This window comes from Equus przewalskii, chromosome 3 (genome assembly GCF_037783145.1).
Source record: "Equus przewalskii isolate Varuska chromosome 3, EquPr2, whole genome shotgun sequence".
NCBI lineage: Eukaryota > Metazoa > Chordata > Mammalia > Perissodactyla > Equidae > Equus > Equus przewalskii.
The window spans coordinates 118,680,559-118,821,571 of NC_091833.1; the positions used below are offsets into that span (position 1 = coordinate 118,680,559).

The 141,013-nt window shown below is 55.1% G+C and overlaps 3 protein-coding genes across 13 annotated transcripts; 1 reads left to right on the top strand and 2 right to left on the bottom strand.

The window, feature by feature from the left end:
- Nucleotides 1–24,251: 24,251 nt before the first annotated feature.
- On the top strand, nucleotides 24,252–27,814 carry NKX1-1 (NK1 homeobox 1). The gene is made up of 2 exons (XM_070611820.1): nucleotides 24,252–24,705; nucleotides 26,826–27,814. Exons 1-2 carry the CDS (start codon nucleotides 24,252–24,254, stop codon nucleotides 27,680–27,682), a joined length of 1,311 nt encoding a protein of 436 aa, XP_070467921.1. The 3' UTR covers nucleotides 27,683–27,814.
- Nucleotides 27,815–37,213: 9,399 nt separating this feature from the next.
- On the bottom strand, nucleotides 37,214–69,402 carry UVSSA (UV stimulated scaffold protein A). 4 transcript variants are annotated; one of them, XM_070615254.1, is made up of 15 exons: nucleotides 69,072–69,100; nucleotides 68,318–68,411; nucleotides 67,438–67,537; nucleotides 65,212–65,542; nucleotides 64,308–64,428; nucleotides 63,062–63,409; nucleotides 61,907–62,019; nucleotides 61,658–61,786; nucleotides 52,114–52,231; nucleotides 46,362–46,506; nucleotides 45,724–45,849; nucleotides 44,821–45,004; nucleotides 44,188–44,299; nucleotides 41,273–41,447; nucleotides 37,214–39,545 (listed from the first exon to the last, which is right to left on the bottom strand). In XM_070615254.1, the coding sequence occupies exons 3-15, from the start codon at nucleotides 67,533–67,535 to the stop codon at nucleotides 39,452–39,454; spliced, it is 2,094 nt and encodes a 697-aa protein (XP_070471355.1). In that variant the 5' UTR covers nucleotides 67,536–67,537; nucleotides 68,318–68,411; nucleotides 69,072–69,100; the 3' UTR covers nucleotides 37,214–39,451. The 4 variants fall into 4 exon arrangements, with proteins under 4 accessions (XP_070471355.1, XP_070471356.1, XP_070471352.1 ...); XM_070615255.1 differs by lacking the exons at nucleotides 68,318–68,411; nucleotides 69,072–69,100 and adding an exon at nucleotides 69,266–69,402; XM_070615251.1 differs by lacking the exon at nucleotides 68,318–68,411 and having other exon boundaries at nucleotides 69,100–69,299.
- Nucleotides 69,403–79,245: 9,843 nt separating this feature from the next.
- MAEA (macrophage erythroblast attacher, E3 ubiquitin ligase) lies at nucleotides 79,246–119,495 on the bottom strand. 8 transcript variants are annotated; one of them, XM_070615258.1, is made up of 10 exons: nucleotides 119,293–119,419; nucleotides 97,939–98,121; nucleotides 95,014–95,217; nucleotides 89,728–89,850; nucleotides 88,935–89,048; nucleotides 86,234–86,310; nucleotides 84,845–84,953; nucleotides 81,625–81,758; nucleotides 80,423–80,618; nucleotides 79,246–80,182 (listed from the first exon to the last, which is right to left on the bottom strand). In XM_070615258.1, exons 1-10 carry the CDS (start codon nucleotides 119,359–119,361, stop codon nucleotides 80,087–80,089), a joined length of 1,305 nt encoding a protein of 434 aa, XP_070471359.1. In that variant the 5' UTR covers nucleotides 119,362–119,419; the 3' UTR covers nucleotides 79,246–80,086. The 8 variants fall into 8 exon arrangements, with proteins under 8 accessions (XP_070471359.1, XP_070471358.1, XP_070471357.1 ...); XM_070615257.1 differs by lacking the exon at nucleotides 88,935–89,048 and having other exon boundaries at nucleotides 119,293–119,495; XM_070615256.1 differs by lacking the exon at nucleotides 88,935–89,048 and having other exon boundaries at nucleotides 80,402–80,618; nucleotides 119,293–119,428.
- Between the last annotated feature and the right edge of the window lie 21,518 nt (nucleotides 119,496–141,013).

Here is a 141,013-nt window from a genome sequence, read left to right on the forward strand (position 1 = left end):
GGCCTCAGTGTGTGAGCTGGGGGGCTCACCACGACAGGGACACGCACATGCCCTGATGTCCGTACCTGCTCGCCCCGCGGACAGCAGAAGGATGTCAACTTGCCAAGGAAAGGCTACCAGGGCCCGGGGTCTCCGTCTGAAGCGGCCCGGCGTCTCTGGTAAAGCAGCGCCCAGGCAAAGCCCAGTGCCCCCCGGGCTTGCCCCTCCTCCTCTCCCCGGTGGCATCGGGGTGCAGTCCTTGGGCTCCCTGCCTCACCCCAGGACCCACTGAGGCCTCTGCCCATCCAGTCACTCCAGCCTGCAGGTCCCCAGCCCTCCGTGGGCCCGGGCACTCGGCACTGCTCTCCCCACGTCCTGAGGTCCAAGGCCACCCCTGCCCACCTGCCTGCTCTCCCACCTGGCAGCCGGCGGAAGAGGTGCTTTGTCCACACTGGGCTCCTCTCGGAGGCCTGGCGGCTCCCCTGGGCCACGAGAGCAGCAGCCCCCATGCCAGCAGGGCTGTCTCCACCTGGCGTTTCAACGTCCACCCTCCTGGCCACGAGCCCATGCAGGACTCACGGGGCTCCAGGTCCCCTCAGCCCAGTGCCGCCTTGGGGCCAGACCCGAGCCCCCAGCCTGGCAGGAGGGAGGGAGGCCACGACCCACCCGCTCAGCCTGCAGGAGTGGCGGGCAGGCTGTATTTTTCCCTTAATGTGACAGACACTTAAAGCAGAGAAGGGGACTCATGGCCCCTAGAAAGAGTGGCGTCTCCCAGGCTGTATTTTATTCCTGGAAACAGTAATAAAAGTGCTGTTTATGGGGCCTCCTGTTTCTGGCTCCCCAGTTGCGCAGACATTACTTACCAGCAAGTTGACTGACCAGCGATCAGCCTCTGGCTCCGGGAGGTGGACGCCCACGCGAGGGGCTCCTGTCGACCACGGGGCGGGGCTTCCTGTCTGCGTGAAAGCACAGAAGCGGCTGAGCTGATCCCCAAGACCCAAACCACCCAAGGACGAGGGCCTAAGGTCCCAGCAGTGGCCCCACTGGCCAGGGAGTTCCCAGGCTCCTTGGCCACACGCACTGGTGTCGATGGAGGGTCTGGGGCCTCTCTGGGGTCGCACGGGGCAGGATCATCTTGCCCGACCCCACAGGGTCACATTCCCAGGAGCAAGCAGGACAGGGGTGCCAGAGGGCTCTCCATCCAAATCAGAAAACAGACGGCCGTGTCGTCTCATGCCTTCATCATCTCATCCGTTCTGCACGGTTGCTGGCCCTGCTGCTGGGGCGCTTCCTCCTGGGACAGACGGCCCCACACCACACAACGCCCCATCCCAGTCCTTGTGTGGGGGACCCATCTTCTCGGGGCAGGTAGTCAGCAAAGGCCTCAGAGAGCCGGAGGCTGCAGGACCTCAAGGGGTCCCTCACAGGGAGGGGCTGAGCCGCCAGGGGGCCAGGTGAGGCTGTGCCAGGCACGAGGCCACATGGAGCAGGGCTGATGGGGGGTGGGCACGACCTCATTTACAGGCACTTAAGCACATGATGAAGAGGATCGGGCCAGAACTCAGGGTTCGGAGGGGGAGGCCGAGGGGGAGATGAGGGGCGGCCCCCTCAGGCCACAGCCCAGAGCTCAGAGCACGACGACCACCCTGGTCGGACTGGAGGGGAGGGAGGGTGGCAGGGAGGGTGGGCGATGCCACCCAGGCGTGGGCAGGGCCTCAGGGGGCCCAGGAGTCTCTCCGGACATGTGGTTGGAGAAGGGGCTGGGCTGCAGGACACCCAGCAGGGCCTGTCCAGCGGGCAGTGGTGGCCGGGCCTGAGCCTAGGGTAAGATCTGCTCTGGAAGGTACGTGGTGGAGACTAGAGACAGAAGGGGGCAGCCAGGGGTCGCCGGGCAAGAGGGGAAAGGCTGACACCTCCCAAGTCAGCAAGCAAAAGGGCAGGTGGCGTCCAGGGGCAGGACAAAAACCCGCAAAGCAGGGTGTCAGCAAAGAAGGGGCCTCAGGCCCCAGGCCCCATCCCCTCTAGAACCCCATCCCTGAGCTGGGGCTGCCCTGACCCAGAGCCACAGTGGCAGACACCCCTGAGCACTGGACCCCCACAGTCCGTCCTGGCAGCCCAGCCCGAAGAGGACGAATCGAGGCCAAGGGCTCTGACCCAGGGGTCCAAGTGCGTGCAAGCCCATGTGAATGTGCAAGCCACCTGAGTGTGTGAGCCTGTCTAGTGTGCGAGCCTGTCTAGTGTACGAGCCAGTCTGTGTGTGAGCCCATCTGGTGTGTGAGCCCGTCTAGTGTGCAAGCCCATCTAGTGTGTGAGCCTGTCTGTGTGCAAGCCTGTCTGGTGTGCAAGCCCATCTGGCGTGTGAGTCCATCTAGTGTGCAAGCCTGTCTAGTGTAAGAGACTGTCTAGTGTGCAAGCCCGTCTAGTGTGTGAGACTGCCCAGTGTGCGAGACTGTCTAGTGTGCGAGCCTGTCTAGTGTATGAGCCCGTCTGGTGTGTGAGCCGGTCTGGCGTGCGAGCCCATCTAGTGTGCAAGCCCATCTAGTGTGCAAGCTGCTCTGGCGTGCGAGCCCGAGATTGTGTGAGAGTGCACGCTCAGGCCTGGCCTGTTGCCGGCTGGCAATTTAGGGCCCGTTGACCTTGGCTTTGATACCGAGCCTCCACTTTGCTACAAAAAACGATAAACACTAACAGCCCACAGACCACGACCCGCTGGCCACGGAGAATTGATGCGTCAGAATCGACTCCTGGTCGCTCCCCCATCAATCAGAGCCTCTGCTCCGACCCTCCAGTCCCCCTGAACGTCCTTCCTGGAACTGCAAAATCAAAGCCACTCTGCTCAGCATCGATGCGGACACAGGGCCCCTGTCAACACCCCGCATCCTTCTAAAGTGCCCGAGATATACGTCTGTGCGCTCCAGGAGAGCAGTCTCAGAGACCGCTCCCAGACCCTGGGGTCCCCCAGGCCTGCAGTGCAGAACGGCTCCCTGCAGAGGACGGAGGGGCCCAGGAGGACATTGCGTCACTCCCGGCCTCCAGGCTGAGGGTTCCTGCGCTGCCTGGGACTGACCCCACCACGCGTGGCTCCCTCTGTCATGTGCCCCCGACCACCTGTGAGCCAGGGCTCTCCGGAGAAACAGACCAGCAGCCTGCGTCTATGCTGAGAGTCAGTTCAGGGAAGTGGCTCGTGCACTTGTGGGGTCAGCTGGGTAAGTCAGAATCCAAAGGGCCTTCGGCAGGCTGGAGACTCAGGCAGGAGCTAGTCTCAGGTGGGACTCCCTCCTTCTCTCTCCTCCCTCCTCCTTCTTTCTCAGGTTTGTTTCAGGCCTTCCACTGCTGAGATGAGGCTCTCTGTCCCCAAGGGCGAGATCTTTTACTTCAGGTCGACTGATGGAAGGTGTGACCCACACCTGCTGACAACCTGCACGGTGACCCCTGGGCAAGTGTCCAGTGGCACCTCCGGGGGCTGCTCCTCGCCAAGGCCAACTTCCAGCACAGCAGGAGTTCTGGGGCAGAGCCAGCCACACCTTCACACCCCGCCTGGCGGGGCCTGAGGCTGGCGCCTGCTCCACGCTGGGTGGGGTGCTCAGGGTAGGGGCCGCGCAGGGGAGAACAGGCCCAATGAGGTGCTCCTGGGAGCCAAGTGCAGCCTGCAAACAACAGCCATGGAGGGTGTGAGGGCCCAGAGTGGGCACCAGGCAACTGTCAAGGCCGGCGGGACCCCACTGAGCGCCTCCCTCTGCCCCTTCCAGCAGAGCCCCCCAGGCGTCTGCAGCGTCGCCAGCTTCTTCCCTTCTCCTGCCCCCAGCACTTTCCAAGGTCATCAATGGCTCCCCTCCCTGGACCCAGGGGTCTGCCCTCTGGTGTCACTTATGTACCCTCTCAGCAGACTGTGGCCCAGCCAGCCACCCCGTCCTTCCAAGATACCTTCTTCTCTGGGTTCCTGAACCTTCGCCTCCTGGGGGTACTCTGAGCTCAGTGGCCGCCACCACACTCTGGGCCTGGAGCCGTGAAGACCGTCAGGGGCATTTGGTGTGCACTGTGCAGGTGGCACCACCAGGCCTGCTGGATGCCGTGCACAAGCGTGTGGGAGTCCCAGGAGGAACCGGGGGTCCCAGGAGGAGTCGGGGTCATCGCTTCACAGCCACAGACCCGTGACCCCACGTCCTTCTCAGCCCAGGCCAGGCTCTCCCCTGAGCCCAGGTCTCGTCAGCGCGTCCGCTTGGCTGTCGAAGAACTAAACGTGACAAAACCAAGCTGTCGACTGCCCCTCCTCCCCGCCCCCCGCCTCCCCACCTCGGGAAGAGACCCCACCTGGTCTGTCAGCAAACCCACTGGCTCGACAGATCTGCGGCCTCCACGGCAATTGTGTGCGGATCACTGGCCCCCTGCCCGGGGCCTGGACTCAGCCACGGGGATGTCCTTTCAGTCCTCAGGCCCTGCACCCCCCTCACATCCCTCCAGTGACCTCCCCTCTGCTCTGACCTCCTCCACCAGGGCCCGCCTGGTCCCAGTGGCCACAGCTCAGAGCCCCTCCTCCACTGTGCACGGTTGTCAGGGTATATTTGCCCCTCGGTGTCGAACGCACGGGGCAGGATCTGCTGAGCCTCCTCACTGCGTCCCGGTGCCCCTATGAAGGTTTGTTAACTGACTGACTGACCAATGCTCCCAGAACTGAGCCCCATGCTGACCCCAGAGCAAGGTGGTTGAGAAAGCCCCCAGAGCTGGAGTCTGGACCAACCCTTGGGTGCTGCCCACACTTCAGGTCCCACAGCAGCATGGCCTGGCCCCGAGGCTCAACCCTCCGTCAGACAGGGACCCGCCCCTGGGCCCAGGCACTGTAGCTGAGCGCAGGCTTGAACTCTGCAGGAAGCTTTGCTTCAAACCAAGGGGGAGGCGTTGGGAGAGGCCAGACCCACCCTCATACCTCGTTCCCACCCCACAGGCCCACCCTGCCCCAGGCCCATGAGCTGTGCCAGCTCACACCACATGTGGCCACCCAGACCCTCTGTCTCCCTGGGGCATCTCCCCGGTCCACACAGCCTCAGGACCCTGGCTCCAAGGCCAGTAGATGGACACTGGGGGCTGCCCTTGGCCAGAGGTCCCACTCCACATGTGAGCATGTGAGCAGGGTGGTCCCACAGATGGACAATCCGGAACTCGCCAGGACCCTTGGCTGCCCCACGGAACAGCCAGCCATCCCGGGAACTCAGGCCTGCTCTGCAGCTGGCGGTTCACTGTCGGCATCTCCCTTCACACCCTCCTCCTGGCAACTGTCTGTTGGTCTCACCGCTGCCAAGCGGTGGGTGAGGGGTGGGACACCCAGTCCCGCCTTCCTGGGAAGATGTTCACAAGGACTGAATGTACCCACACGGCCCAGCTCAGGCCTGGGGCGCCTCCTCCAAGTAAAGTCGGCAAGAACAATGAAGCTGCCGTCGACGCTTCTAGGACGGCCGCCAAAGCTCAGCACTTTCAATTCTGCAACAGCCCAGACTGGTAAACTGAGGCTCAGAGCTGTATGACTCTCCTGGGTCCCACTCATTAAAGGCCTGCCTGGTTCCTGCCAGCTGCACAACAAGGAAAGCCTCCAACACGAGGCAGAGGTGCAAACGGACTCCAGAACCCTCACCCGCCCCGGGGTAGACGAGCATCCGCAGCACAGGGGCTCGGCCAGCCAGACCCGGTTCGGGCCACGCCCAGAGGTGGAAGCAGGACAGCCACGGGCTCCTTGCTCTCTTGTCTCCGTCCACCAGAAACCCTGCACAGCCTGGAGGCCAAGGACCAGGGCCGGGAGAGCAGAACTTGGGGGAGGGAGAGGCGCCGGAGGGGCTGTCACACCACCCTTCTGACCGCCCACCCTCGCAGGGCTTCCTCCCTTTGAGTCCCCAAACGCTGTCCCCCAGCGGGACCTGGCCTCCAAGGGAGGACTCGAGGAGTGCGTGAGTTGGCCACACGCGTCGTGGCCCCCGCTGTGAGCCCTCGGGGCGAGGGAAGGTGGCACAGCTGGCTGGTGGGCACCGGGGACACACAACTCCTTAACTCTCTCCACGACCTCCGGATTCTCGGTCTTCCTATGTCTGGTTGTCTCTGTGCGCCCAGGCCCAGCCAAGTGCATAACTGCGCTTCTGACTGTTTGTCAAGTGAACGAATGAGCTGAAAGCACTACTATGAAGACTGAACTTGCTGACACAGGGGAGTGTTCCAGGAACTGTGCAGTGAATGCACAGAGGGAGTTGGCCACCTCTATGTGGAGGGCCCGCCCCAGAAGACTCAGGTGGCGGTGGAGATTATCGTCATCATCATTTTCTGGTGACTTCAATCACCAACCTCAAGGACCAGGGCAGCAGCCTTGAGATGTGGACCTCTTACAGAATAAACAGGCCTTGGGGGTCACATAAAAGCCAACACAGGGTGCCCTCCCACTGCCCAAGGGGCCACCCGGCAAGCAGGCCGACTACAGGGAGGTTGTGGGGAGTGAGGGTGTGGGGGGAACTAGACCTCCTGATGGGGTCCTCATGATGCAGGTCCTTGTGATGGGGATGGGGGTCTTTGTGATGAGGGTCCTCATGATGGGGATCCTCACTATGGGGTCCTGATGATGGGGGTCCCCACGATGGGGGTCCTCACTGTGGGGGTCCTGGGGATGGGGGTCCCCACGATGGGGGTCCTCACTGTGGGGGTCCTGATGATGGGGGTCCCCACGATGGGGGTCCTCACTGTGGGGGTCCTGGGGATGGGGGTCTTTGTGATGGGGGTCCTCATGATGGGGGTCCTCACTATGGGGTCCTGATGATGGGGGTCCCCACGATGGGGGTCCTCACTGTGGGGGTCCTGGGGATGGGGGTCCCCACGATGGGGGTCCTCATGATGGGGGTCCTCACCATGGGGTCCTGGTGATGGGGTCCTCGTGATGCAGGTAGATGCAGAAGACAGGAGGCGGAGGGTGGTATGCTACTTTTGGGGGGAAAAGGGAGAATCTGGACAGCTATGCTTATTTGCTTATATTTTCAAAAAGAAAATCATCATTATGAGAAGGTAAGCTCAAAATGAATTTAAAATAGTCACTAGAGGGCTGGAGAGGAGACAGGATGGAGGGTGAGACACAGGACAGCGTCTGTGAAGGCACTTTGCCATGTAATATCGATGTTGGAACCACTTAAAGGTTTTACATATAAAAAGATTTAAATAAAAAAGGGAAACATCAATCCACAAAATTTCAAAGCAAACTGGAACGAACACACTTAACTGTACAGAAGAAAGCACCGCTTCCAGCGAATGTGGCGCCTGGCGCTGCCCCGCGGTCACTGGACAAGGCAGAGTTTAAGCACAGACGAAGCTGCCTCGGACGCCTCGATCCACTCTTGGTGATCCTACCACTGACAGAAACGTCAGCTTTGTTGCTCTGAAATTACTGTAGGTGTGTTGTAGGGTGAAGCACGTCAGTAATTATGCTAATGTCATTGGGAAACAGATTTTTAGCATAAGAGGAAAAAAGATGAAATTGCAAATCAAAGAAATGAAGTTTAAAATGTAATCTTCATAAACCATCGGAAAATGAGATTAATGTAAATTCCATTTACAAAAGCATCAAAAAGAAGAAAATACTTAGGAATAAATTTAACCAAGGATGCACAAGACTTGCACACTGAAAACTACAAAACATTCCTGAGAGAGATTAAAGACTCAAATCAACGGGAAGACGTCCCGTGCTCTTGGACTGAAAGACTTAATATTGTTCTAAGATGACCACATTCCCCAAATTGATCTTCAGATTCAATGCAATACCTTTAGAATCCCAGCTGGCTTCTTTGTACAAACTGACAAGCTGGCCCTAAAATTCTTGTGGAATTGCAAGGGACCCAGAACAGCCAAAACAATCCTGAAAAAGAAGAATAAAATAGAAGGACTCACACTCCCCGATTTCAAAACTTACCATAAGTCAACGGTGATGGAGACAGTATGGCCAACACAAGAGCAGACATAGAGATCAATGGACTAGAATAGAGTCCAGACATAAAACGTGTCAATGGTCAAGTGACTTTTAACAAGGGTGCCAAGACCATTCAATGGACAAAGGACAGTCATTTCAACAAGTGGTGCTGGGAAAACCAGATAACCACATGCAAAAGAATGAAGCTTCACCCCTATCTCATACCACATGTAAAAATTAAATCAAAATGGATCAAAGACCGTGTAAGAACCCAAACAATAAAACACTTAGAAAAAAACACAGGGCTAAATCTTCATGGTCTCAGATTTGGTGATAGTTTCTTAGTATGAAACCAAAAGAAACAAAAGAAAAAAATAGATAAACTGGACTTCATCAAAGTTAACAACATTTGTGTTTCAAAGGACACCATTAAGAAAGTGAAAAGACAACCCAGAGAATGGCAGAAAATATTTTCAAATCATATATCTGATAAGACTGTTGTATCTTGAATATATAAAGAACTCTTCAAATTCAATAACAAAAAGACCAAATGACTATAAATGGGCAAGTGATCAGAATAGACATTTCTCCAAGGAGCATATACAAATGGCCAGTAGACACCTAAAAAGATGCTCGACATCATTAATCATCAGGGAAATGCAAATCAAAACCACAATGAGATATCCTTTCACACCCACTAGGATGGCTAGAATCCAAAAGCCAAATAACAAGTGCTGATAAGGATGCGGAGAAATTGGGACCCTCCTGCAATGCTGGTGGAATGTAAAATGATGCAGCCCCTCTCATAAATGGTCTGGCAGTTCCTCAAATGATTAAATATTGAGTTACTGCATGACCCAGCAATTCCACTTTTGGGTGTATATATACACACCAACTGAACAGATTTAAAAAAATTCAACTTATACAAAGTACGTTCTTGCCCACAGGAGAATTAAACTAGAAATCCATAACAGAGAAATGAAAACATCTGCTCGCACAAAAACTTGTACACAAATGTTCAGAGCAGCATTATTCACAATAGCCAAAAGGTGGAAACAACCCAAATGCCCATCAGCTGATGCACAGAATGTGGTCTATCCAAAGAATAGAATATTATTGGGCAATAAAAAGGAATAAAGAACTGATAATGTCACAACACGGAGTCCCAGAAGGAGAGGAGAAAGTGCAGGAAAATATTTGAAGAAAGAGTGGCCCAAAACTTCCAAAATCTGCTAAAAGACAAAAATTTACAGATTCAAGCAGCTCAGTGAACTCCAAAGAAGATACACTCAGAGAAATCCATGCCCAGAAATATCAGAAACAAACTACTGAAAACAAAAGATAAAGAAAAACCCTTGCAAGCAGCCAAGGAAAATCGGTCATCAGATATAGGGAAACAAGGATGGCAAGACCGTGGGCTCTCATCAGAGACCATGGAAACTAGAAGGCAGTGGAATGACTTCAAGTGCTGACAGACACAAACTGTCAACCCAGAATTCTATATCCAGCAAAGATCCTTCAGAAATTAAGGCAAAATAAAGACATTCTTAGATGAAGGAAAACTAAGAGACTTTGTCACCAGCAGACCCATCCTAAAAGAAATAGTGAGGGGGTTCTTTGGGCAGAACAAAAAGGATACCAGAAGGAAACTGGGAACTTCAGGAATGAAGCAACAGAAGTCTCAAATATCTGGGCAAAATCCTATTTTTTCTTCTTACTTTAAGAAACTATATATGATGGTTGAGAGCAAAAGTTATAGCATCGCTGAGGGGATTTTGTGTGTGCGCAGATGTAACAACGAGACAACTACAGCTGCAAAGGGGGGTGGCGCTTGGCACTGTTTTCTACATTCCACTTAACGTGGCAAAATATCCATTCTAAATGGACTGTGACTAGTTCAGTATCTACATTGTGATCTCCAGAACAATCGCTAAAAAAAAGTAATTCTACAAGGAGACATAGTAAAAAACCAGTAGATGATGTGGGATACTAAAAAAATAGAAATAATCATAAAGAAAGCAGGCAAGGGAAAACAGAGGAACAGAAATGAGATGGACGGTCAGGAATAAGAGTGTTAGCCCCGAATCCAAACACACAAATAACTATATTAAATGTCAATGGGCTAAATCGCCAAGTAAAAGACAGAGATTGTTATACTGGATTAACAAAAATCCAACTACATGCTGCCTACACATATCCACTTTAAATATAACTACGCAGGTAAATTAAAAGTTAAAGGATGTAAAAAGATATATTGTGGAAACAATCAAAAGGAAGGTGAAGTGGCTATAATATCAGATGAAGGAAAATTCCTAGGGGTAAATAGAGACATTACATAAGCATAAAAGGGACAATTCAACAAGAAGACATAAAAACCTAAATGTGGGGCTGGCCCAGTGGCCGAGTGGTTGGGTTCGAGTGCTCCACTTCAGCAGCCCAGGGTTTCACCGGTTTGGATCCTGGGTGTGGACATGGCACCACTCATCAAGCCATGCCGAGGCGGCGTCCCACATGCCACAACTGGAAGGACCTATAGCTAGAATATACAGCCATGTACTGGGGGCCGTGGGGAGGAGAAGAAAGAGGAGGAGGAGGAGGAGGAGGAGAAGAAGAGAAAGAAGGAGAAAAAGATTGGCAACATGTAGCTCAAATGCCAACCTTAAAAAAAAAAAACCAAAAAACCCTAAATGTGTATTCACCTAACAACAGACCTTGAAAATACATGAAGCAAAAACTGGTAGAACTGAAAGTCAAAATAACAAACCCACCATTACAGTTGGGACCTCAATGCTCCTCTCTCAGTATCACTAGAAGAAGCCAACAGATCATCAGCAAGGAGACAGAGGGGCTGAACCCCGTCAACCCATATTCCTAAGTGACAGCACACACGCTCCGTCCCACAACAGCAGAACTCATACTCTTTCCAAGCGCACACGCAGCATGCTCCAGAGAGACTGGATCCCGGGTATAAAAGCAACTGAACAGATGCAAAAGAACTCAACTGAGACAAAGTATGTCCTTGCCCACAGGAGAATTAAACTAGAAATCAATAACAGAAAATTCTCTTTAAAACCCCAGATGCTTAGAAGTTAACACACTTCTAAATAATCCACGGATCAAAGAAGTCTCAGAGGAAATAAGAAAACATCTTGAACTAAATGAAAATGAAAAATTTTAAATATAAAAATTATTTGTGGACTGCAGTGAAAGCAGTGCTCACTGGGAAACTTAGATCCTTACACGCTTATGTTGGGAAAGAAGAAAGATTGCATCAACAATCTAAGCCTCCCTCTTAGGAAACCACAAAAATAATAGCAAAGGGAACCCAAAGCGACCAAAAGAAAGGAAATAATAAAGACGGAGCCCAGATCAATGAAATTAAAACCAGAAAAACTTGAGATAAAATCATTGCAATCAAGAGCTGGTTCTTTGGAAAAGTCAATTAAATTGATGAATCTCTGGCTAGACTGACAAACGAAAAAAAAGAGAGAAGATACAAATGACCAATAAGAGGCGAAACAGAGGGTTTGTCGCTGCAGAGCCCACAGACAGTAAAAGGATGATTTGGGAACACTCACAAACACAACAATTTCCATGAATGGACCAATTCCTTGAAATCCACAAACTAGCAAAACTTACCCCAGAACTAATGACCTGAACATTCCTCTATCTACTGAAGCAAGTGGATTCATGGTCATTAACCTTTCAAAAGAGGAAACGCCAGACCCAGATAGTTTCACTGGAAAATTCTACAAAACATTTACAGATAAAAATAACACCAATTCTACCTCACCTCTTTGAGAAAATAGATGCAATAACAATTTCTAGCTCATTTTATGAGGCCAGCATTACCCTAATTCCAACAGCAGAAAAACACAGAACAAGACGCCAAGCCGCAGAGCAATCCTTCTCAGGAACATGTACACAAACATCTCCAACAAAATATTAGCCAATCAAATCCAGGAACAGATAGACAGAAAAAACCATCATGATCAAGTGGGTTTATCCCAAGAATGTAAGGGTGGTTCAACATCACAGTGCCAGCGATCTTAACCGACCTGACGGACAGACAAAAGAGACTCCACCTGAAGGAGGTGCAGAAAAGACCTTTGATAAAATGCGACGTCCGTTCATGACAAAAACTCTCAGAACACTAGGAATGGGAAGCAACTTCCTGAACCTAGAACTATTGTAAATTCTTTTTAAAATTTGGAACCGGAATTTAAATACACTGATTGCTGGTGTATAGAAACTTGCCCTTTCTTAGATTGTGTCCTCTTCCTTCCTGACTTAAGGTCTTGGGAACACTTCACAGGTCGCTTGGGGTTTTCTGTGGGGATGATCACGTCCTCTGTACATGGGGATAGTTTTCGTTTTTCCTTTCCAGTCTGTATACCTTTTATTCCTTTTCTTGCCTGAAATATTTACAGGTGAAGGGACTTGCTGTCTGGAGATGAGCTTCAACACATTCCAGAGAGAGAAGTGTGGCTGTGCATACATGATGTTGATTGACAAAAGGTTGATGATGGTTGAATCTGAGTGACAGCTACCAGGAGCTGACTTCATGCTTCTCTGTATTTGTGTGCATGTTGGAAATACTTCATAATAAAGGCTTTTTAAAAACCCTAACAGAGCCAGCCGTGAAGGCCTAGTTCAGCACTCTCACCACTTTGGTGGCCCGGGTTCGGTTCCCGGGCACAGAACACCCGTCTGTCAGTAGCCATGCTGTGGCAGCAGCTCACATAGAAAAACTAGAAGGACCTCCAACCGGAATATACAGCTACGTACGGGGGCTTTGGGGAAGAAAAAAAAAAGAGAGGGAGAGAGAGGAAGATCGGCAACAGATGTTAGCTCAGGGCGAATCTTTCCCACGAAAAATAACAAACAAAAAAAGCATTAAAAAAAGCATTAAAAAAATCCATTACAACAAACAAGCCCAATGGCTGAATAAATGGAAAAGGGACAAAGGCAGTTAACAAAAAAAGAAAAACACACATGACCAATGTTCGTTGAGGGAAATTTTCTTTCTCACCAGTATCAGCAGAAATGCAAATTACAGCAAGACAGCGGAGTGGCCACCCCACGCATGGAAGCAATGCCTTGCTGGAGACACTGGTCCCTACAACCCAGCAGCTCTCATCTGTTTTCTCCTGAAGAGGGGACCAAAATCTACACAATGTGTTTAGAGTAAGCTGAAGCAAGGAATGAGGATGCACCCGGGCCCCGCAGTGGAACGCAGCGACCATTACAACCGGCATTACCGTCTCTGACGACGCCCGGAAGGCTTGCCGTGTAAGGTGGGGCGGAGGAGCCACCACCAGCGCTGGGTGTGCAGCACCGGCACGTGTGTTTGTAAAGAGCTGAAAGTGAGATGAGAGGGAACAGGCGAGGTGTAAGCTGGGTCGTGGCCGTGCAGCCGGTCATGGGAGGTGTTCTGGTTTCTTTGCACTTTTTCCTGAGCAGGTGACACTTCCGTCCTCAGAATAGGTGCAGGCTGTCCAAGAACACCGTGATAGCAGGGCTTGCCGGGCCCCACAGCAGAGCTGGGCCAGGTCAGCCGGGAGCCCACATGGCACCCTCTTTACAGTCGGGAGGCCGCAACCCACGCAGGAGGATCCTGCGGCCCCCCGCCTCCACACGGGGCCGGGTGTGCCGCCCAGGGCTTCTCTGCTTACCAGCCCCGAGCTGCCCCGGATCTGCAGTGTCAGGGGAGGCAGGAGGTGACCACAACACTCACCTGTGCCATCCTCAGTGCGACAACAGAGAGGCGCCAGGAGGAGGGGTGGGGAGGACCCCAGGGGACAGAAGAGGGGCGTCTGCACTGGGGCCAGAAGAGCGAGGCTGCCACCAGGATGCACCTCGAGCACCTGACACCAGGAGCACACCTACGACCTCGTGCTCAGCAATCATCGCCAACGAAACAAGCGACAGACAATAAATGCTGACGGTGAAAATTTTCTTTCATTGAATTTTATACCATCAGTAAAAAACTAACGAAATATTACAATGCAAGAAAGGGAAAAGGTACCAGGTTGCTACTTTTATGTGACATTAATGTATTTTAATAAGCTTTTTATCTTGGAATAATTCTAGAGCTACAGGAGGACTGCAAAGGCTCCCGTCTGCCCCAGGCCCTTGTGTCGGCACCTCCCCGCTGAGCCCCTGGCAGAACCAGGCGTCCGCCAGGGACCCTGGGAAGTAACTCCAGGAAGAGAAACTACTTGGCCTCAAGCTGTCTCCACTCACGTCCTTTCTCTGTTCCAGGACCCAGTCCAGAACACCGTGCTGCATTCGCTGTCACTGTGTTTTTAATGGGAAAAGGCACAGAAGAACGATTTCCCGGGAAGTCAGCTCGGGGGACCTGGGGATGGCTGGCACCTTGACCCACGGAGGTGAGGTCACCGTGTGGTGCGTCTCTGTCTCTGCGTCTGTTGATCTGGGATCTGCTGTTTACACGCAGGGCCGTGTAGGACACGTGGATGCAGACAGCGCTGCCTGAAGCAGACGGATGCTCACTCCCAGACGACCCTCCCAGGTCAGGGGCTACGGGGGTGACCCAGGAGGACGAGGGGCAGGAGCAGCATTACCCAGCGAGTACTGAGGGCGATGCACCCATACACGCAGCTGTCACCCCACCAGCCCTCACTTCAGATGACTGTGTGTGTCCTGGTTTTACGCACAGGAGGACACTGCCCTCATCCAAGCTCTCTCCTCTCAGGAGTCATTCCTCTATTCCACCAGTAAATAAACAAATCATGCATTCTGGACAGTCATGGGGGAGGAGTTGAGACAGGGCCTTTAAGGAGGTGCTGTTGGAGGAGAGAATGTATCAGTGAGAAGATGGGGGGCAGTCTGGAACAAAGGAATAGCCCATGCAAAGGCCCTGGGGCAGGAGTGAGCTTGGCCTATTCCTGCAGTAGCAGGAAGGCCTCCCGGGCAGGGGTGTGGTGAGCCCAGGGGAGGGATGGTCAGCTGCAGCAGGCCTCTCAGGGCCACAGGCTTGGGTTTTATTCTCTGTGCGTCAGCAAGACAGAGGAATGTGAGGTGAGGCCAGGGATCCAAGTGTTGAGCATCATGAAGTGGGGACCCTTCCAGTCCAGGCTCTCACTTCTGAGAAAGAGCAGGTGGAAGGCGGCCAGGACCTGGTACCTGCCTCCCAGAGGGACATGCAGCCCCCTCTTCCACACCCCAGCCACTCAGAGTGGGGGGCAGGGGCCCACTTCACTGCAGCCCGTCTGTGGCAACCCCACAGACCCTGGTTCCGATGGATCCGGCTGCGCCAGGCGAGGTCTGGGCCCAGGCAGGCGGCCAGTGAGTGGGCAGCTGGGTCCTAGGGCCGTTCCCAGGCCCTCCCAGCACCTGTCCCCAGATTAGATTTCTCCTTTCTCATTACCACCGTAATAGGTCCTTCAGACCTCATTCCCGCCCTAGATATTATCTGACCCGTATAATTAATTAATTATAGCCCAAATATTATAGATTATTAAAAATAGCATAACTAATAGTGTAATATCTCAAGCTGTCGACTTTAATAGTCAACATTGTCTTGGCGGCGCTTATCAGCCCGGGACACCCGGTGAGAATATTGATTCCGGGTAATTTTAGCCGTCATCTGCCATCCTGACGGGATTGTCAGGTCCTCGCCCAGGCCGGGCTCATTTGAAATCGTTAAACCGCTGCCCGGCTCACAGTGGATCTTAATGTTTCCTTTTTCTCCCCCTTCAATATGTTTCAGCAACAGAGAGGAAAATAAATAGAGAAGTGGAATTGGAGAGAAGAGAGAGAGAGGGACAGAGAGGTGGGGGGGGGGGGTGATGACTGCTCATCTCTCCTCTGGACCCCCACCCTCCCCGGGCCCTCTTTTCCGGGGATTCTCCTGGCAGAGCTGTGCAGGGGGAGGCGCTGAAGGACTGGGCGAGGGGGTCAGAAGCTCGTAGACACCCGCGTGCTCCAGTGAAGAGCCGAGCCAGGGCCCCTCCTGCGGGCTCCACCCAAGCTGCACCCCGATGACCCCCAAACCCACTCGCAGGCACAGGGCACACAGGCCGGAGCTGGAGAGTCAGACCTACGCTGGGCACACACCTGCGCACAGCCACACACACATGGACACACTCAGACACACACATGAACACAGACACAGTCACACACACGTGGACACGGACACACGCACGCACAGGAGCAGACACACACAGTCACACCTGTGAATGAACACACAGGCACGTCCATGTGAAGGACACGGACACACACCTCCTTGACCAGCGTGTATTCACTGAGGGCCTCCTTGGTGCCGGCACGCGGCGCGCGGGCTTGGTGGGGTGGGGCGTTGGAATACGAGGGGGGGTGCAGTTCCAAAAGGCGTCGGCAGGGGGTCCTCGGGAGAAGAGGGAACGTAGAACCAGGAGCCCCTCTCTGCTCCGCTGCCCCCATCTCCTAGTCCTGCCTGGCCTGAGGGCGAGCGGGAGGCCGCAGGGAGGAGGGGCCCGGCAGGGCGGGGGGCAGTGCGAGCAGGGCTCACCCACGTGAGCGCGCTGCAGTCCGGACACGCGCCCCCCGCCCGCCGCCGGCACACGCCTCCCGACGTCCCTGCCCCGAGCGCGCCCGTCCCCGCCCCCGACCCCCTGCCCGGGCGGCGCAAGGGGGACCGGCGCCAGAATCGCTCCTTCGCGGCTTCCCTAGAGCGTTACTCAAACTTCTAATTATGATTCATGCGTGTGATAATAATAATTTAATAATCAGGGAGCTGCGCAAGAGGCATTAACCTCAATTAAGCTCATTACGAAGCCTGACCCCCACCCCCACCTGCCCTCGGGACTGCGAGCGGCCCTGGAGCGGGGCGCGTGGTGGGGTGGGGTGGGGGGGGGGAACACTTCACTTCGCTCATTTATCTAGCGCCTTCTGTGTACCTGACCTGGGCCCCCTCCTGGCACCCTCCTTGGCAGCTTCCATGTCTCTCAATCCCCCACACTCCGCACCCCTACCCCACTTCCTCCCTATGCCCACCCAGCTCTGCACTCTCCTCCGGGCCAGAGAACGCCCACCTTCTCACCTCCCCAGCCTGCCTGAGACCCAAGACCTGCACTAGCCTCTTCCCACCAGCCCTCATGACCTCCTCCCTCCCTCCCTCGAGCTGTGTCAGGTGGTAACTGAAGGACCACCATCCGCCTGCTGCCCCTGATAAACAGATAAACGCCCCCAGGGCTCCTTGAGGGCGGACCTGCCTATCTTGGTCATTCGCGCTCCCATCCCACCGCAGGACCCCCTGTCAGAGGTGAGCCATGGAGGCTAGCTGGACGCATGTGGAATGGAGGAATGAGCCGCCAGTGGGATATCGGTGGTGGAGGACACACTGGTACCTGAGTCTGGGTGGCTCTGGAAATGCTCAGAAAAGAGGCGAATGACTGCAGGGTAGGTGGACAGGCCAGCTGGTGGACACATAGAGGTCTGGTCACAGAGGGAGAAACTGAGGCAGGAGAGCCAGGTGAGATGGGAACCAACCAAACAAACGAGTGGGAGATATGAGAAGCCTTCCCATATGTGTGCACATGTGCACAGACACACAGCGCTGCAGGGTCAGCAATAGTTTTTCCCTTGTGCAGGGACTTCTGAGGTCAGTCTCCACCCCCTCCTGACCTGTTACCCCTGGGGAGGCCAAGCAGAGCTGGAAGCAGAGATTCAGGCCCCTGGAATTTACTCAGGCAGGAGAAATCTAGGATGGAATGGAGCAAGGATGCCGTCACGTAAAGTCCCACCTTGGCCTCGTCTGCAGGGAGCCCTGGAGGAGGGGGTGGTGTCCCCCCAGGTGTCTCTTGGAAAGGCTTCTCCTGTCAGCCAAGGGCACTTCTCCAAGGTAGCTCATGGGTGTGGTGTGAGCTGGAGCCACCACAGTCTCAGCAGCTGGGCAGGGGCTCTGGGGAGGGACCACCCGCATCCTCTCCACCAAGGAGAAGCCAGACCACACTGTTAGTGGAGGACAGAGCCAAGGTGGCCAGGGCCCTGACTCCCAGGCCAGGGCCATTTCCCTATCCACAGGGGCCGGGCAGACAGACCAGGAAGTCGGACCATGACGGGGTGGCAGTGGGGCATGCGGCTGAAATGCTTGCTCCACCCTTTGGCATTGCACCTTCTAATTTTCATTGTCTGTGTGAACATGTTTTTGCATTTTGCATCCTGCCTCCTCTTTGATGGAGACACAGAGCTAAGTGAGACCCACACACAATGTCCAGGAGCCGACAGTCTCGAGCCACAGCCACAAGTGAAAGGGAAAGATCCCATGACCTGTTAAGACAACAGAGTGAAGCTCAGGGTTTGGAGGGGCACCCAGGATGACACCTACCTCCACATGAGGAAGTCAGATGGCTTCCAGCTGGTGCTGCCACTAAGGTGAGTAGGAATGGTGCATGTGGACAAGTGGCCAAGGGCACTGCCAACAGAGGGAACCACATGTGCAGGCACACGGCAGCTTGACCATCTGGGTACGGTCAGGAGCTGTGGGTACAGGACACAGGTTTAGAGACCATGCAGGACAGCCTGCAGTTTCCAGGCTTACAGTCAGGAAAGCCTTGATGCCAGGCTGCAGATCCCAGACCCTGAATCGTGGCACCCGTGGGGCATTTCTGGAAGAGGAAGAGTGTGATTCTATTTGTGGTTTAGAGTGATGGAGGGTAGATGGTTGGTGGCCAGGCTGTGGCAGGGGCAGTGAGAGGTGGAGGCGGTCATTGTTGGGAGACCCTGACACCCAGTGCCCAAGGCCTCCCCAGGGATCTTCTGACCATTCACCTCTAGACAGGGAACTGGGGCATTCCCCTGGGTAAAAAAAAATCCATAGAAACCCCAGATGACTCTGGTCATCACTGACAGTGAGAATGCCTGAGCTTGAAGCCCTGTGTGCTGGCAGGACCCTGGAGGGCAGGGAGGGGAGGGGGCCATCCTGGGCGGGGTCAAACCTGGACACCGCTGCTGTGCCTCAGAGATGGACCTGTGGCAGCAAAGAGGACACGGATAGGGCAGGGGCAAAAAGGGGCAGTCTGGAGGGACAGAGCCTGCAGAGGCAAGGACCCCTCTGGGCACCCCACCTGGACTGCCTTCCCTCTGGCACCCAGTTGTCCACCATTTGTCACTTTGCACATTAAAAATGTTGGCATCAGAAGGACCCAGCATTCACATCAAAGCTCCACCAAGTAATAGCCGGATGACCTTGAGCATGTTATCGATCCTCTCCAGCCTGAGTTTACTCATCTGCAAGGTGGTGATCCCCACTCCTTCCTGGCCTCTAGTCAGAAAACCCTTTGGCCCCTCCGAAGCTGACAGTGGGACCTGGCTGCCACCTCTGCAGCCCTGATGTGGGAGTCAGGTACCCCTTCTCTCTACACAGCACCCTGGGCCCCTCATAGCCTGAGAGCCACTCCCAGTTGTTCCAGTTTTGACTTTTTTGTTTTAAAGGATTGAAACCTCACCTTTACATCTGAATGAACCTTTGCCATGACCCTGCCCCAGCGCTACTTGCTTTTCATCTCTGAACTCATGCAGTTTACAAATAGGAGAATTCAAACCCAAACCCAGGCAGTGAAAAACCCTGTAAAGATCCCCTGCCCTTTGGTGGGTCCTGGTTTGGCTGTGGTGAATTGGCTGCCTTCTCATCCAGGATGTAGCATATTCTGTCCCAGAACTCCACACCACGCACAAAGCCTGTCGCCCTCTTCCTCCTCCGGGGTATCCCAGGGTTTGGGGAAGGGAGCCGAGAACGGGACACAGGCGTGAGAAACAGCGGGTTGATGCCCTGGCTTGCAGAGCCCGTCAGGGTCTGTGGAGCTGTCCGCGGTCCTGAACGAGGGGAGGAGGCGCGCAAGCGCGCTGCGGGGAGTGCCGGCGGGGCGCTGTCCGTGGTCCTGAAGGGACGCCCTGCGCTGGCGCTGTCCGTGGTTCTGAAGATGCCCTGGCGCCGGGACCGCGCGAGGCTGAGGCCCTCGCCTTCCCAGAGCTGTAGCGCTCCGGGTAGTCAGCAGCCCGTACTTCTTCTCTTCTCCAGTTCTGAATGTGGGGTGCCCTTTCTCGTAGAGTCAGGAGACCCCAGGGGAGAGATGCCTTAGAGAAAATGAATGAAAAAAAACAATAAGCAGAAAGTTCCCCACTCATTTTCCAAACTCTGGGTGAGCAAGAGAGTTTGTCATCGAGCGGAGAGGGTGGAGAGGCAAGAGGAGAGAGCATAGGAATCTCCATCGCTATGCTCCGCCTCTACCTCCTGCATCCTTTCCACAGGTGCACAGGAAGGTGGCCCATTCAGAGACAGCACGATGTCAGCAGCAGGACCCAGTCTGGACTCAAGGAGTCCAAGCACTAATTTGTAGACGGGGATGGCAATCCATATCCTATATATTTCGCAACGATATTGGCAGGACCCTGGGTGGTCTGGGTTAGCGTGTGCTTTGCATGAAGCAAACATTATACAAATGTTATATTTGTATATAACATATATACATATGTATAACATAAGGGGGTTATTTATCCATATGCCCCTGGAGACCACTGAACACTGCTGCCCTTCCAGCCTGTCCAGTAAAGCTCTCCAGGTGCAAGAGGGGAAGAGAACTCCCCTCCTCACCATTTACAACGAAGGCTGTGATCTTGTTGTCATTGGACCATTGAGGGGAGGATATAGGGACCTTAGAGGTCACACGGAATCCAACCCTCACGATTGACAGATGACAACATTGAGGAGGGTTTGGAAGCACATGGTGAGTTAGTGGCAGAGATGGTGGGATGTCCCTCCTGCTCTAGTCCCCCAAAACTTCCCTAAACTCTGATGCTGGGGAGAGCATACAGGGCATGGATTGAAAGGGCTGGGCACTCAGCTCTCCCCAGCCCTCTCCCTCAAACACCTCCCCTCCCTCTTTGCACAGTCTCAGCCCTCATCCACTCCTTTTCCTGGATCCACTTCTAAGACATTTTACCACCAGTCCCTCCCCCAGATTTCTACCCTCGTCCCATGTCGCTTCCTGCCTTGACTCCCCCCCAGCTCGCCAGTGACCCCATCTGGTCCTGACTGATGTGCAGTGAGTGGTGGGGGCTTAGCAATGAAGGGGTGTTTCCTCCACTGGGTAGGCAAAGGCATCCCTCTCAGGCACTGATTTCACCTGTCAGTGCCCACCTGGGGCCCCGCAAGTGAAGCTGGTGGCTTGGAGATAACCCGATATGGCAGATGGGCAAAGATTGCACAAATGAGGGTCTAATTGACAATCAATTGTGATTAGGAGTGAAAGGACGTCTTTATAGCTGCAGACGCTCTGGGTTGAACTTGGGGGGAGGGGAGGGTTGTTTCTGGGTATCTAGGAGAGGAGGAGGGGTGCTGAGCATCTCTATAACTCCAGTTGTTCCTTAGAGATGGGGGATGGGAGAGGACGGACAGGAGAGGATATGACGATCTCCCTGATCCTTGTCTACACACAGCACCCCCTTTCTCATGGGAAAGTGACCCAAAGTGCCCTATGCAGCTCTGGAGGTCCTCCTCACACCGCTGTCCCACCCCTATGCCCCTGGTCTGGACTGCGGGCTTTGCAGCTCATTACCCTGCCTGTGGCAGCTCCTATTAGATCGTTGGGGGGTGCGGAAGAGAGGGGAGGGAAGCACCAGGGAGGGGTTCTTGACACTTCCAGGACAAACTCCAGGACAGTCAGAGCACTTTCTTTCATCCAAGTAGCACCCAGCCCTGAACCAGCCCCCGCCTCTCAGCAGGGAGAGCATTCTGACTGCTGAGTGTGTGTGCGTGTGTGTTTGGGGGGAGAACACCGAGGGGCTGTATACTATGATGCATTGCTTCATTATGCTCATTACGTATCATATTCAGCGTGCTGTATTCTGCTTACTGTATTCAGAGAGGCTCGCCAAACATTGTATGACATCTGCATTATATAAAACGTCATTTTGTGTGTGTTTGTGTTCGTGTTGAATGAAAATTCTACCAAGAGGGCTCACATTTCTCTTCCTCACCTGCAGGTGTCTAGTGTGTCTAACTGGGGTGAGAGCAGACCCGTGCCCGCCCCGCCCACACCGTAGGCTGTGGGGGTTGTGGCTGTAGGGTTTGCGCCTCGCCTGGTGACCTGTGGTAGAGACAGACGCTTTGTGGCATGGAGTGTGAGTGTGCGCTTGAGGGCGTTGTGATGCTCTGTGTCAGGCTGAGACTCGACCACCCAGAGCCGGGTCAGAGGTCTGCACTTGGGACCTGCTACCCAGGGTGCCCGGTGGTGGTGCCTCCTGTGGGAGCAGTGGGGCAGCTCAGGGCCATGGCCAGGGGGCCTGTATCCCCCTCCTCAGGAAAGAGTTAAAGGGGCACCAAGACCAGTGCTAGGCTGGCGGGCAGAGGGTGAGGCTGGCTGCAGGGATGTGGGTGCATTTGCGGTGGTGTGCCTGGGTGCTCATGAATGAATTTGCGCTTGTGTATGGTGCGTGCCAGTGAATGAATGTGTGTGTGTATGTGTGTGAAAGGCGTGTGCACATCTATATTCAAACTTAGCTGGGGGAGAGGTGGAGAGAGCTCGAGAGTCCCAGCAGGAGGGTGGGGGCGGGAAGGAGATAATTACCTCCCTGTGATGAGAGATTACCCACCCTCCTTCCCCCGGAGGTGATTTATAATTTAAAGATAAAGAATAATCAAGTCCTGGCCAGGAAGGACACAGTGTTGTGGGTCTGATTAGAATCTCGGGATGGACCAGCGCGCGAGGGAGGGGCGGGTTGGGGGAGGGGAGGCCTTGCCTCCCCCCAGTCCCAGCCTCCCTGAGGCTCAGCATGTCCGAGCTTGGCCCAAATTGCAGCCGATCGGTCCCCCATTATTTCTCCCAACTTTTAATTTCTGCTTCCAAAGGATCATTGCCCGCGGTAATTGCAAAGGACCCGTCCTTGTGCGTGGAGCAGGCTCCGGGGACCGCAGAGTGAGGCGGCACGCACACCGCTCGTGCACACGCCCGCGCGCACGCTCACACCCGTCACACACAGCCGCACACCCCGAAGACACTCGCACGCGCGCTCCACCGCCGGCTCCCACCTGGGTCCCACCAGCGGTGGGTGTGCTCCTGAGCGCGCGCAGAGGGAGGAGGGAGGAGGGCGCCGCCGCGCTCGCTCGGACGCCCGACCACGGCCCGTCCCTCCCGAGGGCCGCCGGGCCTGCGGGGCAACCCTCGCCGCGGTACATAACTGTGCACAAATAGAGACCCGGACGGAGGGCTTCCTTCTCGGGGCGCCAGGAAGGGGAGTTTGCCGTAACGTTTCCCCTTAGTTGAAGGGTATCGATTTTTGCGTAGGCCGCGTGCCATTTGTACGATTTTTAGATCCCCATTTTGGGAGGCCGGGGGCGGGGGGGGGGGGGCCGGCCAGCCTTCCTCATTTTCGATTCCACTTCTAATGAGCGATCCCGGGGGCGGCAGCGCCGCCCGGCGCGGGGACACGAGGCCGGGCCCTAATTTGACGCCACGAAGGAGGCGGGAGCGGGAGGGGCTGGAGGGGCAGAGACTCTGAGCAGGCGAGACCTCCAGACGCGAGGCCAAACCCCGAGCCAGCGACCGAGAGAGGAGGGACCGAGATCCACGGAACGCGTGGGAGGGGGTTGAAGGCGCGGCGAAGACCCGAGAGTGGCCGCGAGGACCCCATCCCCGCCCCAGCCGCCCCGAGGGGCGCCGGAGCCACAGCAGCCGCCAGAGCGCCAGGGCCCCGCGCCGGGAGCCGGAGGAGAGGCCGGCCGCGCCGCGTCCTGCGCCAGGATGTCCCAGCCAACTCCTGGCGCTCGCCCTCCCGCGCGCCCCGGCGCCTCCCCGGGCCCCTCGGCCGATTGATCCCGCAATTATTTAAAAGCCGGGCTGTCTCCTCCCCCTTCGCCCAGGAGGCAGGCACGCCGTTTCCGGATGAGCAGAGGCGCAGCGACACGCCGCTGACCGCGACTGTCACCCGCGGGCCGCACGCTGCCTCCGGGCTGCGCGTCTGTCGGTCGGGCCCGGGGCTCCGTCCGTGTGTCCCGCGCGGGGCCCGCCTCCTTCACCCGGGACCGTTCGCAGCCAATTAGGCGCGCGCGCTAACGAGGGCGGCGGAGCCCCGCGGCCGCCTGCGGGCGCACGTGTGTGCGGCGTGTGGGCGCGTGGGCGCCGCCGGCAGGGTCGCCATAAATGCGCGGGCCGGGCGCGGCGGGCGCCTGAGGCGGCGGCGGAGGCAGCGCCAGGCAGCACCGGCCAAGCGCAGGGCGCGGCACGGAGAGCGAGCGGAGCGGCGGCCGTCTGCGCGAGACCGTGCGGCGGCTCCCGGGCCGCCGGGGATGGGAGACCAGTAGCCGGCGGGGCCCGAGCGGCCGGAGCGGCGGGACGCCGGCATGAGCGCGAGCGGCCCGGTGGCTCCCGGGGACGGCCCCGCGCTGCCGCCGCCGCCGCCCGGGCCCGGTCCGGGGCCCGCACCGCCTGCGCCCGCCGCCGCCGCCCGGGACGCCATGGACGGGCGCGCCGAGCTGCCCGCCTTTCCCCGGGCCGGAGCCCCGCCGCTCGCCGCCAGCGACACAGTGCCCGCGGCGCCCGAGGGGGCTGGTGCGGCCCGGCCGGGCCCACCGCCGCGCCCCACCTCTTTCTCGGTGCTGGACATCCTGGACCCCAACAAGTTCAACAGCAGAAGACGCCGCTGTGTGCTGCTGGGCCCCGTGGCGCCCGCCGCGTGCGCCCCGTGCGCCCCGGCCCCTGCCGCCCCAGGACGCCCGCCGCGCGCGGAAGAGCTGGAGCGCCGCGCCCTCGCCGCCGCCGGAGGAGCTGGAGCCGCCACCGGAGCTGAGCCGCCGCGTGAGTAGGACGCGGCCGGCTCCGGGTCGCAGGGGCAGGGGACGGGCCGTGTCTGCGCGTTTACGCCCCGGGGACCCCTGGGCGAGCCTGGCCAGCCGGGCGCCAAGGCTCGGTGGAAAGTTCGCAGCGCGCGGGGCCGGCACCGGCCCGCCCGCGGCCTCCGTCTGACCCGGACTCCGGGGCCGCACCGCCACACGCCTCCCAGGATGGCTCCGCCGGGCCGGGCCCAGGGCTGCGGGGCTGCAGAGCCGGCCCAGGTTTCCCCACAGCGCGTTTCCGGCCTTGGAGGGTAGTCGGTGCCGAGGAGGGGACGTGCGCGGTGGCTGGCCGGTGACTTCCCCACCCCCACGCGACCAACCGAGGCCTTCTTCTCTCCTTCCTCCTTTTTTATTTATTTATTTTTTGGACAAATCAGACTAATTGTGACAAAACGCTGGTTATCTCTGGAAAAACAATTAAATCCCTTCGATTACAGTTAAGGGGAAATGTGCTTAGCCGCGGAAAGCGGCCGGTAATGGGGCGGCCCGCGCCCCCGGCCGGGTCGATATCCCATTACGGCAGCATGCATATCTCTTTCAAGCACCTTGCAAACTCCCCCCGAACATCTAAATTATAGGGTCAAAATTCGGATAATTACTCGATTAAAACCTATTACACTTATTAGGGGCCGCTATTGATCGAGAATTGCATTCGACCGGCTCCTGATTGCTTTTGGTGCCCCCTCCCCCGGCCTTTCCTCCCTCCAACTTCCCAGCCCCTCCGAGGCGCAGGGACAGAAGCCAGGGCTGGGGCAGGGCTGGGCCGCTGTCTCGGGGCAAGGCAGCCTTGGGCACCTGAGCTCGGTTTCCTCCAGGAAGCGGCAGGAGCAAATCCCGGCTGGCTCGGGGGAAACCCTTCCCACTTTTGGCCCGTCCGGGTTCCGAGTGTCTCCTCTCCAAGCCTCCACCCGCATGGAGCGCTGCCCGAGGCGGAAGGCCCAGTCTCCTGCTGACTTAAGGAGGGTCAGGCCTCCTCTCTCCTCAGCCCACCCTGGACAGGGCAGGGGCTGGGAGGCACGGTGGTCTCGGGGTCCCCTGGAGGACAGCCCCTGCTCCTGCTAAGGGATGTGGGTGGGAGGCCAGGACACCTGTCCTGCTCGCCGCCTCCATGCCACCTCTGTGGTTGCCGTGGAGGAATCTATCAGGACTGAATTTGTTTATTCCCTGGGTTCTCGGTGCCAACCTGACCCTACAGCGGGGACTTGGTCCCCGACTGGGTGAAACTGTGTAGGACACCTGCCCTGGCTTCTCCCTTGGTTGTGTGACCACTTGTGGGGGAGGAGGACCCACAGATGCCCCCAGGCCCTGCGCAAGACAGATGCTTTCTTCCAAATTTCTGAGACTCAAAATGTAGCACCAAGGGGCCTCTGCTTGGAGGGCAGGGCTGCAGCTCAGACTCTGCCACGGGACTTCCACCCAGGCTCAGCACTGCTCCAAACCCCTCCTGCTCAGGCCGGGACCCCATCGCCAGGACAAGCCCAGACCTGCTGGGGCCTCAACAGAGGGGCCGAGGGCGGCCACGTTCCAGGACCCGGAGGCCTGAGGGAGTGATGGGGCCAGGGTGGCCGATTTTGGTCCCCAGAAGTCTGCTCCCCCGTGCCGGCTCCAACCCCACCGCAGGTCTCTGGCCCAGCCCACTCTTAAATGCCCCGTAATTGGCTGACCCGGCGCCTTGCCATAATTGGAGGGTAATATACGCCCAAATAAATTAAATGGCCGTTAACTAGTTTGTACGTTACACAAAATGAGTTTAATTAAGTTTGTATCTGCCCCGCGGATCGATCGGAGATTTCCCTCCGCTGTGAACCCGCGGCACCGGCCGGCCCGCTCGCCGAAGGCGCGGCCCGGGGACGAGGGAGGAGAGGCCTCTGAAGAGAAGAAAACGGAGGGACGGGCGGGCGGGTGCGCGGGAACGAAGCGAAGAGGGCGGGCAAACGAAAGAGCCGAGCACAGAAAGAGGAGGGAAGTGAGCGAAGAGAAGCGACAAGCGGGACGGGGAGCCATTTCGGGGGAGCGGGAACGCTGGAGGGGACGGGCGAGCGCCAGCGCAGGGCGCGTCCTAACTGTGCCGTGCCCCCGCAGACGCCGGCGACCCCGACCCGGCGGACGAGGCCGAGGCCAACGGCTACAGCAGCGGCCGCAGCCCGAGCGCAGACAGCGGGGACGAGGCACCCGACGACGACGACGAGGACCCGGCGCCCGAGGCGGGGGCGGCGCGCGGCGCGGAGGAGGCGCGGGGAGGCGGCGGCGGCCTCGGGGCCCGCGGGTCGGGCTGTGCGGACGCGGCCGAGGCCGAGGCGACCCCCGGCGCCGTGGACGAGACCGCGGCCACCGGCCCCCGCGGGAACTCGCCCGGAGCCCCGGGCCCGCCGGGGGCCTCGGCGGCGGCGGGGGTCGCGGGGACCACCCCGCAGGGCGCGGCGGCGGCGACGAAGCCCAAACGGAAGCGCACGGGCTCCGACTCCAAGTCCGGGAAGCCGAGGCGCGCGCGCACCGCCTTCACCTACGAGCAGCTCGTGGCGCTGGAGAACAAGTTCAAGGCGACGCGCTACCTGTCGGTCTGCGAGCGCCTCAACCTGGCGCTGTCGCTGAGCCTCACCGAGACGCAGGTGAAGATCTGGTTCCAGAACCGCCGCACCAAGTGGAAGAAGCAGAACCCAGGCGCCGACACCAGCGCGCCGACCGGCGGCGGCGGGGGGCCGGGCCCGGGCGCGGGGCCGGGCGCGGGGCTGCCCGGCGGCCTCAGCCCGCTCAGCCCGTCGCCGCCCATGGGCGCGCCGCTGGCCATGCACGGCCCGGCCGCGTACCCGGCGCACGGCCCCGGCGGCCTGGTGTGCGCGGCGCAGCTGCCCTTCCTGTCGAGCCCGGCGGTGCTGTCGCCCTTCGTGCTGGGCTCGCAGACCTACGGCGCGCCCGCCTTCTACGCGCCGCACCTCTGAGCGCGGCCGGCGAGGACTCGTGCGCGGCCGGTCGCTACAGGAGTTTTAAATTTATAATCGACTGTCCGCATTGGGCGGCTTGGCCCGCTCGGAAGCACTTTGCTGAACTTCCCTCAATCAATAAACCGCAGGAGGCCGCGCCCGCGTCCCTCAGGCTCCCGCGCCACCCGCGCCCTTTGGTGGGGATGTCGGCGCGGCCGAGGCGCCCCCGGGTGTTGGCCCCGGCGCGGGGCTCGGGCCCCGGCGTCCCCGCCGCCCGGGGTCCCTCGACGAACTCGCCTGGTCCGATGGCACTTGGTCCCCCCATGCGCTCGGGGTGGTCGCAGGGCACCCGCCAGCGGGCTGAGGCTCCGTCCGAGAGTCTTGGTCCCCGTGCCGCCGCCTCCCCTGACCCCCAGCCCCGTGGCCTCGGGGACGTCCCCTTACTCGCTCCTTGTGGCCTCAGGAGGCTCCTTGGGGGCGCGGAGCCCAGCGGGACGGAGCCGGGCGCGGGATCGGGGCTGAGGCACCGCTCTGGCCGGCGGCGACCCCCTCCACCGCCGTCCACTCCCCCTGAGTCCGGGCGGGGGTCGCTCCGCTCGCGTTGGGCGCGTCCACCCGGCAGCTCCTGCCGCTTTCCGGGCGGGAAACCGGGACTGGCGGGCTGAGCGACCTGCCCGAGGGTGCCTGAGTCCGGCCCGCGGGAGCCCTGTGTCCGGCCCGGCGCGGCCCCCGTTCCTCGAACGAGCCGGGTCGTGTCTGGGCGCGGCTCCCGGAGCGACAGGCGGCGGCGCGATGGCCGAGATGACAAGGCCCCGGGGGGTGGGGTGGGGAGGCGGCTCGCAGGGGGCGCTGGCCTCGGCCAGCCGATTGCTCGGAGGGACGGTCCCCGCGAGTCACCTGCCACCAAGCGCTGCGGCCGGGCTGGAAGGAGACGACCCCAGTGGTGGGTGGCTGGCATGGAAGACAGTGCCCCACGTGGGCTTGTCTTGCTGGCTAGAAAGTTCAAAGGGGCAGCTCCGGGCCATCTGCGGGGGTGTGTGGGGGGGGCAGAGGCAGGTGCGACCACCCTGTCCCCTGCTGCAGCCCCCACTGCCTGGGCCGCTGGCCTCCCTCAGGCCCGGTGTCATCTGGTGTCACCGGGTTCCTCCCGTCAGTGTGGCACGGGCACTGCCAGAAATTCCCCCATAAGTAGCCCGTCCGCGTTGTGAGCACCAGGGCCACACTCTCCCGGCCTGGGCAGCCACACTCTCGCTGAGTCTAAGGGGGGGGCAGGTGGGTGGGGACACCTTGGTCTCAGCGCTGAGGCCTGGGCCTCCAGGGTGTAGGCAATTGACAGAGGAGCCCCAGAAGACTCCAGAAGTTTCCAGAAGCCTCTTGGCGTCAAATCAAATCATCAGCATCACTGTGGACTTAGCTGGAGGTGGGGGCAAGGGGCTGCCAAGCAAGAAGCCCCAGCCTCCACTTCCAGGAGCTGGGGGGCGGGGAGAGACCTGCAGAGCGCGGGCGGTTGGGATCTCGAAGGAGCCTGTCTGTCTCCCGATCTCGGCCTCGCCTAAGCCCACCTTGCTGAGCTCAACTGGGCGGGCTGGGACAATCCGAGGGCTTCCCAGCCCTAGGAGGGAGAGAACAGGGGAGACCAGGTACTGATACACCCACCAGGGCCTCCCACACTCCCACACCCTTTCCTGCCCCATCAGCATCCTCCAGGGGGAGGCCGTGAGGGGGAGGAAGAGGGAGGGAGGGGCAGCCCCTTCAGACACAGGCCAGCTCAGCTCCCCCCTCTCCCCACCCCAGTCCTGCCCTGACTGACAAGGCCACACAGACGGTGTCTTCTAGGGCCCTCAGAAACAGCGGCCACACCTGGACCCTCCAACATCAACCCTGGCTACAGGACAGGGTGGCGGGAGGGGAAGTGAAGCCAGGATGCTGGAGAAGCACCCCCCCCACGCACTCTACTCCACCTCGGGGCTCCCTCGACTCAGCTGGAGCTGGAGCCACACGCAGGGCACTCAGGGCCACTCTGGGCATCTGTGCAGGCCCTGCTGTGGGAGGGGCTCTGCGCCCTGGCTCTCCTCTGGGTCCCTCCAGTCTCTTTCGTGCACACCTACTGTGCGCCGGCCACTTTCAGGATAGACTTGGGTCGGGCCATCTGAGCCTCCCAGCACACTGTGGCATTCGTGCTGTGGTTATCTGCGCATTACATGAGGGGAAACTGAGGCCTGGAGGTTGTAGGGCTTGCTGCGAGCAGCCCCTGCCCTGGCCCAACCTCGGTGCCCTGCTCCCTCCTGGAGGAGCCCGGTCGGCCCAGCCCAGCTTGCGCTCCGTCAGGTGCTCAGGATCCGCCGGAGCTTGAGGGTGCAGGCTCCTCTGGCTGCTTCCTGGGGCCCTCAGGCTGGCCCCACCACCCCTGCTCCCACTAGGCTTGGGGGACCCCTGCCTGCCCAGTTCTCAGCCTGGGGTCCCTGTGTCCAACTCAGGGTCCCAGCTCCCTGGACCTGAGCTGGAGGCAGAGGTGAGCGGGGTCCTTGCTGGCCCCTTGTTCCTACCCCACCGCCAGCGTCCCACTTTGGTGTCAGTGCCATGAGGGGCTGTCAGTCTCAGGATCTGAGTGCACTGCGGGATGGCTCCTCCCCAAGCTCCCAGGGCCAGTCCTGGCCCCAGACAATCCCAGAATTGCACCCATGCAGTTTCCATCATGTGGAAGAGCCTTCTCTCTCTAAGCAGGGCATAGCCCGTGCAAGTGTGAGGCCCCAAAGGCCTCCCCGGGGAGACGCCCCTCCCCACACTGCCCCCCAGTCTCGCGCCCAGGCACCACTGACCCCAGAGGCAGAGCTCCCCCTGAGCCCCCTCCCCTCCCTCCGTGTCCAGCCTATGGCTGGCACTCCGTGGTCCCTTCTATGTGCTAGGGTTGGCTTTGGCTGCACGAAAGAGAAAATCGGAATGAAGAGAAGTTGAAAGGAGATTGTTCATTTTCTCTCGTGTGAGGGAATTCTGGCCATTGGCAGCCCTGGGCAGCTATGACACCTTCATGGAATCCTTGGAGACCAGCTCCATCCAGCTCTCTGCTACACCATCCCTAGGCCAGGCCCCCATCCTCATGGATCCAGATGGAGGGTGAGGCTCCAGCCATCACAGTCCCATTCTGGGCAGCAAACAGGAGGGAAGAGAGAAGAGGGGCGAGCCCCTTTCCTTTTAAGGAGCTTTCCCAGAAGCCCGTGTGACACAGCTGCTCACATCTCAGTGGCCAGAGCTTGCTCACATGACCACTCCTAGCCAAGGGGACTGGGAAATGTAGTTGTCAGCTGGCGAGAAAGGGAGGGTGGACAGGGGACCTCGGGCTCACCCAGTCCCTGCCCGCCCGCCCGCCCGCCCGCCGGCCGCAGTGGAGCCAGCTTCGTGGGCCCCCAGGCCCTGGCCTCATGTGGCTGTGGCCACACCCCCGAGTGGGTGCTCCCCTACCTGCTGTGTCCACCTGCTCTTCTCCGGGACCCCCCGCCCCTCCACCAGCAGGTTCCTGCCCCCTGCCCATCCCTGCCACTTGCCACCTCCCAGCTCTGGGATGGGCTCTGCTGGGCGCATGTCAGTGTCCAGATGTGCCCTAGAGTCTGCGCCCTCCCTCACCGACCCCATGTCGCTGCCAGCTGCCCCTGCTTGGCCCTATCTCAGAACCAGTTGCCAAGAGAACTGTCTACACTCGCTGTCTACACTGACTTCTCCGTGGCTTCTCACCTCTGCCCCCGCCCCACACTCTTTCACCCCTGCCCCACGCTCTCTCACCCCCGCAGCCCTGCCATGCTCCCTTGCCAGTTCCTTCTTCCCAAAGCCCTGGGGGGGCCCCGGCTCAGTGGACCCCCTGCACCCCACTCACCATCCCACAGAGGCCAGGACGAGCCCTGAGGATTAGTGCCTTCTGGACACAAGGGGGCCAGGCCCAGCTCTTCCCCATCTCGGACCGGCTACGGTGCCGGTCACTTCAGAGCAAACCCTGGAAGGCCCGGGTGCCCTCGCCCTCTCCTCCCCACCCCAGGACCCACCCCTTTCCTCCTGCTCCCGGCCAGCCCAGGCCATCATGCTCATCCCCACAGTCCCCTCTCCACCCAGCAGCACAGGGCTCTTCCACGGCCGCCTTTTGGGGGCAGCAGTGTCCATCTGTCCATCCGGCTGCCTGTGCCTCTCCCATCCCTCCGCCCTCCTCCCTGGGCCACAGGCCCCTCGCTCCTGGTCAGCCGGCCTGATCCATCAGGTCCCCATCCCAGGGTGGCACCTAGGGCCCAGTGTGGAGTCCATGGGTCCCTGTCCTGGGTCACTCGGCTCTGTGAAGGGTCACTTATCTCAGAGGGACCTTCCCCAGCCACATGTGGGTGCATGCGAGGCTTCCTGGAGGAGGTGGCATTTACACGGGGAGGGCGAGGCTGCACATGCGGCCTGGGGCACCAGGGGTGGGCAGGAGGGGTGACAGCGGGGGGTGCATGGAGGGCTCAAGCAGGTCATTCTCAGCGATGCAGGGACTGTCACATGAGGGGAGGACGCAGGACTGAGGCACACAGGAGCACGGGGGGCTTGTCCATTCCACGGCCCCATCCCCCGCAGGCAGGCGACAACCCCAGGATGCCATGTCCCCCATCCCAGACAGCTCTGTGTGGAGGCCCCTTTGGAGTGGCCCTGCTGTACACTGACCCGTTCTCCCTCTTGCTGGGACACAGGGCTGATGGTAGCTGGGCACCTATCCCCAGGATAAAGACGGTATTTCCTGCTTTCCAGACAGCTAGATGGGGCCATGAGACAAGGTCTGGTCAAAGTGACATGAGCAATGTTTGTGTTGTGGGAGGGGTTCCTGAGAAGGCTCCTCACAGGAAATGGCTGAGCCAGAGGTGCACCCCTCCTTCTTTCTGTAGACCTGGTGATGGCTGGAGCCCCAGCAGCCACCTTGGGTGAAGAGGTACCCTTGGAGATAAAGGCCCTGTGCTCTGATCCTGGGAAGAGATGAAGCCCCAATGGCACCATGCAGCCTCCTCACCAGATTGGGGCACCCACCTTAGGACTTCCTATGACAGAAGCACATATAAACCCTTGTGTTTACAAGCCACTGCTATGGAGTTGTCCATTCTGTGCAGCTAACTCTAATTCTGACACCGTTTCTGTGACAGCCCCTTCAGGCCATGACTCTGGAATGCTGCTTCCCTGACCTGTAGTCCTCCCTCCTGCCATCCTTCTGCCATATCCAGGGTGAGCTCAAGCCCGTCTGCCTGGATGAGGGAACACCCCCCCCCCCCCCCCCCAGGATCTCAGGCTCCGCCAGCAGCCCCTGGGATCCCAGGACCAAGGACCTGCTCCTGCCAGCCTTGCCCACTGCCACCCCCACACTACCTGCCCTGACAGGCGCTTCCCACTGGCTGCCCCTTCCTCTGCGCTTCTGCAGAGAGCTCTGCCACACCCAAACGCTGGTGCTGCCATGTCCTTGCTCTGTGGCCTTGGGAGGCCCCGTAGCTGACTGAGCTCCACTCTTCCTGCATCTCCCCTTGGGGTCATGCTCTACTGACCTGTGCTCCCCGGGCAGCCGCACAGGGCCGCTCCACGATCGCCAACCTCGCAGATGGTTCCTGCCCACAAACTCCCAGCTGTCCTTTGTGGCCTCCCACCCGGTGCCTCACCCTCACCCCCTGGCCCAGGAGCACCTTGGGGTGGTCTGCTTCCAAAGCCTGGCTCAGCCGGCTCTCGGGGGTCCACCAGCGTGGCCGGCCGGCCAGCTCACACCTCCCTGCACAGCGCTGGGCAGGCCAGGATGCAGGGGCAGGCTGGACCCCAGGGGGGCAGGGCCAGGTGGAGAGGCCAGATGCCGTGTCACCAGGCAGCTGCTCAGGGGCTCCGGACATGGCAGGAGGCAGAGTTACTGCTGGGACTGGCGACCCCATGCCCCCAGGCTGTTCCTCCCCTGCCTGTCTGTCTGGATCCTTCTGGCCCCATTTGAGGGGCTCCTCTCCTGCAGGTGGGCTCCTGTCAGGAATCTGGGTGCAGCCGTGCCCACTGGCTCCAAACTCACCCTCCGGCCAGGCTGTCCCAGGCCCCTCACCCTGCCCAACTGATGGGGACCCAATCCACACTGTGACAAGTACAGGCGAGAAAGAGGCAGCACTGAGGGCATCAAGGGAGGGGGCCAGCATCCTCCACTTCGCCCCCGGGACCCCCCAGCACCAAGGGCTCAGAGTAGTGGAGCTGCTCCCCAGGGCGCAGTCTGCCGTACCCCACTGGCTAGAAGGGCAGCCCAGCCCCCACCGCTCCCACCACACCAGCCCCGCCGGCCAGAAACACATGACCCGCAGGCTTGTCCCTTAATAAACACTCGTGGGGTTCCCTAGAGGATCAATACAGAGACCACAGCGCAAACCAGTCCTGAGTCAAGTTCTGCACAGACACCTGCTCCTCTCCCGCCCACTCTTGGTTCTCTCACTTTACCTCAAGATGGACAGAAATAGAAGAGGTCTTTGATGTAAAGAGGCATCACAAAGCTACACTGTTAGAACAGTATGATAACATATAAACAGGCAGACGAGCGGAAGGGACAGAAGAGAAAGCTCAGAAATGGAGCCAGTGCACACGGGGGCCTTAACATGATAAAGGTGCTGTTTCAGGTCTGCAAAAAAAGTGAATAAATGGTGTGGGGACAACTGGACAGCTATTTGAAATAAAAAAGATGGTTTCCTGGGTCAGATTTTATATAAAAATAAATAAGTAGGTCAGTGATTTAAATGAGGAAATGAAATACATAAAAGGACTAGAACATGGAAGATTTTTTTTACATAATCGTCGAGTGGGGAAGGAATACAAAACTCAGAAGCCATGAAAGATTGGCTAAAGTCAACTACATGAAAAATCCACATGGCAAAAAACAACGTGAGCAAAGTCAGAAGACAAACAGAGGGAATACTGGCAACTCATAACGCAGAGCCAGTTTCTTAAGGACCAAAGAGCTCCCACAATTTAATAGGAAAGAAACCAATAAGCCAACAGAAAAATTAGTGGAGGATGTGAACACACAATCTTCAGAAAAGGACAAACAATGAACGCTCCAACATATGAAAAAATGCAAAAATGCTCAATATCTTACTCAACAAATTCCAAGTAGCAACCACTAAAAAATTACCCAAAACATAGTAAGAGACACAGGGAATTAAACATCCATTTAACACACAAGAACAAACCAATAGAGGAAGAAAGAGAAAAAAAGACATGTAGGAAAACAGAAAAACAGCAGACATAAATTCTACCTTTTCCGTAATCACCTTAAAGGTAAGTGGATCAAACCCTCCGCTCAGCAGCAGAGATGGGCAGAACAGATTAAAAACACGATCCACTACATGCTGTCTATAAGAAACACTTTGAATTCAGAGATATAACGAAAGTAACAGGATGGGAAAGATAGACCACGCCAACCAGAAGCAAAGCTACCCTAATATCATACAAAGAGACCTGAAGACAAAACCTGACACTGGAGACAGAGAAGCCTGTCATAAAAGGGGCAATCAATTGGGAAGAAATAACAAGTATAAACACATGTGCACTTAACAACAGGGCCCAAAATACATGAGGCAAAACCCGACAAATGAAGGGAGACAGATGGTGCAACAGTACTAGTTGGAGATGTCAGTGCCTCACTTTCGACCGCGGACAGAACATCTAGACCGAAGATCAACAAGGAAAGAGAAGACTTGAACGACACTACAGACCAGCTCGACCTACAGACACGTCCGTGGAACACACAGAACATTCTCCAGGACAGAACAGACGTTAGGCCATAAAATTAGTCTCAGATTCCAAAGGACTGAAATCATACAAAACCTGTTCTTTGGCCAAATGGAATTAAATCAAAAATCAAATAACAGAAGGAAATTTGGGAAATTCAAAAGTATGTGGAAATTAAACAACAAACTCCTATCTAATCAATCAGGAAAAGAAGAAGTCACAAGAGAAATTAGAGAATACTTTGAGATAAAGATGAAATAGCAGAGCAAAACTTAGGAGATGATGCTAAAGCAGTGCTTAGATGAAAAGGTATAGCTGCAAACACCTAATTCAAAGGAAGACACATCTCAGATCCACAGGCTCATCTTCCATCTTAAGAAACTAGAAAAGGAGAGAAAACTAAACTCAAATAATAAAGATTAGAGTGGAAATTAATGAAATAAAGAATGAAAAGTAATAGAGAAAATCAACAAAACCCAAAGTTGGGCTTTGAATAGGTCAATAAAATTGATAAACCCTTAGCTAGACTGATTAAGAAAATAAAAAAAGAGAGAAAAGGCTCAAATTTGTAAAAACAGGAATGAAACAAGAGACATTACTACCAACCTTACAGAAATAAAAAGAATTATACAGGAATACTATGAACAACTGTGTGTCAACAAATTACAACCAATAACCTATGAAATGGACAAATTTCTAGAAATATACAATATACAAACTACTGAAACAGACTCAAGAAGGAACACAAAACCTAAACAGGTCTATAATAAGTAAAGACAATGAATCAGTAATTTTAAAAAAAAGCTTCCCACAAAGAAAAACTTAGGACTAAATGGTTTCACTGGTGAATTCCACCAAATGTTGAAAGAATTAACACCAATCCTTCAAAAACTCTTGCAAAAAACAGAAGAGGAGTGAACACTTCCCAACTCAATCCATGAGGCCAGTAGGACCCTGATACCAAAGCCAAAGACATCACAAGAAGAAAACCATATCTCTTATGAATCGAGAGGCAAAATCCTCAGGAAAATACTAGCAAACCAGGTCAATGGAATAGCAAAACACTAACAAACCAAATGCAGGAACATAGAAAAGGACGACACATCACGACAAGTGGGATTTATCCCATGAATTTGCAAGGGTGGTTCAACCTATGAAAAGCAATCGACACGGTAACCACATCAACAGAATGCAGGACAAAGCCACACAATCACCCACAGACGTAGAAAGGGCACTTGACAAAACCCAACACCCTTCACGACAAAAACACCAACAAATGAGGATTAAAGGGGCCGTTCCTCAACCTGAAAAAAGCATCTACACCACCACACTCAACGGTCACAGCTGAAAGCTCTTCCCCTCTGATCGGGATCAGGACCACGCTGCCCCTCCCACCATGGCTCTTTGACACCGAACCAGAGGTTCCAGCCAGGGAGGCCAGCAAGAGAAAGAAAGAAAGAAAAGGAATCCAAACTAGAAAGGGAGAAATGACACATTTCTGTTTGCAGATGACATGACTGCGTGTACAGAAAATCCTAAGGAATCTACACATACAACTATTAGAATAAATAAGTTCAGCAAGGTTTCAGGATACATGACCAACATACAGAAATCAGTTGTATTTCTATACATTAGCAATAAACAATCCAAAAATGAAATTCAGAGAACAATTTTGTTTACAGTAGCATCAAAAAGAATAAAATACTTAGGAATAAATTTAACAAAATAAGTGCAAAACTTGTACACTGAAAACTACAAAACACTGTTGAAATAAACTAAAGACAGAAATAAATCAAAAGATACCCCAAGTTCGTGAATGAGACAGTTTAATATTAAGATGACAACACTTTCCAAAGTGATCTCTGGATTCAACAGCCCCTCTCAAAGTCTAAGCCACCTTTTTGCATAAATTGATAAGCTGATCTTAAAATTCATGTGGAAATGCAAAACAATCTTGAAAAAGAACAAAGTTGGAGGACTCACTTTCAGATTTAGATACTCACCGCGGAGCTACATTAATTGAGGCATTGACACGAGGGAATACAGGTCACGGGGATACAACTGAGTGACCAGATACAAACTCGTACATTTATGGTCAACTGATGATCAATAAATCAATGGGAAAATAATCATCTGTTCAACAAAGAGTCCTGAGACAGCTCGACATCCACATGAAAGGAGGAAGCTGGACTCTACCTCACACGCACACAAAAATTAACTCCAAATGGATCAAACACCTAAATTTAAGAGCTGAAACTATACAACTCTTAGAAGAAAACACAGGGGTACCCCTTCATGACCTTGCGTTAGACAACGGTTGCTTAGAAAAGACAAGAAAAGCACAAGGGACAAAAGAAAAACAGATATACTGGAGTTCATCAAAATTAACAACTTTTGTGCTTCCAAGGACACTGTCAAGAAAGTGAAAAGACAGAATGGGAAAAAATATTTGCAAATCATATAAGGGCCTAGTATCCAGAACACATAAAGAACTCTTACAACTCAAAACAAACAATTCAATTAAAAATGGGCAAAAGATCTGAATTGACATTTTCCCAAAGACATACACATGGTCAATAAGTACATGAAAAGATGCTCGATATCATTAGTCATTAGGAAAATGCAAATCAAAACCACAATGAGGCCACTTCACACCCATTAGGATGGCTGAAATTAAAAAGATAGTAACAGGGGCCGGCCCTGTGGCATAGTAGTTAAGGTTGTGTGCTCCACTTTGGCAGCCCGGGGTTCACAGGTTCAGATCCCAGGCGTGGACCTAGCACCACTTGTCAAGCCAAGCTGTGGAGGCATCCCACATAAGATAGAGGAAGATTGGTACAGATGCTAGCTCAGTGACAATTTTCCTCACCAAAAAAAAGGTAGTAACAAGTGTTGGCAAGAACATGGAGACTGGAACCCCAGGCACAGCTGGTGGGAACATAAGGTGGTAAGGCCACTGTGGGAGACAGATCCACAGCTCCTCAGAAGGGTAAACGCAGCATTACCATACGACCCAGGAATTCCACTCCTAGAGATAAAAACATACGTCCACACAAAGACTTGGATGCAAGCGTTCGTAGCAACCTTCCTCATGATAGCCAAGAGTGCAAACAACCCAAATGTCCACATCTACAGATCAAGAATGGGATGTCCACACATGGAGTCTTGTTGGGCAACGAGGAAGGAAGTTCTGGCACATTCTCCAGCACAAACGAACCTTGGAAACACTGTGCTGAGTGAAAGAAGCCAGACACAAAAGGCCACGTGCTGTCATGATTCCATCCATACAAAACGTCCAGAAAGACACGGTAGACCTGGAGGCCAGGGGGAGACTGCGGGGGGGGAGGGGGGGGGTGATGACAGGTTCTAGACCGGACAGCCACGGGGGCGCACGGCACTGCGAACGCACCAATGCCCGCGGGCTGGACGCCTAAAGCAGGCGGCTGTCACGTACTCAGTTACATCTCAATAAAGTGAGTGGAAAACGCAGAGCAAGGGCCTTCTCTGCCGTCGGACATGCTCTCGTCACCAACATGTTCCAGGAGCTGGAAATGCAGGCGCGACAGTGTGGGGGGTCCACTTCCCTTTGTGTTTGGGTTAAAAACAGGAAGTACAGAAACATGTGGGTGTCCTCAAGCTCCTCGAGTGGCTGCCCCTGGGGAGGAGGCAGAAAATAGGGTGTGGGGGCCACACACACGTTCCAAGTGCTGAGCCGTGTATACATTCCCTCGACTCTGAACCACGTCACAAAACACACGGACGCCCCACTGTGGACACGGCTGCCCCATTCAACACCCAGGCTCCAAGGGCCTCTGAGGCAGGCCAGACCTGTACCCTAGATGACAATGGCCAGCCCCAGCAAGGAGAGTCCATACCTCTGGGGAATTTTAATTAGAATATGCACCATTTCCTTGAATTAAATATAAGCAACCATGGTGGCCATGGTTACTGCCTACACCTGCGTCTGCTCTCCCATCCTAGTGCGCTGGTGGAGGGAGATGAGAAGGGGACGACCAGAGGGGCCCACAGCACACCTGGCCCAGCCCTCTAATTCAGTGCATAGTTAAACTGGTTTGCAAACTTCTCGTGCTTCTTCTGATCCATCTGGTTCATGGCTGTCACCACCCTCTGCACGGCTGCCCTGTGGGGAAAGCAAAGCAAGACACGATCAGGGAGGCGCTGGGCAGGGCCGGGCTCCCGAACACGGCCTGGTGTGGATCTAGTACCCGTCCTGGGGTGGGCGACACAGCTTGTAGTCGGCCAGAGTCTACCCATCCAGAGCCAGAAACCACAGTGGACGGCTCTGCCCCTGAAGGTGGGCTTGGCCATGCCCTGGGCTTCTCCCATCGCCTCCCTGAGTCCTGCAGGCAGTCCTAGGACCCCCCAGTCCTGCCAGCATCAGGTTGTACCCCAGAATGAGGGCCCAGCCTGCCCAGCGACCAGGCGGGGGGTGGCGTGCAGGCAAACGCAGTTAGGAAGCACCGATTCAGACTCGGCCCAGCTCTTGCCCAGCTGCACACAGAGCGCTGCTGCCAGGTCGGGGCAAATACTGGGAACATGCAGCAAGAAGACACGCACGAGCAGCTCCAGTGCGTCTCACCGCCTAGCTCGGCTGCTTGAGGGCCCTGGACCCAGCAGGTCCCTGTGCCCGGGAGGAAGCTGCTGAAGCCACGAAGCAGGGATGCCCCTTGTCCTGGAGCGCCATGGACCGCTGGGCATTGCTCTGGGGCTCGACCGGCCTGTGAGGGGTCGGTCACTGTGGCCCTCCTGCAGGGAGAGCCCCAGCCACACGCTGCAGCGAGCAGCCAGACTTTGGGCCCCGTGGAGGAAAAGTGGAGGCCGCTTGGCGACATTCCTCTGGGCGTTAGCACCCAGCAGGCCCTTCCTTGGCTGATCCCAGAAAACCAGCTCTATGCCGGGCTGGGCCGGGCCCTCCTCTGGACACTGATGGACAGGGCAGGCCAGCAGTGAGGGGCTGGTCCATGGGCTGTGGGGCCCCATGTAGGTGCCAAGGGATCTGCCCTCCTGTCCAGCCCCACTCAGGCTGGGCACACGGCAGTGACGTGGCCAGGAGGGCAGGAGGGGCCTCGTCTGCCGGGTGAGCTGAGCTGAGTGCCCTCCGGGGTCCTGGCGGGAAAGCTGCCTCAGGAGCCAGCCTAAGGAGCCAGTGCCCTCAGGGTCAGGGCACGAACCTGAGGAGGGAGACCGTGGCTGTGTGGTTTCTAAGCAGGTGGCCTACCCACCTCTAGCCACACCGTGAACGCGGCAGGCACCTCTGGCCGACCCCGGTGGACAGGCAGTGGGGATGCTGGGCTGGTGGCCTCTCTGCTCTGGCCTGCCGAGTTCCCACGGGCCAGGCTGGTCCGGGAAGATCCAGCCGACCCCTAACCCCCAGAGCCAGGCTTGGAGCAGCACAAGGCACACCTGCCCCTGGTGGCACCAGCTGAGCGTGGCTGGGGCTGCAACCCCTGCCCTGCAGCATCAGACATAACTGCCCTTGCTGAGGTCACCATGTGGACACCTCTGGGCACTAACCACGAGGGGCCAGCCTGGCCAGCACCCATCCCTTCTGGGTCAGCCAGGGAAGGGAGAGACTTGGGGCTGGCTCTCCTCCGACCACTGGGCCGTGAGTGCACGCTGGCTGGCCAGGGGAGCCTACATGGGAAGGTGTCCTTCTGTCCCCCTGGGGGACGGCTCCTGGCTCCTGACGGGCCTACAGCTGGCTGGGAGCATCTGTCCTGACGGCCCAGTGATCACCGGGAGAAACGTGCGGCAGAAGGGGAGCCAGAGAACGCCTCGGAGCAGGGCCGACTTCCACCCAGCACCCCGAATCCAGGGGCTGGGGGGCACTCGGCAAGGGGCCCTTACTTGGCGAAGACTTTCTTGGAGATGCGCGCACGGGCGGTGTCAGCCTGCCGCTTCAGGTCGGTGAGGCCAGGGTGCTTCTTCCTCTTGCCTTTGCCTCTCCCGCTGGCCCTGGATGCGCCGAGGTCCACACCCGTGGCTGCCTCCACGTCCCTCATAAACTCCGGGTCCTGCCAGTCTGCAGACAGACCCCAGACCTCAGGAAACCCTGTACAGTCAGGGCGCCTCTCGCCTGAGCCCCGGCCCTCCCTGACGCTGGCTGAGGGCAGGGCTGAGCTCCTCCCCACCTGCCCGCCCGTGCCCTCACAGGCCGGGGAGGAGCCGGGGGGAGCCCGGAGGCCATTCCTGTGCATCCACTGACCTCTCAGGCAGGAAGGCAGCCAAGGGGGGTGGCTGGGGGACGGTGACACCCACAGGCTGCTTCCCAGCCTCCCAGCTGGACTGTGTCCCGCCAGAACCCCAATCGTGGCCGCCAGACCCGACTGCGGGCTGGAGGTTGTGCAGCAGAGGCAGCCACGGCTGAGGGGCAGGGTGGCCGGGCTTTCCTTTTTGTTGGTCCAAAGACTACTTGGCCACAGGCCTCAGCAATGAGGGCATCAGCACACCCTGCTCTTCCTGGCCGTCACAGCCCCGGCCCTGTGGGGCAGCTAGAGACCGTGCTCTGAGGGGAAATATCACCCAGCCCCGCAGAGCCTGGCCTCGCCAGCCCCGGGGTGCAGCACAGCCAGGCCAGTGTGCTCATCTGCCAGGACCGACAAGGCATTAACTGTCTAAACGGGGTGGCAGGGGGGCTCCCCGCCTAGGGGGCACAGGCCCGGGGTTCCAACCCTGCCCTGGCAGCTCCTTGCTGTCTCAGGGTCTGCTTCTGCATCCCTGGCCGGCACTGCTCTGCCTCCAAAAGGCTGAGCAGGGGTCCATGAGACACGGTGTTGGTCCAGCCCGGCCATCTCAGGAAGGCCACCGAGGTCAGGGATGTGACAGCACAGCATCTCCCTGCGCCCAGACCTACGGACACCGACCCTGGCTTGCAGAAGGCTGCTGGACAGGCGTCACACCGATGGCGCCCACCACGCAGACAGGAAGCCCACAGGCCGGGGGCAGAGGGCCCATACAGCGAGGGCAGGAGCCACGCGCCCCAGACAGACAGATGGCGAGGCCACCCCAAGCTGATTTTTTGAAGTGAAGGAATACGGGGCTGCACAATTCAGATAGAAGAACGATTAATCCAAGATTAAGGAAAACTGTCTAAACAGTTTATCTCCCAATAATAAGAAGGCGTCACAGTTTGGGATCCCAGTGAATGGAGCAATTGTTTAAACACAACGGAAAAACGCCGGCACCCAGTGGAGATGGAATGAGCATCTCAGGAAAATGAAGGAGCAATTTAAAAGCCTTTGAAAAAAATCGATAGATGCCGGGGCGTGCGGCCTTCCTGCGTGCTGACGGGCCCGGAGCTCCGTGTGCATTGTCACCGAGGTGAGCGCCAGGGAAGAGAAAATTGGCCTGCGTGCGAGGGAGGCGGGATCGATACTGTCGTTAGTAAAGAGACGCTATTTCACATCTGACTGGCCAGCCCGGCCCGCGGCCGCAGCCGGTACCTGTTGTTAACAAGCCGCCGAGGCTGGAGAGCCAGATACTCTTCAGGCTGACACAAAAAATAGCCACTTAATTTGCTCCTGAGTGTGAGCCACCAGGGAAGGGCTCGCCCCGCGGATTAGCGGGTCAGGGGCCCCTCCCCGAGGCCTCCAGGGTGAGGGCCCGGGCGCCGACCCTGCGTGTCAGGCTGAGATCTAATATTCGTCTCTTATGACAAAGGGGAAAACCCCACTGATGACACACGCAGCGGCTGGGACCCTCACGTGCACGCCAGTGCTGCCCCCACGGACACCTCCGCCTTCGTTGGGGCTCCGGGCTGCGGGCGCAGCTCTTCTCAGGAAAGGGGCCCGAGGCGGCCAGCGCCACGAGACCTCAGCCAGGCGCGACAGACCCTGAGATGTCGAGCCCGACGAGGGCTGCCTCGATGCCCCCACCCCGAGCGTGCTGACAAGCAGCCCTGCCCATGACGACACTTGTGTGTGTCACAGCCCAGCCCTCCTGCTCAGGGCGCTCTGGAGACCGGGCAGCTGCCAGCCTGAGTGCAGCACAGGGCCAGCACACAGCACAGACATGCGTACCGGGAGGAGACGCATTCCCCGAATTGTCACGAGAACAAAGTCCAGGTGGCTGAAGCCCATGGTCTATTTGGTCTGAAACTTGGGAGCCCCGAGGAGGACCCCGAAAGAGCGCTCTGTGGAGACCTGGGTCCCTAAAGCCAGAGGTCCAGAGGCTCAGTCGGGCCTGCCTGGACCGTGGGCAGCACCCTCGCCTCCTGCCCAGGGGTGCACACACATGCACGTGCACAACACACACACGTTTACACACAACGTACACGCCACATACAGCACACATACGTGCACACACCGCCCTCCTGCCTGCTGTGGGGGGTAGGAGGTGTGGAGCAATTGCGCCCACACAAGAGCTCACAGGGCAGGGGACTGGGCGGGAGCAGGGTAACATGAGGAGGACTGCACCGGCCCCTCTAAGTGGCACAGGGTCCAGCTCACCTCCCCTCCACTCCTTCCTCTACTTAAAAATACGTCCAAGACCCCAGAACCCAAACATGCAGACAAACGACAACAAGGCAGCTTAAACTGTGGCAGTGCCCACGTCTCCCGTCAGGAGCCACGGGGAAACCTGGCCCCAGTGGAAGACTGAGCATCCTACAGGCCCAGGGACAGTGCATCCCCTGGTGCACTGCTGCTCGCTATGACCAGCTGGAGGCCACAGGTGACCACACAGACACCACGGCAGCCCTGGTGGCCGCTGTGGTCCAGGGCTGTCCCCCAATGCAGTGCTGGCCCCCCGGCCCCCAGACCTACCTGAGCGTCCTGCCGTCCTCTGCAGCTGCTGCCTCTGCTCCCGGGCCCTGTCCTCTGGGTTGAGGGGCCGTCCCGCATTGTCTCTCGGGATGATCTTCCCGTGGAAAGGGCACTACACAAAGACGGGGGGCTCTGATGGTGGGAGGGGGCCACCGCCATCTCTGCTCTCGGGGAGGCTGGCCCACACCACCCTTTGATCTCACATCCCTCAAAGGAGGGGCGCTCCGGACACTGCCAGGACAGAGCCAGGCGTGGAGTGGAGTCTGGGACCTGAGTCAGCCTGGCTGAAGGACCTCCCTCTGCCCCAGCCCCCGTGCACCAGGAGGCCCCTGTGACGCCCAGGCCCAGCGGAGTGGGCTCAGGAGACGCTGTGGAGGGAGGAAAGGCAGGAGCGAGTGTCCTGGCCCTGAGAGCGTCCCGGGTCCTGTGCCCAGACGCCAGGCCCTCGCCCGGACAGGAGGCCCCAGCACGATTCAGTGGCTACGTGATCCCTGCCAGCCACAGACCAGCCCTCCCTGGGGAGGGGGCCCCAGCCCAGGCACTTCCCTCCGGCTGCGCTGTCCTGGCCCAGCCGGCCCGAGGCAGCCGCCCCTGCATGCCCACGGGCCTCACCAGCCACGGCCACCGCCTCACCTTCAGCCGGTCCTGGCGCTCGCAGAGCCGGCCGTCGGGCCTTGGGGCGCGGCACCGGTGCTGCACCGGCTCAAATCGCCCCGCAAAGGTGATGCGGCGGCTCCGGAGCGTCTCCGAGACGTCGGCGTTGTCCACCTCCTCCTCCACCTCGCTGGGCTTCCAGAAGCGATGCTCAGAGTCAGATCTGCGATGCAAACCAGAGACGCTCAGAGCCGCCTGCAGGGACGCGCCTGGCAGCCCGTCACAAGGCCCGGGCAGGCACTGAGGAAGGCAGATCCCAAGACTCCCGGAGCCAGTTCCGGGTCCCATAGGACAGACACGGGAGGCTGTGCCCACCGGCCAGCTGGGCCTGGCAGGACACAGGGCTGGAGCAGGGCGGGCACCTTGACGACGGGGGGCAGGTGGCCGGATCGTGCCCCTCGTCCGCGGCTCCACAGAGAGAAAGCAGGGCCACTGCAGTGAGGTGGGCGGTCACCCAGAGACTCGCGGCAGAGTGTCAGGCCCGGCCCACACGGAGGCCTGAGTCAGAGGACCAGAGGGCAGTGGGATAGGGCCTGGGCAGAGGCACCAAAGGACATGAAGGGCCGGGAGGGCCCTGGCCCTGGCAGCCAACCCTTCCTGGTCAGGATGCCTGACCCTCGGGGAGGACGACGTGGACGTCTCCCCAGGGAGGTTCAGGGAGGTTCAGAGAAGTCCAAACGCCTGTGGGCACAGTTCCATGGCCGCGCACCGTGCCTACGAGAGCCTGCGCATTGCCATCAGCTCGACGTAGGGGGCGCCCCCTCGTGCCCCCCTGAACCTGGCAGCACTGTGCAGCAGGCCGGGCCACGCACCCGTGTCCATCGGGTGGGGAGGCAACCCCCACCAGGCGGCCCAGAGAACCACAGGCTCGTCTGCACTCACTTGAAGATCTTGCCAGCCGTCGGCTGCTCCTGGCCCCAGTAGCACAGGTCCACCCCAAAGGGCACAACAGGTGCCCGGGCCCGCTCTGCCGCCAGCTTCGCAGCCTCCTCTGGTCCCAGTGGTGTCCTGGAGAGGCCACAAGAATAGAGCAGGACGCACTGACCAAGCACGCCTGGAGCCGGCCACAGCTACTGCCTCTCCCTCTCGCTCTCCACACTCCCCGAGCACAGACCTAGAGCCCTGGGGTCAGCACACTCAAGCAATGACCTCTGCCCCCTGAAGCCTGGGCTCCAGGGCAGCCGCTGAGGCCCTGCAAGAAACCTGGCCCCTGGCTCCGGTTGTCCCCAGATGGCCATGCAGGGACCTGGCCTCGGATCTGTGGTGCTCACCCTGGGCCTGGGGGTGCCCTGACATCTGCCCCTCAGACCCCAGAGCCTCGGGCCCCTCCTGTGCCCTGGCTAATGCGCCAGAGCTCTGAGCCCCCATGGCCCCCACAGCCCTCACCCTAGGTAGACACCAGCAGGTGCTCGCCCGGCCAGGGCTGTGCACCCGGGCTGCCTTCAAGGAGCCAAAGCGCCCCGGGCAGCCAGAGGAAGCAGGCCAGAGCTCTGGGCAGAGGCAGGGCGTCCGGGAGTCACCTGGGGCTTGGGGGCAGGGACGAAGGCAAGCGGCCCTGGAGATGATGCAGCTGGGCGGCAGCAGAGGTGGGGTCGCACGCTTCCTCATCCCTCCTCGTCCTCTTCCTCGCTTCCAAGTCCCGCGCTGCTGGGTCCTTCTCTAGCCCTGGAACAGAGATGTGTGCTCCTGGCCACAGTCCCCATGACCCTGAGAGATCCCTTGGGGCACTGTGCTCCCACCCCCTGGTGACGGCACAGCAGTGACCTCGTGGTTAGGACGCGGCCCAGGTGGGTTAGCACCAGGTCTTCCAACAGCCCACAGCCACACTCCACAGAGCGCCTGCCCTGCCACCAGACAGCCCAGGTCACGATGCCGGCACCTCACTGACGCCCCCACAGGAGATGGCCGGAGACGGCGCCACCAGGCCACTGACCTCTGCAGGCCAGCAGCCATTTCTGGGTCCCCAGGGCAGGGTGAAGGCAGATTCCCAACACTATCGGAGCCCACTCACCCGGCTCCCCGGCCCCGCTGGCCTGCCTGTGCCGAGGCAAGGACCCTGGTCAGCTCTCAGGCTGCCCACCTTGGGGCCCTCCGATCCCTGCTGGCCCCTCTCAGCTGGGCGCACAGGCTGCGCTCTCCGGCCGCTGTCCGAGCCGGTGTCCCAAGGCTGCAGATGTGGCACGGGCAGGCTGTGGGCTAGGACACCAGAGGTGCTCCTCCCGGAGGGCATGGCTTGCTTCCCACATGCCCAACTGGTTGAAGGCGGCTAGCACCTCGAGGGCTGTGAACTGACAGGGAAGCCGAGATGCGAGAGCACGCGGCCATGAGAGAGAGAATAAACAGAGCGACACATCCTGGGAGACGAGGACAGAGGCCCAACAGGCGCACGGCACGCTCTCCAAGAGCTGAGGGAGATGCCGGAGGCACAAGCAGAGCTGAGGAAGAGGGCCAAGACGGTGTTTCTTCTAAGGAAGGCGGCGGGCAAGAGGGGAGGCTGCAGCTTGCGGAGGGATGGAGGGACGGGTGAGCGCGTGCACGAGAGGATAAGGACCCCTCACACACGAGACCCACATGGGACCGCATGCACGTCTGTTTCGAAAATACTCTTACAGCAAGTAATCAATCCGCCAAAAGAAAAATAAGTCAGGAGGGCGGGGTCCAGTAAATGCGACAAAGGACTTCGTAAGATTCACTGCTGCTCCCTCCTCCCAGCTGGAGTCTCACAACATCCAGAACCAAGCTGGTGTCTGGATGGTCCGACATGCTGGGGATGGCGGAGACTAGAGGGAAAGGGCCCCACGTCACGAGTCTGCAGGGGACAGTGTAGACACTGATGAACCAGGGAAATAAACAGGGAATGGTCCATAGAAGTGTGACTCCTTAAAAAGTTAGGGAGAACCCTCAGAAAAATAAACATTCTTACTACTTTATTTATACTTAATGAATAGTTTCAAAACTAGCAGAAGAAAAGTTAATCCAGCAAATAAAAGGTGGGGAAAAGGAAAAAAACAAAATGACAGCAACAATCAACAATCAGAGAGAAAGTGTGGTCAAAGCAGGCACAGGTGGGCCGGCCGACTGCAGCTGAAAACAGAGTAGCAGTGAGAGAAACGGGCTAAGATCAGTCGAGACAAACTCTGACTAGTTTCCACATATTTAGTAATTTCCTTTCTGTAAGAGACCCACTTAAAACGAACAGGTACAAAAAGCTGAAACTAAAGAGATGAAAACCACTATGCAAACAGGCACCCAGAGAAGATGATATAACAGTTGATACCAGAAAAACCGGATCTGAAGTGAAAAAGGGACAGAAAAGAAGGAACATGTGAAGGCATCACCAACAGGAAGGGATCTGCACCCCGCGAGCAGCTCCAGAGCCCGCGCTGAGGCAGCTCCACGGACCCTCCCCAGGTGGCGGTCAGACAGCTGGGCTGGGGATCTCGAGGAGACTGAGGCACTTCTGAAGGACAGGCGCCGCCCAGACTGTGTCCTTGGGCCACCGAGTGACCATCAGAAGGAGCCAGACGTTGGAAACAGAGACAGACAGGAAGCCCATCACGCACACACAGTCCCATGCTCTTCCTGAGCACGCGCCTCTCCACCCTCTACCTGCACAGACTTACGAGTGCTCCTGGGTTGAACGAGGAAAATCAGAAGGGAGATGACACAACACTGAGACCCGGACACCAAGAGGAGTGCTGCCCGCCCACTCGGGAGCAGGGCCCCCTGGGGAAGGAGGAGGGGTGGGGAAGGAGCCGGGCCTGCTGTGGCTGTGCCGGCAGTGCGCCGTCCCCTGGGCGGCTCCTGCAGCAGGGGTCAGCCTGGCACAACCCGGAAAAGGCCACGCCCGTCTTCACTGCTGCCCTAGGGTCGGCAGCCTGGCCCACTGCCCATTTTTGTGCCCAGTTTCTTGGTGCAGGGCCACGCTTGTCTGCCTGGTGCCGTCTGCAGCTGCTCCACAGAGACCATAGAGGTGGGTGCTGCCACGGGCTCTCGAGTTTACACTCTGGCCCTTACCAGAAAACACCCTCTAGATGCCCTTCGAGCCTGGCGTGCCGCCGTGCGAGTAGGGGCTACCCCTGACTTCTCGGGTTCCTGTGGCTGAGAGTAGAGGACACAGGACAGAGCCACGCAGAGTGACCAGGTCCACCCTTGGCCACCTGGAAGCACCATGAGCTCTGAGGCCGAGCTCGGGTGCACTGGGAAGGTGGCTAGGGCCCCGACCCGGCTCCGTCGTGGACACAGCTTCCAGCCCAGCTCATAAAAACTTCCAACGCCCCCATGTGGGTCACGCGGTCAGCCCCACATGCATGCACCTGCGAGTGTGCCACCCGCATGGCGAGGGGAGGCCAGACTGATGGTCGACGCTGTGGCGTCCAGATGGATACAATCACAGCCGAAAGATCAATATGAGAACTCCTCAGAGTTACAAGAATGAAATATATTTTTCATTGATTTGTTGTTTTAAACCATTAAAAAGATGGGTGAGCGTGTTCAAGCAGGGTGAATACTCAGGGCACTAAACGCACTGCCATTTCACACTGTTGTAGAAAGTCAATCTTGCTGACGTACTTTCAGAGCAAAATCCCAGAGAGCAGATGGCCCCCTGCCCGAGTGCACCTGCAGGGACGAGGGCGACTCCTGGGCAGACAGAGGCCACGAGTCGCGGCTAAACACCACCAGCTGCACCCTCCCAGCCGCGGACATAGCACAAAGTACAGGATCCGGGCTCAGAACTACTCCCACGGTTGCTTTTGGAAAGAATCATAAAAATGCCCAAACCCCCTTTCTGTTTAAATTGACGGAGGGGCACCATTTGCCTGCAGTGCCACGGCAGCCGCGGGCGGGAGAGCGAGCCATCGATCGCGGAGACGGGGCGGCCGGAGCTCCCGTGAAGGTGGGCTGCGCGCCTGACATTATTGATTCCACCCTGCGCAGCTGGCCTTGTAATTAAAATGTAAATTTGAGAAAGAGATTATGTCCTGACAGAAGTGCCAGGATTAAGGGGAAGATAAAAGCTCCTCAGTGAAAATTCAGAGAAAGAAACGAGGAGCGAGCGCCGGCTCCGCGCGGTGTGGATTTAGAGGGAATCCACTGCGAACCCGCCACGTTCCAAGGCAACGACGGAGACGGGAGATGAACCGGCCTCGTCAACTGGCTCACGCGCCATCCGCGCGCGCACCTCCAGAGCTCGCTCTGTGCGAGGCGGGATGAGGCCGGCCGCCCCGCCGGGCTGTAGCCTGGCCCTGGAGCAGAGGCCCGGCCTGGAGACCAGTCCGCCTCCCTCCCCCATCTTCCGCTCCCACCTGGCGCTGGGACCCTCCTCTGGACCCAGCGGCCCTCGGCCAGGCTGGCTGGGCAGCGGCGGAGGCCTCGGTCCTGCGCTGCCATGATCTCTGCCACCCACCTTTGCGACTGGACTCTGTCTAGAGAAGACAAACCAACAGCACCCGGCCCAGACCCTCGCCAGCCGTCACCACGTCTAGGGTAGGAGGTCAAGAGCCGTCCAGAGGCAAGTGGAGGACGAGCAGCAGGACAGCTCCCGAGCCCGAGGCGCCTCCACAAGCCAGGCCCACCAGGGCACCGTGCGCGTGGGGGATGCAGGCCTTGCTGGGAGGGGCCTGGCCAGGCAGTGGGGCAGCTCTGCCCCCTCCCTGCTGGCGCCCGCTGCCCGGGTGGTAAAGTGCAGGAGGCGTGGACTGAGTTCTCAGGGACAGTGGCTGAGGTCACCCCGCTTATTATCACCGACTACCAAGCACAAGCCAGCGGCCAGAGCGAACCTCACTAGCAGGATGTGCAAAGTGCCTGCGGCGAGCCAACGAACCGAGGGTCAGAGCCGGCTCCCATACCCCTAGAGGAGGGGCCCAGGGCCTCAGGGCCACGCAGCTGGGCCTCTGCTGGGCGCCAGGTGGGGCAGAGGAGGAGGGGCACACGCAGGTGGAGGGGCCTGGGCAGACAAGACTGCCCGGCACAGAGATGAGGAGCTCAGGCAGAGGCCCCAGCCGGGCTCCTGGGCAGTGGAAACTTGGAGATGTGGCTGGGGCCAACTAGGCTATCCCTGCAGGCCTCAAGCACCTCCTGGGTGCCCCGTGGGCACGTGGGGTGACAGTGTAGTCCAGGGGTGGGGGAAAACCACTTCCAGTGCGATGGCAACTGGAAGAACAGAGCCCAGAGGGCGTAGGGAGGGGGGACGGGCAGAGAGGACAGGCAGGCCAAGGAGGAAGGCCAGCGAAGCCGAGTGGGGGTGGAGAGCCTGCTCATGGGCTGTCCCCGCTGTCCGTGGCCCCTGGCGGGCAGGACGTGGGCACCCAGATGGCAGGCATGGAGCAAACAGGGGCCGTGCAGACAGAGAGTCGTGAGGGATCGTACTAATTCACCCCAATGGCACTTGGGTTGTCTAACCGTCTAAATTCTTTTAACAAATTTACATTTCATCTTTCAGACTCTGACTTAAATCGGCTTGTCCACTTGCCACAAAGGCACGGGTCGTGTTTTTATTTGCTTCCTCCGGACGTGGGGTGACGCCCCGTGTGTCCGAGGTGGATCATGGAGGGGCCCTAACATGGGCACACACTCCTTCCTAGAGGGCCACAATCCTGGGTGCAGAACATGGCTTTTAGAGGCTTTTTGGAAAAGAAAATTCTAGATGGGAAAGACCAATCACAGACGGGTTTGCACAACGTGGCTCTCTGTCACGGCATAAACAGCCTCCAACCGACACCGAGCCTGTGACTCTACAAACGGTGAGGAGGAACACTGCCTTGCTCGTGACACCCCAAGAAATGGTGACTGAGGGGTGGGGGAGCCGGAGAACGGGGAGCAGCGGCCTCCTGCCATCGGCTCCCTCCCACCCCAAACCACACACCCCCCCAACGCCCTCCCGCGTGCAGGAGCAGAGCTCGCTCACTGTCTGCCCCGGGGGGCCCGAGACTGTGCATCGAGTCAGGGGCCCTCCGAGGCCTCTGCTCTGTGTGGGTGTCCTGGCTGCGCCCACGGGGACTGGGCTAGGGCCTGCCCGGCTGGGGGACAGCAGGAGCCTGGGCCTCCTACCCAGGCCATCAGAGGAGAATTGCACGATTTTCAGTGAAAGCAGCTCGGCAGGGTCACTGGGCAGGGACGCAGCAAACTGCAGGACCACGTGGCTTGGGCTAGGGGCACCCGCCTTGGCCAGCTCGTGCACTGAGTGGGCCCTAGACCCAGACGTGAGGTCATGCCTGAAGGGGCAGAGTCCTGAGTGGGACCCCTCCAGGTGCCCCGCCCCTCGCCACTCACCATACTCGGGCCGCAGGTGGTCAGGGATGCAGGCCTCGTACCCCTCCTTCTCTGGGACCTCCACAAAGTCCTCGTCGTCCTCGTCCTCGTCCTCATCCTCGTCCCCCGGGGCTGCCGTCTATGGAAACACCCCAAGACTCGTGTATGAAAACAGCAGGCAGAGCACGAGATGCCTCGTCCCACTTCCGTGGAGCCCCCTCTCTGGGTTGGGGTCCGGTCCTCAGCCATGCGGATGCATTGAAGATCGTCTGCAAGTCCAGGCCCGTCCTGAAAGCTGCACCAGCCCGTGGCCCTCCGCCAGCGGCCGGTTGGGGTCCAGTTCAACCCACAACAGGGACACCTGCCAGTGGTGAGGCCCTGTGAAGTGCACACACGGGCATCACCCTGCCACCTCACGGGGCACATGCGCGTCCAAAGCCCCGAGGAGCGGGACACGAGCCTACTCTGGGCACAGCGTGGCCACATCCAGCTTACACCGGGCCAGCTCCCCATTTGGGCCTCCGGTTGTGGCGGTGCAAGTACAGCACTTCTGGAATATTCTGTCTTTAACAATCACTTGTGAAAAAGCCACTGAAGAGTTTTCTTTGGACGAGGCCACCTCCTTGGCAGGGTCAGTGTGGTGAGGTCGCCCATGCTGTGCTGGAGGGAGCCCGGAGCCACCAGAAGAGCCAAGGCCGTAAAGCAGGAGGGGCTGCTGCCCTGGTGACCAACAGCCATGCTCCCGCCCACACGCTAGGGCCACACGCAGCAGGGGTTGGCACCACGGCTGGCCCTGCCCTGCGGGCCTGCTGCAGAAACCCCCCCAGGGCCAGCTCAGCTTCCCCTCCACCCCAGGCCCCGCCTAACATTCTCAATGACCCTACCCGCCCCCAGGACAGGGCGTGGGGGAGCGCCCCGCCCCCCCTCACGGGGGGGACCTGTCCTCCCTCAGAGGGTCGGAGCAGGAAGGCGCCCAGAAGCCCAGCCCAGCCAAACGATGGCGCCATCTCTCCCCTCCAGCCTCTCGGGCCAGGAGGGGGCAGCTGCCCCCAGAGTAGCAATACCTGCCACAGCCAATTCCAGCCCCCCTGGAGGGAACATCCAGAAGGGAGAACCCCGTGAGACAAACACCAACCCCGGGGACCCTTCCAGGCAGTGAGAGGCAGACTTTGAGAAGCCGAACCGCCTGACACGGCCCGACAGCAACACCTCAGGGCATAATCGCGGCCTGGATGGAGGGGGACTGGGCCGCCAGCGCTCCGTGACCCACCGCGGGAGTCCCGTGCCTGCCCTACGCCAAACCCACAGCCCCCTCAGCTGCCAGTCACGTGTGGAGCCTGCAGCACCCCAGGCCGGGCATCACCTGCATTTGGCCATACCTGCGGGCCCGGGAGCCGCCTGGCGGCATAATCAGATGCAAATGCACTTGTTTAGGTACAACCCACAGCCGTGCATCTGGGAGCGCGGGAGACATTCATCACGGGAAACGGTAATTTTTGTTATCAGTCTAACACTGATCAAAAGGGAAGCCTGTCTCCACCGCTGACCTGTGAGACGCTCCAATTATACTCTTTGGAGATGACAGGGGCACTTAACTCCCGAGCCGAGCAAATGACGACCATCAATCACGTTTGAATAACAATGAGCCACGGACCTGAAAATTATTTTTGTATAGAATCTACCCAGGAATTTATGAAAGGTGGCGAGCAGCCCAAGGTTTAGGGCATTACGGTTCCCGCTGGTGCAGCGCGCTTCAAACACTAAACAGAATTTATGTGTTAATTTTCTAAAAGGTAGATGTGGACCGGGTGCTACAACGCGTAACACACAGTGCCAGGGTTAAATATGGGGCCATTTTCATAAAATATTATGCTTATTGCGCACACCCTTGAGTCTCACTGGGGACTTTTATTAAATTTTCATTTCCTAAAAAATATTTAGCTGCTTAGCTAACTATTAGGAATTATACCTTCTTCCGCCCCAACTAAAATTGTTTATTCCTGTGATTAAATATGGAAGCCTGGGCTCCTCTTTGCCCCTAAATTAGCACTGATAAGGCCGTGTGGGGCTGCCCGTGTCTCTAGGAGGACACGTGTCCTGTATCAACGCCCTGGGACCCCGTCTGGGCCCACAGAGCTGCGAGTGAGGTCCCCACAGCCAGTCTTCCAGGCGGAACTTTGCTGGAACGACCTGGGGCTCTCTCTGTAAGAGCCACGCAGCATGCACCTCCACACCTGCGCGTCAGAGCTTTAGCGGCTGGGGGCCCCACGCAAACTGCACAACGTAGGACTAGGGACTCTAAACAACATCCTCGAGTTCAGCTCACGTGAGGGAGCCTCGGCCGTCTGAAATCCCCGGAGCGCGTAGGGCCCCCGGATGTCTGACTCCAGGCGCACGGCCATCAGGGAAGACAGTGACGCTGACGTCACAGCACAGTCACGGCTGCGTGACACCTGTGTGACCTGCTCAAGGGCCACGCACCAAATGCCTGTTCAAAGAACAGAAACAGCTCCAGCCAGGCCGCACAGCCCTCTCCAAGACTTCGGAAAAGCTGCATGGCTCGGGGGGAACTGAGGCCCACAGGAAAGCATCCATCTGAGCTCATTGAGGGGCCAGTCCAGAGGTTCGAGGCAGTGGTGGTGGCCACCTCCTCTCAAAGCCAAAGGCCACGGATTGGGAAGAAGCCAGCACTGACGGGGAGTGGGAGGGGCAGAGCAGGGGCGTGTGGACAGGCAAGGATCCTGTGAAGGAGGGCTCTGAGGAGGCAGGTGGTCCTCAAACTCTGGTCGGACTCGTGAACTGTTCTTAAGAGCAGTTTGCTGGGTCTCCCAATCACAACGAAACAACACACCACACAACACACTTGAGAAACCAGACCCGGCCCCAGTCTAGGGGACTCGGGTCAGCCAGGCTGCCTGCTCCAGGGTGTGCGTTCACCATCCCTATCTGGTGACGTCCTCGGGCGGCCAGCCAGAGCCCTGAGGCCAATCGGACCCCTCCTGCGCTTTGTGGAGGCCACGGGCGAGTGCCAGGCGCGCTGGAGGACAGCCTCCCAGACATGCGGCCCTGGGGAGGCGCGGGCTGCCGCGGCTTTCTACGAACCGACTCTCACCCACAGTTAAAAGGATTTAGAAAAATGAGCCTCGGCGATCATAATTAAACAAGCAATAAAATGGCTAAAATATACAACGCAATCAGTTTACAGAAGTAGGGCAGCGAGGTTACTAATTATTCGAGAAGGAACGAGAAGAGCGGCCTGGCGCAGGAGCGCTCTGCCCGCCAGCCGCGTGCCCGAGATACAGCTGGGCTGTTAAATAAATTTTGTCCAATCTAATTAACTGGGGCACAATCTCAATTACTTTTCACCCAAGAAATCACTTTTGTTCAGTTTTTATGTGTCTGTTTCCCTTTTTTAAAAAAAAAAATGATGTAAGGCCTCGTCAGACAAGTGAGCTCCAAACTGCATTTGTCTTTCAGCGGCTGATGGCCATGCATTTAAAACCCCATTCTATCTTATAAACTAAAAATTAAACGTGCTCAGCTGTGATGGTCGTCATTGCGTCTGCTATTTATATGCTAATACCCTCCCTGGAAGGCCGCGCAAATTGCCCAGCCAGGCCAATATCTCATGTGCATCTCTGGCTGTGGGACGCACCTCAGAGGGCAGAGGGCCGGTGCTCGGCTGACCACGCGAGCAGGCGGGAGCAGGGGCCCACACACAGCACCACCCACCCCGTGACGCCTGCCTGGACGCAGACACAGCCGCCAAGCACGTCTGCAGCTGAGTGAGAATCTGAGAGTGATGCTGAAGCGAAACACCATGTTCAGAACGACTTCCCTTTCTCATCTCCTCTAAATGGGCAGCAGGAGGCAGCATCTCAAAAGGCGTCGCCATGGAAGCTGCACGAGCGCTGCGTCCAGCCTGCTGGGCGTGTGAGAGGTGGCTGCCTCCGCTGTGGGTCAAGAGATGCCTGGAGGTCCATTTCCAGGGTGAGGCTGGGGCCAAAAGCGTTGCTGAGTCTGCTGCAGCCAGACAGACACGTAAGGGTACATTTGTCAACATCATAGGACAGTGGCCTGAGTCTATGCTGCGGCCCTGAGGGACAGCCCTCGCCTCCTGGGGGGCCAAACTGGGGCTTGCCGCAGGATTCAGTGTGAGATGCGGCCTCAGTAGAGGCTTGGACCCAGTGCCACAGGACAGGGAGTGGCCAGTGTGAGTAGGTGCACAGGGAGCAGGCCACATTCTCACCCAGGCCACCTGTACTTCACACCTGGGCCACCTGCACTTCACACCTGGGGCACACGCACATCTCACCCAGGCCACCTGCACTTCACACCTGGGCCACCCGCACGTCTCACCCGGGCCATCTGCACTTCACACCTGGGCCACCGCACATCTCACCCGGGCCACCTGTACTTCACCTCTGGGGCACCTGCACGTCTCACTTGGGCTACATGCACACCTCACCTGGGCCCCCGGCACTTCACATAAACTGATGTCACGTGCAATGGAGTGTGCAATCACTTCCTGGTTACAGGGGCCTCCAGCTCCAGCTCAGGTGGCTCTCACTGCGTGACCCACAGAGAAAGCTAACTTGGGATGTGGGAGATACTTGCTCCTCTAGGGCCCAATTAACACCCGCTTTCCTCCCTCAGCCCAACCTGCTCAGGGGAGAGCACAGGTGGCCAGAATACCAGCCCCGGTCACAGGGGAGGGGTGGTGCTCACTGTGTGACACTGTGGACGGCATGTTTGGCAGTTCGACCTTGGGAGGAGGCCAAGGCCCACACAACTTTGCCCAGTCTTCTCTTCTGTAAATTGGAGTAATAATATAATCTACCTTCTAAGGCTGTTTTTGGAATCAAAGGGAGAATTCTACCTGAAGGTGTTCAGAAGAGAGCAGGGCTGTTCGGCGAAGGGAGATGGGAAGCAAGTGGACGTGCAGCAGGGCGGCAGAGCCTGGGCCAAGGCCGTGCTGCAGGGCTGGCGGAGCGAGAGGGATAGCCCTGAGCAGCAGGGCTCCGGCCAGGCCGCTGAGCCTCAGACGCCCTCCCAGTCCTCGGAGAACGGAGTGTGTGTGCAGACCCCTCCCCCAGCTCCAGCGCCGGCGCGGGCCTGGCCTTCAGCGTGATGGAAGGAGCGCGTCACCAGGAAGGTTGTTTACTGGCCCTGCCGTGCGCAAGGTCCCGACGCGGCTGATTTAGTTTTCCTGCTCCCTGGGGTGCCTGACGCGCCCAACATTTCATTCCCTGGGTTTCCTGCTCTGTCCTTTTCACCTACAGGAAGACAGCACTCACGGCTCCAACAGCACCGAGGGCCCGTCCCCACGACAGCAGAGAGCAGACCCCCAGCCTCACTGCCCTGGGCAGGAGGTGCTCTCCTCCAAAGACCAGTGTGGCGGGACAGGCTGGCCCAGAGGCAGCAGGCAGCCGGCCGGCAAGGAGGACCTCACGTAGCATGAAATGGACCAATTTCATGGTCAGCCTTTGGCGTGAGTGAGGATGTGTCGCTGTCAAGATCACATGGCTGCCACGTCAGACTGGAGATTGGTGAGTGGGTATTTTAGCCATTTAAACATATAACCCAATAATTTAAAAAAAACAACCCATGCTGCTGATACTTTAAATGGACTGATGCTTAAAATTATTTTTTTTCTGACTTACTCATTGGTGGGTAATTAATATTTTGTTAACTACAAAATACAAAGTCATTGGTGATTTGAGCTACACAAATGACAGGCAATTTAGAAATTTTCAAAGAATTTTTATCAGTTTAACGAATGTAGCAGCGCAGAGTGTCACACCTCTCCTACAACATCAAGGCTCGAAACTAATCCAACCAACAAGGCCCTGTGATCTACTTAAGATCCACCGCGGTCGGTGTCCACACGGCACCGACACAGACACGCACCACAAAACAAACCGCTAAACACAGTTAAACTGCTTAAATGTTTGTAAATGACAGAACATCGATTTCAAAAGGGAAACAATAGGCAGAAACCAATGGCAACAGACAGACAAAATGGGAAATCTGGGGGAAAAAAGGCACAGGCCGTGTTCCCGGGTCGGCTGTGGGGCAGCAGGTCCACAACGCGGGTCCCCCCAGCCTCTGAGGACAGGCTCCCGGCTGCTGTCCAGCGTCCAGGCTGCTGCCGTGCAGCTTCAGCCCCGAGCATCATGTTTGCTTCGGCCTCTTACGAGTTTCTCATAAGTCCTAACACATTTCACTCACGCGCCGTTCCCTGCTCAGCCCGCTGTCTACCAGCTACGAGGCCAGGCCCGCGTAGGTGGGAAACACCGAGGAAAGTGACTTAAACACAGGACGTTTCACTGGAAAACGCTCGAAGAACCTGCTCTTAATTCCTAATTCCCTGGAGCTCGCGGGCGGCCGCCTGCCCTGGGCGGGAGCAGATGTGCAGATACAGCCGCGTCTATTCCGGGAAGCAGCGCGCACCTGAGCGGGCACCGCCACTGCGCCGGGCGAGGCCCAATCGCTTCATCTCCAGGCGCCGCAGCTGCCAGCAGAACGAGCACAGTCTCCGAGGATTTCGGAGCAATGCCTTTACAATCGGTCTGTAGAGAAGCGTCCGCAGCCTCCACCAGGCTGACAGGGGCTGCGCGCGGCTCCCTCCCCCTGGAACCTCTTCCACCTGCAGCTGCACTGACAGGGCCCAGCAGCACGCCCCCCCCCCCACCCAAGGCCATTGGCCTCCTGGTGCAGGTCTGCTGGCTGGAGGGGGGCTGCAAGGGGTCCCGCACACGGTGGCACAGGGCCCTGGCTGGCTGCCCACCTCCACAGCGCCCCCTTCACCCTGACAGGAGCATTCAGACCTGGGTCCTCAGGTGAGCCTCACCCACCTTCAGAATGGACAGTGGTGTCTCCTCTAGAGGAAGTCCCGCCCCCCAAGCCCACTCCCACCTCAGGCAGCCCAGAGCCACCCCACTTGACACCCAGGCCCGGACACTCGATGCCACCCACAGGGAGGTGCGAGGGCCCCGGGGCCACGGTGGAGACAGCGCTGACCCTGGGCACAGCACCTAGTCCCACAGATGTGTGGGGGCAGTGCTGAGGGCTGCACTAGTGAGGTCTGAGTCACATGTGAGCTCAGAGGCGGGTGAGGTGCTGACAAGGGTGCACAGGCAGGCAGCCCCCAGCCCCTGGCCTGGCATACCGCCTTGTGGCCCCTGCCAGGCGCTGACTGGGCCCTGTACATGGCCCCCAGAGGAGGGCTCCTCCCGCATGGGAGGCCTGAGCCCCTGCAGTCTCCATGAGTGCTCAGGGTGTCCACCTGCAAGAGGACTCATCCCGGGGGCCAGCCGCCCACTGACACCCAGCGGGGCCGAGGGTGAGCCAGCCACACAGGAGTGCCTCGTGCCCCCCAGGCTCTGGGGTGCCCAGATGCAGCTTCCGGGACATGCTGACGCTCAAGCCCCAGCTCCAAGCCCTGGAGTCGGAGCCCCACTCAGCCCGTCAGGAGACCTGCCCTTGTCTGGCAGGAGCCCTAGAGGAGACTGTGGAGTTGTGAGATGAGAGCGGGGCAGTGGCAGGCCATCCAGAAGGTTCTGCTGCCAGCTTGGGGCTCGGAGTCTTGCCAGCCCTAGCAGTGCTGCTGGTCCCCAAGGGACGGTGTGGGCTGGCCCTGGGCCTGGCGGGACAACATCATGCTGCCCAGCAACCCCTTGTGGCTTCTGGGCTCTTCCCCCAGGATGCCCACTGCACAGAAAAGGAGGGAGCCGGCCTCGGTGTGTCAGTCCCACTCCTCCAGACACAGCCACGGAGAGGTAGCCTTTGTGCAAAACAGGCCAGTCCTCAGGCCACTGAGAAGGGGGTGCACAGGGAAGGCACCCCAAACCCTACACCCTCCCTGCTCTCAGGCCCAGCCCTCTGCTGACGCCATGGCCCCGAGTCTGCTAAGGGTTAAAAATACACTCCTCCCGAAGTTCTAGGACACGCTGACCAGGTCAACCTCTTCCTCCCCTGACCAGAAACTGGTCTTTTTTACAGCAAAAAAAGCTTCTTGGTTAAAATTCACAAAAGCAATTTACCTCTAGTTAAGTTACATGCCCAGTGAAGCTCCATGAGGAGCTGATGACCACCCACGTCTGCAGGCGCCCACTGGCTGGTCACCCCCGCGCCCGGCTGCTTACACCTGCACCCAGCTACTTACCCCTGTGCCATCCACCAGGTTTGCTGCAAGTTTCCTGGGACTCTCTGGCTTTGCGTGAGAAGGGCAGGAGCGCCCTCTGCCGGTCCCTGGGGGCCGCACACCCCACAAAGTTGAGGGCAGATGGTGAGTTGGCACCCAAGACTCCTGGGAAACCCTGCTGCTCAGAAACCCACCCAGTTCTCGCAGGCCCCACAGCAGCCGGTGGCGGGGCGCTGCGATGGGGCAGCCAGCAGCCCCCTGGGGGAAAGGACACTGGGTGTCAAGACCTAGGGTGTTGGCCACTCTCGGTTCTAGGTCTGAGCGGCTTTGAACTTGATCTTTTCCTCAGCAAGGAATGGCGTCCTTCCCACCCAGAACTTCCTTCAGAAACAAGGAGTTTCTGGCGCTGCCCCCAGAACCACGCCCCGCCCTACTCCAGGTCGCAGGGGGTGTGAAGCTGGTGAACGGGCTGGGGGCTGTGGCCCAGGTTCGGTCGGGGCGAGGAGGGGGCCTGGGGTGGCAGACAAGGGCTGCCATGCTGAGTGGGACGGCTCTGGCTCCTCTGCTCCTGATGGCTCGGCTGCTCCCTCCCTGCTGGCACTCCCCACGACACTGACACCAGGAGGACCCAGCTCTCAGGTCCCTTTCAGGTGTTAAGGTCCGTGCCAGCGGGCGGGGCCCTGCCCTGCCCCATCTGCAGCAGCCGGCCCGGATGCCACCGTCTCTGAGGCTCGGGGGTCACTGATCGGGTGCCTGGTATCCTGGGAGCGGGTGGGTTTCACCCTCACCCCATCACCAAGGGTCCCCATTCAGGCCACGCACCACCCTCAGCCTGCTCCTGCTCCACGTGCCTTGCTTGGGATGCGGCTCTCAGAGGACCAGCTCCTCTCTTGCACACCCCAAGGTCCTTGCGAGGCCTGTGGGCTCCACATGCCCAGCAAACGGTCGCCTTGGCCATCCTCCCCAAAGTGGGCACCAGCCCCCACGTTCACCCCGAATGGTTGCCGGAACTCTGCCGTGGGGCCTGCCTGGGATGGTGGCAGTGCCACCTCCCTGGGCTGGGGGCACAGCCTCTGCGTAAGCCCGGAGGGGACGTCCTGACTGTGTCCCAAACGCCCCCTGCACCGCGTGCTTGGCTACAATGCCGGGGATGGAATCTCGCTCTCCAACTAGAACCTTCTACCCACTCCCCTAGCTCGCTCACCACGCTCTCCTGCCCCAGACCCCATCCTAGTCCCTCCGTTTATAGGGAAATGCCTGGACTGTGGCCTCTGGTCCTCGAGTCCAGGGCTTCCATTTCTAAAAGTCAGTTCTGAGTGAAAAAGGAACCGGAATGTTCTGGAGCCCCAGCAACTCCTGCTTGCTTAGAGGATCAGAGAGAGATCCCCTCGCTGCCTCCCGCCTGCGGGTGGCACTCACCTCCCTCCTGTGCACCCCCTCGGGCTCGATGTCCAGCTCCTGGGATCTCCTCAGGGCAGTTTCCAATTCCGCCTTCAGGTCAATGGCGCCCTCCAAGTGTCCGCCGTGGACGCCTGCGCGGGTGAACAGCTGCCAACGAGGGGGCACGTCACACAGGCAGGCGGGCGCCCTCCCCTTACCCCTGGGGCACCCTCTGAACGCCTGTGGCACCCTGCTTGCCCAGCACTCCCACACGGGGAGTGCCCTCACCTGGACCCAGGAGCACACGGCGGGCAGGAACTTGTTCCGAATGAGCTTGAGCGCGTCCCGGGCCGAGTGGATGACGGCGCAGTTGTCCTCGTCCTCCCGCACCCGCAGGCTGTCTGCAACGAGGGGCGCAGGGTCACCAGGGCGACTGAGGGCCCAGGGCGGTCACACAGCACCACGGACAGGACCACTCGCACTTCTGCCCATCCCCACGCTGGCCAGGCATCACCTGGACCCAAACCTAACACCCGAGAAGGAGATTTGCTGCTTTACGATTCTGGTCAAGACCACTATGGCCTGACCCCAAGGCCTCCCTCCAGCAGCCTGAGAGCCCCATGGCATTCGCAGGGCCAAACAGATCCAGCCTGTCCATCGAGACTGCAGCAGCCCCGAGACCCTACCCACCCTGCCCTCAGGACGGAGGCCCTACCCGCCCCTCGGCCGCAGGTCCTCCCTCGGAGCCCTGCCACCCGGCCGTTCCCTCGCCTCACCCCAGCCCCAGCCCAGCCATCCACTCCAGGTCAGACAGCAGTCAGTTCCTCAGTCAGTTCCTCAGGGCTCACAGGGCTCAAGGTGGGGGGGCGGCCAAGTCCTCTCAGAGTGAAGGAGCCTAGACACCCCCACCCACCGTACCTAAAGGCCCCACTGCTCCCCACACCCACACAGGGAGCCGGTGCCATGAGGCCCCCCAGGCCGAGGCAGCCCAGCCACACAGAGAAACCACAGTCTTTACCCCCCCTCCACCCCGCGGCTAGAACGCTGGGGCCACATGGGGCTCTGTGTGTCACCACCCGTCATCACAAACACGGGACAGGCCATTTCTCATTCACGTTTCCTCCCAGGCAAGAGCGGGTGATGCCTGACTCCTGGCAGCCGCCCTCTGACCCCGGCAGGCCTGTGCGCGAGCAGCACGCCCGCAGCCTCCCAGGGCTCCCTGTCACTCAGAGCACCAAGCCCACCCAGCCGCCACAGGACCCACGGCCTCCAGGCACCCCTCACCCCAGCCTTGGGGGTCCCTGCCCTGCTCACAGCCCAAGAAGTCTGAGCTCTCGGCAGTGTTCCTGTGGCCCGTGGCTAAGGAAGCTGGCATAGGGGCAGCCTGGGCCGAGCAGTGAGGGAGAGCCCCGACCAGCCTGTGGGAGCCGGGGAGCCGGGTACCTGAGGAGAGCTCCACGTCCAGCGTGTACTTGTGGGAGCCCAGCCCGTGGCGCCGCACAAACCCTTCCTGGTCGCTGTCCTCATCCTCGTCCTCGTCCTCTGAGGGCGGCCCCTCCCTGCTGGTGGCTCCTGGGTGGCGCGCACAGGTGGGCAAGGTCTTGCTGCAGCAGGGCTGCTCCTCGTCCTCGTGGTTGGGGGCGGCAGCCTGGTGGGGTCTGCCCTCCGCAGACACACTGGAGGCAGCAGCGGGCACGGCAGCCCCCGGGCTCGGGGCCAGGTCAAAAGGCAGCAGCAGCCTGAAGCAGCTCTCCACCTCCGTGAGGCAGCGCCGGATCTCCTCGGACATTTCTGCAAAGACCAGGACGCTGCCTGTCAGGTCCCATCAGCAGAACGGCACCAGCTGCCCAGCAGGCCCGCTGTCGGGGGAGGGTCATGTGCCAGCAGGTGGCGGCTGCCCACACCCTCGGGCTTCTTCCTCCCCTCCACACAGGCCGGCGCCCTGGTGCGCACAGCGGGGCGAGGCCCCCCTCCAGGGCATCCTGGGTAATGCCCAGGTCTGGACTCGCCCTGTGGCAGTGGCTCGTTGGCACGTCTGTGAATATCAAATAGGATAAGCCGACACGGGCAGAACTTCCGGAAGGGAGTAGCCAGCCGAGAGCCATCAGGACACAGGCCACTTCCCAGGCGCTTAGTCTGAGCACACCCCCACTGGCCCGCTCTGGCTGCCCACTTGGGATCTCCCTGGGGCCAGACCAGCTCCCTCCTGGGGGCACAGCGGCAGCTTTGCAGCCTTTTCTGAGGCTGGGTTTCCCAGAAGGGCCTTCAGCCAGGGCCGCCTCCTGCATCCCTCACACCCCGGCTTCCTCTCACCAGAAGGCCGCCAGAAAGCAAATGGTGGGGTCTTTGGAAGAGGCCCTGAGATGAACGGGTGGGGACGCTCATCTCCCGCTCCCTGGCCTGAGCAGCCTTAGGGGAAGTGGTTGTCCCCAGCATGACCACCAGGGGGCGAGGGAGAGGTGTGGACGGCCTGCAGGGGCCCCTCCCAGCCCCAGGGTCAGAGCATCTTGCGGCAGGGCTGGGTCTGTGGCCAAGCGCCTCCCCCAGGCCCCAACGTGAAGGTCTCTGCCCAGCTTGTTTGCCTGTCGGTCCTCCCCCTGCCCCGGGGCAGACATGTGGCAGGAGGATGGACGGGCTGGACGCAGCCCTGGGAGCACTGCCTGGGAGGGAGGGGTGGGCGGGGACTCACCCTCCATCTGCTTCGCGGCCCGCTCAGACCTTTCCCTGTAGATTTTATCCAAACGCTTCTGCTTCTCCTCTTCTCGCTTTCTCTCTGCCAGAGTCCGAGCATTCACATCTTGAAAATCCACCTGAGAAATCGAGACAAAGATTGGACCTGACCTAAAGAAAACCAAAGTGAAAAGTGGGCCTGAGGCCGCAGCAGCGCACGGCCAGGGCCTCTGTGGGGCTCTTAAGATCGCAGCATTTTAAAACGCAAGGAAATACACTTAACTATGATGTTTCGTCCCTGGAAAGAACACAGCCAGCAGCATTTCCTAACAAACGACATAAAAAGACTCCAGCTGTGAGCACACGCAGGTGGGAAAGCAGCCTGCTCGCCCGATCAGCATGGAAGGCAGGCTGCTGGCCAGACCCAGGGCCTGAAAACACCACCGGAGAATGGACCTCAGACATGTGGCCAGAGAGGCAGCACCCACAGGCCACGAGCGAGCTGAGACTGGGCAGCCACACTGGGCAAGGCCTGGACCAGTGAGAGAGGGGGCAGCAGCCAGTCCTGGTGGGTTTCATCCACCCAGCACCAGCCAGAGCCACAGGGACCCAGGCGGGAACTCGCAGTGCACAGCAAGACGGGTCCCAGAGAGTGCTCGCTGTCAGAGGAGAGGCTGCGTCTGAGAAGCTGCCTCTCACTTTTCCTCTTTTCGCCCCTGACCCTTCGGAAACTAGGTCCACAGGCTCAGCTCCACGCACACGAGGGGATGGGCTTACGCTCTTCTTCCCAAAGCTGCCCCACCCTCTTAGGAGTCCTGACCCCCACCTGCTGGTTGCTCTCAGGCCTGCTCCCCACAACCCGCCCAGCAGCTAGGGGCCGGGTGAGTCTCTTCCCCATGACAGCACAGCGCGAGGCTGCCCACCTGCTTGTTGTGTCTCAGGAAGTGGTAGCCCAAGGCGAGCTTCTTGTAGGCCGAGCCATACTTCTCGTTCCACACCTGGACGGCCCGGGTGGTGGCCTGCCTCAGCCTCTGGGCCACCTCCCTGGGGGGCGGCAGGGGATGCTCGTGGTCGGTGCCCAGGGTGAGCTCCAGGAACTCCTGGAAGTCGGAGATGACCAGCACCCGGAACTGGTGGGACCTGGCGAAGAGCTCGTCCACAATCTGGAAGGCGGAGAGACGGATCTCGGCGTGTTCCTGGCTCAGCTGGGCCTTCAGCAGATGGTAGGCGTGGCCAAGCTGTTCATCTGAAGACCTGGGGACCGAGCCGTCCTCACCAAGCGCCCGGCGCTTGAGGACAAACTAGCTAAAAGCACAGGCGGCAGGTACGTGCGCCCTGAGTCCTCTCCCTTCTTCAGAGCAGGGTGGACAAGCTACCCCCCGCGTGCCAAATCAGCCCTGCCTGTTTCTGCGTGGCCCACGAGGCAAGAACGCCTTTTACATTTTTATTTTACATTTTTAAATAGTTGAAACAAATCAAAAGGAAAATACTTCGTGACATGTGCAGATTCAGATGAGGTTCAGTGTCAGTGCCCACAAGGTTCCACTGGACACAACCGCCTGCAGCCTAAAGTTCTCACCAGCCAACCATCACAGAGAGTCACAGAGAAAGCTGTGGAGATGAAGAAAGAAACCCCCAACAGGGTGCATGGGGAAGGCCTGCAGGGGGGCTCCCGCCCATCACACGTGGTCAGTTATACCAAACAGAAGGAGGAGGCTTCTCTGCTGAAGGAAGACTGCCCCCCCATAGCTCAGCCAATGGGAAAAGCCACAGCTCAGCCAATGAGAGATGCCGAAGCTCAGCCAATGGGAAATGCCACAGCTCAGCCAATGAGAGATGCCGAAGCTCAGCCAATGAGAAATGCTGCAGCCTAACCAACGAGAAATGCCACAGCTCAGCCAATGGGAAATGCCACAGCTCAGCCAATGGGAAACGCCACAGCTCAGCCAATGGGAAACGCCACAGCTCAGCCAATGGGAAACGCCACAGCTCAGCCAATGGGGAACGCCACAGCTCAGCCAATGGGAAACGCCACAGCTCAGCCAATGAGAAGCCGCTGCCGCCCTGAACTGTTACTTTCCCCCAATGGACCTTCCTTTAGAACAGCCACCTCCCTCCCATTTCTCTATAAAAGCAGCTCCTTTGTTCTCTGGATTTGTCTATGGCTCGCCAGAGTGTGCACGTCATGAGCCGCGATTCTTTTCGCTCTTCTCAAATAAATTTGGCTTTTCAAGTCGACAAAGTCAGCTGTGCCTGCACAAAGGCTCATAGGAGACGTCAGCCCAAGTGGAGACCACATGGCCCAGCCTCCCCTGCAGGTGCGGCCAGGTGACAGGAGAGGGAAGGGTCTGTGGCCTCCTGGGAGCTGCCCTGGGAAGGAGCTGGCCCATGCCCTCATGCTGCTTCTCTTCCTGCCCCCCCACCACCTGCCCTGTAAGCCACTGCTTTTATTGAGTTTTCTGGGGCATACAGTGAAACCTACTCTGAGGTGAAATTTTTTTATCAAAATGTAAATACTTCATCACTTAATCACTTAAATTCTCCTGTCTTGCAAATACAGGACAAGGATCATCAGTAAAAGTTGGCTTTTGTTCTGTGTCTGAAAAGTTCTCAGTAGATCCCAGCTGACGCCATCCACAGAGGGAGAGACGAGAGCCGTGGATGCTCTAAAGGCAGACAGATCCCGTTGAGGAGCAACCTGCCATCTGTGACCTCTAACCTTCCTGCCATCACACATTGCAACAGTAAAGAAAAAGACGCACAACTAACCTATGAGTCACATGTGTGCACTCATTAATGACGAGCTCTATCACACACACGCACACAGGAGAGTGAACACAGACACTGCTCACAGTCCTCATACATTCTCCCCACATGCACACCCCCACCCTGGGGCCACTGCCCCCGACCGTGACCATCTGCCAGCATGGGCACTGCAGGGTCCTGGGGAAAAAAACGTCCAGGGCATGCTGTTCCTTTGCTGGTTCTTTCCCAGCAGAGAGAGGCGATTGTGGGGGCAGGCAGGGGAGGGCTGAGATATAGGCAGGTAATGGAAGGCCTGACCCCAGGGGAAGCCCATCAATTTCCCAGGGTGTCACGGATTTGCTGGGCCAGGCAGTCACCATGAAATGCCGAACCTTAAGACATACTTGCAAATTTTTTTCAGTTCCTTCATTTTCTCAGGATTCAGTTGGGGTTCTCCGGAAGTTGTGAGCTCTTCTACCAACTCTGAAAGTTTTTGATCCATATCTGGAAATATGTAACAGAGACACTAAATGGCTATCTAATCCTTCACAGTTCTTGCTTTTATTAACAAACATTTACCGAGCTCTGCTGTATGCCAGGCACTGGGGGGGCTGCAAAGCTGGGGTCCTCATGCCCTGGCCTCTGTGAGGTGACCTCCTGGATGTTCACATGTAACTTTCAAGGTGATATTCCAGGTGAGGCCAAGGCGCTCCTGGTGGTGACTAGGGAGAACACAGCCACAGACCAGGAACCCTGGAGACCTACAATCACACAGGGCCCCAGGTGCTGCAGGATGGCTGCACTTGGCTACACACGTGTGTTAAATGAAGAAATACAATTGTCTAAATTATACTTAAATTAACTTTTCCCAAACGTGACTGTAGCACTTTCTCATTTGCCAACACTCTTCATTCACGACCCACAAGACAGCCTCTGGAGACCGCAGAGTGAGTTGCTGCCAACTTTTGTAACAAGAGACCCGATTTGCACCTGGGGAGCCACCTGGAGGCCAGGTGCAGAGCTAGCAGAGGCAAGTGGACCCAAGGTGCCAGCGCTGAGGGCACTGGAGAAACGCAAGAAGGAAAGGGCTGGGGTTGGGGTAGGCCGGACATATCTGTTGCTCAGCAGGACTGAGCCTAGGGGCAGCCTGGATGCCTGGCTGGCTGGAAGGCTTTATTTGACGGAAGGAGGGACCCAGATGGGCAGCTGCACAGGGGCTCTCAGCAGCACTGGCAAATAGTAACGTTTAATCGCTGACACCAGGTCAATACACACTCAACAGACCCTGGGGGCTGGGGCCGAGCGCCTGCACCGCCGAGCAACCCCAATGCCTGTAGACCTCCTCCAGGTGGACTTGGTCTGCTCCCTAAGCCGGGGGCTTCCCGGGGAGGAGAGACATCCTGAGAAGAGGGAAGATATAGCCCAGGGAGGAGCGGGAGGAGGAGGAGGGAGCATTGGCCCTGGGAGGAGGAGAGGGAGGAAGAGGGAGAGAGGAAAGGGGAGGAGGGGGAGGAGGAGGAAGAGAAGGAGGGAGTGTTGGTTCTGGGAGGAGGCGGGTAGGGGGAAGAGGGAGGAGGGAGGAAGGAGGAGAAGAGGAGGGGAAGGAGGAGGAAGAAGAGGAGGGGAAGGAGGAGGCAGGGGAGGAGGGAGAGGAGGAGGCAGGGGAGGACGAAGGGGAGGAGGAGAGGGAAGGAGGAGGCAGGGGAGGAGGGAGAGGAGGAGGGGGTATGGGGAGGACGGAAGGGAGGAGGAGAGGGAAGGAGGAGGCAGGGGAGGAGGGGGAAAGGAGGGGGAAAGGAGGGGGAAGGGGAGGAGGGAGAGGAGGGGGGTATGGGGAGGACGAAGGGGAGGAGGAGAGGGAAGGAGGAGGCAGGGGAGGAGGGAGAGGGGAAAGAGGTGGCGGGGGCTTCGGCCCGGGGAGGCAGAAGGGGGGGCAGGGGGGGCAGGGGCGGCCCGGGAAGGGGCCCGCCCTCCGACCCCGCCCCGCCAAACCCGGCCGCAACCCCCGGCCCCCGGGAGGAACTAGACGCGACCCCACCCGGCAGCACAGAAACCTCAGCACCTACCGCGGGACCAGGCCGGTCGCCTCGCCCCGCCCCTTCCGGCGGCGGGCCCGCCCTCGTCACGTGCCCCATATCTCTACAGTCATTGGTTCGCCCTGGTCTGGGCGGTGCAGGAACGAAGGTCAGCGCGTTGACCACCGCACCTACCGCGAGACGCGGCCGCTCTCACCTTAGCCTCGCCCCTTCCTGCGGGGGATCCGCCCACTTCCGGTCACGTGTCCCCGAGTTCGGCAGTCTATGGCTCGTTTTCACCGTGGAGGCGTGGTGTCGGGGCCGAGGTCTGCGCGGTGACGCAAGCGCGCTCCCGGCGGAGGCGGAGCGCCCAGGGAAGGCGACGCGCGAGAAAAAGGAGGCGGGAGGGCGCGGCAAGTCCTTAAAGGGGCCGCGGGCGCGGGCGCCGGGGCTGGGCTTGTCCCCCGGGTGCGAGCTCGGGGTTCTCCCCGCGGCCGCCAGGAGGCCTGCGGTCCCCGGGCGGTGCCCCTGGGATGGCCGGGGTGGAGCGGGTGCGCGTTTCTCCCGGGAGCACCGGAGCCCGCGTCCCCCGCTCGCCCCCTACGCTGCCAGGAGAGGCGGAGGGCTCCCGGGCCGGGATGGGGGTCGCGCCGGGCTCCTCCTGGTCAGGCGTGGGGTTGGGGTCCCCAAGGGCCCTGAGGCGGAGGTGTGGGCCTAGGATGAGGCTTCAGGGAGTGAAAGAGGGCGGCTTTAGGGGTCCGGAGAGGAGGGTCCGGCTGGGAGGGTCGGCGGGCTGCGCGTGCGGGGCGCTGGGCAGGGAGGGGCGGAGTGAGCAGGTCCCCGCAGGCGCCTCCAGCCCCTTCTTCCTACCCCGTCACCAGACTCCCCTGCCCCTGCCCCGCCCCTTCCTCGAGGGTTTGCGCCCACTCTGTCATCAGAGGCGTCGCCCGCTGGCCACACTTCCCAGGGTCAAGTGTCAGCCCGGGGAGCATCTCTGTGTGGGTGGACCGCCTCCCCGGACCCACTGGCCGGGCCCCTCCCTGGCTTCGTCTTTCTCCAGGACGCCCCTCGCCGCCTGCATCTGGGTGGAGGCCTTGGGGTGGCCTCCGCGGGGCCGTGGGCTGGTGGAAACAGTGGGCTCACGTCCTGGGAGGCTGGGGAACTGGACATCCTGTTTGTTGTTTGCTCCTCCTGCAGCCCAGGAACGCTAGGGCAGCCAGACGACACCCCCAGGCCCAGACCCATGGTCCAGCCACCCTTGACATGTGCACCCAGGTTTTCCCCAGGCATCCCAACCCTATTCGGCCACCACCTGCCCTCTAGGGCTCCCAGCCAGCTGCCCAGAGGAGGACCCTGGGAGTTGCTCCCAGCACCCACTCACAGCCAGGCCACGGTGAGATGCTTACCTCCTCCTCTGCCTGGAGGTGCTGTCCCCTCACCGCCCATGCCCACTGCACCTGCCCCCTCATGGCCCAAGGGGCCTTCTCAAAGGGCAGGGCTGGTGGCCTCACCCCCAGCTTGGAGTCTGCACTCTGCTCTCCCATCTTGCTGTGTGCTCTAGCCTCAGGGCCTTTGCACACGCTTTGACCCCAGCCCAGCACTGTGCCCTCATACTACAGGTGGTGCTGTCACCAGCCTCAACAGGACCCCTCCACCATCAGCTTTGTCTCTGCCCTTCCCGCAGGGAGGCCCCTGGTGCCTGGGGGTCGTCAGTGCCCAGCACAGCACCACCACAAACAGGTGCTCAGGAAGCAGATTGGGTGTTTTCTAGGACCTGGGGAGGTGGCAGAATGGGATGAAAGCACTAAAGACACAGGCCCCAGGACATTCATGGACACAGCAGCGCTGTTCTTAATGGCAGAAGGCGGAAACAGCCTGAATGTCCATCCACAGGTGACGGATGAACAAACCATCCTCCAGCCTTAAAAAGGCGTGAAGCGCTGACGTGTGTGACACAGACACACCTTAAGACACGATGCTCAGTGAGAAGCTGGACGAAGAAGCCAGCCACGGTGCGATTCTCCTTACCTGAAACGTCCAGAAGAGGCAAAGCCACCGAGACAGAAAGCAGACAGTAGTTGTGGGGGCGGGTGGGTGACGGGGAGTGACTGCTGATGGCACAGATGGTCTTTCCAGGGTGACGAACATGACCCAGAAGTCGCAGAAGTGGCTGCACCAGCTCACTGCTGTGCTGGAACATTGAGTCGTACGTTTTAAAAGGGTGGCTCGGATGGTACATGAATTCCATCCCAATAAGGCAGTTATGGAAGCGAGGAAGAGCGCTGAGCGCCCGGCCCTGACAGCCCTCCCTGAGCGCTGGGCCCTGGGCCTGTGGTTTGCTCCACGCAGCCGTCGGGGCTCCCTGCATCTCCTGAGGGCAATTTTGTTTTCTGATCTATGCGATTGGTCTCGTTGGCACAAAAGCACGCTGTTTGTCCTGTGCTGACAAAGCTGGTCTCTCTGCCCGCTGCTCTCCCCGGCCTGCTGCGTTCGCGGCTCCCCTTTTGTGGCAGGATTCCTGGAAAGAGCTGTCCACTCACCTCACTCTCCACTGCACCCATGTCCCCAGGTTGCCTGTGACATCTGCGTGGCTCAATCCAGTCTCCCATCCTGAGCCGCCCTCGTCTCAGCTGAGGGGTGGACGTCCGTCCTTCCACTCACTCGGGCCAACAACTGGAGAACCCCTGGACCCCTCACCCCATGTCCAATCTGCTCAGAAATCTGGACAGCCCCAATTCCGAGCATGTTCAGAACCTGAGCACTTCTCACCACCCGGCTGCCACCGCCAGGGCCCAGCCACGTCCCCTCAGCAGGCCACTGCGGACTCCTTCTGTCTCCCCACTTCTGCCCTTGTGCCCCCAGAGTCCATTCACCTTGCGGTGGCTAGACTGACCCTTTCAAGTCTAAGGTCAGATCATGGGCCCCATAGACCCTCCAAAGGCTCCGACCGCAGAGTAAAACAGACCCTTCCCACTGCCCGGGGGCCTTCCTGATGTGTGCTTGCCCCCTGCCACCCCCTCCAGCTCTCCCTCGCTTCACTCCAGCCTCCTCGGGCTTCTGTGGAGCCAACCCTCTGCTGGAAGGCTGCTCATATCTCACCCTGAGCACTTTCTCCTGCAGCCTCTTGCCTCCTCTGCTCTCACAAGTTCTCCCTCTCTCTGTTTTCTTAGCCTCCTCTACTTTGTCCCATGGCCCTTATGACCTTCTGTCACACAAGGCTTGTAATTTTATCATCAGTTTGGTTTTTTTCTCTTCACTCCCAGTACATATGCTCCATAAGGACACGGATGTTTGGTTTGTTTCATAAGGTCAGGCACACAGTAGGTGCTCACTATTTGTTGAATGTTGATTGACTAAAGAAAATCAGCTGAGATGAATTGTGGTGAGAACCAGAAGACATTTTAAAAGAATCAACTGGAACTTTCAGAGACGATAAACCCTGAGCAGGATAAACGCAAAGAAAACCACCCAAGGCACATAATCAAATTGAGGAAAACTGGTAACAAAGAAAAATCTTAAAAGCAGTTGGAGAGAAGAGGTGAATTACAAACAGATACAAACGTTAGAGAACAAGAGATTTCTGGGCTGAAACAATGCAAGCTTGAAGACAATGGAACAAAATCTTCAAAGTAGTAAAAGAAACAACACTGTCAACCTAGAACTGTGTGCAGTGAAAGATCGTTCCAAACTAAACTAGGGTGAAATAAAACCATTATCAGACAAATAAAAGCTGAGTGAGTTCACAGCCAGCAGGTCTGCAGTGGAGACGCTAAGGGTGTTCAGATGAGAGGAGAGTGTCAGTAGGTGCAAACTCAATTTATGAAAGGAAGGAAGGGTGTCAAAATGGTAGGCATGTAACATCGATTTTATTTTAAATTTCTTTTCTAAATCATTGACTGCATAAAGAAAATATAGTAACAAGGTATCGTAGGGTGTAGGACTTCTGTGGGAGAAAAGTATACGATGACAGTAGCTCAGAGAATGGGGGAGAAATGGTGGTGTGTGCTCTAAGATTCTCCTTTTTCCATGGAGTGGTAGGATGATGTTTGAAGGTACTTGTGATAAAGACGTACACTGAACCACAAATAAGGAGGTATAGCTGAAAAGTCCACAAAGATGAAATGGAGTCATTTGAAAATACTCAGCCCAGAAGAAGGCAAGTGAAGATGGAGAAGGGATGAAGAGCAAGTGGGACAGCTGGAACTCAAGGGCAAGGTGCCCGATGTAACCACGACCATCACAGCTGAGGAAAAGGCAGCGATTGTCCGACTGGATTAAGAGACCCAGCTACGCCATCTACAAGAAACACACTTCAAACTTAAGATTTGAGTTACAAGTAAAAAGATCAAGAAAGATACCATGTGCACACGCTAAGGGCAAGAGCTGGAATGCTGTGTTCACTTCAGACAAAGCAGATTTTATAAAAGGAAATGTTACCAGAGATGGGCATTTCCAAATGGAAAAGGGGTGGGTCCTTTAAAGACGCTAATCCTAAAGGTGCTCATGCCTGATAACAGAAACTGAAAATATGTGAAGTGAAAACTGACAGACCTAAAGGGGAAATAGACTAGTTCACGATTCGAGCTGTAAATTTTAAGACTCTTCTGTCAGTGATCGATGGAATAAGTGGAAAGAGAGCCAGTAAGGATATGAAAGACTTTAACACCACCCACCACCCTGCCTCAACTGACAGTGGAACGCTCCACCCAACAGCAGATGCACGCTCTCGTTAAGCACGCGTGGAACATTCACCAAGATGGACACAAAACAAGACTCTCTAAATTTAAAAGGATTGAAACCAGACAGTGTATTTTCTAACAACAGAATTAAATTAGAACTTAATAAGAGAAATACTTGGAAAATCTCCAAATATTTGGAAATTAGCCAACAGATTTCTAAATAGTCCATGGGTTGAAGAAGAAATCACAAGGGAAATTATAAAATATTCTGAACTGCATTCAAATGAAAACAATATAAAAATTTATGGGATGTTTATGCTAGAAATGAAAGGCCCAAAATCAGTGATCTAATCTGCCCCTTAAGAAGCCAGAAAAAGAACAATTAAACCCAAAATAAGCAGAAGGAAGAAAATAATAAAGAGCAGAAATCAATTAAATAGAACGAAGGCAAACAATGGGGGGATCGATCAATCAACCAAAAGGTGGGGTTTTGAAATGATCCATAAACCTGATAAGCCTTTGGTGAGGCTGATCAAGAAAAAAGAAGAAACAAGTGAGCGATATCAGGGATGAGAGGGGGCATCAGTACACATCCCACCGACATGAAAAATAAGAGAGTGCATTAGGGACAACGTAACCCACTGGTACAATTTAGCAAAGTACCAGCAAATCGAATCCAGCAATACATAAAAATAGAACACACAAGACCAGTGTGCTCTATCCCAGGCACACGATGTGTGTTCGACAATTCAAGTTCAGCTGATACAACTCTCCATGTCCACAGAAGGAGAAAAGTCATATGGTAACTTCATTAGATAAAGAAAAGGACATTTGACAAAATTCAACATCCATTCATGATAATGAGTCAGGAAAGGAGAAGTGAACTTCCTCACCCTGACAAGGAGCAGGAGAACCTACATCCAACATCATCCTCAATAGTGAAAGGCAATGCTTCCCACCCAAGATTGCAAACAAGACAAGGATGCCCATTCTCACCCTCCTATTTGACACTGGGCTGGGGGCTCCAGCCAGCACAGGAAGGGAAGAAAAAGAAAGGAAAGGCCTGGAGATTAGGAAGGAGGAAGCAGAAAAAGCGAGTCTTTATTTGCACATGATACAATAAAGGTGTACAGAGAAGCATCTTTGCACATAGATGTACATAGAAGATGCTTTAAAATTTACCAAAAAGCTACTAGAACTAATAAGTGAGTTTAGTAAGATCACAGGACACAAAATCAATTATATGTTACCATATGGGAACAATTGGAAAGTTAAATTTAAAAGTTACATTACAACAGCATTAAGGATCATGAAATACTTAGGGTTAAATTAAAATGCAAAGTATGTTCACTGAAAACTATACAACATACATGAGGGAAAAGAAAGGGGATCTAAATACAGAGAGATCGCCTGTGCTCGCAGACGGGAGGACTCGATATCCTCCAGATTTAAGCCTCTGTTATGGACTGAATTGTTTCTCTCCTCCAAACTTTATGTTGAACCCCAACCCCTCATGTGGCTGTATTTGGAGGTAATTAAGGTTAAATGAGGTCACAAGGGTGGGGCCTGATCCCATAGGACTGGTGTTGGTCATTCCAGGGAGAGGAAGACCTCTCTGCAGCTCCAGCTCCAGCTCCACGTGAGGACACAGCGCGAGGCACCGTCTGCAGGTGGGGAAGTGACCCTGCCAGGACCTCGATCTTGGACTTCTGGCCTCCAGGACCGAGAAAGTAATTTTCTATTGTTTAAGCCCCCGGTCTGTGGTCTTGTCATGGCAGCCTGAGCAGACTGAGACCTCCCCTAAGCTGATCTGTAGATTCAATGCAATTCCAATTAAAATCCCAGCAGAATTTTCTCTTTTTTTGGTAGACTTTGACAAGCTAATACTAAAATTTATGTGGAAATTCACAGGAACGATTTCGAAGAAGCAGAGAATAAGTAACACAAAAGGGATTCTACTGCCTGGTTTCAAGATTTCCTTCAAAGGTCCTGGTGGTAGTGTGGGGATGGCCCCAGAGCAGTTACATAGAAATCGGCAGCCAGCCAGATCCAGATGGGTACAGTCAGGACTTTTTTTTTTAAACAAAGGAGCCAACATTACTCAACGGGGAGAGAAAACGTCTTTTCAACAAATGCTGTTGGAACAACAGGATAAACATATGGAGGAAAGTGATCCCAACCTCTTCCTCACACCACACACAAAAGTTAATTTGCAATCATTACAGACTGATGGTCAATACAGGGAAACCTCATTTAAAATGGAGTCAGGAGGCCAGAAGGGAGAGCTCTGACACAGTACCACTGGAGGTCAACTACAGACCCTAACAGAAGCTGTCAACAGGAGGAATCCTCAATTACAGGAGAAAGGACATTGCATCCCAAACAGAAACCGACGACCCCAGCAACTCAGCCATTGAGAAGCCATCGCCACCCTGAGCCCTTGCTTTTCTCCAGTGGACTTTCCTTCAAAACAGCCCCTCCCAATTTCCCCTTTTCTCTATAAAATAAGGTTCCTCTCCCTTGTTTGTTGGGTTTGCCTATGGTCTGCCACAGCATGCATATCCCAAATTGCAATTTGTTGGCTATTCCCAAATATACTTGTTTTGCTGGTAAAATAACTGGCTATTTTATTTTTAAGGTTGACAAGACCTAAACATAAAAGCTAAAACTAAATTTTCTAGAAGATACAAGAGAGTATGATTGTGACCTTGGGATGGGCAAGTATTTCTTAGGACACCAAAAGGCATTAACCAAGGGCCAGCCCTGTGGCCCAGTGGTTAAAGTTCTGTGACCCCCTCTCCGGTGGCCTGGGTTTGCGGGTCTGGATCCCAGGTGCAGACCCACTCCACTCATCAGCCGTGCTGTGGTGGCATCCCACGTATAAAGTGGAGGAAGATTGGCACAGATGTTAGCTCAGGGCGAGTCTTCCTCAAAAAAAATAGGCACTAACCATGAAAGAAAAAATCAGAAATTGAACTTCACTCAAATTAAAACCTCCGCTGATTAAGTGACACTGTTGATCAAGTGTGAAAACATATATCCAACAAAGGATCTGTATCCAGAATATTTAAGTAATTCCTACAAATCAAGAAAAATGAGATAATCCAATAAAAAATGGGCAGATGACTTGAACAGATGTGTGACTAACCAACCAGCACATGGAAGGGGCTCAGAGTCACGAGTCGTGGGGGAAGCACAAACCCACGCCCACTGAGCCGCCGCCTCAGGAGAGAAAGCGTCAAGCGCTGACGGAGCTGCGGAGCTGCCGGAGACTTGCATGCTGCCCACGGATGGCACGGGGCAGCCCTGCTTCGGGGGAAGTCTGTGCACGGTCAGCACTGCGACCCAGTCATTCCGCTTCCAGATTCTGCCCGAGAAACAGAAATGATGTCCGCAAAGACTTGACACCGGTGTTCACGGCAGCTTCCTTCTTAGCTGAAAACTGGAAACAGTCCAACGCCCACCAAGAGGGAACGGGTCCACACCGTTGGTTGTGGAAGGGCTGCTCCTCTGCCACGCACAGGGGCCACGGGGGTACGTGGCAGCCTGGAGGGACCTCGGGATTTGCTGAGGGAGACAAGTTGGACACAAAGAGCAGACAGGCTGTGATCCAACGTACACGGAGGCAGAACTAACGTGATAAGCCCCCGAGGGTGAAACCCCCGAGGGTGATGCGTGTGGGCTGTGGAGTCTGGAGGAAGAAATACCATGTAACTTTGTGGCATCTGGGAATGCTGTGTACCCAGGTGCTTACGTGTGTGCACACATTTACCAAGACTCATCCAACTGTTTACTAAGACCTGTGTATTTCAATGTATGCAGATTTTACCGCGATTTAAAAACGGCCACGGTGCGCTAACACCCACAGGTACAGGACGTCTGAAACCAAGGCCCCGGGCCAAGCGCGGCCGGATGTGGGGCTGGTGCGGCGCACGTGAGTGGGTGCAACCGACCGTGTGTGGTGTCTGCTAAGCACGGGACCCAGCAACCCCACTCCTTGGCACCTCCCCATAAAATGAGTGTACGTGTTCAGCAAACGTCACGTCTAAGCGTGTCCACCAGTGTGCAGACAGGAGGAATCTGTGCTCTGTTCACCCAATCAGACACCGTGTGGCAGCAGGTGGCGTGAGTGACTGTGCCTCTGAGGGTGGGTCGCTCAGGGCAATTCCCGCTCTCAAGGTTCCAGAACGGGCTGAGCCACTCTGACAATGAAGTATCGATGGGGAATGTTGACAGGAAAGGACCCAAGGGCAGCCAGGGGGCTGGGATGGTCTGTGTGGCCACACGCGTGTGCACATATGCAGAACCTCATTACGAGTGGTGCATGCAGTTACACTTCAACAAAAAGGAAAAAGAAGAGGAGCAGGCAGGTGAGGCACTGCTCACAGCACCCCGCCACTCACCTCAGGGCCCAGGGTGGCCCGCATCGAAGGAGCCCGTCACAGCTGACAACTCAGAGCGGCACTTCAGGTGGAAGAGGCCCATGTGCAGGCGGAGGCGCTGCCAGCATGAGGCAAGTTGGCACTGCACAGGTCATGGGAGAGGAGAGCGTGGCAAAGGCCCAGAGGCTGTGTCTGTGGGACGCGGACCCAGGGCACAGGGGAACAGAGGAGAGGTGAGATGGGGGCAGGGGTGGGAGCTGGTGGAGGAGCCCCTGGCAGGCCAGGCAGGAAGAAAGGAGCAAAAGAGCCTACAAGGTGCGGCCAAAGTGGAGAGCAGGCGTGAGGGAGCAGTAGTGAGGGGCCGCGGAGGCCCCCTGTGGCCTGAGCAGGAGGCATCTGAAGGAGCAACGGGGGTAGAAGTGGACAGCACAGAGCATGTCTGCGTCCAGGCACTGGGCAGCAGGGCAGGTGGCCCCAGCAGGAGAGTGGGGCCGGCTCCCCCAGAATCACCAGTGCCCTGACAATCAGGCTGGGATGGTCTCCAGCTGCATCTGAGCCCCACTGTGGCCACAGTGAGAGGTTAGGCAAATTAAGAAGAGGAATCTGCCAAAGGGAAACTGGGAGCTCCTGGGACTGTGGGGATGCAACGGGCGGCCCCTCCACCAAGGCAGGACCCCCAGGTGGAGGGGCCTCATGTCATCCATCGCCCGAGTTGTCCTAACTTTGAGCCGCCTTGCAGTGCCATCCCCACCCAAGTTCAGCGGGTGGATCTGAGCGGCGGGAAGGGCCCTGGTGGTGGCCTGTGCCTGGACAGACGCTCGGAGCATGGTGCCCTCCTCCTGCCCAGGCGCCTGCTCAGCAGGAGACGTGCTCTGCTGCAGGGGGACCCCCAGTCACAGGTGCTGTGAGGCAGTGGCCGTGCGGCTGACAGGGTCCTGGAGCAGGACCCCGGGATGGAGCTCTGGAAGGCGCAGCTCTGTCATTGTCACACCAGAGCTGGACGGACTGCACTGGGGGCTGCTCGCAGCCCACCCAGGCCCCCAGCCCGCCCACTGCTGACCAAAGGGGCTGGTACAGGGGAGCAGACACGACCCGAGGTGTCAGAAACGCACAGCAGCTTCCGCCTCACACAGAAAGAAGAAATAGAAAACCCTTTTATTAATACGTTTTACATTTACAGTTTATTAGCTAATCAACATCGACATGCAAAAATAAGCGCTAAATACAAACCTCTACGATACGGTGGTGTGTGAACTACAACGGTTCGTTTGATTTGAAGTCATCGGTGGCTACTTCAACTGAACTATTAGTTTCTGTAATGAATAGTGTTCAGACCTAAGGTTACCAAACCATCCGCAAGGCCTCTGCAAAACTCAGTCCCGGGGCTTCCACGCGGATACATTCTCAGGCAGGAGATAAGGCGGCACCAATGACGTGCGTCCTGACACGGCCTGCGGGCGGGGCAGTCCTGGACGCGCGCCTCTCCCCCGGCCCGTGGCGCCAGCGTTGGGAGCAGCTCTACAAGGAGTCACAAGGTCACCCGTGGCGCCTCCGAGTCGCTGCAGGTCCATCGGCACGGCCGCCCCCGTCCAGGCCACGCGAAGGACCAGCCTGTTCCCAAGGTTCGTCATTAGCAAAAGGGAGGAAACTGAGAACACAGGGAAATAATCGATTCCAATTTTTGACATGTTCTAAAGTTTCCCTCAGTGTGAAGTCAGTCTTTAAGGAAAAGTCTCTTTGAAGGTGAAAGTACTTTTCAGAAGCATCAAGTAGTTGACTCACGTTACAAAATCCTACCAATCAAAACGCTGTTTTCAAGTACAAACCTGTTACATCCCATTCCTCTCTCCTAAGAGTATTTATCGTTGCTCACTGATCTTTGGTCGCAAGAAACAGAAACGCCGCAGCAGCCGGGGCCGAGGGCGAGGGGCTCCCTGCGGCTGCCCGACCCCGCCGCGTGCGCTTGGCGACGCAGGCCTACATGATGTACACTTTCTCGGCTTGCGAGAAGTGGAAGACTTCTTTGGTTCTTGGGCAAACAACTTTATCATCTTGACGGATTGAGAGCAGGGACTGAAAAACAAGATGAGAACGCATTAAGACAAGCCAACGTGATGCACGTTAAGATTCCCATTAAAAATCACACAACGAACTATCAGGGAGCAAATCATCATTCTGCAAAAGTCACTTCTGGGTGGTACTCCCGTCAAAGCAGCCTCAGCCCGTAACCCATCCCGTCCTCCCCGTCCAGCGACCCAGCCCAGACGGGGGACGAGGTGAGCTGCAACGCACCCCCCACGCCCTGGCCCTCACGTTGTAGCCGTAGACATAGCCATTGGGCAGCATCATGGGCGGGTTGTTCTCATTCATCACGTCGCCCGAGATCTTGCAGACCAGGCGGGAGTTGGCACAGTGGGCCATGGGTAGGGGCTGCGCCAGCTTGTTCAGGGAGCGACTGCACACAGGGCAGTCGGGGCTCTTGGAGCTGCCGTCCTCCTTGTAGCACTGCCTGTGCTTCAGGTTAAGGAAGGTCTCAGGTGGCGGGAGACAAGGCGCACTGAGGCCACTCCCTCTGCACTTGGACACCAGGCAGAAAGCAAGTATGGAGTTCTCTTTCAGGCCAAGAAAACACTGCCTTTGGCAGGAAAACAGCCTCAGTGAGGCCTGAGTGGGAACAAGAGGCCAGGGCTCCTCTTGTACTAGGAATGTGGAACATGCCCACTGGGTGGCCCCACGCGCCCGCCCTCATCCCTGCACCAGAGAGTCTGGGGGCCCAGAGAAGGCTGAGGGCTGCAGAGCACTCAACACAGGCCACCCGGCTCTCTGCCAGGCTCCGCCGGGGACCAGCAGTGGCCCCAGGATAGTCACTAGCCCTCTGGGCCCCAGTCCTCCTCAACAGGACCCACGTCCTGACACGTGGGGCCTGCCCAATGTGCCCAGCATCAGATGATGGTGCTGACAGGTGACAACTAAGGGGCAAACAGCCCAGGGGTCCTGAGGGGGAGAAACCAAGGGGCAGTCCCGGAGGGGACCACATTCTGTACTTGAGAGGGACCCATATGCTGGGGTCGGAACGCCTCAGCTCTCTGGTAACGGGGCTGCTGCTCTGCTGGAGATGCGACTGCCATTTCATGAGCTCAGGGGAGAAGAGCAAAGACACTTGGCTGGAACAGCAAGGGCTGAGACAATGAAAGTTCGAGGATTCTGGGGAATCTCACGGGAAACTACTCTGAATGGTTCGAGTCCCAGCTGCCAGGAAGCATGCAAACATCTCTGCACTGGCCGGGCGGTGCTCCTGGCACGCCTGGAAGGAGAGGGAGGGGAGTGGTCTCGGTGCGGGCTTCTGCAGACCAAGGGAGACTCTCCACCCACCACCGTCTCCACACACGGCAGGAGCCCGAGTCTGGGCTCGGTTTTCCGACAGAGGACAAAGGCTGGCCAGGGTGGGATTGCGGACACGAGGCCTGACCGAGCAAGGCCGAGCGCGAGGGGCACCCTCGCAGCCAGAAGGATACGGTGTCTTTATCGCCGAGAGGCCGGCCTGCAAGGTGAGCGTGAACACGGAGTTGTTCCCCAGCTGGTGCAGCCGGTAGTTGTCGTACCGGAACTGCTGGATCAGCATCCGCCACCGGGCCGGGTCCAGCAGGTCCTGCAAGAGACAGGGCAGAGGGCGCTGGGGACCCTCTGGGGACAGCTTACAAAAGCATGCTGTCATCACCGACAGCACAGACCAATGTGCAGCTGTTTCCATGTGGATGACAAAGGCAACAGACGAACTGCCCACGAACCCTCGCGCAGCCCTGACTTCCAATCGCTGACGGACATTGAGACCTAACTTTCTGGAGCACTGAACGCTCCTGGGTGGACACGCTGCTCTGGGGCGTGTGGGTGCTGTGGCCTCCTGGCAAGAACAGAACCCAGTGGGCTGCAAGGACAGCTCGGCAAAGACGAGCTCTGGAGCCTCCTGCTCAGAGCTTTAAAGATTAAAAGGAAAAGTCTTATTCCAGGAAATAACGTATTAAATGGGAAACGGCAGCTCCACCTCAGGTTGAAGAATCAGAACACAAAATTAAAGCTGGTGGACGTCCGTCCCCCGTCACCGGGGCTCAGACTCAGAGACGGGGCAGGAGGGCGCAACATCCTCACACCAACCGGGAGGCCGAGCAGCCGCGTGGAGAGGTGTCGTCAGCCACCGTGTGGGATCCTCAGAGAGGCCGGGTCTCGGGACACATCACACTTAACTCCAACATTAAAGAAAGTGCTTTTAATATTATTTTATCAAAGCGAACTCCACACGAGGCTAAGCCGCGGCTGCGAGGCTCGCACTGAAGGGTGACGGCCCGCAACTCACTCCCGAGACCCTCTGCTTCCAGCTCTGGGGCAGCCACCTCTCTGAACAGTCCTGTTCCTTGCGTGACACTTAGACACGCCTGTGACTTCCCACCACAAGGGACGAGTGTTCTGCTGCCCTAACGGGGCCACTCCGCCAATCTCACAAGCGGTTGGTTCTCTGCTCTTCTGACTTCAGGACACACCTCTTTTTAGGTTTTTGCCTCGACTCTCTTTTTAGGTTTTCTGCATCATAAACGGCCTGCTTCCTCTGAGCCAAGGTTCTCTCATGCGCATCTCGGTCTTTCGTGCTGCTGAACTCCTCTGACCATCGTGCACAGTGAAGAGGCTGTGAGTCTGTGGGCTGTGCCTGTCACCCGGCAGGCCTGGACTCTGAGTGAGTGGGTGGGCACAGCTGTTCTGCTGAGGACGCCCCTGCAGATGGAGGGCTCTGCTCCGGGGCAGGGAGGGACATGAGCACTGGCCGCTGTGGTTTCTGCTGTGCTGGCACAGAGGCTTCTCCGAGGTCCAGTATGCCTGCCCTGGAGGCAGTGGATGGCAGCACTCCTGGCTCCTTGCTGCACAGCAAGGCCCCTTCGGAGAGGAAGGAGACACAGGCTCCACGCCCATCCTGAGCTGGATACTCATCCCTAGGAGCCAGTCGGCTTTTCTTGAATTTCTAACCAATCTTCTCCGGAGCAGGGAAGAGAAACTTAAGATACTATGAGTTAAGATCTGAGTGTAGACGCATCACCTGGAGATCTCTGGGACCTGATGATTTTAATTATAAGAGATTCCAAAACACCGCAGAACCGTGTGAATTCAATCAGGGTGGAGGAGCTTCCAGCCGTCTATCGATGTGAAGTGGAGCCTTCAGAGGTGCTTAGGTCATGAGGGTGGAGCCCTCACGGATGGGATTAGTGCCCTTATAACAGAGACCCCACAGAGCTCCCTAGACCCTTCCACCGCGGGAGGACACAGCGAGAAGTCTGCACCAGGAAGAGGCCCTCACCTGACCACGCCAGCACCCTGATCTCAGACCTCCAGCCTCCAGAATGTGAGAAATAAATTTCTGCTTTTTATAAGCCACCCCGTCCGTGGGATTTTCTTATAGCAGTCAGAAGGGACTAAACAGGGGTCAAGAGAGAAAACAAACCAAACGCATAAGCAATATACATATGGAAAAAGTGGGCACAGCTATGGAATCAGGTAACGGGCAGAGGCTGGGAGTCTGGTGCTGCGCCTAGGAGCCTGCACTGCCAGGAACGTACTGTCACGGGTGATTCTGCTGGGAGCGCAGGAGGAGAGGAGAGATGGAGAGAGAGCCCACTCTTCTGCGAGAATTCCTCAGGGGCCACGAGCACAAGGTGCGTGGAAACGCCATGCTGGGAGGCCTCAGACGGAATGAGGAATGTGTGGCTGGGAACCAGAGGAGTGGCGACCACTGTTATAAAGTGGCAAAGGGCTCGGCTGAATGTGTTCCTGTCCCGTTGTCTGTGGAAGGCAGAAGCTGTGAAGGATGAAATCGGGTATCTCGTTGAAGCTCCTTCTAAGCAAAGTGTGGATGGGGAAGCTTGGCTTCTCTTGAGTGTTTATAGTAAAATTTGGGAAGGGAGAAATGACTTAAAGTTGAAATTGTTAATCAAAAGAAGAACTTTAGGATCTGGAAAATTCTCAGCCTGTCCATTTTGCAAAAGCCTGTTGAGAAGAGAACTCCCAGGGTGTGGCCAAGCACCCCTTCGATAAGGAGAGGGGGGGGAGGTGACCAAGGATTTAACTGGCCACCTCGGCGGGAACACAGCAGGTCTGACCTGAAGGGGAAGGAGACAGGAAGGAGCGAAGGCAGGCTGTCAGACTAGGGTGACAGGCTGGGAGCACAGAGCTCGCCATTTGGCTGTGACATGTGAGATTCTTGCAGACAGGAAGAAGGACCCCAAAGGGGGCCATGACCTGAGCTTCAACAGGCCAGATGACCCCACAGCCATGGCGGCTGCTTAGTGATGCTGCAGGACCACGCCCCTGCCCAGACCCACGTGGACCCACAAGGTCAAGGAGAGGAAGGGCCCTCCGCGGGGGAGGGACTGAGCACAGAAGACATGCCAAGTGACCCTGGTGCAGGGAAGATGACAGAAACAACTGAGCCTAGAAATGCACCGGCCAGACCCCATGTGCCCGGCTCCTGACCGAGGGGCCCCAGACAGAGAAGGGCAGGGAGGGGGATGGAGGCAGCAAGGCACGGAGCGCAAGCCCTGGGCTTCCTAGGCTGACACACTATGACATCGCCAGATCCACCAGAATGGGAACAAACTGGAGAAGGCCAGCTCGGTGTGTGGGTCACGCTCCGTGTATGGAAAGGACCGCAGCCCAGACTCTCAGGAGCCCCCGAGGGCCCACAGCGCAGGTTACCTTGTAGGGGGAGATGTGTGTGTCTGGCGGGAAGGCCAGCATGCCCATGACCTGGCGGACTTCGTCCAGCTGGCTCCCTTCGGCCTGACTGAAGTGCTTTCTTGCGTGTCTAGAAAACAAGACTTTGGTTCATCTAAGTTTGTACTTTCATCTTCAAGAATCTGAGCTCACAGTCTATGCCAGATCCTCGGGACCAAGGGAGCCCTACCCGTGTGACCTGGGCCAGCGTCTGCCAGGAGCTCAACTCCTTGGGTCCGACCCCACCCAGACACTGGACAGCAGTTACTGAGCACCCCTCCTCCAGGAGATGGGGATGGGCCCACGCACCAAGCACAGACTCCCACACAGAAAGCACCCAAATGCAGCAACCGAGCCACCAAGGGCACCTGCCCAAGCCCTTCCATGTGACCCTGGCTTCCGGGAATCCAAACCTCAACGACACTAACTATACTTGGACACCCCTGCCCTCCGCGTGGCCCTGGGGTCCGAGATAGTCCAGCCCTCTGGTTCTGCAGTGACTCCCCATCCCGACCCCACCCCCGAAGAACAGCCTCACTCAGGTTCAGATGGGATCCAGGGCCAAGCCGGCCACGCCCAGCCCTGGTCGTGCAAGTGGAAACCACGAGGACACAGGTCTCCTGAGCACTCTGGACTTGGGGACCCTGTGCTCCCACGCCACACACCCGCCTCCTTCCCAAGGGCTCCCTCTCTCCCAAGAAAAAACTCACCCTCACATACGCCCTCGGTCCACCCTCTAAACACCACGTTCTCTGCACTCAAAGACTCTCCCATCCTGGGGCCAGCAACATCCTGGGGCGGGAGGACGTGGCAGCAGAACCAAGAGGCCCCAAGCCCACATGTTAGTCAGCCCATTGCTGCTAGAAAGGACACGTGCACTGGAGAAAAGCAGGGCCTGGGAAGTGGGGCCTCACGGCAGCCGTGCCAACTGACCACCCCGAAAGGAGCTCGTGCATCACTGGCACTGCAGCCTGCCCTGCAGACGGGCCAGGACACCCCAGACACTCTGCTTGCCGTCACCATTCTCTCCAGTGACCAGATGGAAATCCCCCAGCCTAACAACACTGGAACCTGGGTGAGGATCAGCCACAGCAAGGATGCTCCTGAGCTACAGGGGCTAACACGACTTCTCCAAGTGGAAAGACAGGGCCTCGGACTCCAGGCTCCAGACCTTAGCCCCTGCTAGGGAACAGAGAGAGAAGCAGGCTGCCTGTCACCAGGCAGGGCCCAGCCAGTCGGGAGACCTGCGTGAGGCCCTGTGCTTCCTTCCCCAGAACCCAGAACACAAGGGGACCCAGACCGCCCGCCCTGTGATGTCAGGGAGGAAGCCCTGCCTCCGGCAAGGACCATGTGCTCATCTTGATGTCCTACCTCACAGCGTCCAGTCTCTTGTTCTGCCGGATGAGTTCAATGAACTCCTGGATTCTTAGGCTGAACTCCAGGCAGCTCTGAGGACAAAGACAAGACAAGGCTCAGAAGGCGCCACAGCAGAGCCACGCCCCCGGCACACCCCACCAGACCAGCCTGACACCGCACTAACATCGCTACGAAGCTCAGAGCCACCGGGAAGCAGGGGTCACACCACAACTGTAACTTCCACCTGCAGGCCACACTGTCGGCTCCAACGGCCGGCAGCCCAGCCTCTCCAGCACAGCCACAGTGCAGTGTGGCGGGAGCAGCACTGCAACCTGAGGTGGATGCCCCAAGGAGTCCCCATGGGCTGGGCCCTGGGGGCTGACAGGCCTCACCGAGGGTGAGCAGCAGCCAGGAGTCACTGTGAGGCGCTGGGGCTGCAACTTCCCAAGTGACTGCATGAGCAGCTCCCAACACCTCGACGGGACACAGCAGCTCCCGGGTGTTTTATCTCTGCCAAAGCCCTAAAAGCCTGAGCAGGTGGCTGCTTCCTCCCTGACCGCCGGCCCTCCTCTAGCTCGGCCTCAGCCGGGCCGCAGCCTCAGCAGCATGGCCTGCCTGGTCTGTCCTGACGGTTGGAACCGGCGGACCAGGGCCCCCTGGGAGAGGCAGGCCCTGTACTGAGGCCCTGACGCCGGAGCGAGGAGACGCAGGGAGGCGGCACCTCACATGGGGCAGAAGCAAGAGCAGCAAGCACAGAGCAGGCGAGAACCCAGGGCTCCAAGCCAGGCACACTGGGCACGGGGCACAGGGCATGCCGGCTGAGGAGGCGTGGGCTGGGGAGAGCATGGACGCCTGGGGTAAGCGGTCCAGGCGAGGTGGCAGGAGCTGGCCAGATGCCGGCTCCTGCGCAAGGAAGAGCCCCAGGATTCACCGAGGGTGCAAGTGGTCTGGGCCTGGAGCTGCTGGAAGGAGCGGGCCGAGGGCAGCTGTGTGTCTGGCAGGCGTCTGTCCAACAGCTCTGCCCGAGACTCTGAGGGGTGCTAACAGTGCACCAGCCGCCAGGTCATTGGTAGGGAAGCCCAAGTGCTCAGGTTGAAATCTTATGATGCCAGTCCAATCTGGGCTAAAACACTTGTGGCTGGGAGTAGGGTGCAAGCAGGCAAAATTCACTTTTGTAACCAAAGACGAAAAGCTGGATTATTCTATAAAAGTAGTAATTTAAACTCTAATATCTTCAACATGGTTTCAGAACACGCTCAACACTTCCCACCAGAAACGGAGTGCGTGGGATTCATAGGAGAAGAGGCAAACCCTAGGGTTCCTCACTCATCTGCCACCCTGACTTCCACAGCGCCCAGATCACAAGGCAGCATGGACGGAAATTCCACACGGCAAACAGTCAGCCAGTCCCAACCCCGCCCGCCCGAGCCTCCATTCTCAGGAAGCGTCTCGGCCGGGCCCCAGCCCGCTCCAGACGCGAGGGCGCAGCCCCGGCTGACGTGACTGGTGATGGACTGTGCTGCCCAGAGCCCGGTGCCCACTCAGGGCAGAGGTGCAGAGAGCCACTTACCTGGGGGCCAGCATGCCCACACCACGGGTACTCAGAGCAAAGCAATCTCCCCGGCCTCTGCCCTGAGGTAGGAGTCTGTCCCAACCCCCGACTGGGGGGAGCATGTGCCGTGTGCAGAGCACGGGTGTGACACAAACCATGAAGGGGAACGAGGTCCTGGCCCCAGTGATGAGTTCTCTTCAAAGGCCACACCAGCAGGGGCCGAGGGGGAGGCCAGCGGAAGAGGCCTCACCTGCCTCCTGGGCTGCCAACAATGGTGCTTCTATCCCTGGGGGGCCTGGGGGCTCCGTCTGAAAGCAGGAGGGAGCCGCTGGGCAGACACTGCAGACAAGCAGCACTGTGGGCAAACTCTCACCTTACACGACGACACCTTCAAACACGCTTCGTTATTTATGCAGCTCTCGGCTCTACCTGGCTAACTTTCAGAGTCTGGCCCCCAAGAGGTAAAATACACATGTACTGACCCGCGGGTACTCAAATCAGACTTAAGTACCATGCTTCTAGACGGTCAGGCCAAGCACTGAGCGCTGGCCACGCCCTGTGCTATCAATGAAAGGTGAGGGGCTACCACATTCTTGATCCCATCTGACTCTAGACATGCGGCATGGACCCCAATGATCCGTGTCAGGAAGCGTCTAGAGAGCTGAGTCAACTCAATAGCCACCTGGCACGCTTATTATCTTAGAGGTATTTTCCAACTATGTCATACTTGGGCCTCAGTTTCCTCTCTTGTCCAGCCTCATGATGAGGAGAGGGATCCTGCTGGTGTCTGTGGCCCCTCAATGCTCCTCTCCCCTCCCTGGCCCGCATGGGCACCCGAGTGTGTGAGCTCATGCACACACACAACTGTGTGCTCAGCTTGTTCGTGTCACCAGGGTGTCTTCCAAATGTATTTCTGTTTGGCTTTTTAAGTCCTCTCAAGTCAAATGGTGAGGGGACTGGCACCTACCTCTGTGGTTCTGGCCCCACCGCCCCCACGTGCTGCGAGGCCCACCTGAGGCCTGGCCGCGTGGGCATGCCCGCGCCAAGCAGCAGTGCTGTCTGAGGTGACAGGGCTTGCAGAAACGCCTGCCAGGATGGGAGGCCTAGTCTCCTGACCCGCTCCCATGTGCACAGCTGTGGGGCGAGTGGGCAAACGCTACATACCCCTTCTGGCTTTCCTCTTATGGTTTCCACACCAAGATCCTTACTCTCTTTAGGGGAGCCACTGGCCACTCTACTTTTCCGTCCTGTCTTCGTGTCATGCTCACTTTGGTGGCCCTGAGTGGCAGAGAATGTCGGCCTTGGCTGGTGACTGTGTGCACACAAGCTCAACCGGGGAGGGGTTAAAGGTACTTGGTTTAGAAAACAGAAAACGCAGTTTTTCTAAGTGAGGCAGGGGAAGTCAATACCAGTCAATCATTTCTGCAAGCCCCACGGTCACACCACCTTTAGTAAGCATGTTCAAATTCTGTAGTTTACGTTTATGTGTCTATTTTTTAAGCTGCTGTGGGTCTCGAGAAAAGCTGTATTCGAGAAGCATATCTGAACCTGGAACTCAGCACCCTTGCTGCAGACGATGGTGTCCCCAGGGGCTCCCCACCCTGACTGAGCAGCCACAGCCCCAGGCTCCAGCCAGCAGCGCTGCACATGCTGCACATGCTACGCAATCAGCACCTCGCTCCTCCAGAGGCTGGTGCTCAGAGCATGTGTCCCAGCCCTGAGGCAGAAGGGGTGCACTTTTCAGGGATTTTACCTAAAAGGCAAACACCACCACCAAAACAACCCAAGACCCACACCAGACCAAACAACCCACCCTATGAACTAGAACCAAAGAACTCTGAACCAACAGGTGAAGTGGACTGGTTCTGGGGCAGGTGGCAGAACCTCTGCCCCGGTGCCACCCCTCCCACCACACCCGGTTGCACCGGGAGTGCCGCCCACTGGGAGCCCCGCACACCTTCATCTTGCGCAGCCGGGACTTGTTATCGTGGCACCAGGCCAGGCAGGTCGCGGTCTCGCGCCTCTCCAGGGACTCCTCCACTTCTTTGGCTGTCAGGAACATCTCGATGTTCACTAGATCCTTAGGGGAAGAAAGCGGTGTGCGCTCAGGGCACTGGACCCCTGGACTCCTGCCTCAAGGCCTGCAGATGCCCTTGGGCTCCCTCCCAGCACCCTGCGGTCCCCCACCCTGCACCGGGATCTGCCTGGCAGAAGGGCTGGGGGTGTTCTGATCTCACAGGAACACCCCAGGCTGTTCGGATGCACGAGCACACCCTGTGAGGTCTGCCCGTCAACGAGGCCTGCACCGTATTTAGATGCCGTCCCGAGTGCGGGTGGGAGCCCTGAGCCCCACCCAGAAGCTTGGGGCCCGGGGCAGAGCCCACCCCCATTGCAGCCCTTGATCAGGAAGACCTGGAGACCCCAGCAGCCCACATTCTCACTTTCTGTGTTTTTCTCTTGCTAAGATTTACTGAAATTTGAGGTTTCTGGGAGGGGCAGGCTCCGGGCTAGTTCTCTTGGATGCCTTTCCTCTTCTGGAAGGCAGGCAGGCTGAAGGCGGCATCCCCCAGGCTCTGGAGGAACCCAGAGTAAGGAAGTCCACCATCTCAACCGCCCATGCTGGAGTTCAGGGGCTCCATGTGGTGCCTGGGACCTGGGGTACAGCCAGCAAGCAGGCCCTCTCCAGCCACACAGCACTCCCACCTCACGAAAGAAAATAGAAATTTCAATGGACTTGGCAGGAAACGTTAGCAGAGACCAGTTTCTCAGCTAACAGGAGGAACATCCAACCCAAGAGATCCCTTGAACCCTTGGGGGAACCACGGAAGCTCCGTGGGCCAGTGTCCTGCGCCAGCAGGCGAGCATGACGTGGGCATGTCTCCAGTGCGCCATTCAGGCCTCACACGGCGGCCCAGCTCTGCCCCGCAGAGGACAATTCGGCTTCCCTGTCCACTGTCTCAGCCTAAGGCCAGCCATGGCAAAGCAAGTTAGGAGTCGCAACAGAACTTCTGCGTCCACACAGCCAGGGCTGCGTCAAGCTCCTCACAGAAGCTGTGGCTGGAGGAAAGACCCAGAGTCCCTCCGGGGAGTGTAGCACGAGATACAAGGTTTTCAATAAAAGTAAACACAGTAAGTCAGACACCTGCTATATTTTAGATAATTAGTAAGTGAACACACATTAAAAAGCATATTATGAGGGCCAGCCCCATAGCACAGTGGTTGAGTCCAGTGTGTTCCGCTTCTGCAGTCCCGGTTCATGGGTTCAGATCCTGGGCACAGACCTACACCACTCATCAAGCCACACTGCGGCAGCGATCCACATACAAAACAGAAGACTGGCACAGATGTTAGCTCAGGGACAATCTTCCTCAAGCAAAAAGAGGAAGATTGGCAATAGATATTAGCTCAGAGCAAATCTTCCTCACCAAAAAAGAAAAAAAAAAAAGAGTACATTAAGGCTCACGACTCTGCAGTTAAAACCAGGCATTTACAGCAAAATTAACAAGAAAAAACAATGAGTACTATTTCGTGGCAACACACGGGCTTGGCATGTATTGCACCCACGGACCTGCACAGGTGCTACTGGTGTCTGGCTGGGAAACCAACTGCTTGCCAGTCAAGGGCAGACAAGCGGCTGAGCAAGAGGACAGAGGGTGTGTGCCAGCTCAGGGCCGGTGCTGAAGACCTGTGTGCCCTCCAGCTTCCGTGAGAAGCTCCATGTGGGCAGCGCCGGGGCCACACGAGGCAGCTCGGCCGCGTCCTTAGTAAGGATGACAGCTAGGCTGCCACAAGGTAGGGAGTGGGTGGCGTCCGGATGCCACCTGACCTCGCGTGGCCTGACACTCTACCAGGGCTCCCGCAGCCCACATCCTGACCACAGGCTTGGCGGGGAGGGGAGGGCAAGGTGCAGGACTCAGGCCAGGAGAGTGGGCATGTGGCTGGACGAGCCCCTTCGCCTCCGGGCCGCGCTGCCACCTCCTCCCCTCCCACTCCCATGAGCACTGCGGCCTGGAGAGCACCCAGTAGCATCAGGGTCCTGCTTATCAAACAGGTGAGGGCGGGGCCTCGCCGCAGAGCTGATGTGCTCCTGAATCGCGTCTTTGACTGCTTCTCCGCCACCTCTGGACTCCCCTTCCCAGCGCCCTTCCTGTCAAGCAAGCGCTGGCCCTCCTAGCCGAGGCGCCCATCTCTCCTGCTCTCCATCCTCATCTCTCAGAGCTGCTCTAAATGCCGAGGGGCCTCTGCCGCCCACACGCCATGGCCCACCGTGTGTCCTGTCTGCACAGCCACAGGGTCCATCTTTCTCGTTCCTGCCGATGGTTTCTCTGATGTCCACACACCCTTGGTTGTGGGAGTCACAGTAGTGATGTGAAACTAGCTGGTTGGAGCGGGGCCCCCGTGTGCAACACAAACCCAAACTAAAAATCATCCAAGACGGGGCTGGCCCCGTGGCCAAGTGGTCAAGTTTGCGTGCTCTGCTGCAGGCGGCCCAGTGTTTCGTTGGTTTGAATCCTGGGCGTGGACATGGCACTGCTCATCAAACCACGCTGAGGCGGCGTCCCACATGCCACAACTAGAAGGACCCACAACGAAAAATATACAACTATGTGCCGGGGGGCTTTGGGGAGGAAAAAAAGGAAAAAAAAAAAAATAGTGGCTGGCCCCGTGGCCGAGTGGTTGGGTTCTCGCGCTCTGCTGCAGGCGGCCCAGTGTTTCGTTGGTTCGAATCCTGGGCGCGGACATGGCACTGCTCATCAAACCACGCTGAGGCAGCGTCCCACATGCCACAACTAGAAGGACCCACAACGAAGAATATACAACTATGTATTGGGGGGCCTTGGGGAGAAAAAGGAAAAAAACAAAATCTTTCAAAAAAAAAAAAAAAAAATCATCCAAGCCAACCACTTGTGCGCACACGTGAGGCGCCAGCACTCTGAGTTCTGATGCTGATGGACGCAGACGGACACGACTGCGGATATTCTCCTCCTCCACGACCATCGGCACTACGTGTGGCTCGTGGCCCCCAGCCTGCGCTGGCCTGGTGCGCTCTCTTCCTGCTGTCTTTTAATGAATGGAAGTCCTTAAAATTAATGACCCCCAAAACACTGGCCCCTTCCTGCCCTGTTGGAGACCTCGCATCACGTTGAGGGCAAGAGCGTGTCCGCCTAGAAGTGGCTTCAAGGTACGCAAGGTGCGAAGTTGGGGGCTCTAAATGGACAGCCTGTGGCGCCCCCTTTACATGATGTCCAGGGTCTGACCGACGTCTGACCAGGGCCTGGATCACAGCAGCAACTTCCTACGGCTCCCAGCGTCCCTGTGCTGTTCTTCACGGAGCAAACAGGGGAGCCTTTTGGAGTTCTTCCACTCCACCCTCCCCAGGTCCACCTCAGTCAAGGGGAACCCCCAGTCCACCAGCTCTGCATGGGCTCTGACACCCCAGCACGTGGCGGCTCTGGGGCCCATCCTGGGCCCTTCCTCTCATCCCTGCAAGCCTAGCCTCGTGTCTCCTCAACAAGGCATGCCCTGACCAATCTTCTGAAAATCGCCAGTTCCTCCTCACGTCAGCCCTCCTGTCCTTCTCTGCCCTGTGCACCCCTTTAAATATGTCACCTTCACTTATCCTGCTGGACTTCACGCCTCCCTCCCCTACAGAGCACACGCTCCTTGGGGCCAGGAGGTGTGGGTAGCCTGGGCTTCCCCAGCCACCACAAGGTGCACTTGGCCACACCCTCACAGGTGAATATCTGTAAACACCTGAATGCCACCGCAGATGGATGGGACAAGCCAGGCAGACTTGAGGACAGGAGAGCCTGTTGGTCAGGCAGAAGCTGGCCGTTCAGGTAGGGAAGAAAGAAGGTGCTGGAACTAGAGGGAGGGACTGCTGGGCACCAGAGCTGAGACGGGTGGCCCTGCTGTCCACTGAAGGAGCCTGAGCATCTGGGAGCTCCCCAGGGCTGGGGTGTGAGTGAGGGCAGCCCCTGTGCCACCTGAGTGTGACGACCACATCAAAGGGAAGGAACAGAGCCCGGAGGTGGCACAAGCAGGACGGAGGGCTGGGGGCGGGCGAGGCGTGTCTCAAGCAGGACACAGCAGAGGCAGGATGACAGACAGACCAGTTCACGTGATGGAAGGAGGCTTCCTGGGCAGGGGGCTCCTGCCATGGCCTAGGGCTGGGACTGAGATGGTGGAGTGGTGGGGCCAGAGCGCACAGCCAGGACCTGCGGGCACCTGCATGGGGTCAAGAGTGTGGCACCAAGAAGGACCTGAGGCCCCCTCCCAGGACTGGGGGACAGGGGGTTGTACGTTGGGGTTTGGAGTTGCCAGGGCTGAGGCCCAGGCGGCCCTAGGTGGGAGCCACACACAAGCGAATCGGATTTATGCCACAAGATGGGACGGGACCATGGTAGGGACAGATGGGCCCAGGAAGGCCAGCAGTGTTTGGACTGGCTGAGGAGACGAGGGGGGAGCATCCCCAGGTGGAGGGGTGGACTCAGAGAGTCCTAAGTGCATGGCATAGGCTGCAGCTCAAGGACAGAGGAGCAGGCTGAGGCAGCATCCTGCCCGGGACATGAAGACGATGAAGACACTTCTCTCTGCGGAGGTTCTGCCATCAGATGTTTCAAAACATGGTCATCTTAGTTAATGTGGGACACAGACATCACCTTACATCTGGACAGGGACAGAGCAGGGGTTGGGGGCAGGCATCTGGGCAACTCTGACCACTGTGGGCCCCCGCCATGGTGGCCGCTGCCCTCAGGGGACCAGGGGGACCACCGCCCAACAGCAGAGGGCAGCTCCCAGCTAAATGGGCCTGACGGCTAGAGAAAGGCACAACCAGAACTGAGAAAGCCTGGTCAGGGGAGCGAGGTCCCTGAGCCCCAACCCTACCCCAGGCGGGGACGCTACACCTCTACACCGCCCAGGCAGAAACGCACTGAAGGCCAGAGCAGCATTTATCTCTAGCCGATACCACGAGTACCACAGAAAGCAGAGCTGGGAAACAAGTGCCACCCTGGAAAAACAACCTAAAACCAATAAAAACAGCCACTGGAGCGCAGCTAGTGTGGACCTCGGGGAAAGGCAGGGGCCTCGACCCCATCAGGGAACTCTGCCCCCCACAGTGCAAACACACACGCCTCGTGCAAACAGGCACGCTCGAGGACAGCGCCTGCACCCGGGAGGCATCACGCACCCTCCCCGCTCCTCATCAGGCCACAGGGAGCGAGCGCGGGCGCCAGCCCACCTCGATGCCGCTCTGCCGCGCCAGCTTCACGGCCGTGTTGTAGTAGCCGCAGCGCAGCAGGTGCTCCACCATCATGCGGTCCATGCGCTTCCTCTTCCACATGCTGGCCGCCGCAGGCTGGTCGCTGCTGTGCTCCTTGAGGTGCTCGATCCTGCGTTTGCACAGCTTGGCGCTCTCATCCTCAGCCTGGATGGACTCTACCGCCTGAGACATGCAGCACAGAGACGCATCAGGACAGGGTGGCAACCAGGCGGCCCCGTCCTGAACATGCAACCAGGCGGCCCCGTCCTGAACATCCACAAGCAGGAGGCCAGGCAGAGTCAGAGGAAAGCTGGGGCATCCCTGGACGGCACGAGGGGGTCAGAGGAAAACTGGGGCATCCCTGGACGGCACGAGGGGGTCAGAGGAAAGCTGGGGTGTCCCTGGACAGCACGAGGGAGTCAGAGGAAAGCTGGGGTGTCCCTGGACGGCACGAGGGGTTCAGAGGAAAGCTGGGGCATCCCTGGACGGCACGAGGGGGTCAGAGGAAAGCTGGGGCATCCCTGGACGGCACGAGGGGGTCAGAGGAAAGCTGGGGCATTCCTGGACGGCACGAGGGGGTCAGAGGAAAACTGGGGCATCCCTGGACGGCACGAGGGGGTCAGAGGAAAGCTGGGGTGTCCCTGGACAGCACGAGGGAGTCAGAGGAAAGCTGGGGTGTCCCTGGACGGCACAAGGGAGGTAAGAGGAAAGCTGGGGTGTCCCTGGACGGCACGAGGGAGGTGAGAGGAAAGCTGGGGCGTCCCTGGATGGCACGAGGGGGTCAGAGGAAAGCTGGGGCGTCCCTGGATGGCACGAGGGGGTCAGAGGAAAGCTGGGGCGTCCCTGGACAGCACGAGGGGGTCAGAGGAAAGCTGGGGCATCCCTGGATGGCACGAGGGGGTCAGAGGAAAGCTGGGGCATCCCTGGACGGCACGAGGGGGTCAGAGGAAAGCTGGGGCGTCCCTGGATGGCTCAAGGGGGTCAGAGGAGGAAGGCCCCCCCCACGCCCACGAGGCACGCACGTGCTCATCTCATACACTGAGGTGTGTTGGAACCTACCACTCTGGAGTTTCAATCTTCTTTCCAGGATGTAATACATATTCAGCTATACATTCTGCAGCTATGTTGCCAGATACGTATAATGTTAAATTTGTTACAGCTTCTTGACTAATTAAACCATTTATCATTATAAAGTGACTTTCTACCTCTCATAGTACTTTTTTCCTTAAAATCAATGTTGTTCTAAATTAATGCAGCTAGACAGAAATGTTCCATTCCTGCCCTGTCCAAAACAGCAGCCACGCTTCATCACTTGAAGTGGCCACAGCAACTGAGGAACTGAATTCTTAATTTTACTTCATTTAAATGTCACTGGTCACACAGGGCTAGTGGCTACGCACTGGACAGCGCAGGCCCAGAACTGTCTTCTTTCAGCACTTTCCACTATTTTCTGTCCTGCTGTCAAGAAGTCAGCTGTCAGGCAGTTACCGCTTCTTTAGAAGTGGTGTCCTTCCTCTAGCTGCTTTTCAAGTTTTTCTGGCTGTGATCCCTTCAGTTTCACTATGTGAAAACCCTACAAAGGCTTATTTTTTTTCACCCCTTAGGGCTCTGAACTGGTGACTTCCATCAGCTCTGAAAACTTCTCGGTCATTCTCCTCACACCATGCCTACTCCCGCCCACCTCTCCTTCCAGACTCTGGCTGATGTCTCCTGCTCTCTTCCATGCTTTCATCTTTTTACCTCTCTGTGCTGCATTCTAGATAATTTCTTCAGAACTACCTCCCAGTTCACTAATTCTCTCTCTACCTTTGTCTGATTAAGTGTTAAAATGTTTGTTATAAGCAACATTTGAGTTTTTCACTTCAGTTATCATATTTTTCATTTCTTCAAGTTTTATTTGGTTCTTTTTAAACTCTGAATCACTTTTTATACTTCCTGTTTCCTACAGATATTTTTCAGCTGTTGTGTATCCTTTAAACTCAGGAAAGCACAGTATCTGACCTTTTCTATACCTGAAGTCTGCACAGATCTTTCTGTTGTGTCTGCTGTGCCTTGTGCACCTGGCTGTCTCTGCCCGTGCTGGGGACTGCACTTGAATAATGTGACGCTCAGACTGGGGTTTCCTCCACACCAGAGAACTGTGCCTACTCTGCCAGGCACCTGGAGGCACCACCTGCTGGAGCACTTACACCAGGCTGAAGGTGAGGGCACTGGCTCACCCAGGAGTGCTGAACCCCACTCCAGTCCTCTGTCTGGGGAGTCTGCTCCTGGGGCCCCCTCCCCAAGGGGTAGTGCTATAGGTCCCGCCATCAGGCCCCTCTCCACTGCCCTGGGGTCAGTGGCAGCATGGCCCTCGCAGGGCTCCCGTGTGTGGGGCAGCTGAGGCTCTCACCTCCTCTCCTCTCTGATCCCTGCCCTCCAATTCTGGTGACTCCCTTCTTTCTCATGAGCTCTTTGATACATTCAACCAGATGTTTTAAAATATCTTATCACACTTTTTGGGTTGTTCTCAGTGGCATCTTAGTCCAAATGCCCTACCTTTCCCAGACAAAGAAACCCTATGTGCTGTTTTGAGGTGAAATTCTCAAAATGATAAATCAATCTCCTACGCCTCCTGGCCTCCCTGGCCTGGGCTTGGGACGCTTTGGAGCCAGAACAAGCAGCCCTGCAGGAAGAGGAACGTGGGACTGGAAGCCGGCCTGCTGGCCCGACAGAGGCTCAGGTGCACAGACAGCACAGAAGGGGGATGCCTCTCCCACACTTCTGCCGTGGTAGCCCGCCTCTCTACCTCAGGACTTCCTGGCCCCAGGCGTGGCCCAGCTCCCACAGAAGACGGCCCCTTTCCAGCACAAACTGGGCACGTGGGGAGGCTGGGCCGGCAGCAGACCCAGAAGCAGCACTGACCTTCCTTTTGAGGACACTGAGCTTCTCCACCACGCCATCCAGCAGGCTGACCACCGAGTCCACGGCAGGGCAGCTGCTCAGGGTCTTCTCCAGCTCGGCCACCACCATGGTCACGTGGCTCGTCTCACGGTCGATGTTCTTCTGAGCAGCTCGGAAGCGTTTATTCAGTGTTTCATAGGGCACCTAGAGAGAAGGGGGCTGCTGAGATCCACCCCATCAAGTGCCTGCACCGTGTGGGACTGCCGCTCCTTCATCGCACTTTTTGAGGCAAAAGTCTGGGGCTTCTAGTTCTCTAAAAATGTGTCAACTCTAAAATTTGACTCAGACCCACAAAAGGTCTGTGTGAATGGAGGGTCATTCAGGTTCCCGGATAAGGGGACTAAGGCAAAGACGCACGCTGTCCCCAAATCTACAGATACAGTGCAGCCTCTGTGCCTTCCAAAAAACCTTCAAGTGTATGTTGACAAAATAATCCCCAAGTTCATCCAGAACAACAAACAGTTAAGGAAAGGACCACAAAGGAGAGCAGTACCAGGGCTTTAAGTGACCAGATGGGAAAACCCACGGTGAAGCTGTGAGGAGCGGTGTGCTGCAGGGGCGGGACGTGAGAAGATGGGTGGGCACCAGGGCGAGGACGCAGAGAGCGGCACTCAGCTGGACCAGGGCTGCAGAGAGTGAGGGCAGCAACTCACGTGAGATTACAAGTTCGTCTAACTAAGCTCAGTGAGGGAACACTTGCGTTCCCCCAGGCAGATAGGCAACCTGTTCCCTCCACATGCGTGGAAGTAAGAAACCCACGAAGAACTGTGGCAAGTCCTGGTCACTCTTCCGCCTTCTGGACAGAACTGCTGCTGACACCCTCCTTGGCCCTTCTGTGCTCCAGTGTTCATGGCGACATGACCCAGCTGTGGACCCAGCACTGCTCCCTTGGGGATGCTACGGAAACCCGCTGAAGACGAGGATCCCCCCCCACCATGGAGGCCGCTCACTCAGCACACTGCACTGGGGCAGCAGCTCCCTGCAGGAACCTGCGAGGCTGTCATAGACCAGGCCCGAGGGCACACTTGCATCCTCAGCCATACCTGGTGGTGACAGGAAGGACCCACTCCCAGGGGGCACTGCCGGCTCCACCAACACTCGCAGGGCACCAACTGCGTGCCAGGCACAGTGATCGGCAGGGAGGAGACCCAGGCCTGGCTCGGAGCCTGGGCTTCCTGGGGGCAGAGACACCGGGGTGACAGCAGGGACAGGAAGGGCCTGGCCCCGGCCAAGGAGGGGCCACCACAGCAGGACTTTCCCCCAAGACCTGGCAAGGCCGGCACTGTCCTTGCTCCAGCTGCCACTCCCACCCACACCTCGGGTCTTATCGGCCCAAGGGGCCGAACACCAGTAGACAAGCCCTGTCTGCCACACAGGGAGGCCTCAGCTCCTGGCAGCCACCACGCCAGGACTGAGGCTGATGAACAGGGAATCTCGCACTGTTTAAGGGGCAGGGAGCTCTCAAACCACAATACAGCTAGGAAATTGGACACAGCAGGAGATGGCCTGATGAAGGGCAGCGCCAGGAACTGCCTTCAGCACCAGCCCAGAACCACTGTGGCGACAGGGAGCAGCGCGGGCTCTCCCGGCACGAGGTGACGGCAGCGGCTGCAAGTGATGAGCACCCATTATCAGTTCCCGTGCCCCACGAGCCAGCCTGCCCAGAGCCGTGCAGCTGGCCAGCGTGCTCTGCAGGACCCTCCATCACCCCACTCAGCCCACCCTCACGGATGCTTCCTCCTGAGGATTTGGTATTTCTTGTAAAAAAATGGGGGAGGGAGTCTTTCTTCCTGTCTCCACTGGGTGAGGAAGTCACACTGCAGACAGCCCTCTCCCAGACTGCACTCAGTGCAGGGCCTGGCCCAGCGGAGGTTCTAAACAGACATCGAGTCAATGACCAAAGGAAGGAAGTGCCAACAGCACCAGAGCCCCAGTAGAACGCTCTGGAGGCCCCCAGCTCTGCTCTGCCATGGCCCCTGGCGCCTTCCCTGGCATAGGGCTCCCACAGTCGACTCCATCTGAGTGTGTCCCGCCACGAGATGGAATTTCTGGAGTTACGTATGACTTAGTCTTTCCTACCACCACACCAGGGTCTAGTGTACCCACAATGAAGTGACAGGGCTATCCTCAACAGGGAGAGACAGAGCATGCACAACACCCATGTTTCCAAACTGCCACCAGGGAAAGGCGTCTGCAGGTGTCCTCAGCTGCACTGCGGCCCATGCCCCACCAGGTCCATCCTGACTTCACGCCCCCAAGGGCCTTCCCTCACGGTCAGCTCCGTGGTGCGTGGGCAAAGGAAGCCGCGAGTAGATGGCTGGCTGCAGGGACAGATCCCTGTCCTCCACGGGGAAGCCTTAGTTTGCCAAACGCACCTCCAAATAAAACAATACATGTGGCAAACAGACCTGAGCACGTGCGCCCGCTAGACCCCTCCTGGACAAGACGCGGGCAGCTTCTAGAGGAAGAGGCTAGAATCGGGGTTGGTGGCATGCTTAATGACAACTGCATACTCCCTTTCAGAATCGGGGGCTGTTTTTTAAATCCAAGTGTAGACATTAATTTTACTGCTTTGAAAGAGTAAGAGCTCTGAGCTCCGGTTCCAGGACCAAGAACTGGTTCACCAGCTCTTCCCTGACCGACAGGAAGGCCTCCCAGCACGGGGGCACCCCCAGTGCCCCATGGAGACCCCAGGGGCCAGGACTGAAGACCACGCAGGAGTGCGGAAGGCCTGGGAAGGCCCAGCTCCACCACCATCCTCCTCTCCCACTACGGTGGACCCAAGGCCTCAGGAGCCACCACCTGCCCCCGGGGCCCTGCAAACTGTGTGCAAGGATAGTCATGTGCTTCCAATGTGACCAGGACTGACACTTTCATGAAGCACAACCAAGCAGAATTACGAAATAATGAGCTGAAACAAATCCCACGATGCACAATAAACAAAAGATCTAAAGTTTTACTATCACATTCAGGCATTAAAACTAAATTTCAATAAATATAATCAAAACAACCCTAACACAGTAAAAGACACAAAGGCACACACTGTCAGCTGCAGCACCAGGTGATCACGATGCTCCTGCTCCACACCGAGGAGCAGCTTGCGAGAGCCCCTTTCCACACCCTCGCACCCGCCGTCCTCCCCGCCCCTCAGCACCAAGGCCGCCCAGCAATGGGAGAGCCTGCTCCTCATGGTTAACTGACCCAGTCTCACCGGACCACAGCACAGGGACATGTGGGGGGACATGTCTCAGCCACCCTGCCTTCTGCTCTGTCACCTGAACAGAGAGCTCGCCCCACAGAGCCAGCAGGAACGCAAGGGGACATTCCAAAGCAGCCTCCACAGGCTGGGGACAGCCACTTCTAACTTTAAGGAAGCAGGTGATGCTACAATGCTCATCCTCACTCCATCATCAGTATCCAGTCCCAACAATTCACACTGGAAGGTGACAGTCCAATTTAATTACTTTACCTTTTGATAAAAGGAATCAACTCTGGATCTGGTGCACTTCTGGGGCGCAGTTAACAAAGCCAGAGCACAGAGTTGCTGACAGGCTTGCGGGCCCCCTGTGCTCTTCTACCACATGGCCTGCAACACACGGCCCTGGGGTGTCGCAGCACCATCAACGCTCCAACAGCTGCACACACTCACTGTCACCTGACGCCAGCCCGGCGCCTCCACCCGACTCTGGCCTCCAAACAGCCCTGACCAGCGCTTCCTGCTGCCACTCCTCCCACGCAAGGACCCTCAGGGCCCATGTCCACACACAGGCTCCTCAGGGCTGTGCTTCCAGGCCTCCACCTTCTGCTGCTCGCACCTCCATCTGTCCCATGCCCCTACGAGTCTGTCCCGGGCCCCCCACCAGTCTGTTCTATGCCCTCACCAGTCTGTCCCGTGCCCTCATGAGTCTGTCTTGTGCCCCCCACCAGCCTGTCCCGTCCTCCCCACCAGCCTGTCCCGTCCTCCCCACCAGCCTGTCCCATCCTCCCCACCGGTCTGTCCCGTCCTCCCCACCAGCCTGTCCCGTCCCCCCCACCAGCCTGTCCCGTCCCCCCCACCAGCCTGTCTCGTCCTCCCCACCAGCCTGTCCCATCCTCCCCACCGGCCTGTCCCGTCCCCCCTACTGGTCTGTCCTGTCCTCCCCACTGGTCTGTCCTGTCCTCCCCACCAGTCTGTCCCGTGCCCTCACCAGTCTGTCCCATGCCCTTGCCAGTCCGTCCCAGGCCCCCCACCAGTCTGTCCTGTCCTCCCCATCAGTCTGTCCCGGACCCCCCACCAGTCTGTCCCATGCTCCCCACCAGTCTGGCCTGCACCTGGAGCTTGGGATGTGGTTCAGGGTCACAGGAGCGAGCAGTACCCCTCCCCACTGCAGGAGTTCCTAGCATTTCCATCCCGTGTGCTCTGGTGTGTGGCTGCTGGGCCAAGTGGCAGTGTCCCATGCCAGTTTCTGTCCCGAGGACACTGGGTGGCTGCCTGGGAAGCTCCTCAGCCTTCTGCCCACGGGGTACCCAGCCCGGGTCCTTGCCTCTCCTGCCTCTCTCCACTGTCCCCTGCTGCTCAGTCACCAACAGCTCCTTCCCAGCTCCTTCTTAAAGGGTTTTTGCCAAATGAAGAAATGGAATTTCAGAAATGCTGAAGATTCTAAACCAAGCCAAACTGCCCTCAAGAACGAGGGCAAAATGACACTTTCAGCTCTGTCGGGACTCCAAGGTCAGCCCCACAAACCCTCTCTGGGAGGAAATTACTCAGCAAGAGTCCTCAGTGAAACACAAATAACAGCACCAAGAGGGAAGATAGCATGAGATGCAAGAAACGGCAGTGAAGAAAGCAAGCAATAAAAGATAAGGTCAGGCCAAAAAAATATGTAGTTAGCCTAAAAGAAAAAAAAGGCATAGCCTAATAAATGGAGATAACATGACTATAAACTTAACAGACTTCGGAAGAATTCCAAAAAAAGAGACAAATATTAAAAATATACCCCTAAAAGCACAGGCACAAAGGCAAGCGTAGACAAATGGGGCTACAGCAAACCCACAAGCTTCTGCACAGCAAAGGAACCGCCCAAAGGGTGGAGAGGCCCCAGGAGCCGCAGGAGAGACTCGCAAACCGCACAAGTGATGAGGGTGAACGTTCAGAAAGTATAAAGAACTCTGATAACTCAACAACAGCAGCAAGTCATCTGATCAAAAACCGGGCAGGGCACTAGAAGAGACATTTCCACATTTCATACGTCAACATGTATATGCGAAGATGCTCAGCATCACTCACCATCAGGGAAATGCAAATCAAATCCACCATGAGACACTCTTCACACCCAGGAGGACGGCTACTATCCAAAACAGAAACAAGTGCTGGCGAGGACGTGCGGAAACTCGAACCCTGTGCACTGCTGGTGGGAATGGAAAATGGTGCAGCTGCTGTGGAAAACGGTATGTAGGTTCCTCAAAAAATTAATGTGATCCACCAATCCCAGTTCTGGGTATACACTCAAAAGAATTGAAAACAAGATCTCAGAGACATTTTCACACCCATGTTCACTGCAGCGCTATTCACAACAGCTAAAACGTGGAAGCAACCTAAATGTCCAGTGATGGATGAATGGATAAAGAAAATGTGGTCCATCCATACAATGGAATATTATTCAGCCTTAAAAAGGAAGGAAATTCTGACACCTGCTACAACATGGATAAACCTTGAAGACAGGAGGCTAATGAAATAAGTCAGAGACAAGAAGACAATTACTGCGCGATTCCACTTATACGAGGCATGTAAAGTAGTCAAACTCTCAGAAACAGAAAGAATGGTGGTTGCCAGGGGCTGGGGGAGGGGAGGATGGGGAGCTCTTATTCAACGGCACAACGGACTGAATGTGTCTCCCTGTAATTCATATGGTGAAATACTAATCTCCAATGTGATAGTACTTGGAGATGGGGCCTTTGGGAGGTAATTAAGTCAGGACGGTTGAGCCCTCATAAACAGGCATAATGCCCTTAAAAGGGACCCAGAGAGCTCTCATTCTCCTTCCATCATGTGAGAACAGAGAGAGAAGTCAGCAGTCTGTAACCTGGAAGAGGGCCTCACCAAAGCCCGACCATGTGGGCACCCTGATCTTAGACTTCCCCCCTCTAGAACTTTGAGAAACATATTTCTGTTGTTTGCAAGCAGTAATGGTAATTTGTTCTAGCAGCCTGAACTAGCTAAGGAACATGCGTATAGTGTTTCAGCCATGCAAGATGAAAAAGTTCTAGAGACCTGTTGCACAATAATGTTCATGTAGTTAACAGTCCTGTACACTTAAAATGACTAAGACAGTCAATTTTATGTTATGTGTTTTTTACCACAATAAAAAAAATATTCCTAATGACTTTGATAATATATGGACAATGGTGTCCGATCTCAAGACTTACTATAAAGCAACAGCAGTCAAGACAGAGCGGCACTCGCCTCGGAATGCACGGAGACGGATGGAGGGTGGAGAACCCAGAAGCAGAACCACAGGCACAGTCCACTATGCCCAACAGGGAGGTCAGGGCGGAAAGGACTGTCTCTGCAACAATGGTGCCAGGACTGGGCACCTACAGGGGAAAAGGATGGACCTCACGCAATCTGCAAAAATCCCCTGGAAATGGATTATAGATCTAAACATAAAAGCTAAAACTGTAAAATTTCCAGATAGAAACAGAGAGAAAATCTTCACAACCTTGATGCAGGCAAAGATTTCTTATAAGGATACAGAATGCACTAACTATAAAAGAAAAATTGATAAATTAAACCTTATCACAACTAAAATATCTGCTCTTTGAATGACAATTTAGGAATAAAGACAATTTCAGGTTAAGCCGCAGACTGGGAGAAAACATTCACAGTGCACAAACCTGACAAAGGATTCGTATCCAGGCCATACTTAGAACACTTACAACTCAAGACCAAGAAGACAAACAGCCCCATTTTAAAAACAGGCAAAAGCTTTTAACAGAAAGTCACAAAAGGAGATATACACAAGGCTTAATCAGAGAAATGCAAATTAAAGCCACAATGGGATGTGTGAGGGTCAATTTAATGTGTCAACCTGACTGGGCTACATGGTGTCCAGACACTTGGCGAAACCTGATTCTGGATGTGTCTCGAGGAGATCAGCATTTGAAGGGCAGAGTGCGTCAGCAGACTGTTCCCAGTGTGCGGGCTGCATCCAATCCACGAAGACCCAACAGAACGAAAGGCTGAGTGAGAGGAAACTCCTGCGCAACTGCAGGCCGGCTTTCAAACGGGAGCCACACCATCGCCTCTCCTGGGTGTCCAGCTTGCTGATGGCAGATCTTGGGATTTCTCAGCCTCCATAAACCCATGAATTCTTCAGGATCAATCTCAAACTCTCTCCCTCCCTCCCCCTCCTCTCTCCCTCTCTATTTCTCCCCTCCTGGTTCTGTTTCTCTAGAGAACCCTGACTGATACAGGATGCTACTGCACGCCAAGAACAGTTCAAGGTGAACAGGCTCCCACCACGCGTTGGCCAGGCTGAGCTCACCTGGCCTCTGTCACCGGCAGTGGGAAGAGCGATCCTCTGGAAAAGAGTTTGGCCGTTTCTTACAAAGGTAAAGATACATCTACCATACCACTCAGAAATTCCAATCCCAAGAGAAACAAACACATAATATCCACAAAGAGACTTGTACAAAAATGCTCACAGCAGTTCTATTCATAATAGCCCAAGACTGGAGCCAACTCAGGCGTTCATCCATGGAGATGGTAAACAAACTGTGGTGTACCCATCCAGTGAGACCTGACTCAGCCATCCAGACGGATGGACCACTGATGTGGGACCACAGCACAGTGAACCTCAAGACAGGCAGAGTGACAGAAGTGAGACACAGAGCACCCGTGGGGGTCTCCATGCAGCGTTCTCACACGGGCAGCCCAGTCAGAGCAGTGGCTCTCCACTGCAGTGACTATTCTCCAGGGGACACTTAGCCACATCTGGAGACATTTTTGATTTGTCACAACTGAGGTGTGCCTGTGAACTTGTCAAACCACAAGAGGAAACTAAATGGAACAAATAAAACCTTATCAATCCACCAGAAAGGAAACAACAACAAAAAAAAAGACAAAAGCATAGGAAATAGAGAACAAAATAAGATGGTGAGGATAAGTCCACAATATTAGTCATCACTGTAAATCTGCAGGGCTATGGAAAGACAAACATTAGAACAAGGGTTTTTTTTTTTAAACACCTCTCAGAAACAGAATGAGTAGACAGACAAAAAAATAAATGAAAGGATAAAGCCAGAGAGCAGTGCTGTCCAACAGAACTATCACGAGCCACACGTGCCTACAACCTTAAATTGTCTAATACCCAAAGACAGATGGAATTTATTTTAGTATATTTTATTTAACCCAACACATCCCAAACATTTTCACTTGAACACACAATCAACACAAACACAGTCGTCCCTCAGTATCCATGTGGGATTGGTTCCAGAAACCTCTGCCAGTACTGAAGTCCCTTACGTGAAATGGTGCAGTGCAACGAATACAGCTGGCCCTCCTCAGCCACGGTTTCACGTCCACAGATCCAACCAACCTTGGATGGATCCCCAGTTGGTTGAATTCATGGATGCGAAATGCGCAGATATAGAGGGCCGACTAATTATTAGATATTTTACATTCTGTTTTTCTTGGTATGAACACCAAGGTGCATTTTACACTTTGAGCACGTATCAATATGGACCAGCAACAATGTAGGTGCTCAACAGCCACACAGGGCTCAGGGCTACTGTAATGGATGGTGCGGCTACAGAAATCATATCGCGAGGTCTGGGGAAACTTGGACCTCACACACTGCCAAGGGCGGGGGGTGGCGGCAGGGAGGGGATTTGACAGTAGCTATCAAACCGCACAGGGCCTTCCGATCCCGCTATTCCACTTCTACGGATGGATCCCAAAAACTAACTGCACATGCATGGACCCGCCTAGCACTGTGCATGAGTGCTCTTTCAGTGTTTATTAAGTTGAATCATACACAAATGCTGATATGTCATTGTTTTTTATTTTACTAATTTTTAAATTGAAGTATAATTCAGATACCATAAAATTTCCCCTTTTAAAGAGTACAGTTTAGGGGCCAGCCCCGTGGCCGAGTGTTTAAGCTCGCGTGCTCCACTTCGGCGGCCCAGGGTTTCACCAGTTCAGATCCTGAGCATGGACACGGCACCGCTCATCAAGCCATGCTGAGGCAGTGTCCCACATGCCACAGCTAGAAATATACAACTATGTACCGGGGGGCTTTGGGGAGAAAAAGGAAAAATAAAATCTTTAAAAATTATAATAATAAGAGTACAACTTAGTGGTTTCTAGTATAAACACAAGGTCATGCAATCATCACCACTAGCTACTTCAAGAACATTTTCATCAACCCAAAAGGAAACCCCTTACTTATTGAAGTCCTCCCCAAAGCAAGGCAACCAACCACTAAGCTACTTTCTTTCTGTAGGGATCTGTCCATTCTGGACATTTCACATGAATGGAATTGTACATCATGTGGCCTTTTGTGTCTGGCATATTTTACTCAGCATAATGTTTTCAAGGTTCATCCATGATGCAGCATGTACTCCATTCCTTTTCATGGCTGAACAGCACTCCTTTATATCAATATACCACATTTGTCTATACATTCATAAGTTGATGGACGTTTTGACTGCTCCCACTTCCTAGCTATTACGAATAAGGCTATGAACATTCCTGTACTGGTTTTCGTGTGGACGTGTCTTCATTTCTCTTGGGGCTGTATCTAGGAGTGGAATTGGTGGGCCATGTGGTAACTCTACATTTAACTTTCGAAGTGCTGCCAGACTGTTCTCCACAGGGCTTCACATCTCACGCCCCTCAGCCGTACGCGAGGATTTGTTTCCCCTTATCCTCATCCAGCACTTGTTCAAGTCCATCTTTCTGACTACAGTCATTCCAGTGGGTATAAAGTCGTATCTCATTGTGGTTTTGATTCAAATTTTACTAACAACTAAGGATGCTGAGCATCTTCTCATAGACTTATATGCTCATACACATATGCCATTTGTATGTCTTCTTTGGAAAAGTCTATTTGAATCATTCACTCATTTTAATTGGGTTATTTATCTTTTTATTGTTGAACTGTAAGACGTCTTTATATATTCCGGACACTAGATCCTTATCAGATATGATTTGCAAATATTTTTTCCCCATTCTGAGTAGTCTTTTCACTTTCTTGATAGTGTCTTTTGAAGCACAAGCTTTTCACTTTAATGAAATCCAATTTATTGATTTTATTTTGGTTTCTCGTGCTTGACATCTATGAAACCACTACCTAATCATGAAGATGTACACCTTTGTTTTTAGCTAAACTATTTTTAGCTCTTACATTTAGGTCTTTGAACCATTTTGCGTTAACTTTTGTATATGGTGTGAGGTAGGGGTCCAACTTCATTCTTTTGCATGTGGACATTCAGTTGTCTCAGAATGATTTATTAAAAAGACTTTTCCTTCCCTATTGAATTGTTTTGAGATCCCTGTTGAAAATTTTGTATGGGTTTATGTCTGGACTCCCAATTCTATCCCAGTGACCTATTTTTCTATCCTTCCACCAGTTCCATGGTCTTGATTGCTATAGCCAGTAATCAAGTACTGTAGTTTATAACATGTTTTGAAACCAGGAAATGTGAGCCCTACAACTTGTTCTTTTTCAGGATTGTTATGGGCTGAATGATTGGGTTCCCCAATATTCTTATGCTGAAGCCCTAATCCCCAACGTGATGGTCTTTGGAGGTGGAGCCTTTGGGGTATAATTAGTTTTCGATGAGGTCATGAGCATGGGGCCTCCAAAATGGGATTAGCGTCCTTATAAGAAGAGGAAAAGACCAGTACATCCTTTCTTTCATGTGAGAATACAGTAAGAAGGAGAGGCCCTCACCAGGAATCAAATCTGCTGGCACCCTGATCTCAGCCTTCTTGTCTCCAGAACTGTGAGAAATATATGTGTCTTTTTTTAAGCCATTCAAGTCTATGGTATTTTGTTATAGAGGCCTGGGCCAACTCAGATAATTGTTTTGGGTCCCTTGCATTTCTATATGAATTTTAGAAATGGCTTGACAATTTCTGTAAAAGAGTCAGCTAGGATTTTGATATGGATTGTGTTGAATCTGTAGATCAATTTGAGGAGTGCTGTTATCCTTACAGTAAGTCCTATTCCTAAGTATTTTATTATTTTTGGTGCGACTATAAATAAAATTTTTTTCTTAATTTCCTTTTTGACTGTTCATTTCTAAGATACAGAAATACAATTTATTTTTATATCTGATCTTGTCACCTGCAACCTTGCTAAACTAGTTTACTAGTTCTAACAGGTTTTGTGGGGGGGGTGTGTGTGTGTGTGTGTGGATTCCTTAGGATTTTCCATATACAAGATTATTTCATCTGCAAATAGTTTTACTTCTTCCTTTCCAATCTGAACGCCTGTTACTTCCTTTTCATGCCCAACTTCCCTGATTAGAGCCTCCAGGACAATGCTGAATGGCAGTGGTGACAGTGGGCATCCTTGTCTGATCCTGGGAAAGTTTCAGTCTTTCTCCAGGAAGCATGAGGTCAGCTGTGTTTTTTCCATAGATGCCCTTTATTAGGTTGAGGAGGTTCTCTTCTCTTCCTAGTTTGCTGAGTATTTTTATCACGAAAGGGTGCTGGATTTTGTCAAGTGCTTCTTTCTGTGTCTACTGAGATGATCAGGTGGGTTTTGTGCTTTATACCATCAACATGGTGTAGTATGCTGAGTTTCACTTGTTGAACCAACCTTGCATTCCTGGGGTAAACCGCACTTAGTCACGGTACATACTCCTTTTTATATGTTGTCAGATTCAGTTTTCTAGCATCCTGTTGAGGATTTTAGCACCTATATTCATTCATAAGGAATATTGATCTGTAGTTTCTTGTGATATCTTTGTCTGGTTTTGGTATCAGGGTAACACTAATCTCACAGAATGAACTGGGAAATCTGCCTTCCTCTCCTTTTTTGGGAAGAGTTTGTGAAGGATGAGTGTTAATTCTTCTGTAAACATTTAATAGAATTCACCAGTGAGGTCATCTGGTCCTGGGCTCTTCTTTACGGGAAGTGTTTTGAATCTCTACATGTTACAGGCCCATTCAGCCATCACTTTTTAACCCACAAAATGGCAATTTTTATGGTTCAACTCAACACATTTCTCCTTCTCCCCATTTTCTGTCTGTGCTTGTTCCCCAACACTCCACAAGGAAGACAGGTCTCGGGACTTTCTCATCAATTTGAATTAGCTCTTTATGGCTCATATGTGGTGGATTTTAAAAAGTTTGTTATCTGCTTTTAAATTCTGTTTTTATTTTATCTGACTATATCAAACATTTAAATTTGTATTAATCAAGTCAACTCAAGTTTTCCTTGGTAATTTGTTGCATTACAGCTTTTAAGATCAGAGGATTTCTCCATTTAGTTAGCTGATGTTAAATTTTATTTCCTCCAGTATATCTTTCCCCTTCAGTGATTCACAAAAAGTAATCCTTCCTGTTTTCATAACTGCAACAGAATCTGGCAAACACCCTAAGTGGACACTTGTATGCAACATCTGTACTTTCATCCACTCTACAGCAACCCTCCCACACTCTGTCATGCATTTCTTCAAACCTTCTCCACTGTTTGCTGTGGGTTTTCTGACAGCATTTGCTGACAAAGAAATGCATTTTAGTTTGTCATCATGTTTTCAGCCATTTTTACCAGCACAGGAAGGAAGTATTTCCCCAATGGCATGAGGCTTTTTATCTTTCACAACTAAGAAACCTCAGAAGAGGTTTCTAAATATTTGTCAAAAAGCTAAAAACATCTTCTCAAATGTTGGGTTGAGCCCTAAATGGCAGTATACATCCCTCTACTCCTGGAGAGCTGTCTCATGCTCTGGTATATGGCATGGGACTGGCTCACAAATCATAGTGGCTTCATGCTATCCTGAGCTGACCTCCGCAAGCAGAGCATACACCCTGAGGGAGGCTCACCAAGGACAGGAGTGGTTTGAATGCCCTATTTTAAGCAGGCTTCTTGAAAAATGACACGTTTCTAGGGGGTGTAATGAGATAAGACTTTTCACTTCACACAGTGGCGGACAAAGCTGGAGGTGGGAAGAGCACTGTCGGCACCTCTGCGCTCTCCTCCCGGTGCTTGCACAATCATCTCATCTCATCTGCAATCGGCTGGTTACTTACACAAATCTTTTCAAGCTACTGGACCATTTTAGAAAGGGCAGCAGACGTAAAACAACTGAAGCTGCAATCCTGAGTCAGCTGTGCACACACAATGCAGCATGGCGCCAGCCGCTGGAGCGAGCGTGATGGGGAGCACAGGGCACACTCTGCACGGCGAGCACCCTCACCCCCCGTGACGGCTCATCGACCAAACACAACAAACCAACCATGAGCGGGCACCAGTGTCGATCTGTATGCATAACACCAGCAAAACCTGCTTTCTCACTTTTCAGACAAATTACATAAACAGAAGCCAGCAGTTTTGCAACAAGTTTGTTACTTTAGGAGTTTCATACCCAACTCTGGTGTCTAGCCGGGTCCAGCCCTTCTTGGTGCCTCCTTTATTTTAAGTAAGAGATATCTGGTCAAGCACACAAAGAAGTCAGATGCTATCTTGAAAGTTGTCATTTGTATTTTCCAACAGAAACATGATACTCTGCTGAGCCCAGTCTTCCTTCAGGTCCTCACTAAGAAACCAACGCTGTGTCTCCTTCAGTGTCCATGGCATCGCCTGGTCAGATTAATCCTGATATTGTATTTCTGTTGCTAGGTTCTCCTGAATGGGTATTTTCCCATTACATGCTTTAACAGGTTATTGCTGTTATACAGAAAAGTGACTGATTTTTGTGCACTTATCATGTACCCAGTTATTACGTTGATCTTTCTCATTAATTGTGATCATTTTCTAGTTAGTTTGTGTTTTCTGGGTACATAAACATGTTACGTCTCATCCATTCAAATAGTTACATTTACCTCTATTTCAATTCTTACTGTTTTGAACAGAACTGCCAAAATAGTATTTAACGGTTTATTTGTCAACTGAAGAACTATCTCTTCTCTGCCCTCCACAGAGCTTATAATCCCCATGGTTAGAAACAGACAAAGAAGCAAAATACAGTATGTCAGATGCCAGGAACAGCAAAGGAGAAAAACAGAGCAGAAGAGGGAGATGGTGGGGCTCCCAGTGTAAATCAGGTGATCTCACTGAAAAGGTGATACCTGAGCAAAAATCAGAGACGGTGAGAAAACGAGCCACATGGACATCTGCTCAGAAAGGATTCTGGGCAGAGCACACAAGTGCAAAGGCTCTGAGATCCCCTCTGCTGGGAGGCTATTGTGGCTAAGTGCCCAAGGGGAGTAGGGGGCGGAGGGGGAGGGCAGAAGGAGGAGGAGGAGTGGCTGAGAGCTTGGGAGGAACCATGTGAGGGTGGCATCCTGGGAGCCAAACAGAACCGTGTTTCCAGGAGGAGGGGTGATCAGTGGTGCATGCCGTGAGAGGTGGTGACAGTACCGAGAGACCATGGGGGACTTGAGCAGCACCATGGGGTCACACGGAGGCCCCAGCCAGAGCACTGCCAGGGAGCAATGGGGCAAACCCAGACACGAAGCCACTCAAGAGACCAGGAGGCAGCTGGTGTGCAGACGGGGGTCCCTGCAGGTGTTGTCCACTTGTCAACTAGAAGGTAACAGCATGTTTACATCCTCAGATCATGGACAGGGCAGTCCCGCACATCCTCAGATCATGGACAGGGCGGTCCCGCACATCCTAGATCATGGACAGGGCGGTCCCGCACATCCTCAGATCATGGACAGGGCAGTCCCGCACACGAACAGAGAGTTGCAGATAACTCCCCACAAGGACAGGGACTCAGTGAGTGCAGGCCAGGGTTGAAACTGTCAGTCACTTCTCCACGGAAGAGAGGGCAGGGAGCTGAAGCTATACTGTGCAGGGGAGGAGAATATGCCAACCCAAAATATGCCATTTTGGCATATTGATTATTTTGAATTAAAATTACTTAAGAAACAGCCAGTATAAGAAGGAGACTCTGACCCTCCTTTGTCCCCCTAAAAGCAGGAAATAAATCTCCCAGGTGAGAGATATCCTTCCTGACGGCCGAGAAGGCTGTGTAAACAAAACCTGTTACTTCCTCACTAATTTACTACCTCAAGCCCAAACCTCTTTGCCTTGTCAATTCTTCACAATTCATTGTTTTTCTGTCTAAAACGTCTAAAACTTGCCTGCTTTGGTCACTTCTTTAAGTCTTGTATTTTTACGGGCTCCTGTCCATATGAAATTAAATTTATTTTTCTCCTGTTAATCTGTCTTATGCCAATTTAATTATTAAGCCAGCCAAAGAACCCAGGAGGAAGAAGGGAAAAGCCTTCTGCCCCTACAAGCGCAAGGGCATGTGGGCTGGAGGAGAGGATGAGAAGGAGAGTCAGAGGCTGCCACACCCGAGGGCCAAGTGGGCCTGGGCAGAGTGTGACGGACAAAAGGGAGAGCAAATGTCTAAGGAATTCTCCAGCCACACAGAGGGGAAGCCCACTCGGCCAACTCTTTGCTGTGCCTCCTGCAAGCCAGGCGCTCCTACAGGTGCTGGGGGTGCAGCACAGCCAGACACAGCCCTCCTGAAGGAGCCGATGTTCTGACAGGCATCTGACAGAAACAATGCAGACAGATGGAGCCAGATGGTGATCAAGTGATAAAGAGAACCAAACAGGAAAAGGGACAGCGCAGCAGGAGCCACAAACCCCAGCCCCATCCAGGACCAGGGCAGCCACAGGCCAGCAACAGGTGGCTTGTTAAGGTCCCTTTGAAGCTAGAAAGGGCTAACCCCCAAGCTCTGGTCTCTGAATTCAGATAAATGCAGAACAGCACTTCAGGAGGCCCCACGAAGGGAGCCGGCACGTTCCCCATCCTCGCTGCCCCTGCCGCGACGCCTGGAGCCACAGCAGCCAATGTGGACAAGGAAGGGCTCATAGAAAGATCTGGGAAACGTGGGAGACAAGAGCATCGCTGGGCTTTGACTGAGCCCTGAGCGGTGGCAGGAAGATGCCATGTCACCAGAGATGGGCTGGCTGGGAGCCGAGGAGCAGGTCTGGGCAGGGCAGGCCAAGAGCAGGTGCTGCTGAGTTTCACACGTCCGGTTTCCATGCACCTCCCCAACATGTGAAGAGACCCAGGAGACGGCTACCTAGTAAGGTGGGAGTTGGGGAAGAGACCTGGCTCGAGGTGGGAACGTGGAGATGTAAGCAGAGACCTCCCCAGAGCGAGCTGGTGACGGGAAGACTGAAAAGATCCCCACACTGGAAGACGCAGAGGAAACAGCAAAGGAGAGTGAGGAGAATGGAGAGAACAGCGCCCTGGAGGCCAAGTGAAGGAGCGATCACCTGGGGACTGGACACGTTAGCAACATCACGTTGACGGTGACCTCTATGACTGCATTTTGGTGAAGTACAGCAAAAATCCGGACTCACAGACCATGAAGAACAACACAGGAGGTGGGGGCAGAGCAAAGCAGCAGCAGCTGGAGAAGGACACAGGCCAGGGAGGGGTCTGGTTTGAGATGGCGCAATTAGAGCCAGGTGCACACTGACAGAACCCAGTGGAAAGGGGGAAACTGAGGGAGGAGAGAGAACCAAGTGCTGGAGCTGCCGGCAAGAAGGGGAGGGCTCCGAGCACCAGCTGAAGGTCAAGGGGCAGCTGACCCACAGGATGGGCACACGTGCAGTGAGTTTGGGGCTGTCGTGACAGGAAAGTGGGCAAGGAGGCGGGGCCCCAGGCGGCTGTGCGCTTGGAGAGAAGGCTGGACAGGGTGCGTCTGAGAGCACCACATGGGAGCACGCGGGGTCCACGGCCAGCGAGACCATCAGCACAGCTGGGTTCCCCATTCAGTCGCATTAAGCTGAATGGTTCAGCTATTCAACTATTTAGTTACATTTAGTTATCAGCTATTAGTTTGTAGTCATTGAAACAGCAGATAGTTCTTCTTTTCAGAAACTTTTCAAAATAATGGTCCCCAGGTATAAAGATTCTAAAACAACGTACATCTGACAACAGCCAAGAGTCACCCCTGCAGGAAATGTGCCCCGCCCCGTTCAGGTCAGCACACACACCCCTCCCCTAAAGCCCAAGGAGGATGCCATGTCACCGAGCTCGAAGTGCACACACTGCTGGCCTCCTCTCTTCTCTGGTGCCCACTGGTCTTCCCAGCTTGCTTCCCATTCCTCCTGACCTGCACCCACAGTCCACTCGCTGGCCCAGGCACTCAGCGGCCCTGCCATCAGAACCTCTTTGCATGGCTGTGAGAATACCCTGAGCCACACTGCTCCAACGGGACTGTGCCCACGATGCTAGGGTCTGCCAAGACTTCAACACAGCCCACGAAGCTTCTCCCCAAAATACAGTTCCCCCAGTCACGCACTAAAGCCACTGCATCCACCCCTGTGGGTCCCCACCCCTCCCACACTCGTCTTGACTTTATCACAGTCAGTAAAGGCTCTGAAATGTTTGTGTTCACTTGTTGAAGGCCTCCCTCCCACCAAGTGTAGCTGTACCAGGCAGGGACCTTCCTTGTCTTGTTCTTCGCGACATCCCAGCGCCTCCAGCAGCACCCACACAAGGTTCTCAAAGAGCTGCCGAGGGAACGTGTACTGAAGGAGCGCGTGGGCACCAGTGTCTGGACCTCAGCTTTGTGGCCGGCGCCACGCCCTCTCTGTGCCTCATTACTGCGTACTGTCAAACGGAGGCACCAACAGCACCTGCCCTCTAGGTTTGCTCTGAGGATTCTAAGAGAGCAGATGGGATGCGCTCAGCTACCACAGTCACTACAGACCCTGAAGCTAGGGGTCCGAAAAGTGTGTGTGTCTGTGTGCGCACGCGCGTGTGCACAGCGGGCCACACAGCTCCCTGCCAGCTGCTGTTACCACATGCCCAGGGCTGGAGTGAGCACGGCCTCTAACTCAGCCCATCTGTCACAGAGAACTGGGTATCAGAAAGCCCTTTCCTCTCTGACTTGAAATTTGTTTAAAATACTAATAGTACTTAAAAACACAAACAGCCTGCAGCTAGCAGGGAACCCAGTCTCACACCGGTCTGTGCCTATCCAGGAAGGCCCAGGCAAGAGGTCAGCCACACTCCAGCACCAAGAGGACACACCAGCCAAAGGGGCTCGTTTGCATGTCAGATATACAACGAATGGTGTGAAAGACAGAAAGAGAGAAGGGCTGGGTGGATGCACATGGTGGGCATGGCTCTCCTGAAAAGGAGGTGTTTCAACTGTGCTCCAGATGTGGCAGTATTCTGGAAGGCCACAGGCAGCACGAGGCTCCTGCAGGGGACAGCAGACAGTGCTCTGAGGGGCCGACAGGCTGAGCCTGGGAAGACGGAGGGCACTGCGAGTTAAGTGCCCACGGGCCAGAGGACCGGTGTCTTCAACGTAATATAGTCGTCCTCTGAGGGAGGGACTGGTTCACTCTGTAAGTCAAAAAAGCTAAAGTAAAAAGAAGTTAAGATCCAGCCTACGGCCACCAACGAGGACCAGCACACCTGGGATCAAGACACAGCATGCACTTGTCTGTCTATCAGTGTTTCTTACTTGAGAACAAGATCCCCCAAACCCAGCCAAGACCAAGTCTGGAAAACTACACTGAAAGTTTTAACTTCAGGCATATAATTGGCACCCAAACTTTCTAGGACAAGTACAAACCCAGGCTTTGCAACTGCAGGGCAGTACCTGCTCAACAAGACTGTCACCAAGCTCAAGGCCAAAAGTGTAAACATTCTTGTAGAGAATGGACAGACGCAGGAGAATATGCCTGCAGACTCAGGAGCAGGCCCTGCGCTCCACAGCCCTCCTCAGGTGAGGAGGAGAGGACAGCTGCGAGGGGCACTGAGCTGGGTGGAGCGGGGGACGCCCCAGCTGAGCAAGCACGAAGGTGGGCCCAGATGAGACCAAGGAGAGGAGTCAGCGTCCAGAGCCAGGACTCCTGGTGACCAATGCCAGGCCCCTTCCCCTGGGCTGCGCAGGCTCCCTCCTGATTTGGAGCCGGGCGGGCAGTGAGGAGAGGGGCCGGGTCGGAGCACGCTGGCAGCAGCACCTCAGGGCCGCTCCACTCCTCCCACCTCACCAGGAAGCAAGAGCGGACGGGCTCGTCAGGTACCCAAGGCTGTGAGGAACCCGCACACCGGGAGCTGCCAATCCTCCCGAGCGAGGACTCCCCAGCACATCTGAGGAGGACCTGCCGTCAGGAAAGCAGTGGGGGTTCGGTCCAGCACACACCCGCCGATGACCCGGCAGGAGAACTCGCCCTTGACTGCAGAAGCACAGCACGCGCCGTGGGCTCTTCAGCCTTCTGATCCTCTACTAACAACGCTTCCGAATCAAGGAGCCCTGTCCCCCTGTGCGACTTCCTCATCATCCACTAGGAATTACTCCTGAAAACCTCCAGGAAAAAAAGTGAACTCAGCAGTGACTCAGGTGTCAACAGAACAGAGGAATTCTTACATGGGATCTACACCATCTGCAGAGAAAATGGTGGAAGGAGCTTCTCCAATTGCAAAACTTCTGCTTTAAAATCATTCTAAAAAAGAAGTAAAACTTCTGGCAAAAAAAATCTGGCAAGCTCACTTGAAGTGACATCCTAATACTTCTTTACCTGACGAGCACCTGCATAGCTGTTTTCATCAAAGGCTATTTAATAACTCTGGAACGCAAATCACATTCGTGGTCATGAAACGACAGAGGAGGACTTGAAAGAGAAACACTTTCCCGTCTGATGTTGCCCACAGTCACCAGCCAGGACAAAAAGACGAACCCCACAGTTCTGATGTCTGAACCTTCTTGTCTGTCAGTTTAAACGACAGGCCTGAGGTGGGCTGAGTGAGACAAAAGGCCAGCAGTTAACAATCCCCTCGGTGCCTCTTTTTTTGCGGGCAGCAGGGGTAAACACCAAAGCAGGTGAAGCTTAGTTGGGGGAGCTTCAGGCAGCAGGGTACCACGGCCTCTCTAGGCTGCAGGGTCTTCACAGAGTTGAGTCTAAAAACACCAACCACCTACATCTTGAAGGGGTCTGGCAAACAGGAGTCTGAACATGGAGGCAGCGCCCCCCTCCCCTCCCTTCGTTAGTGAGGCGCTGCACACTGCTCAAACGCTGGTTAACAGCAACAGAGCCTGCTGCTGCCGTCCTGGGAAGACCACACAGCAGGGCAGTCTGACTCCAAAGGGCACCTCCTAATGGGTGCCAGCACTGTTCTCAGCAATACGGAGTCCCTCATTTCACCCTGAGGTGACACAGGTGCTATCGTTACCTACGTTTGACAGGAGGAAACAATCTCAGAGCCGTTACACAAAGGGGGCAGGATTCAAACCCCCGCAGGCTGGCTCAGAGCTCGCAGCAACCCAGCCACTCTGCACCCACCACCACCTGTCACCACCGAGGTGGACTGGGACGCTGGGGTCCTCGGGAGGAGAGCAAAGCTGCCCAGGCCCCAAGAAAGGACCCAGAATCAGGAGTGCTCAGCCACGGCTCTCCTGGGAACGTTATGACCTTGATCTTTAAGGAATTTATTCCCAGGCGTTTCATTCTAGTCAATCACCGTCAAACCCTCCACTGACCAGAGAAGGAGCAAGTCAGGCCCTTCTACCAGGAACGCCAATTTCATCCTAATGGAATGCGCCTTGGCCAAATGACCGTCCAAGGTCATACAACCGGCAACCGAGTGGCAAGGGCGGTATTTCAGGTTTGGTGACGCCCGCAAAACGGGTTCCCCTTAGATCGCTAGGTCTGTGTTCGCAGCTTCCCTAATGAGTGACTGGCAACCAGCACACCACCATCTTCTGCACCAAGCTTCCGGAAAGACAGCTGGACACCCGGGCCGGGCGCCCGCGACCCCGCACCCCGGCACCCCGGCCTCCACCCCGGCCCGGGTCACCAGCCCGCCCACCGCCAGGCTGTCCTAGGGGCGGCTCATTCTCTGCCGAGCACCCAGGCGCCGCAGTCGGGCTCCGGCGGCGAAGCGGGGCGCTGGGCGGACGCGCTCCCCGCCCTGCCACGAGGCCCTCGCAGGCCGGGCGGGGCAGGGACGGCCACACGCCGCACGCGCCCGGCCCGCGGGCCCCGGCGCCCCAGCCCCCGGGCAGACTCCAGTCACCGGGACCCCGCCGCCCCGGGGAGCCCGGCCCGCAGGCCCGCGGCCCCGCCCCTGCCCCGCGGCCCCGGCCGGTCGGCCGTCCCGCCCGCGAGCCCACCTTGAGGGTCGGGTACTCCTGCACCTTCAGGGTCATGGACAGCTGGGCGGCCGACTCCTGCACCGCCATCTTGAATCGGCCAAAACAGTAGCGGGCGGAGGGGGAGCGCCGCGCGGCACGCCGGGTAGTGACGTCACGGGGCGGGGCGGGGCGGGCCCGCGCGGCCGCACCAATCGCGTCCGCCCACCGGCCTGGCGGCGGAAGAAGGCGCGGCCGCGGCGTGCGCGCCGAGAGGCGTCCGGCCCGACCAATCACCGCCGGCCTTCCCCCGTTCAGCCAATCAGCAGGAAGCCCGGCTGGGCGGGTCCCTCCTTGAACTGGCGGCCGGGCTGGGGACCTCGAGGGGCGTGGCTGTCGGGCCGCTGGGACCCCGCGGGGCGGCCCGTTGTGGCCGTGACCCCCGCGGCGCTGGTCCCCGGTGGCCGCGTGGCCCGTGGTGCTGGCCCCGGGGCCTGCCGGCCGACTGCCCTCCAGCGGCCGTCCCCGGGCGAGGCTGTCCTGCCGGGAGCCGGGCTGCTACCCGGAGCGCGGAGGCCGCGCGTTGAAATCGGGCGCGGAGCAGAACGCGGGCCGTGTGTGGCCCCCGCCCCGGCGCCGCATCCTCATCCCGTCAAATATAACCAGTCCTTTGATTCCCTTCTTTACACGGAAATGAAATTAGGATTCATTAGCTGGGAGAAGACTTCCTCGTTAAACCATCTCCCTTGTTTCACATTCCACGCTTGTTTCTGAAACAACTTCTTTAAAAATATAAAGTTTAGTGTTGAGAAAAACACCTAGGGTGACACGAGGGAAGCCGCTGTCCCCAGAGTGGGACCGCCAGAACCGGGACAACAGAACCAGGAGGGTGAGCGGCAGCGCCCTGGGCTGATGAAGCGCCTGGTCCCGTCCACGTGCGCGGATTCGAGGAGACAACCGGAGGCTCCGCTCAACCCAGCTGCTTCCTGCCGGCGGACACACCGCGTGGTGAGCGTGTCCACGCCGATGTCCGATGTCCAAAGCGTGTGAAAGTGAGGCTGAAGAGGGACTCCTGTGTAGGGTACCTCTCTGGAGACATTTGGAATGAAGTTGTTGGTGTGCGACTAGAAAAACGCACCTATTCTACAAGTTTTTAAACCCTTACCAAGGAACAAAAGGGATGTTACCAACTGAGATTGATCAGTTCGTCCGATCACAGATCATCAGAACAGTAGTGTTCCTGCCCAGGAGTTTTAGAAGTTTTTCAAGCAGAAAAGCTGAGCTCAAAATGAGCACACGCAGCTTTGGAAAACTATATTATTTACCCTAGGCTGTCTTGTTTTCGAATTTCAAAAGTTTAAAATACTTTGCATTCAAAGTTGCCAATAAAATAGACCCTTAAGTTCTTTAACGCTCTTTCCCCAATAGGAACTTGCAATTTGAGCATTCGTGGAACCAGCCAACTTTTTTTTTAATTGAGATATCTTTGACATTCAACCTTGTGTGTAGGTTTAAGATGTAGGAGATATTGATTTGATATATTTATATTGCAATAGGATTGCCATTGTGCTATTAGCTAACACCTCTGTTGTGTCACACAGCTATCCTTTCTTCTAGTGTTGGGAACAATTAAGATCTAGTCACTTAGCAAGTTTGCTTATAATACAAGTCTGTTGTCTATAATCACTATGCCATGTATTAGATCTCCGGACTTACTTATCTGCTAGCTGCAAGGATGTACCTTAAACAACATCTCTCCCATCCACCACCCCTAGCCCATGGGAACCACCATTCCACTCTCTGCTTTTACAATTTTGGCTTTTTTAGATTCCACATATAAGAGATAGCGCATAGTATTTGTCTTTCTCTGACTGACTTATCTCAACATAATGTCCTCAAGGTCCATCAATGTTGTTGCAAATGGCAGAATTTCCTTTTTTCTCATGGCAGAATAATATTCCACTGTATATATATATCCCATTTTCTTTATCCATTCATCCATTGACAGACACTTATGTTATTTTTATATCTTGGCTACTGTGAATAATGCTGCAATGAACATGGGAATGTATATGTCTCTTTGATAACCTGTGTTCATTTCCTTTGGATAAATACCCATAAGTGGAATTGCTGGGTTGCATGGCAGTTCTATTTTTAGTTTTTTGAGGAACCCCTATACTGTTTTCCGTAGTGGCTGCACCAGTTTACATTCCCACCAATGGTGCACAAGGGTTCCCTTTTCTCCACATCCTCGCCAACACGTTTCTTGTCTTTTTGGCAATAGCCATTCTAATAGGTGTGAGCTGATAGCTCACCATGGTTCTGATTTGCATTTCCCTGATGGTTAGTGATGTTGAGCACCTTTTCATGTGCCTGTTTGCCATTTGTATGTCTTCTTTGGGGAAATGTCTATTTAGGTCCTTTGGCCATTTTTCCATTGGATTATTTGTTCTTTTGTTATTGCGTTGTGTCAGTTCTTTATGGATTTTGGATATTAACTCCTTATGTGATACATGGTTTACAAAAAATTCTCTCCCATTCTGTAGGTCGTCTTTCCATTTTTGTCAATTGCTTCTTTGCAGTGCAGAAGCTTTTAAATTTGATGCAATCCCACTTATTTTTTGTTGTTGTGCTTTTGATGTCATATCCAAAAAGATCATTGCCAAGACCAGTGTTGAGGCACTTCTTCCCTATGTTTTCTTCTAGGAGTTTCAGGGTTTCGGGTCTTATGTTTATGTCTGATGCATTTTTGTGAGTGGTGTGAGATAGGCGTCCAATTTCATTCTGCTGCATGTGGTTGTCCCAGCACCGTTTACTGAAGAGACTGTCCTTTCCCCACTGGATGTTCCTGGCTCCCTTGTTAAATATTAGTTGACTCTATATGCGGAGGTTTAGTTCCGGGCTCTCTATTCTGCTCCATTGGTCCAGGTGTCTGTTTTTATGCCAGTACCACACTGTTTTAATTCTATAGCTTTGTCGTATAGCTTCAAATCACAGCCAACTTTTTATAAAAGGATTCTAGTCAACTAAGGAAATCTCTTTAAGAGGATCTTTAAGCATAAGTTGTCAAGCATGGCCTCTCCAAAATGCCTTGGCCATAATAGTTTGCAAAAAGCAGGGTAAATGGGGTGTATAAGAAAGCTCTGAACTGCTGTTCAGTGTTCCCAATCCCTAAGAGAAGTGTATCCCAAGGCGACACTCTTGTGTGTTAGGAAGGTTTCCTCGGTTTGTTCTGCAGACATAGAACCCACACAGCCCAACACCACTGCTCAGGGGCTGGCCTGGTGGTGCAGCGGTTAAGTTCGTGCGCTCCACTTTGGGGGCCCGGGGTTCGCCAGTTTGGATCCTGGGTGCGGATCTACACGCCACTTGTCAAGCCACGCTGTGGCAGGCATCCCACATATAAAGTAGAGGAAGATAGGCACGGATGTTAGCTCAGGGCCAATCTTCCTCAGCAAAAAAGGGGAGGATTGGCAGTGGATGTTATCTTAGGGCTAATCTTCTCAAAACAAACAAACAAACAAAACACAATAGGAACCTTGAATAAGTTATAAATTTGGTCTAGTTTCTTAAAAGGCCTAGAGGAAAAAATGAGTGACATTTCTTCTGTTTTAGATGTTCTCTGATCTCAGAGCTCAGACTCGAGCCACGTTGATAAAGGAACAGGCAGCTGTGTCAGCTTCACTCCTGAGGGTTGTGTAGACCCCTCAGAATACTGAGACCAAGAGCATCCATGCTCAGATGCACTCCCTGGACCTTTTGTCTTGCAGCTATGGGCAATCAGTGTTTTATGTTAACTGTGGCTATAATGTGTCATTAAAGCTCTTATATTTTTGAGAGTATTTCAGCTATCACTTTTAGGTCAAACACAAAATGCCCCACTCTAAGTGCATGTCAGTTGTGAAGAAAACATAGCAAAAGGAGAAATGTGCTCTTCACAGATATTAGTGTCGAGAGATAAACATATTCCACCTCCAAGCTCACGTGAACGACTGAGCTCCCCACCACCTGCATGGGGGTCACTGTTACCATCCTTGTGGGAGCATCATAGAGGGATCCCGACGAGACCACTTCAGCCTGTGCGTGTAGCAGGTCACAGTTCACGCTCGTGTATTTAGGTGTGTGGAATATCTATGTGTTAGTGGAAGTCATTTACTCTAATGGAGGGGGAAGCAATGTTATTGCAAATGCACCCTCAACGCCCAACCTCCCACCACCTGCTCCTCCTGCCACGTGCGTCTGTCCACACGGCTCATTGTTACATGATGTACATAACTGTGAATCAGCCTGTCTTGTGTAGATTGTACATTTCATTATATCTGACATTCTTGTAACTACTATGTGGTCAATAAGTTCCTATAAGAAGTACTGCTTTTTTAAAGATTTAATTTTTTTTCCTTTTTCTCCCCAAAGCCCCCTGGTACATAGTTGTATATTCTTAGTTGTGGGTCCTTCTAGTTGTGGCATGTGGGATGCCACCTCAGCGTGGCTTGATGAGCGATACCATGTCCACGCCCAAGATTCGAACTGACGAAACACTGGGCCGCCTGCAGCAGAGTGCGCGAACTTAACCACTCGGCCATGGGGCCGGCCCCGAAATACTGCTTTTTTAAAAAAACAAAAATACCATGCTGAGAGGGATGACATATCCCACATTTTGGTGGTGGTTATTTTATTTATAGGATCTTTAAAACAAGTACTTTTTTAAAGAGAGCATTCTAGGAAGCACTTGTGAAGGGAGAATCTGTCTCCCCACCTGGACGACAGCTGCGCTGGCGGAATCTGTCTATGGAACCATTCCAGAACTCTGGAGTCCGTCTCCCCACCTGGACGATGGCTGCGCTGGCGGAATCTGTCTGACGGAACCATTCTAGAACTCTGGAGTCTGTCTTCCCACCAGGACAACAGCTGCGCTGGCGGAATCTCTCAGAAGGAACCATTCTAGAACTCTGGAGTCCATCTCCCCACCTGGACAACAGCTGTACTGGCAGAATCTGTCTGATGGAACCATTCTAGAACTCTGGAGTCTGTTGAAGGCTTGCAACTTCCAGATGAAGTCTTGGGCAGTAAAAGTGGTTAGTTTTGGTCGATTTCAGCTCTTAGCACAGTAGCTACCCCCACCCCCAACTACACAGCAGGCAGTTGTGCACGTGTTCCTGGAGCAGCTTGCACACAGCTTATGGGAACCAAGGTGGGCAAAGAGGACTCTCTCCTCCAAATATCAGGGATCTGTGCTCTGATGGCTGCTTCTGACAAGAGGTGCAGATGAAGAGGAAGGCTGCCATTGTCGTTGCACCTCCTCCGTTGTTGCAAGCCCCTTCCTCTCCACTGAAGTGACTTCCAGGGGATTTAAAGGGTTGGTGCCCTTTTCTCTCCTCTTTCATTTTTTGCTTTTTCTTCTCTTGGAAGCCAGATATTAAAGACAAGGACATTCAAAAGCAAGGCATATATGGGGAAAATAGAAAGTGACTGTGCATGCCCAGGGAAAGGCTCAGAAAAGAACTGAGAACATCTTAAGTTTACAACTCAGGCTGATCCTCAAAATGGAGACAACTTACAACAAGCAAAATAAACAAACAAACCAAAAACCCAGTAACACAAAAGGAGCAAACCCTGAGGAAAAGGAGGAATCTGATTCCAGAGTTACCACATTATTAGATTCAAATGTCCATGTTCAGCAGAAAGTCACACGGCATACAAAGTAAACCAAAGCTAGCAGAAGGGAGGAAATAATAAAGATCAGAGCAGAGCAAATGAAATAGAGAACAGAGAAACAATAGAGAAAAATCAATGAAACTGAAAGTTGGTTTTTGGAAAGATTGACATAAGTGATCAACCTTTAGCTAGATAGGCTAAGAAAAAAGAAAGAAGACTCAAATTACTAAAATCAGAAATGATATTGGGGGCATTACTACTGATTCTACAGAAACAAAGAGGACTATAGGAGAATTGTACGCCAAAAAATTGGATAACAGAGATGAAACAGATGGATTCTTAGAAACACAAAACCTACCAAGACTGGCATCCCCCCTCCCAGCCCCTCGACGTGTTCACCAACCTGTTGCTCTCTGAATCTCGTTATTGAAGAGTTTTTATAACCCGGTCTCCAGCCCCGGCCCCTCCCTGGAGAGTTCCCACCCTCTGATCACTCTGGTCACTTTCTGGTGACCAGCCTTGTCCTGAAGCTGTCCAAGGGCCCCACCCGAGTCACCGCATTGGCATAAACTCAGTGTGAGGGAAAGGAACTCGCTAGGACTAACAGAAGACATTCCTGTCACTCAGGAAATCCAAAGGGTTTCAGGAGCTCGGCCAGGAACCAGTTACAAAAACCACATATATTTTATTATAGCATAGCGCCCAACAGCTGCCAGGTTCTCTTGATTCAAACTTCCAAAGTCTTAGGATCCAAAGTCCGGCTGACCCAGCTATCTGTCTGCCCTAGTGGTCGTGGGGAACACGTGGTTTCCGGGAGCCCCTTCTGTGGGTGGGTCAGGAGGGGCCGGAGAAGAGGGGCTGACATCTCCTGCACAGGTCACAGGAGGGTGGTACCCCAGCCCAGCTCCAAGGATGAGGATGGGGGACTGTCGCAGAGTGCAGGCTGCCTGGGGGGAAGACCTGTTCTGACCCCAGGGGGCCCCTTCTTTCGTCTCAACCACCCGCAGAAAACTCGGTACTTAAAACAATTGCACGGGCCTCAGCGGGATGGCTGTGCCCAGAGCTGCTGACCGGCTGCTTCCTCTTACCGCTCAGACCCCTGTTTCAAACTGGAGCTGACCTATGGTTAATGATTTTGATCCGCGCATCTCGTAGGAGGTGGCTCAGCCCTGCCAGCTCTGTTTAAAAAATTGATTCTTGAATAAAACATGTACCCCACGCTGGATGATAAGACTTGATACATAGTCAACTGGCTTATTGGTAAGAAAATAACATTCTTTGATTTCCCCCTGAAATGATTTAGTAATACAACCTATAATTAGTTTTTATGATTAGCTATAGGGATTGAATTCACCCAAACCACATAATTGGTATTTTCACAAAATCTGCTTATAAACTCTCCAAAGAAATGGGTTCCGGTTGCCACAAGGCTGAAGACCAGGAGGTCCTGCCTGGGGCGTCCGGGGGCCTCTGGTCCTGAGTGGGGCTCAGACGTGGGCTGGAGGTTGGCGAGAGTTCCCGGGAGGGCCTGCGACTGTGGAAGCTCCTTCTGAAAGGTGCTGTGAGCCTTGAAACAAAAGCCTGAGCCCAGGAAAAAGTTGAGAGACCCAGGTGTGGCCAGTGTCACTGGCAGAGGTGCGACCCTGAAGAGACTCAGGGGCCGAGGAAACCATGGGGGGAGGGGCTGGCCCTGTCTGGTCTGTGGGTTCCTGTGACCGTGCCTAAATAAACGGGGCATCTGTGTGCACCTGTGTGTGCGTGTGTGTGTGAGGGCTCCTTCTCCCCAGCTTGAAGCCCACCTGGAAGGATGCCATCGGTGTCCTTGGTAAGATCTCCACGAGGACACCCCACCCCATGGTGGTCTTCTTTTGGAAATGGGTGTTGGGAAGGAGGAAACAGTGACCAGAGGGGAGAAGGAACAGTCTGCGGCCAGAGCCCGTAAAGTCATGGTAAAAAGTTCCTTCTTATTTGCGGTCACATTTAGGGAATTAATCCACTCTGTCCCTAACTCTCCACAACTGAGCCAGCAGATAATTACAGGTGCTCACAGAACAGTCACTAAAATTGTCCATACGTTAGGTAAAATGACGATGTCGGTATATCGCAAAGAGCAGAAACAGTACTGAAGACATTGTTGATCACGTTGCACCCAGACGAGAAGAAAAGAAGCTGCTTCTACCAAGAAAAGGAGAAGCCTGTCTCTAGAGTCAGAGAAGAAACAGAAACAGAGACTGCGGAATTTCTAGAAAACAGTAATAACAAAACCGTGCGTAGCCGAGTGCCAGCTGGCTGCTGCTTCCGGCGGTGCTCATGGCAAGGGTCACGGCATTAATCACAAGAGGAGAAAGAAATAACAACCTACACATTGTATTGAAAATACTTACAGAGGCAACAACAAAAAGAAGCAGAAACAAGAAATAACAAAGGTAAAATCAGAAGGGAAAGGTTGGAAAATTTTGCAACGGTGGAAGCAACGTAGAAATGCAAGTGCAATTGTTCAAAAGCAAAGTAGATCAGCCTGCTGGCCGACCTAGAGGTCAAAAGTATGGAACCCAGCCTCTTGTCCGTTTGCTGCCATCAGGGCAGCCAGCCGGCCACTTCTCTGGGGTCCACCGGTTCTGCCAGGTTCCTGCGCTGGCAGTAGAGGTGGGAGGTGGGAGGTGGGAGGTGGGGAGCAGGGAGGAGCGGCCACGACGGCCTTGGCAGGCTGAGGCTGCCTCCAAACATCTAACCTGCCTCACGTACAGACTGGGGCTGTGGGCCAGCACGGGGTCCCAGCCTGCTTCTCCTGCCTGCCCGGTGGTCTCACTCCTCCCGTGGGAGGGTGGCCTTTGCTGTCCTCAGCCCAAGTGGAGACTAAAATAACTCCCATGAGCCTTCAGTCCCAGCGGTTTGCTCTCCTGGACAGACACTCAATCTACTGATGGAATCTGAAGGAACACAGCCGTTCACAGAATTCCCTCACAATCCATAACTGCTGTAGAACATCTTTTCATTCTGGATATTTATTGTTCTCTTGTTTTCCATTGTCTTAAAAAACCCAGACCTTCCAGAAGTTTGCCTATTTTTCTTAAAGACCAAACTCTATTTTAATTGGTTAAATTATATGAATCTGCTGTTTTTTTAGATCAAAAATTGTAAAATATCAGCAATTTGGGGGAGCTCAACCTAATACTAGTTTTACTTTATTTATTTTATTTTATTTTAGTTTAGTTTTTGAGGAAGATTAGCCCTGAGCTAACATCTGCCACCAATCCTCCTCTTTTTTCTGAGGAAGATTGGCCCTGAGCTTACATCCATGCCCATCTTCCTCTACTTTGTATGTGGGATGCTGCCTCAGTATGGCTTGATGAGCGGTGCCATGTCCACACCTGGGATCTGACTCGGCAAAACCCTGGGCCGCCGAAGCAGGTCGGGCGAACTTAACCACTGTGCCACCATCTAGCCCCATAGTTTTACTTTAAAAAAATAGACTATTTCTGGAGCAGTTTAAGATTCACAGCAAAATCGAGAGGAAGGTGCAGAGATTTCCCCTATACCCCTTGCCCCCCACATGCATAGCCCCGCCCCCCCATTATCAACACTCCCCACCAGATGGTACATTTATTACAATTGATGAACCTACATTGACACATCATAGTCACCCAAAGTCCGTAGTTTACATTAGGGTTCACTCTTGGTGTACATTCTATGGGTTTGGACAAACGTATAATGACATGTATTCACCATTGTACTATCATACAGAATGGTTGCACTGCCCCGAAAATCCTCTGTGTTCCACCTGCTCATCCCTTCCTCCCCCGAACCCCTGGCAACCACTGATCTTTTATTATCTCCATAGTTTTGCCTTTTCTAGAATGTCATAGAGTTGGAATCATACAGTGTGTAGCCTTTTCGGATTGGCTTCTTTCACTTAGTAATATGCATTTAAGTTTCCTCCATGTCTTTCTGTGGCTTGATAGCTCATTTCTTTTTAGTTCTGAATAATATTCCATTATTCCATTGTGTGGACATAAGTGTTCAACTCCCTTGGGTAAACACCAAGGAGTGAGATTGCTGGATCATATGGTAAATGTATGTTTTTTGTAAGAAACCGCCAAACTGTCTTCTAAAGTGTCTGTACCATTTTGCATTCCCACCAACAGTGGATGGGAGTTTCTGTTGTTTCACATACTCACCAGCATTTGGTGTTGTCAGTGTTCCAGATTTTGGTCATTCTGATAGATATATAGTGGTATCTTGTTTTAATTTGCATTTCCTTGATGATATATGATGTGGAGCATCTCTTTTTTTTTTTTAAGATTCTTCTTTTTTTTTAAGATTGGCCCTGAGCTAACACTTGTTGCCAATCTTTTTTTTTTTCTTCCCCAAAACCCCCCAGTATATAGTTGTATATTCTAGTTGTAGGTCCTTCTGGTTCTGCTATGTGGGATGCCACCTCAGCATGGCCTGAGGAGCAGTGCTAGGTTCATGCCCAGGATCTGAACCCTGGGCTGCTGAAGCGGAGCATGCAAACTTAACCGCTTGGCCATGGGGCTGGCCCCTGGAGCATCTCTTCATATGCTTATTTGCCACCTGTATATTTTCTTTGGTCTTTGGCCTGTTTTTGAATTGGGTTGTTTGTTTTCTTATTCTTGAGTTTTAAGAGTTCTTTCCGTATTTTAGATACCGGTCCTTTATCAGATATGTGATTTGCAAGTATTTCCTCCCAGTCTGTAGCTTGTCTTTTCATTCTCCTGACAGTGTCTTTCAGAGAGAACAAATTTTTAATTTTCAAAAAAACAGTCATTAAAAAATGGGCAGAGGAACTGAATAGACATTTTTCCAAAGAAGATATATGACTAGCCACAGGCACATGAAAAGATGCTCAACATCACTAATCCTCCGGGAAAGTCAAATGAAAACCACAATGAGACATCACCTCACACCTGTTAGAATGACCATGATCAAAAAGACGAGAAATAACAAGTGTTGGCGAGGATGTAGGGAAAAGGGAACCCTGTGCACTGTTGGTGGGGACGTAAATTGGTGCAGCCACAATGGAAAACAGTATGGAGGCTCCTCAAAAAATTTAAAACAGAACTACCATACGATCCAGCAATTCTACTTCTGGGTATTTACCCAAAGAAAATGAAAACATTGATTTGAAAAGATATCTGTACGCCCATGTTCATAGTGGCGTTATTTACGATAGACAAGATATGGAAACAACCTAAGTGTCCATCAACACATGAATGGATAAAGAAAATGTGGTTTATATTTACACAATGGAATATTACTCAGCCATAAAAAAGAAGGAAATCCTCCCATTTGCAATAACATGGATGGGCCTTGAGGGCCTTATGCTAAGTGAAATAACTCAGAAGAGAAAGACAAATACTGTATGATCTCACTTATATGTGGAATGTAAAACACAAACAAAAAACCAAACACCTAGATACAGAGAACAGATCAGTGGTTGCCAGAGGCGAGGTGGGGGGTGGGGGAAACAGGTGAAGAAGGTCAAAAGCAAAAAAGAGAAACGTCATTTCAATGAAGTCCAGCTATCGATTCTTTCTTTCATGGATTGTACCTTTAATTTTACTTTTTTAACTTTCTAATTAATTTATTTTGGATACTTGCTATAGTAATCATTCCTTCCTACTTTATTTTACCTGTAACTAGCATTTGGAAACATTGGTGTCTTTTGCCCCAGCGCACCCACTTTTTAGACTCATTGTGCATTGATGCCCCACGGCTGCGTGGACGAAGCTGCACACAAGTGCTGACTGAGGATCATCTGTCACAGGGGTGCCTGGTGCTCGTGAAAGGGGTAGTGGTTCAAGAAGAAGGGTGCATCTGAATCAGGGTGCATTTGAATCAGGGTCCATCTGAATCAGGGTCCATGTGAATCAGGGGCACATCTGAATCGGGGTGCACCCAGACTGGGTATTCAGAACTTGTAAAAACAAATATGGTAGAACTGCACGTATTGGCACAAAACTATCCAAAATAAAATACTAGGTGAAAAAGAAGATGCTCAACAACCTGCCACAAGTGCGGCGAGGGCTGAAAGGTGCCTGAAAAGACGTGTCCACGGGCTGCACCGAGGCCTGTGAACACAGCCTTGCTTGGAAATAGGGTCTTTGCAGATGTAAGTGAAGGACCTTGAGATGGCCCTGGGTAGGTGGGCCCGAAATACAAGGACAAGTGTCCTTTTAAGAGGAAGGACAGACACATTTGAGGCACAGGGGAGAGGCCGTGTAAAAACAGGAATGGAGAATGGGGTGACGTGGCCACAGGCCCAGGATGCTGCAGCCACAGAAGCCGGGAGGGAGGCGGGAGAGGGTAGATCCTCGTCAGAGCCGAAGGAGGCTGCCAGGCCTGGACTGTGAACTGCTGTTCTCCGGAACTCCAAGAGAATAAATTTCGGCTGTTTTAAGCCACCAATTTTGCGGTCACTTGTCACAGCCAACCTAGGAAAGCGTGATTTCACTGTTTTCCAAAATAAACAATGGCAGCAACCAGATTTGGTACAAGAAAAAAAGTTTATCTGTGGGAGAGATTTTGGTGATTTTTTCCCTTCTAACTTGTGCATTTCTGTAATTTCTGAGTTCTATTAACTTTGTTTTACATTAATAGGAAACGCAATCAAAATATCAAATGTGTGTAATAGGCTGGTGGAGCGATCGAGGCATAAGATGGTCGTTGCCCAATCAGGTGGGAGTGGACTGGGCAGGAGGAGATGCAGGTTTGGTGTGGGGCTGAGGGGCATGGTCACCCAGGAGGCCAGCAGGGGGCCAGGTGGATGAGCAGGTGGGAGGAGAAAGCGAGTTTGATCCTGGACACACTGGACTTGCATTGTGTGTAGCACCGGGTGGAGGTGAGTGGCTGACAGTGGGCACTCGGCAGGAGCCCAGGAGGCCGGGTTGTGGGGAACCCCGGGTGTGGAGCCAGCCGCAGAGGGTGGCTGGGAGAGTGATGCAAAGTGACACATCTTTCACAAAGTTTGGGCACAGAGGAGAGGAGACTAACTGTGGTGACAGCTGGAGGGACGTGGGACAGGAGGAGACGTGTTGAGACATTTTTCTTGCAGATGGGAGTCCCCTGAGAGGCAGGGCTGCAGTGTGGAGCGCAGGCGTGGGCACCCCGAGCGGGAGAGACGCCTGTGCCCTTGCAGGGGGCCTGGGCCTCCCACCCGCGTCCTCAGGAGGCAGGGTAGCCCCGGGTCACCGCTGACACGGGCGCTGATGATGCATCTGGAAAGCCCAGCACAGCAGCCCGGGATCACGTGCTCACATCTGGAGGCAGCAGAGGGCGCCCTGGGCGGTTGTCCTTCCACGGGAGGCTGTTGGGCGTCCTTCCAAGGCCAGCGCCTCAGGACAGCAGGGAAGTCGCAGGCGCAGCTGGGAGGCAGCGCTCCTCCTGGAAAAGACACCGCTTCCCCCGCGTCCAGGACGGACTCGACTTCTGGCAAGAAGTGCTTCCAACGGCTCCCTGAGGCTCAGCTGTCCAGAGCGTTCACTCCCTGGGGACCACTTTCCAGGCAGTCAGTTTTCTTAAAATGACTCCACTCTAGGATACATCCAACATGACACAGAGGCTTCCTGAAGCTTCAGTTCTTGAGAAAAATCCTTGTGAAAAATGATGGGAGAAAAAAAGGGAAGACGTTCTCTTCCCGCCAGGACAGACAGCAGGACGGCCTCACCCCCCACACAGACAACCAGGACCCGGGACCGGACCTCTGAAATGCACCTGGTCCTGCACCTGCCACTTCCGTCCTGGCGGCTGCTGCCTGGCCTGGCCCCTGTGACGCGGAGCATCCGGGGCAGACGTCTCGATGTCCCACGGCCTAAGTTCTGCCGCAGCCACAGTCCACTCGTTGCCCAGCACTGCGGCTCCAACAATGTTTCCTGCAGGGATGCGCGGCTTGTGGAGGCATGCCCTGATTTTCCTGTGGGGAGCCGCACCCTTTCCATGGTGCTATTTTCCATCCTCCAGCACCCTAACGGATGCCCCTGATACTGGGGGGGTCTGGCAGGTCCACTGCCCTCTGCTGGGCCAGCCGCAGAGCCCCCTGTTGCCCTGAGCCCACACCCTCGAGCTCTCTGGGTTCCACGTGGTGAGTGGGTGGAACGGTGTCTGTGGCGGAGGACGCACACCTCCAGAATCAGAAGAGGCCGTCAGATGTACTTGTTAGTGCAGAGGGTGCAAGGTGCAATATTTGTCCTTCACTCTGAAGGGGGTGCCCCCTTTTGCCCCCTAGACCTCCTCGGGTGTGGTGGCCCCAGTCCCTGTAGTGTTTGTCTCCATTCTGCAAAGCTCGTGTTTCTTAGCAAGGCCTCCAAAGTCATGGCCCCTCCTTTCTCATCCTGTGTCACCTGCCGTGGGCTGGACCGTGTCCTCCCAAGACTCCTCTGTTGGGGTCCTAACACCAAATACCTCAGAATGTGACCTTATTTGGAAATAGGGTTTTTGCAGATGTAATCAGTTAAGCAGAGGTCATTAGGGTGGGCCCTAATCCAATATGGCTGGTGTCCTTACAAAAAGGGGAAATTTGGGGGCTGGCCCAGTGGCATAGTGGATAAGTTTGTGCACTCTGCTTCAGTGGCCTGTGGTTAGCCAGTTTGGATCCTGGGCGCGGACCTACACACTGCTCATCAAGCCATGCTGTGGTGGCATCCCACATAGAAGAACTAGAATGACTTACAGCTATGATATACAACTACGTACTGGGGCTTTGAGGAGGAAAAAAAAGAGGAAGATTGACAACAGATGTTAGCTCAGGGCCAATCTTCCTCACCAAAAAAAAAATAATAAAATAAATAACCCTTATAAAAATAAATAAAAATAAAAAGGGGAAATTTGGACACAGACACACACATACACACATAGGGAGAGCACCACGTGGAGATGGAGGCGGAGTTAGGGTGATGTGTCTGTAAGACAAGGAGCACCAAAGATGCCAGTGAGCCCCAGCAGCCGGGGAGAGGCCTGGAGCAGCTCCTCCTCAGCGCCCCTGAGGAGACCAGCCCGCCGCCCCGGCCCTCGGACTGCACGTGTTGCTTCAGCCAGCGTGTGGATCTCTGATGTGGCAGCTGTAGAAGACGAACACACGGTCCATATAGCAGGCCAACATGATGGTCTGTGGAGCGTCTGGCCACGTTTGGGCAGAGGACCGAGCCCCAGGCAGGACTCCGTGGCACCACTGTCCCATCGGAGAGGAAGGCACTCTGAGACCACCGGCTGCAGGCCAACATCCGCCTCCATGGGCAGCCGCTGCTCAGCTGAGTCTGTAGTAAGTTCACTGCCATCCACAAGAGCCCGGGCTCTGTCCGGGTGGGACCGTGAGCCATGCTGATGTCCCTTCTCTGGGAGTGCCACTGGGTTTTAATCGACTGTCTTGGCCAGAGGTGGGGGAGTTTCTGGGGTTCCACTTAGCTTCTTGCCCCGCAGCCAAGGAGCCAACGAGGAGGCTGCCAACCACCTCTCGGTGGCTCTGGGACCCGGGGCTCCACTGTGAGCTGGACCCACAGCAGGACTCCGTGGACCCTCGCTCTCTTAGGGGCCCTAAGAAAGCTCGGGTCCCCGGTGTCAAGGCAGGCACAGGGATCTCCCAGTACCGGCGTTTCCCTCGCTGGAGTAAACGCCCACAGTCCTTTTGGGGAAGGCCCAGGAAGCTGTCACTTCACACACGGCCGTGATGTTCTGGGTCCTTGCTCAGGGCCCAGTGTCTCCATCAGGCAGTGGGTCCCGGGTCTGGGATGGGCTCAAGATCAAGGCCAGCGCTTTTCCTGGGGAGTTGCCCTCAGCCCCTCAACAGCCTGCCCTCAATGCTGCGTCACACTGGGTGTTGGCTGCCCAGCCCTCTCCCGCTCACGGAGTAACCGGCTGCACCTGCCTTGCTTGAGGGAGAGTGCCACCACCGGGCTCTGATGTGTTGGGTCCCGTCACCCCACTGCTCTCAGGGAGCGCAGCTGCACCTCGCACTGGCCATGTGAGCGTCTCACCAGCACGCTCTCCTTGCATTGGTGAAGGCGCCTCCCGTCCCTCCCACAGAGCAGACGGTGGGTTTTCCAGCACTCACGGTCCGTCCCTCCGGCAGGCTCATTCCTCTGAGCCTTTGACTCCTTCCTCCATCATCTTCCACAGCAGCACTGGTATCTGCCTTATTCCTGTAGGACATCTCTTCTTGCATGCTTTCGAGCATCGTTGCATCCCAAGCCCTGGGCAGGTTCCCCCCTCTGTAAGTCTGGCTCCGTTTCAGCTGAGCCAACGCTCCCGGCTCAGCTCTGCGTCTCATCTTCCTCTTGGAGTCTTGGCGCCCTGCACACTCACCTGTGCTCCCAGGCCCTGGCGATGCCATGGGCGATGCCCAGTTCCACCGGAGCACACACTCTGCAGCTCACATGCAGGAACTTGCAGCAGGAGCCCTCAGTGAGGGGTCGGGGGCGGGGCCGCACTTCCTTCCTGGCCACTTCCCCAGGTGGGGCGTTGATGGGCTTTGAGGAAGGCAAGGCTGCTTCCCAGAGGGGAGGTTCAGGGGACTTGGGGGTAAGGTGGCTTCTCCTGTGTCTGCCCATGTCCCCACCCCGCGTCTCAGGCTCCCTCCTCCCACTCGGTGCTGCCTGGCCGGGCTGCGTGTCTACTGGTGTGACCCTGCAGCCCTGACCCCCTGCTGGCTCTGACCCGGAAGGACCCTGGAGGCTCTGCTGGAGGCCTCTGCCTGCCTCAGGCCTTGAGCTGTGCAAGGAAGGCTCAAGGTTTGTCTCTCCTGGGGCCCCTGAAGCTGGTGTGTCCTCTGAAAGACTCCATCCTGGGCCCCCAGGGGCGCTTTGGGCTGTTGTGGCCCCACAGCGAGCAGGTGACTCTGCGCTCTTCTGCACCCAGGTCCGTCTGGCACCACTGCCGTGTGGAGGAGGTGTTACGGAGCCCCAAGGGACCAGTGACCTGCAAAGGGGTCCTTTTGCCCGGAGCCACCCATGCCAATAGGACAAGACTGGGTTCAGAATAGCAGAGCAGAAACGCTATTCACTCATCAACGAATGGAGGAGGCAGAGCTCCTGCTCTCCAACACCTTCTCCTGGAAGGGAAGGTGAGCAGGGTTCTCGTGGATGTGAAGGGGAGAGGTCTCCGCCTCATCGCTCGGGGCGGGGGCATGCGAAGGTCTTCCCTTCCTGCACAGAGCTCCTTTCACACGATTTCCTTTTGCACACGGCACTTTTGCACACATTTCCTTTTGCACACGGCACTTTTGCACACATTTCCTTTTGCACACGGCACTTTTGCACGATTTCCTTTTGCACATGGCATCTTTTGCACACAGCACCCCATCACCATCTTGAACCTTTCTGGTTTGGACCGGTTCTGTGGTTGGGCCACCTGGCATTGTCCTGCCTGGGTTCCTATAAGCAAGCACAGCTTAAGAACAAAGCGTTAGACACGGAAACATGTCAGGGACTTCCCTGGGGGACAAAATCCTCCTCTGACAATGTCCTGCTCTCATTGTTGAGGGGCAGGAGGTGAAGGTGCATCTTCCGTAACTACTTCCAGCTGAGCAGGGCTGCGTCCCAGGGGCCCGTGGAGGAGCAGGGCTTACGCCCAACGACTTTTAGGTAGGTTTGCTTGTCATCCAGTTGGACTCCTAACCTCTCATATCCCTCGTTAATACCATTTGGAGTTTAATAGATTCTAGTCTTTTGCTAACACAGGAAACCAGACAGCTTAGGATGCAAAGCCCTAAGAGTGGAAGCAGCGGAACAGCCCCAAGAGGCCCCCCAAAGGTGATAGAAACCAAACCAGGCTGGGAAGAGCCTGTTCGACTCCACTCCAGATCGGCCCTTTTTGTTTAACCAACTAGCCTCTCCGTAGCCTGGTGGTGCTGTAGACACAGGCACTCCAGGGGGCACAGGTCAGCGTGGGGATAAGTATAGTTATGAGAGACGACAGGAGAAGGAGCCCCGGCACCTCCACGGGGTGGGACACCAGCCCACCAAGGACTTATCTTTGTGTCTCCGGAATAAGAGCTTCAGGCCTGAGAGTGACTCGTAGGAGAAGCCAGGATGGCTTGGAGTTTCTAGGTCTTGTGGTTCAGGTGGCTCTCGACTCAGGTATGGTGCACTTGAGGGGTGACTCCCTGTAATTTTAGGGCAGGGCGAGTGGTGAGAATCACTAGATAAGGGCATTCCACTCAGGAGTGAGCTGGTCCTGTGGGCTCCCAGTTCTCCATGTTTTTAGGTACACCCAATCATTGGGCTGGAAGGGATGGAGGGCCAGGTCCGTGGGGGTGGACAGGACCTGGCTGCCATACACTGAGTGCCCTCACTGTTTCCCTCCCTGAAGGGCATACTCTGTTGTTCTCCTGTACCTCTGGTATTCCCTAGTTGGTTTTTTTCTTCTTATTTATTTATTTTTTTTTTGGTGAGAAAGATTGGCCCTGAGCTAACATCTAGTGCCAATCTTCCTCTTTTTGCTTGAGGAAGATTCGCCCTGAGCCAATACCTGTGCCAATCTTTCTCTATTTTGTGTGTGGGATGCTGCCACAGTGTGAGTGGTGTGTAAGTTTGTGCCTGGGATCTGAACCTGCAAACACCAGGCTGCTGAAGTGGAGCACACAAGCTTAACCACTACGCCACTGGGCCAGGCCCCCCAGTTGGCTTTTTGATGGGGAGGATTGGAGTGTTGCATGCTGAGTGGCATGGCATGATGAGGCCTTGGTCACATTCTTTACAACTGGGGCCCTGCTGTTTAGGGCATCCTGTCTGAGAGGATACTATTTAACATTTGGGCACTTGTGCCCAGGTCTTAGTTTGACAATCATGGGGTTCACTTGGATGGCACATCCAAATTTTCCTTGGGCCCAAACTCGAGGATTTATTTCCTCCTGGTAATTCTACTAAGTTTCCCTTTAAGTCTTTTGACTCAGGTCCTTTTGCCAGGAGCACAATCAGCTGGTGACCAAAGGCTGAGGGGACACTTACCTCCAGTTGGTGTCCTTTAAATAAATGGAGGCTTCTAACTTATGTGGCAGGTCCCTACCCAGCAAAGGATTATGGCATTCTGGTTATAGGTTATGTTCTGGAAACAGGTTAACTGTTTCCACCTAGTTTGTAGCTTAAAGATTTAATAACTGCCTGTTCTCTAGAGCCCCAGATACTCCCACTATATCACGTCTCAGGCTAGTAAGTTTGGAGATTTGTTGCCAGATATTTGAGGAAACTAGAAGAATTTAAGATCCAGTCCAGTTTACAGGTAGAAAACAAAAACCTTAAAGACAATTAACAGAGCTAGAATCTAATATCCACAAATGTGTATTATAGTCTTTACTGAAACATAATTTTTCTCTCTAAAATCACCCTCATTTTTACCAAAGATAGTGAAATTAAGACTAACTGGTTTGCAAAATAAGTATAGTTTCAATAAATTTGGCCCAATTATTTACACAAGTACAGCAAGAATAGCAATTGATCATATAGGCTCTTTTAAATCTGCTTTGCAGTAACTTTTTATAAGGAATCTCAGATTGAACTTTATAGGCCTCTTGAGGCCAGGAAACCAAAGCCAAGGACTTGTCATCAGACTCTGCCTGGAATACCTATAGATTTGGGTAAATTCCTCCCTTCTCTTGAGGTTCCCCAAAATATCCTAAGGTTCCTTGCACCTGCCATAGAAGTGACCTTCTTTACTCACCTGGTAAGGTTGATGGGAATCCTGTAAACAAGGTACCAGGCCAATATTTCCAGGCAGCTTTATTCCATAAAGTCAACCTTTGTTCTTCAAAAGCCATCTTGCCATATCTAAGTCTGCATGTTTTTCTCAAATGCGACATTCCAGTCAAAGCCTTGGTAATATAACCAATGTTTCCAACTGTGTCCTGCTATAAGAACAGATTCTTACTGAACTTATGCAAATTACTGTATTGCCATGAAAACAACAACAGTCACTCATCAAGAGTTTTCAAATTCTGGAGGGATCAGGTAGCAAAAAAAAGATAAATGTTTCAATTCTGCTTACAAAAGTATAATTTACCAAATTGCCATAAGTCATAGTCAGTTTAAGAGAAAAGAGAAAAAGGTTTCCTTAAAACTAAAAACCAAAACATTAAAAAAAATCAGCAATGTCAAATGAAAAGTCACAGAAATTATAATCATCCTCATCAGTTCATTCAGTCCTATGTAACCAACGCTTGATCTTTTGTTTGGCAGTTTCATGAAGTCATCAGTTTCTCCATTAGAGTTCTGTAATTTCTAACCCAACTCAGTCTTCTGATCTAAAAGTTTATCAGAAACCTGTATTCTAGAGCAAGTGTCAGAGTCCTTTCCATGAATCTCTCTGAAGATGAAAGATATTTGCAAAAATAGAGTAAAACAACTGTCTGCAAATAACAAAACACTCAAAAATGGCAATTGACAAAGACACTTGGCTATTTCTGTGACATACAATACTTTGAGATACTAACTAGAATGATGACTGACAACCAGGACAGATAAGAATTTTTGGAATGTCATGTAATTTTTTTTAAACAGTTATATTAATAACATTTACCCATACAATATAACGTAGGAAAGTTTATTATCATTTATTTGATAATGTTTCCCACGTAATTTTAACAAACCAAATAAGTCTAATTAGTTTAACATCTTCCTCTTTATAGAAAGAGAAAACAAATTCTTTGAGAAGTCCCAGGGCTAATCAGAAATTCTCAAAATTTCCTCTTTTTTTTTAAGATTTTATTTTTTTCTTTTTTCTCCCCAAAGCCCCCCAGTAAGTAGTTGTATATTCTTCATTGTGGGTCCTTCTAGTTGTGGCATGTGGGATGCTGCCTCAGCATGGTTTGATGAGCAGTGCCATGTCCGCGCCCAGGATTCGAACCAACAAAACACTGGGCTGCCTGCAGTGGAGCATGCGAACTTAACCACTTGGCCACAGGGCCAGCCCCTCCTCTTTTTTTTTAAGTCAAAAGAAAAACTTTAATTTGGGGGGAAGTTCATAAAAAAAATCACAAAGTTTTAAAACACTTGGCCAAATAGGAAACAATGCTTAGTTATCCATTCAACCAAAGTGACAACAGAAACAGTCAAAAAAGAAAATCCTTAAGAGAGAGACTTCAGTCTTTTTGAACATAGGAAATTATTTTAGCAAAATATAGATTTTCTGTCTTTTAGGTAGACATTCAAAAATAAAGAAAAATCTTTTATAACTTCTTTATCAAGAGCAGACCAAAAGTTCAAGAAAATTATCTCTCTAAGAGAGAAAGCCAAATTCCAATTTTTTTTTAAAGATTTTATTTTTTTCCTTTTTCTCCCCAAAGCCCCCCAGTACATAGTTGTATATTCTTCACCGTGGGTCCTTCTAGCTGTGGCATGTGGGACGCTGCCTCAGCGTGGTTTGATGAGCGGTGCTATGTCCGCGCCCAGAATTCGAGTCAACGAAACACTGGGCCGCCTGCAGCGGAGCACGTGAACTTAACCACTTGGCCACGGGGCCAATTCCAATTTTTGCAATAGCTTACTTTCTATATTAAAATTCATTTACTTAATTAAATTCATTTCCATCTTAGCCAACTTGACCATGCACAAAACTGTCCAGGGTTTTACTTCCATCAACCTTCTGTCACTTACTTTTTACAATCAGAATTTGTTCCATTTTTTTTTTCCTCCTAGTACTTTAGGACAAATTTATCTTTTGTGACAAAGCAAACAAAAATATTTCCATTCTTTATACCTTCTTTACTGAAAACATATATCTTACTCTCCTTGAATACAAATATGTTTTCCTTGTTAAATTTTTAGTAGTTTTAATTACATATATTAATTAGAATTCTTTTTTTTCTCCCCAAAGCTCGATGTATCATTGTATATTCTAGTTGTAAGTCCTTCTAGTTCTTCTGTGTGAGCTGCCGTCACAGCACGGCAACTGACAGACGGGTATTGTGGATCCGCGACTGGGAAACAAGCCCGGGCCACCTAAGCAGGGAGAGCAGCGAACTTTAACCACTAGGCCATCAGGGCTGGCTCTAATTAGAATTCTCAACCCTTACAGACCTTAATTTTTAGTGAAAACTAAAAAGCAAGCAATTACGAACTGTCCTTTACACTAGCATTCTGTGACTTGGCAAACTCATACTTTT

Coding starts and splice junctions, on each gene's coding strand:
- UVSSA (XM_070615255.1), bottom strand. CDS start 67,535: ATGGATCAAAAACTTTCAGAGTTGGTAGAAGAGCTCACAACTTCCGGA. Junction 52,232..61,657: donor AGGGGGTGCACAGGAGGGAG/GTGAGTGCCACC, acceptor GTGTTTCCATAG/ACGGCAGCCCCGGGGGACGA. Junction 45,850..46,361: donor TCCCTGCCCCCAAGCCCCAG/GTGACTCCCGGA, acceptor TGGCCTCTCCAG/GACACCACTGGGACCAGAGG.
- MAEA (XM_070615258.1), bottom strand. CDS start 119,361: ATGGCGGTGCAGGAGTCGGCCGCCCAGCTGTCCATGACCCTGAAGGTG. Junction 95,218..97,938: donor TCAGTGTCCTCAAAAGGAAG/GTCAGTGCTGCT, acceptor TGCATGTCTCAG/GCGGTAGAGTCCATCCAGGC. Junction 80,183..80,422: donor GCTATGTCTACGGCTACAAC/GTGAGGGCCAGG, acceptor CTTGTTTTTCAG/TCCCTGCTCTCAATCCGTCA.
- NKX1-1 (XM_070611820.1), top strand. CDS start 24,252: ATGAGCGCGAGCGGCCCGGTGGCTCCCGGGGACGGCCCCGCGCTGCCG. Junction 24,706..26,825: donor CACCGGAGCTGAGCCGCCGC/GTGAGTAGGACG, acceptor GTGCCCCCGCAG/ACGCCGGCGACCCCGACCCG.